Here is a 128,534-nt window from a genome sequence, read left to right on the forward strand (position 1 = left end):
TTGGGTCGATAACATGTGGTTTAGAACAGGGCTTGTCAGGAGTGTTAGCAGGAATTTCTGGATGCGTGTCTGTATTTGCTGTGAAGAGCATAAAGAAAAGTTTGAAAATGCCAGTGTTAGTGCCCTCCCTCTTGTCAGTTGAGACCTTCTAATACATGGAATTGTGCAGCCCGGAAGGAGGCCTTTCATCCCATCATGCCTATACTGGCTTTCTAAGACCTAACAAAATAGTCCCATTCACCGACCGTATCCCTGCAAGTATTTCCATTTTCTGAAGAATACTTGCTGTGTGTGCTGAATATAGATCGACAGATGTGTTATTCAGCCTCTCAGCGCTTCCTCTGGTTATTTCCTCTCTTCAATAGGCAACCTTTTGTCTTTTTGTTTGTGCGGTTCAAATACTAAGAGGAGGTTTGAGGAGTTTTCTAAAATAGTGAAAAGTTTTCAAGGACTAATTCCTCTACTTTTACCCAGTAAACCATCCGAGAATCATCACGGACCAGGCATCGGGATCTTTACCCAGTAAACCACCCAGGCATCAGCACGGACCAGGCATCGGGATCTTTACCCAGTAAACCACCCAGGCATCAGCACGGACCAGGCATCGGGATCTTTACCCAGTAAACCACCCAGGAATCAGTATGGATCAGGGATCGGGATCTTTACCCAGTAAACCACCCAGGAATCAGTATGGAGTAGGGATCGGCATCTTAACCCAGTAAACCACCCAGGAATCAGTATGGAGTAGGGATCGGGATCTTTACCCAATAAACAATCCAGGAATCAGTATTGATCAGGGATCGGGATCTTTACCCAGTAAACCACCCAGGAATCAGTATGGATCAGGGATCGGGATCTTTACCCAGTAAACCACCCAGGAATCAGTAGGGATCAGGGATTGGGATCTTTACCCAGTAAACCACCCAGGAATCAGTATGGATCAGGGATCGGGATCTTTACCCAGTAAACCACCCAGGAATCAGTATGGATCGGGGATCGGGATCTTTACCCAGTAAACCACCCAGGAATCAGTATGGATCAGGGATCGGGATCTTTACCCAGTAACCCACCCAGGAATCAGTATGGATCAGGGATCGGGATCTTTACCCAGTAAACCACCCAGGAATCAGTATGGATCGGGGATCGGGATCTTTACCCAGTAAACCACCCAGGAATCAGTATGGATCAGGGATCGGGATCTTTACCCAGTAAACCACCCAGGAATCAGTATGGATCAGGGATCGGGATCTTTACCCAGTAAACCACCCAGGAATCAGTATGGATCAGGGATTGGGATCTTTACCCAGTAAACCACACAGGAATCAGTATGGATCAGGGATCGGGATCTTTACCCAGTAAACCACCCAGGAATCAGTATGGATCAGGGATCGGGATCTTTACCCAGTAAACCACCCAGGAATCAGCACTGACCAGGGATCAGGATCTTTACCCAGTAAACCACCCAGCAATCAGCACTGACCAGGGATCGGGATCTTTACCCAGTAAACCACCCAGGAATCAGTATGGATCAGGGATCGGGATCTTTACCCAGTAAACCACCCAGGAATCAGTATGGATCAGGGATCGGGATCTTTACCCAGTAAACCACCCAGGAATCAGTATGGATCAGGGATCGGGATCTTTACCCAGTAAACCACCCAGGAATCAGTATGGATCAGGGATCGGGATCTTTACCCAGTAAACCACCCAGGAATCAGTATGGATCAGGGATCGGGATCTTTACCCAGTAAACCACCCAGGAATCAGTATGGATCGGGGATCGGGATCTTTACCCAGTAAACCACACAGGAATCAGTATGGATCAGGGATCGGGATCTTTACCCAGTAAACCACCCAGGAATCAGTATGGATCAGGGATCGGGATCTTTACACAGTAAAACACCCAGGACTCCGTATGGATCAGGGATCGGGATCTTTACACAGTAAAACACCCAGGACTCCGTATGGATCGGGGATCGGGATCATTACCCAGTAAATCAGCCTGGATTCAGCACGAACCAGGGAATGGGATCTTCACGCAGCGAACCACCCAGGAATCAGTATGGATCAGGGATCGGGATCTTTACCCAGTGAACCACCCAGGAATCAGTATGGATCAGGGATCGGGATCTTTACCCAGTGAACCACCCAGGAATCAGTATGGATCAGGGATCGGGATCTTTACACAGTAAAACACCCAGGACTCCGTATGGATCGGGGATCGGGATCATTACCCAGTAAATCAGCCTGGATTCAGCACGAACCAGGGAATGGGATCTTCACGCAGCGAACCACCCAGGAATCAGTATGGATCAGGGATCGGGATCTTTACCCAGTGAACCACCCAGGAATCAGTATGGATCAGGGATCGGGATCTTTACCCAGTGAACCACCCAGGAATCAGTAGGGATCAGGGATCGGGATCTTTACCCAGTAAACCACCCAGGAATCAGTATGGATCGGGGATCGGGATCTTTACCCAGTAAACCACCCAGGAATCAGTATGGAACAGGGATCGGGATCTTTACCCAGTAAACCACCCAGGAATCAGTATGGAGTAGGGATCGGCATCTTAACCCAGTAAACCACCCAGGAATCAGTATGGAGTAGGGATCGGGATCTTTACCCAGTAACCCATCCAGGAATCAGTATGGATCAGGGATCGGCATCTTAACCCAGTAAACCACCCAGGAATCAGTATGGAGTAGGGATCGGCATCTTAACCCAGTAAACCACCCAGGAATCAGTATGGAGTAGGGATCGGGATCTTTACCCAGTAACCCATCCAGGAATCAGTATGGATCAGGGATCGGCATCTTAACCCAGTAAACCACCCAGGAATCAGTATGGATCGGGGATCGGGATCTTTACCCAGTAAACCGCCCAGGAATCAGTATGGATCAGGGATCGGGATCTTTACCCAGTAAACCACCCAGGGATCAGTATGGATCAGGGATCGGGATCTTTACCCAGTAAACCACCCAGGAATCAGTATGGATCAGGGATCGGGATCTTTACCCAGTAAACCACCCAGGAATCAGTATGGAGTAGGGATCGGGATCTTTACCCAATAAACCATCCAGGAATCAGTATTGATCAGGGATCGGGATCTTTACCCAATAAACCACCCAGGAATCAGTCTGGATCAGGGATCGGGATCTTTACCCAATAAACCACACAGGAATCAGTATGGATCAGGGATCGGGATCTTTACCCAATAAACCATCCAGGAATCAGTATGGATCAGGGATCGGGATCTTTACCCAGTAAACCACCCAGGAATCAGTATGGATCAGGGATTGGGATCTTTACCCAATAAACCACCCAGGAATCAGTATGGATCAGGGATTGGGATCTTTACCCAATAAACCACCCAGGAATCAGTATGGATCAGGGATTGGGATCTTTACCCAGTAAACCACACAGGAATCAGTATGGATCAGGGATTGGGATCTTTACCCAGTAAACCACACAGGAATCAGTATGGATCAGGGATTGGGATCTTTACCCAGTAAACCACACAGGAATCAGTATGGATCAGGGATCGGGATCTTTACCCAGTAAACCACCCAGGAATCAGTATGGATCAGGGATTGGGATCTTTACCCAGTAAACCACACAGGAATCAGTATGGATCAGGGATCGGGATCTTTACCCAGTAAACCACCCAGGAATCAGTATGGATCAGGGATTGGGATCTTTGCCCAGTAAACCACCCAGCAATCAGCACTGTCCAGGGATCGGGATCTTTACCCAGTAAACCACCCAGGAATCAGTATGGATCAGGGATCGGGATCTTTACCCAGTAAACCACCCGGGAATCAGTATGGATCAGGGATCGGGATCTTTACACAGCAAAACACCCAGGACTCAGTATGGATCGGGGATCGGGATCATTACCCAGTAAATCAGCCTGGATTCAGCACGAACCAGGGAATGGGATCTTCACGCAGCGAACCACCCAGGAATCAGTATGGATCAGGGATCGGGATCTTTACCCAGTGAACCACCCAGGAATCAGTATGGATCAGGGATCGGGATCTTTCCCCAGTGAACCACCCAGGAATCAGTATGGATCAGGGATCGGGATCTTTACCCAGTAAACCACCCAGGAATCAGTATGGAGTAGGGATCGGGATCTTTACCCAATAAACAATCCAGGAATCAGTATTGATCAGGGATCGGGATCTTTACCCAGTAAACCACCCAGGAATCAGTATGGATCAGGGATCGGGATCTTTACCCAGTAAACCACCCAGGAATCAGTAGGGATCAGGGATTGGGATCTTTACCCAGTAAACCACCCAGGAATCAGTATGGATCAGGGATCGGGATCTTTACCCAGTAAACCACCCAGGAATCAGTATGGATCGGGGATCGGGATCTTTACCCAGTAAACCACCCAGGAATCAGTATGGATCAGGGATCGGGATCTTTACCCAGTAAACCACCCAGGAATCAGTAGGGATCAGGGATTGGGATCTTTACCCAGTAAACCACCCAGGAATCAGTATGGATCAGGGATCGGGATCTTTACCCAGTAAACCACCCAGGAATCAGTATGGATCGGGGATCGGGATCTTTACCCAGTAAACCACCCAGGAATCAGTATGGATCAGGGATCGGGATCTTTACCCAGTAACCCACCCAGGAATCAGTATGGATCAGGGATCGGGATCTTTACCCAGTAAACCACCCAGGAATCAGTATGGATCGGGGATCGGGATCTTTACCCAGTAAACCACCCAGGAATCAGTATGGATCAGGGATCGGGATCTTTACCCAGTAAACCACCCAGGAATCAGTATGGATCAGGGATCGGGATCTTTACCCAGTAAACCACCCAGGAATCAGTATGGATCAGGGATTGGGATCTTTACCCAGTAAACCACACAGGAATCAGTATGGATCAGGGATCGGGATCTTTACCCAGTAAACCACCCAGGAATCAGTATGGATCAGGGATCGGGATCTTTACCCAGTAAACCACCCAGGAATCAGCACTGACCAGGGATCAGGATCTTTACCCAGTAAACCACCCAGCAATCAGCACTGACCAGGGATCGGGATCTTTACCCAGTAAACCACCCAGGAATCAGTATGGATCAGGGATCGGGATCTTTACCCAGTAAACCACCCAGGAATCAGTATGGATCAGGGATCGGGATCTTTACCCAGTAAACCACCCAGGAATCAGTATGGATCAGGGATCGGGATCTTTACCCAGTAAACCACCCAGGAATCAGTAGGGATCAGGGATTGGGATCTTTACCCAGTAAACCACCCAGGAATCAGTATGGATCAGGGATTGGGATCTTTACCCAGTAAACCACCCAGGAATCAGTATGGATCAGGGATCGGGATCTTTACCCAGTAAACCACCCAGGAATCAGTATGGATCGGGGATCGGGATCTTTACCCAGTAAACCACCCAGGAATCAGTATGGATCAGGGATCGGGATCTTTACCCAGTAACCCACCCAGGAATCAGTATGGATCAGGGATCGGGATCTTTACCCAGTAAACCACCCAGGAATCAGTATGGATCGGGGATCGGGATCTTTACCCAGTGAACCACCCAGGAATCAGTATGGATCAGGGATCGGGATCTTTACCCAGTAAACCACCCAGGAATCAGTATGGATCAGGGATCGGGATCTTTACCCAGTAAACCACCCAGGAATCAGCACTGACCAGGGATCAGGATCTTTACCCAGTAAACCACCCAGCAATCAGCACTGACCAGGGATCGGGATCTTTACCCAGTAAACCACCCAGGAATCAGTATGGATCAGGGATCGGGATCTTTACCCAGTAAACCACCCGGGAATCAGTATGGATCAGGGATCGGGATCTTTACACAGCAAAACACCCAGGACTCAGTATGGATCGGGGATCGGGATCATTACCCAGTAAATCAGCCTGGATTCAGCACGAACCAGGGAATGGGATCTTCACGCAGCGAACCACCCAGGAATCAGTATGGATCAGGGATCGGGATCTTTACCCAGTGAACCACCCAGGAATCAGTATGGATCAGGGATCGGGATCTTTCCCCAGTGAACCACCCAGGAATCAGTATGGATCAGGGATCGGGATCTTTACCCAGTAAACCACCCAGGAATCAGTATGGAGTAGGGATCGGGATCTTTACCCAATAAACAATCCAGGAATCAGTATTGATCAGGGATCGGGATCTTTACCCAGTAAACCACCCAGGAATCAGTATGGATCAGGGATCGGGATCTTTACCCAGTAAACCACCCAGGAATCAGTAGGGATCAGGGATTGGGATCTTTACCCAGTAAACCACCCAGGAATCAGTATGGATCAGGGATCGGGATCTTTACCCAGTAAACCACCCAGGAATCAGTATGGATCGGGGATCGGGATCTTTACCCAGTAAACCACCCAGGAATCAGTATGGATCAGGGATCGGGATCTTTACCCAGTAACCCACCCAGGAATCAGTATGGATCAGGGATCGGGATCTTTACCCAGTAAACCACCCAGGAATCAGTATGGATCGGGGATCGGGATCTTTACCCAGTAAACCACCCAGGAATCAGTATGGATCAGGGATCGGGATCTTTACCCAGTAAACCACCCAGGAATCAGTATGGATCAGGGATCGGGATCTTTACCCAGTAAACCACCCAGGAATCAGTATGGATCAGGGATTGGGATCTTTACCCAGTAAACCACACAGGAATCAGTATGGATCAGGGATCGGGATCTTTACCCAGTAAACCACCCAGGAATCAGTATGGATCAGGGATCGGGATCTTTACCCAGTAAACCACCCAGGAATCAGTATGGATCAGGGATTGGGATCTTTACCCAGTAAACCACCCAGGAATCAGTATGGATCAGGGATCGGGATCTTTACCCAGTAAACCACCCAGGAATCAGTATGGATCAGGGATCGGGATCTTTACCCAGTAAACCACCCAGGAATCAGTATGGATCGGGGATCGGGATCTTTACCCAGTAAACCACCCAGGAATCAGTATGGATCAGGGATCGGGATCTTTACCCAGTAAACCACCCAGGAATCAGTATGGATCAGGGATCGGGATCTTTACCCAGTAAACCACCCAGGAATCAGTATGGATCAGGGATTGGGATCTTTACCCAGTAAACCACACAGGAATCAGTATGGATCAGGGATCGGGATCTTTACCCAGTAAACCACCCAGGAATCAGTATGGATCAGGGATCGGGATCTTTACCCAGTAAACCACCCAGGAATCAGCACTGACCAGGGATCAGGATCTTTACCCAGTAAACCACCCAGCAATCAGTATTGATCAGGGATCGGGATCTTTACCCAGTAAACCACCCAGGGATCAGTATGGATCAGGGATCGGGATCTTTACCCAGTAAACCACCCAGGAATCAGTATGGATCAGGGATCGGGATCTTTACCCAGTAAACCACCCAGGAATCAGTATGGAGTAGGGATCGGGATCTTTACCCAATAAACCATCCAGGAATCAGTATTGATCAGGGATCGGGATCTTTACCCAATAAACCACCCAGGAATCAGTCTGGATCAGGGATCGGGATCTTTACCCAATAAACCACACAGGAATCAGTATGGATCAGGGATCGGGATCTTTACCCAATAAACCATCCAGGAATCAGTATGGATCAGGGATCGGGATCTTTACCCAGTAAACCACCCAGGAATCAGTATGGATCAGGGATTGGGATCTTTACCCAGTAAACCACCCAGGAATCAGTATGGATCAGGGATTGGGATCTTTACCCAGTAAACCACCCAGGAATCAGTATGGATCAGGGATCGGGATCTTTACCCAGTAAACCACCCAGGAATCAGTATGGATCAGGGATTGGGATCTTTGCCCAGTAAACCACCCAGCAATCAGCACTGTCCAGGGATCGGGATCTTTACCCAGTAAACCACCCGGGAATCAGTATGGATCAGGGATCGGGATCTTTACACAGCAAAACACCCAGGACTCAGTATGGATCGGGGATCGGGATCATTACCCAGTAAATCAGCCTGGATTCAGCACGAACCAGGGAATGGGATCTTCACGCAGCGAACCACCCAGGAATCAGTATGGATCAGGGATCGGGATCTTTACCCAGTGAACCACCCAGGAATCAGTATGGATCAGGGATCGGGATCTTTACCCAGTAAACCACCCAGGAAACAGTATGGATCAGGGATCGGGATCTTTACCCAGTAAACCACCCAGGAATCAGTATGAATCAGGGATCGGGATCTTTACCCAGTAAACCACCCAGGAATCAGTATGGATCAGGGATCGGGATCTTTACCCAGTAAACCACCCAGGAATCAGTATGGATCAGGGATCGGGATCTTTACCCAGTAAACCACCCAGGAATCAGTATGGATCAGGGATCGGGATCTTTACCCAGTAAACCACCCAGGAATCAGTATGGATCAGGGATCGGGATCTTTACCCAGTGAACCACCCAGGAATCAGTATGGATCAGGGATCGGGATCATTACCCAGTGAACCACCCAGGAATCAGTATGGATCAGGGATCGGGATCTTTACTCAGTGAACCACCCAGGAATCAGTATGGATCAGGGATCGGGATCTTTACCCAGTAAACCACCCAGGAATCAGTATGGATCAGGGATCGGGATCTTTACCCAGTAAACCACCCAGGAATCCGTATGGATCAGGGATCGGGATCTTTACCCAGTAAACCACCCAGGAATCAGTATTGATCAGGGATCGGGATCTTTACCCAGTAAACCACCCAGGAATCAGTATGGATCAGGGATCGGGATCTTTACCCATTAAACCATCCAGGAATCAGTATTGATCAGGGATCGGTATTTTTACCCACTAAACCACCCAGGAATCAGTATGGAGTAGGGATCGGGATCTTTACCCAATAAACCACCCAGGAATCAGTATGGATCAGGGATCGGGATCTTTACCCAGTAAACCACCCAGGAATCAGTATGGAGTAGGGATCGGGATCTTTACCCAATAAACCACCCAGGAATCAGTACTGACCAGGGATCGGGATCTTTACCCAGTAAACCACCCAGGAATCAGTATGGATCGGGGATCGGGATCTTTACCCAATAAACCACCCAGGAATCAGTATTGATCAGGGATCGGGATCTTTACCCAGTAAACCACCCAGGAATCAGTATGGAGTAGGGATCGGGATCTTTACCCAATAAACCATCCAGGAATCAGTATTGATCAGGGATCGGGATCTTTACCCAGTAAACCACCCAGGAATCAGTATGGAGTAGGGATCGGGATCTTTACCCAGTAAACCACCCAGGAATCAGTATGGATCAGGGATCGGGATCTTTACCCAATAAACCACCCAGGAATCAGTATTGATCAGGGATCGGGATCTTTACCCAGTAAACCACCCAGGAATCAGTATGGAGTAGGGATCGGGATCTTTACCCAATAAACCATCCAGGAATCAGTATTGATCAGGGATCGGGATCTTTACCCAGTAAACCACCCAGGAATCAGTATGGAGTAGGGATCGGGATCTTTACCCAGTAAACCACCCAGGAATCAGTATGGATCAGGGATCGGGATCTTTACCCAATAAACCACCCAGGAATCAGTATGGATCAGGGATCGGGATCTTTACCCAATAAACCACCCAGGAATCAGTATGGATCAGGTATCGGGATCTTTACCCAGTAAACCACCCAGGAATCAGTATGGATCAGGGATCGGGATCTTTACCCAGTAAACCACCCTGGATTCAGCATGAACCAGGGAATGGGATCTTCACGCAGCGAACCACCCAGGAATCAGTATGGATCAGGGATCGTGATCTTTACCCAGTGAACCACCCAGGAATCAGTATGGGTCAGTAATCGGAATCTTAACCCAATAAACCACCCAGGAATCAGTATGGATCAGGGATCAGGATCTTTACCCAGTAAACCACCCAGGAATCAGTATGGATCGGGAATCGGGATCTTTACCCAGTAAACCGCCCAGGAATCAGTATGGATCAGGGATCGGGATCTTTACCCAGTAAACCACCCAGGAATCAGTATGGATCAGGGATCGGGATCTTTACCCAGTAAACCACCCAGGAATCAGTATGGATCAGGGATCGGGATCTTTACCCAGTAAACCACCCAGGAATCAGTATGGATCAGTGATCGGGATCTTTACCCAGTAACCCATCCAGGAATCAGTATGGATCAGGGATCGGGATCTTTACCCAGTAAACCACCCAGGAATCAGTATGGATCAGGGATCAGGATCTTTACCCAGTAAACCGCCCAGGAATCAGTATGGATCAGGGATCGGGATCTTTACCCAGTAAACCACCCAGGAATCAGTATGGATCAGGGATCGGGATCTTTACTAAAATAAAAGCAAAATACTGTGGATGCTGGAAATCTGAAATAAAATCAAGAAATGCTGGAACCACTCAGCAGGTCTGGCAGCATCTGTGGAAAGAGAAGCAGAGTTAACGTTTCGGGTCAGATGACCCTTCATCAGGATCTTTACCCTGTAAGCCATTCAGGATTCAGCACGAACCAGGGATCGGTATCTTCACGCAGCGAACCACCCAGTATTAGTATGGGCCAGGGTTTGGGATCTTTACCCAGTAAACCATCTGGGAAATAGTATGGACCAGGGATCAGGATCTTTACCCTGTAACCCATCCAGGAATCAGCAAGGACCAGGTCATTTAAAACCATCGCGCTGTGTGCAGGTATTAATTTTGTATCTTTGCCCTTTTCCATTGGGGAACAGTGAAGTAGTGTTGAATCTGCAGGCAGATTAACTGTCTGACAGGTGCCAGATGAATGCGACCATCTTGATTTCAGCTGATGGGGGTGTTAGTCCAATAGAGTAGGAGGATTTTAAAGGCTTCTGTGACCGTATGATGGGGACAGGGGTGGGTTTTACAAACCAACCAGCTGCTGGTATCCTCTGGATGCTGGCTAGAGTTCAGAGGGGGAGCTCTGGTCTCCACTCTCCGGGATCATATGGAGTCTAGCTCAAAAGCTGCATCTTCAACTTTGAGGTGAGAATGCTAACCGCTAAGCCAATACCTGACTCTTTGCCACAGGAGTGGATGAGGCAGAGATTGTTACATGTTTCAAAGGAAGCGTGGATAAATATTTGAAATAGAGGAAGATACAGGGCTGTGGAGCGAGAGCGTGGAGGCAAAGTAGCTTTGGATTTAGTGGAGCTTTGCTCTCGCAAAGAGATGGCATGGACTTAATGGGTGGAGCAGTCTCTTTCTATGCTGTAAACCTCAGCTTTCTTGCTCAAGGCCTTGGAATGGGTGTAGAGGAGATTTACAAGAACGGCAGCGGGAATTAAGGACTTCAGTTATTCGAGACTGGAAAAGCTCTCAGAGCAGAAACTGTTAATGAAGGTTTAATAAATGTGTTCAAAATTATGAATGGTTTTGCCGATTAAATACAGAGAAACTGTTTCAAGTGATAGATGGGTCAATTACAAGAGGAGACACATTTAAGGTAATTGGCAAAAGAGGTGAGATGAGAATTTTTTGTTAATGCAGGGAGTTAAGATCTGGGGTGCGCTGCCTTAAAGGCTGGTGGAAGCAGATTGAACAGTAACTTTTGAAAGGGAATTGGATATATAATTGAAAGGCAGAAAATTTCAGGGCTATGGGGCAAAGAGTAGGGGAGTGCGATTAACTGGATCGCTCTCTAAAAGAGCCGCCACAGGCACAATGGGCTGAATGGCTGTATCATCATCTAAGGAGTGAAGTAAAATGCAGCATCTCAGAGTTACCTCCCCTCCCTTGCTGACCTGGTATCCTGCAAGATCTTCCTCACAGGATCCTCAAGGATCCAAGGTAGAGGCCGATAAATTTGCCAAGAAAAACAACAGACCTGAGGATTGGGAGCAGTTCAGAATTCAGCAAAGGAGGACCAAGGATTTAATTAAGAAGGGGAAAATAGAGTACGAGAGCAAGCTTGCGGGGAACATAACTAACTAAAAGTTTCTATAGGTTTGTGAAGAGAAAAAGATTGGTGAAGACAAATGTAGGTCCCTTACAGTCAGAAACGGGAATTTATTATGGGGAATAAATAAATGAATGACCAACTAAATGCGTACTTTGGTTCTGTCTTCACAAAGGAGGACACAAATATCAGAGCAGAAATGTTGGGGAATACAGGGCTTAGTGAAAGAGAGGAACTGAAGGAAATCAGTATAGTAGAGAAATGGTGTTAGGGAAATTGTTGGGATTGAAGGCTGATAAATCCCCAGGGCCTGATTGTATGCATCCTAGAGTACTTAAGGAACTGGCCCTCGAAATAGTGGATGCATTGGTGGTCATCTTCCAAGATTCTATAGCCTCTGGAACATTTCCTACAGATTGGAGGGTAGCTAATGAAACCCCACTATTTAAAAAGGGAAGTAGAGAGAAAGCAAGGAATTATGGACCAGTCAGGCTGACGTCGGTAGTGGGGAAAATTCTCGAGTCCATTATCAAAGATTTTATAGCAGAGCACTTAGAGAACAGTGGTAGAATCAGGCAGAGTCAGCATGGATTTATGAAAGGGAAATCATGCTTGACAAATCTTCTAGGGTTCGAGGATGTAACTGGTAGAGTTGATGAGGGGGAGCCAGAGGATGTGGTTTATTTGGACTTTCAGAAGGCTTTCAACAAAGTTCCACATAAGAGATTAGCATGTAAAATTAAAGCATATGGGATTGGGGGTAGTATATTGCGATGGATAGAAAATTGGTTGGCAGATAGGAAACAAAGAGTAGGCATAAATGGGTCTTTTTCCGAATGGCAGGCAGTGACTAGTGGGGTACTGCAGGGATCGGTGCTAGGACCCCAGCTGTTCACAATATACATTAATGATTTAGATGAGGGAACGAAATGCAATATTTCCAAATTTGCAGATGACACAAAACTGGGTGGGAGGGTGAGTTGTGAGGAGGATGCAGAGAGGCTTCAGGGTGATTTGGACAAGTTGAGTGAGTGGGCAAATGCATTGCATATGCATTATAATGTAGATACATGTGATGTTATCCACTTTGGGAGCAAAAACAGGAAGGCAGATTATTATCTGAACGGCTAGAAACTGAGCGAGGGGAATATGCAGCGAAACCTGGGTGTTCTCGTACACCAGTCGCTGAAGGTAAGCATGCAGGTGCAACAGGCGATAAAAAAGCCAAATGGTATGTTTGCCTTTGTAGCGAGAGGATTCGAGTACAGAAGCAGGGATGTCTTGCTGCAATTATACAGGGCCTTGGTGAGGCCACACCTGGAATATTGTGTGCAGTTTTGGTCTCCTTATCTGAGGAAGGATGTTCTTGCTATAGAGGGAGTGCAGCAAATGTTGACCAGACTGATTCCTGGGATGGCGGGACTGACGTATGAGGAGAGATTAAGTGGGTTAGGATTATATTCGCTGGAGTTCAGAAGAGTGAGGGGGATCTCATAGAAACCTATATAATTCTAACGGGACTTGACAGGTAGATGCAGGAAGGATGTTCCCAATGGTGGGGGAGTGCAGTACCAGGGGTCATAGTCTAAGGATACGGGGTAAAGCTTTCAGGACTGAGAGGAGAAATTTCTTCACCCAGAGAGTGGTGAACCTGTGGAATTTGCTACCAAAGAAAGCAGTTGAGGCCTAAACATTGTATGTTTTCAAGAAGGAGTTAGATATAGCTCTTGGGTCGAAAGGGATCAAAGGGTGTGGGGGGAAAGCTGGAACAGGCTACTGAGTTGGATGATCAGCCATGATCATAATGAATGGCGGAGCAGGCTCGAATGGCCTACTCCTATTTTCGATGATTCTCGAGTGGTAACTGGGAGGGAGGTCATTCAATGATGTAAATTTGGGGAGATGCTCACTGTCACCCTCTTACATGCTCCGATCTCTTTGGTCTATTTCAGGGTTCTGTCGATCCCCGCCGGTGATGATTGCTGGAGGCCGAGTGTTCGTTTTGCCATGTGTGCAACAGATTGAGAGGTAACGGCATTTGGAGGATGATAACTGGTGGTGGCTGGATGCTGCAGTGGGTCAGACACTGTTCTTTTCCCCTCTGGGACTCGGTGGAGCAGTGGGTCAAACACTGTTCTTTTTCCCCTCTGGGACTCGGTGGGGCAGTGGGTCAGACACTATCCATTTCCCCTCTGGGACTCGGTGGAGCAGTGGGTCAAACACTGTTCTTTTTCCCCTCAAGGACTCGGTGGGGCAGTGGGTCAGACACTGTCCTTTTCCCCTCTGGGACTCGGTGGGGCAGTGGGTCAGACACTGTTCTTTTCCCCTCTGGGACTCGGTGGGGCAGTGGGTCAGACACTGTTCTTTTCCCCTCTGGGACTAGGTGGGGCAGTGGGTCAGACGCTATCCTTTCCCCCTCAGGGACTCGGTGGGGCAGTGGGTCAGACGCTATCCTTTCCCCCTCAAGGACTCGGCAGGGCAGTGGGTCAGACGCTATTCTTTTCCCCTCTGGGACTCGGTGGGGCAGTGGGTCAGACACTATCCTTTTCCCCTCTGGGACTCGGTGGGGCAGTGGGTCAGACACTGTTCTTTTCCCCTCTGGGACTCGGTGGGGCAGTGGGTCAGACACTGTTCTTTTCCCCTCTGGGACTCGGTGGGGCAGTGGGTCAGACACTATCCTTTCCCCCTCAATGACTCGGCGGGGCAGTGGGTCAGACACTATCCTTTTCCCCTCTGGGACTCGGTGGGGCAGTGGATCAGACGCTATCCTTTCCCCCTCAATGACTCGGCGGGGCAGTGGGTCAGACACTATCCTTTTCCCTTCAAGGACTCGGTGGAGCAGTGGGTCAGACACTATCCTTTTCCCCTCTGCGACTCGGTGGAGCAGTGGATCAGACGCTATCCTTTTCCCCTCTAGGACTCGGTGGAGCAGTGGGTCAGACACTATCCTTTTCCCCTTCAAGGACTCGGTGGAGCAGTGGGTCAGACACTATCCTTTTCCCCTCTGCGACTCGGTGGAGCAGTGGGTCAGACGCTATTCTTTTCCCCTCTAGGACTCGGTGGAGCAGTGGGTCAGACGCTATCCTTTTCCCCTCTAGGACTCGGTGGAGCAGTGGGTCAGACACTATCCTTTTCCCCTTCAAGGACTCGGTGGAGCAGTGGGTCAGACACTATCCTTTTCCCCTCTGCGACTCGGTGGAGCAGTGGGTCAGACACTATCCTTTTCCCCTTCAAGGACTCGGTGGAGCAGTGGGTCAGACACTATCCTTTTCCCCTCTGCGACTCGGTGGAGCAGTGGGTCAGACGCTATTCTTTTCCCCTCTAGGACTCGGTGGAGCAGTGGGTCAGATGCTATCCTTTTCCCCTCTAGGACTCGGTGGAGCAGTGGGTCAGACACTATCCTTTTCCCCTTCAAGGACTCGGTGGAGCAGTGGGTCAGACACTATCCTTTTCCCCTCTGCAACTCGGTGGAGCAGTGGGTCAGACGCTATCCTTTCCCCCTCAAGGACTTGGCGGGGCAGTGGGTCAGACGCTATCCTTTTCCCCTCTGCGACTCGGAGCAGTGGGTCAGACACTATCCTTTTCCCCTCTAGGACTCGGTGGAGCAGTGGGTTAGACGCTATTCTTTTCCCCTCTAGGACTCGGTGGGGCAGTGGGTCAGACACTATCCTTTCCCCCTCAAGGACTCGGTGGAGCAGTGGGTCAGACGCTATTCTTTTCCCCTCTAGGACTCGGTGGAGCAGTGGGTCAGACACTATCCTTTTCCCCTCTAGGACTCGGTGGAGCAGTGGGTCAGACACTATTCTTTTCCCCTCTAGGAGTCGGTGGAACAGTGGGTCAGACACTATCCTTTTCCCCTCTAGGACTCGGTGGAGCAGTGGGTCAGATGCTATCCTTTTCCCCTCTAGGACTCGGTGGAGCAGTGGGTCAGACACTATCCTTTTCCCCTTCAAGGACTCGGTGGAGCAGTGGGTCAGACACTATCCTTTTCCCCTCTGCAACTCGGTGGAGCAGTGGGTCAGACGCTATCCTTTCCCCCTCAAGGACTTGGCGGGGCAGTGGGTCAGACGCTATCCTTTTCCCCTCTGCGACTCGGAGCAGTGGGTCAGACACTATCCTTTTCCCCTCTAGGACTCGGTGGAGCAGTGGGTTAGACGCTATTCTTTTCCCCTCTAGGACTCGGTGGAGCAGTGGGTCAGACACTATTCTTTTCCCCTCTAGGACTCGGTGGAGCAGTGGGTCAGACGCTATTCTTTTCCCCTCTAGGACTCGGTGGGGCAGTGGGTCAGACGCTATTCTTTTCCCCTCTAGGACTCGGTAGGGCAGTGGGTCAGACACTATCCTTTCCCCCTCAAGGACTCGGTGGAGCAGTGGGTCAGACGCTATTCTTTTCCCCTCTAGGACTCGGTGGAGCAGTGGGTCAGACACTATCCTTTTCCCCTCTAGGACTCGGTGGAGCAGTGGGTCAGACACTATTCTTTTCCCCTCTAGGAGTCGGTGGAACAGTGGGTCAGACACTATCCTTTTCCCCTCTAGGACTCGGTGGAGCAGTGGGTCAGACACTGTTCTTTCCCCTCTCTGAGATTGGGTTCAGATTGAGCTGAGGTTGATGATATAAAAGATTTTAGTTCCCGGTTTAAGGGTTGTGCTTGTGATGCTTTTGAGGTCGGAATGCATTCCTAAACAGGAGAGAAATGACCATTGCTGTTACTTTGGTAGTTTCAACTGGGATTCAGTCCACAGCATTAGAGGGATGTCAAGTTGACACTAATTTATGAATCTTATTGAAAAGCTCCAAGATGACCTATGTCTGAAATTAAAAATTATCTTGTGGGTAGAGTAAGGGAATATTCCAGTTCTGGCTTTGAAGGTGTAGCACGTTGAGAAGTATAAAGGGAGTTTTGCTTGACATTTAACTTCCATTCCAGTAACAGCCCCCATCACAGCAAGCACAAAGTTCAGTGGGTCTCTTATTAAATTGGCTAAGTACGGGGGAGAAGGGTGAAGCCGCGTTTCTCACTGATCGATGCTGAAATTGTCCCACAAAATAACCTCTGCGGCAGTCTGATGTCTTCCTGGAACAGTTCTGGCTTCTAACCTGTTTCCCTCCCCCCTCTCTGCTCCTTTGTAGGATTTCCCTGAGCACATTGACACTGAATGTGAAAAGTGAGAAGGTCTACACACGCCATGGTGTCCCGATCTCTGTCACGGGAATCGCGCAGGTACAGTACTGGCTGGGCTGCCTTTCAGCCTGGGATTAGCAGGCAGGTTAGTGGAGCCGTTTGTCTGCTCTCCCCACCCCATCCCATTTCAACCCAATAAAATGGTTTGGCCTCAACAACTGGTTGCCTAGAAAAGTATCCAAAAAGGAGAGCTGTTTCCTGCATCTGGTGTGCATACATTATAGATATTCAAACAAATTGTTCGACCTGTTCTGAAGGTGCTAATTCTTACTGGCGCTTCGCACACTTGCAGGCACCCGATTACCTTCTGGTGTTTCGGCCCAGCAACTAACCTCTGCTGCCAGTCCAGACTCTGCATGTTAACTATCTGGTTCACTTTGTGTCATTGATGGGGTCTGAAGATAGTAACACGTCCCAAATATGTCAGCAAACGACAAGATAATCTGTTTGTTTTTGTGATGTTGGTTGAGGCATTAATATTGGCCAGGACACCGGGGAGAGCTCCCTCTGCTCTTCTTCAAAATAGTGTCGTGGGATCTTTGATAGCAACAAGAACTTACATTTATATCACACCTTTAACATAACATAGGGCGGCGCAGTGGTTAGCACCGCAGCCTCACAGCTCCAGCGACCCGGGTTCAATTCTGGGTACTGTCTGTGTGGAGTTTGCAAGTTCTCCCTGTGTCTGCGTGGGTTTCCTCCGGGTGCTCCGGTTTCCTCCCACAGCCAAAAGACTTGCAGGTTGGTAAGTAAATTTCCCCTAGTATAGGTAGGTGGTAGGGAAATATATAGGGACAGGTGGGGATGTGGTAGGAATATGGGATTAGTGTAGGATTAGTATAAATGGGTGGTTGATGGTCGGCACAGACTCGGTGGGCTGAAGGGCCTGTTTCAGTGCTATATCTCTAAACTAAACAAAGCGTCCCAAGGTGATTTACAAGAGGTAGGTGTTAAGGAGTGTCTTCAAGGAAGAAAGTGAGGTGGAGAGGTGTAGGAAGGGATTCCAGAACTTGGGGTTTAGGCATCTGAAGGCGTGGCTACCAGTGGTGGAGCGATTAAAAATCAGGATGCACAAGAGGCCAGAATTAGAGGAGCACAGAGATCTCAGAGTTGTGGAGCTAGAAGAGATTACAGAGATGGGGTGAGACCATGGATGAATTTGAAAACAAGGGTGAGAATTTTAAAATTATGATGATGCTTGACTCGGAGCTAATGTAGGTCAGCAAACACAGGGGTGATAGGGGAACGGGACTTTGTGCAAGTTCAGACATGGGCAGCAGAGTTTTGAATGACCTCAAGTGTACGGAGAGTGCAATGTGGGAGACTAGCCAGGAGTGCGTTGGACGAGTCAAGTCTAGAGATAATGAAGGTATGCATGAGGGTTTCAGCAGCAGATGAGCTGATACAGGTAACGTCAGGCGATGTTACGGAGGTGGAAATAGGTGATCTTCGTGATGGCATGCATATGAGGTCAGAAGCTCGTCTCGGGGTCAAGCAGACTGGCTTAATCTCAACGCTGCCAGGGAGAGGGATCGAGTCAGTAGCTAGGGAGCAAAATTGGAGCTGGGACCAAAAACAATGGCTTCAGTCTTCCCAGTATTTAATTGGAGGAAATGTCTACTCATCCAGTCCTGAGTTCACCCAAGAGGGCAGACAGAGCCTCAATTTAATACCTCCTATGAAAGACAGCACCTCTTGAAAGTGCCGCACTCTGGCAATACTGCAGCTGGGAGTGGCAGCCTGGATTTTGTGCTGAAGTCTTTGAGGTGAGACCTGAATCCAGAAGCTTCTGACTCGGGCAAGTAATCTACCAGCTGAGCACTGCAGCCAAAACCTGTGTTGGCAATGAACGGATTTGATTTCCCACAGGCCCTTCCTCCTGAGGATTCTCTTTGCAATAATGGCCTTCATCCTCTGTTAATGGCTTCTCCTGTCTGCTTTGAAGATTGAATTAAGACCCACACAGGAAGTCCTGAACAGTGCATCAATAACTGCTCGGCTCCAGTTAAAGTAGAAATCAGTACTGAGCTTGGTTACTATATTTCCTGCATTGCTTGTTAACTGTTTGCATTTCAAACTGTACCTCTATGAGGCAGCGTGGGTTCGATGTCCCCACATCATGTTCTAAATAAGACCTTTTCAGCTAGAACTAGGAAATGCCCGATGTTCTCAATGTCAAGACAGATCAAAGCCTTTCCCGTTAACTCGGACTACACAAAATTCCAGTGGATCAGTCAAGCACCTTTCCATTGTGTTTGTTTAGTACAGAATACTTCATGGATCAAAGCCCTTTTTATCGCTCTTGCTCTTGCCCATGCAGTCAGGGCTCCTTCCTAGCTTCACTGAGCAGTCGTCGAATTTGTGATGCAGGCAGTCCTGACAAACACAAGCTGATTTAAAGCACTTGGGTCAGTGTATAGTCATTCAGTAACACAATCCAAACAAGCCCAGAATCTGTTATTTTTTGATGATTCATAGTGCAGGATAGAATCTGTCATTTATACCAGCCAGTAAGCTGGTTAGGCAACACAGCTGGAAGGGCTTTGGGGGCATTAACATTGGGAAACTTGGATCAGGAATTGTGCACGGTATGAGTGCATGGGAAGGGATTTGATGCATTGGGATCTGGATAGTGTGAATGAATGGGATGGGATTTGATCCATTGGGATCGCCACAGGAGGAGTGATTAGCAGTTAGCATTATCTGTTGGAATCTGTACCGTGGCAATGAATGGGAAGGGTTTTAAACCATTGGTGACCTGTATAGTGGAAGCCATTGGGAAAGAATTTGATCCATTGGAATCTATAAAGTGGGAGCGATTGGGATTTAGTATAATCTGCTGGAATCTGTGCAATGGGAATGAATGGGCAGGGATTTGATCAGTTGGGATCTGTTCCTGGAAGTGAATGGAAAAAAGGTTTCATTCATTCTTTAAGGATAAGAGTGCCTAAGGTACTGTATGCTGAGAATGAATGCAAAGAGGTTTGATGCTGTTGAGTGGGCTTGTTCCATCAGTATTAACTCTTTGTCCAACTCCTCCTGTTTACACCTAAACGCTTTGCTCTGGGGTCGTTTCTGTTGGGTCTGTTCTTTTTCTTTGATGGAGCACATCCCTGTTCCGTCCCTTTCAGTGCCTTGTCCCTAGTGACCTCTTCCTCTTACAGGTGAAAATTCAGGGGCAGAATAAGGAGATGCTGGCTGCTGCCTGCCAGATGTTCCTGGGGAAATCGGAGATGGAAATCGCGCAGATCGCCCTGGAGACACTGGAGGGTCACCAGAGGGCCATCATGGCTCACATGACTGTGGAGGTAGGGCTCGTCCCCAGCTTCTCGCCTATTTCTCTCAACCTTGACCTTGTATCCCTTTTCCTTTCGCCTGGCATTGTCCACCAATTACAAAGTTCTTGGGTAAGACAAAATGTCAAGTGCCAACATATTCACCAAAGCGGTTTGTGCCCCAGGCCTCCACCTAATCTCCCTTGTGGGGGGGAGAGGGCGAGTTACAGTAGTTGATGGACTTGGGGGCCCTCCAGTTTTTCACTTGCCGTTCTTGTTTCCGTTCCCTTCCCAGGAGATCTACAAAGATCGAAAAAAGTTCTCCGAGCAGGTGTTTAAAGTGGCGTCTTCTGACCTGATCAACATGGGCATTGGGGTGGTCAGTTATACCCTGAAGGACATCCATGATGACCAGGTAGGCTGGAGTGGAAGATTCTGCGCATGTTGATGCACTTTACCATTGACATAGCCCAGTATACGTTCACTGTAACACATCCCTCACCATGAACAAACTCTCCAGTATACGTTCACTGTAACACATCCCTCACCATGAACAAACTCTCCAGTGTACATTCACTGTAACACATCCCTCACCGTGAACACACTCTGCAGTGTACATTCACTGTAACACATCCCTCACCGTGAACACGCTCTCCAGCGTTCTTTCACTGTGACACATCCCTCACCGTGACGTGCTCTCCAGCGTACATTCACTGTAACACATCCCTCACCGTGAACACGCTCTCCAGTGTACATTCACTGTAACACATCCCTCACCGTGAACACACTCTGCAGTGTACATTCACTGTAACACATCCCTCACCGTGAACACGCTGTCCAGCGTTCTTTCACTGTGACACATCCCTCACCGTGACGTGCTCTCCAGCGTACATTCACTGTAACACATCCCTCACCGTGAACACGCTCTGCAGTATACGTTCACTGCAACACATGCCTCACTGTGAACACGCTCTCCAGCGTTCTTTCACTGTAACACATCCCTCACCATGACCGCGCTCTCCAGTATACGTTCACTGGAACACATCCCTCACCGCGAACACACTCTCCAGTGTAAATTCACTGTAACAGATCCTTCACCGTGAACACACTCTCCAGTGTACATTCACTGTAACACATCCGTCACCATGAACACTCTCTCCAGTGTACATTCACTGTAACATATCCCTCACTTTGAAAACGCTCTCCAGTATACATTCACTGTAACACATCCCTCACCGTGAACACGCTCTGCAGTATACGTTCACTATTACACATGCCTCACCGTGAACACACTCTCCAGTGTACGTTCACTGTAACACATCCCTCACCGTGAATACACTCTCCAGTGTACACTCACTGTAACACATCCCTCACCGTGAACACACTCTCCAGCGTTCTTTCACTGTGACACATCCCTCACCGTGACGTGCTCTCCAGCGTACATTCACTGTAACACATCCCTCACCATGACCGCGCTCTCCAGTATACGTTCACTGTAACACATCCCTCACCGCGAACACACTCTCCAGTGTAAATTCACTGTAACAGATCCCTCACCGTGAACAGACTCTCCAGTATACATTCACTGTAACACATCCCTAACCATGAACACTCTCTCCAGTGTACATTCACTGTAACATATCCCTCACTTTGAAAACGCTCTCCAGTATACATTCACTGTAACACATCCCTAACCATGAACACACTCTCCAGTGTACGTTCACTGCAACATATCCCTCACCATGAACACACTCTCCAGTGTACATTCACTGTAACACATCCCTCACCGTGAACACGCTCTGCAGTGTACATTCACTGTAACACATGCCTCACCGTGAACACACTCTCCAGTATACGTTCACTGTAACACATCCCTCACCGCGAACAGACTCTCCAGTATGCATTCACTATAACACATCCCTCACCCTGAACACACTCTCCAGTGTACATTCACTGTAACACATCCCTCACCGTGAACACGCTCTGCAGTGTACATTCACTGTAACACATGCCTCACCGTGAACACACTCTCCAGTATACGTTCACTGTAACACATCCCTCACCGCGAACAGACTCTCCAGTATGCATTCACTATAACACATCCCTCACCCTGAACACACTCTCCGGTGTACATTCACTATAACACATCCCTCACCGTGAACACACTCTCCGGTGTACATTCACTATAACACATCCCTCACCGTGAACACGCTCTCCAGCGTTCTTTCACTGTGACACATCCCTCACCGCGAACACACTCTCCAGTGTAAATTCACTATAACACATCCCTCACCGTGAACACGCTCTCCAGCGTTCTTTCACTGTGACACATCCCTCACCGCGAACACACTCTCCAGTGTAAATTCACTGCAACACATCCCTCACCGTGAACACACTCTCCGGTGTACATTCACTATAACACATCCTTCACCGTGACGTGCTCTCCAGTGTACATTCACTGCAACACATCCCTCACCGTGAACACGCTCTGCAGTATACGTTCACTGTAACACATCCCTCACCGCGAACACACTCTCCAGTGTACATTCACTGTAACACATCCCTCACTATGAACACTCTCTCCAGTATACGTTCACTGTAACATATCCCTCACCGTGAACACACTCTCCAGTGTACATTCACTGTAACATATCCCTCACCGTGAACACTCTCTCCAGTATACGTTCACTGTAACACATCCCTCACCGTGAACACACTCTCCAGTGTAAATTCACTGTAACAGATCCCTCACCGTGAACAAACTCTCCAGTGTACATTCACTGTAACACATCCCTCACCATGAACACTCTCTCCAGTATACGTTCACTGTAACACATCCCTCACCGTGAACACACTCTCCAGTGTAAATTCACTAACACATCCCTCACCATGAACACTCTCTCCAGTATACGTTCACTGTAACACATCCCTCACTATGAACACACTCTCCAGTATACATTCACTGGAACACATCCCTCACCGTGAATACGCTCTGCAGTGTACGTTCACTGCAACACATCCATCACCATGAACACACTCTCCAGTGTACGTTCAATGTTACACATTCCTCACCGTGAACACGCTCTCTAGTGTGCATTCACTGTAACACATCCCTCACCGTGAACACGCTCTCTTGTGTGCATTCACTGTAACACATCCCTCACCGTGAATACACTCTCCAGTGTACATTCATTATAACACATCCCTCAACGTGAACACGCTCTCCAGCGTTCTTTCACTGTGACACATCCCTCACCGTGACGTGCTGTCCAGCGTACATTCACTGTAACACATCCCTCACCATGACCGCGCTCTCCAGTATACGTTCACTGTAACACATCCCTCACCGCGAACACACTCACCAGTGTAAATTCACTGTAACAGATCCCTCACCGTGAACAGACTCTCCAGTATACATTCACTGTAACACATCCCTAACCATGAACACTCTCTCCAGTGTACATTCACTGTAACATATCCCTCACTTTGAAAACGCTCTCCAGTATACATTCACTGTAACACATCCCTAACCATGAACACATTCTCCAGTGTACGTTCACTGCAACATATCCCTCACCATGAACACACTCTCCAGTGTACATTCACTGTAACACATCCCTCACCGTGAACACGCACTCCAGTGTACATTCACTGTAACACATCCCTCACCGTGAACACGCTCTGCAGTGTACATTCACTGTAACACATGCCTCACCGTGAAAACACTCTCCAGTATACGTTCACTGTAACACATCCCTCACCGCGAACAGACTCTCCAGTATGCATTCACTAACACATCCCTAACCGTGTACATTCACTGTAACACATCCCTCACCGTGAACACTCTCCGGTGTACTTTCACTATAACACATCCCTCACCGTGAACACACTCTCCGGTGTACATTCACTATAACACATCCCTCACCCTGAACACACTCTCCGGTGTACATTCACTATAACACATCCCTCACCGTGAACACGCTCTCCAGCGTTCTTTCACTGTGACACATCCCTCACCGCGAACACACTCTCCAGTGTAAATTCACTATAACACATCCTTCACCGTGACGTGCTCTCCAGTGTACATTCACTGCAACACATCCCTCACCGTGAACACGCTCTGCAGTATACGTTCACTGTAACACATCCCTCACCGCGAACACACTCTCCAGTGTACATTCACTGTAACACATCCCTCACTATGAACACTCTCTCCAGTATACGTTCACTGTAACATATCCCTCACCGTGAACACACTCTCCAGTGTACATTCACTGTAACATATCCCTCACCGTGAACACTCTCTCCAGTGTACATTCACTGTAACACATCCCTCACCATGAACACTCTCTCCAGTATACGTTCACTGTAACACATCCCTCACCGTGAACACGCTCTCCAGTGTACATTCACTGTAACACATCCCTCACTATGAACACACTCTCCAGTGTAAATTCACTAACACATCCCTCACCATGAACACTCTCTCCAGTATACGTTCACTGTAACACATCCCTCACTATGAACACACTCTCCAGTATACATTCACTGGAACACATCCCTCACCGTGAATACGCTCTGCAGTGTACGTTCACTGCAACACATCCATCACCATGAACACACTCTCCAGTGTACGTTCAATGTTACACATTCCTCACCGTGAACACGCTCTCTAGTGTGCATTCACTGTAACACATCCCTCACCGTGAACACGCTCTCTTGTGTGCATTCACTGTAACACATCCCTCACCGTGAATACACTCTCCAGTGTACATTCACTGTTACACATCCCTCACTGTGAACCCGCTCTCTCGTGTGCATTCACTGTAACACGTCCCTCACTGTGAACACACTCTCCAGTGTATGTTCACTGCAACACATCCCCCCCCAACCCCTGCCCCCTCTTCCTTACCACTGTCCAATGCTACCAATATATTTAGTCCAATAACAACACTGATAACTTGTTTGAGTGTGTGCGGCAGGATTCTGTCCCTGTTCGGCAGCCCGCCCCACTCCTGTATCTCTAACCTGATGTTCCAACCCCAGTGCACTGTGCCCCCTCTGAGTCTTTGTTCCTGTGGTAACTGGCCTGCTGTTCTAATGGTGTTCCATGTCTCAACAGGGTTACCTGCACTCATTGGGGAAATCGCGCACAGCGCAGGTACAGCGGGATGCCCGGATCGGAGAGGCCGAGGCTAAGCGAGACTCTGGCATCAAGGTACCTGGTTTGCGTGAGTTTGGGTAGGGGAGGCAAGTGGGGATGCTCGACTACTGATTTACCTTTTACAGTAGCAGTAGATGTGGATCGGGTGCAATTGAGTGTTGCCTGTAATCAGCAGTATTTCTGTTCAACAATTTTTTGTTTCATTTTCTGCCCATTTGAGGCTGCGGAGTTGAATGTTTTGTTTGTACTGTGATTGTTCAGTGTCAGAGCTGAGCACTGCCAGGGCAGGTACAGCCCTGGTTAGATACAGAGTGAATCTCCCTCTACACTGTGCCCATCAAACATTCCCAGGGCAGGTACAAGCACAGGTTAGATACAGAGTAAAGCTGCCTCTACACTGTGCCCATCAAACACTCCCAGGGCAGGTACAGCCCTGGTTAGATGCGGAGTGAATCTCCCTCTACACTGTGCCCATCAAACATTCCCAGGGCAGGTACAAGCACGGGTTAGATACAGAGTAAAGCTCCCTCTACACTGTCCCCATCAAACACTCCCAGGGCAGGTACAGCACGGGTTAGATACAGAGTAAAGATCCCTTCATTGTTGTCTAATAGTGCACTTTCATCCCAAACTCAGAAGCATGTCATTTATGTTCCCACGTGTTATTTCACACTTCCAACCTCGGGTGTTGCTTCCTGTGGCCACAGAGCAGTTTCAGTGAGCAGGGTAGACGAGGAGAATCCTGCTCCCTAGTGACACTCCCTGGAACTACCAGACACACATTATTTACCTTTCATAGAATGTCTTTCACAACCTCTGGGAGTTCCCAAGTCTCTGCAACCAGCAGAGTACATTTTCGAAGTGTCGTCGCTGTTGTGATGCAGGGAATTGCAGCAGGCAGTTTGTACAGAGCAAGATCCCACAATTGTAGTTCTTCTGTAGCGGCCAAACTGACGACGTGTCGCAGCTGGGGAATTGTACACAATGAAATGGGAGCTGCCCTGTCAGGCAAGCCAGCAATGTCACACACGGGGTCTAATGCGCACGGTCAGTATCGAGCACTGTGTGTCATTGCTGCTTGAACTTTGTGATGAAACTCACCTCTCACCTTTGAACCCTCCCCTGCCCCCTGACAGGAAGCCAGGGCCCAGCAGCAGAAGGTCTCAGCGCAATATGTAAATGAAATCGAAGTGGCCAAAGCGCAGCGTGATTACGAGCTGAAGAAAGCAGTCTACGACACGGAAGTGAACACCAAGAAAGCTACCTCGGACCTGGCCTACCAACTGCAGGTCAGTGAGGCTGGGGGTCAGGAAGAACTGGTTTACCAACTTCAAGTCAGTGATGTCAGGGAGCAGGGGTCTGGAAGACTTGGTCTACCAACTCCGTCTCACGTGTCAGGCAGACCTGACTTAACCAACTCGAGGTCAGGTTAGATCAGGGGACAGAGTCAGGGGTTAGGTTGACCTAGCCTATGAACTGCTGGTCAGAGAGCGGGGTCAGGCTGACCTGGCCTGCCAACTGCCGGTCAGTGAGGTTGGGGGACAGGGTCAGGAAAACTTAGCCTACGACCTGCAGGGCAGAGAACGGGGTTAAGCGGACTAGCTTACGAATTGTAGGTCTGGGAACGGGGTCAGGCTGATCTTGGCTATCAACTGCAGGTCAGTGAGGTTGGGGGACAGGGTCAGGAAGACTTAGTCTACGACCTGCAGGTCAGAGAATGGGGTCAGGCTGACCTTGCCTATCAACTGCAGGTCAGTGAGGTCGGGGGTCAGGCTGGAGGAATTTGGAAACAAGGATGGATGTTTTCAAAATGAAACGTCGCTTAACTGGGAGCCAGTGCAAGCGCAGGGGGTGAGGGGTGAGCAGGACTTAGTGTGAGTAAGGACATAGGCAGCAGGGTTTTGGATGAACTGAGGTTTATAGAGGCTGGAAGGTGGGAGGCCAGTCAGGAGCCTGTTGTATAGTCGAGTTGGAGGTGACAGAGACACACATGAGGGTTTCAGCAGCAGCCGGGCTGAGGCTGAGGTGGAGACAGGCGACAGTAGCACTGGTAGAGGAGGTAACCGCTAACCCTGTTCCCCCTCATCGTGCGCTGCAGGTTGCCAAGACTAAACAGCAGATCGAGGAGGAGAAAATGCAGGTTCAGGTGGTGGAGCGCGCCCAGCAGATCCAGGTCCAGGAGCAGGAGATTCTCCGGCGCGAGAAGGAGCTGGAGGCAAAGGTCAAGAAGCCAGCCGAGGCCGAGCGTTACCGACTGGAGAAACTGGCTGAAGCCGAGAGGTAAAAGCCTGCGGCCGGAAAGCAGGATGAACGGTGGTGGTGGGGGGGGAATCGGACAGGGATCAAAGGGCCTTGGGAGATTGGCACAGGCCTGGAGACCTGGATGCTTTTAATAATGGGGCTGGGATCTTGAGTTGCACCGATGGTGGGAGCGGGAAGCTCTGGGTGGCCAGGTACATGGGGTCAAAGGTGATGTTTCTGTAAATGAGAAAAATCCTAAGGAGAAGTAAAGCTTGCATTTATAAAGCGCCTTTTACATCCTCAGGGCATCTCGAAGCTCTGTCTCCCCCCCCCCCCAACCACGAGATTCCTCTTTCCAACTTCCTTCTGTTTGTCTTTATTTTCCAGGTTGAAGCTCATCATGGAGGCGGAGGCAGAGGCCGAGTCCATACGAGTGAGTAACGTCCTCCCTTATGTTGTACAGAGCAGGAAGGACATATCCGCCTTGGAGGGAGATCATAGATTCAGCAGAATGATACCGGGGGTTAAAGGGTTAAATTATTGAAGCCTGGTTTCATAGACTAGGCTTGTATTCCCTTGAGTATCGAAGCGTCTGGGGAAAGAGCAGGGGGGCGTGGGACTAATTGGATCACTGTTTGAAAGAGCCAGCACAGGCACGATGGGATTGAATGGCCTCCTTCAGTGCTGTTTGATTATGTGACTCTAATTGCAGTGCTTCAAGTAGGAGATTTAATAGCAAAAACAAGAAATGCTGGATTCACTCAGCAGGTCTGGCAGCATCTGTGGAAAGAGAAGCAGAGTTAACGTTTCGGGTCAGTGACCCTTCTTCGGAACCGAAGAAGGGTCACTGACCCGAAACGTTAACTCTGCTTCTCTTTCCACAGATGCTGCCAGACCTGCTGAGTGAATCCAGCATTTCTTGTTTTTGTTTCAGATTTCCAGCATCCGCAGTATTTTGCTTATATATAGGAGATTTAATAGGGTAGGTACAAAAACAAACTACTACTGGTGCATGAATCCAGAAGGATTAAGGGGACACGACATGCAAACTTGTTTGTTTGTTCATTGGTGTCATCTTCTTCCCAGAAGGCTGACTGTCATGGATCTCCTTACACATTCTGCATAGGTCAACTGCATCCAGTGCATTATATCTGTCATCCATTTTCTTCCCTGCTTTCCTCTCCTACATGTTCCATCGATCTTTCTTTCCAATAATTGTCTCTGTCTACCTTCTGCTCTAATGATGTTACTGAAGTATTGTATCTTTCTCTCTTTGATGTGATACATTAATTTCCTCTTTTCTCCGGCCATTTGCAGCACCTCTTCATCAGTCTTTCTATCCGTGTAAGATATGCGGAACATCCTCTGATATGTCCACATCTCGAATGCATTCAGCTTATCAATAGTCTTTGTTTATTGTCCGTGCCTCTGAGGCATATAACATAGATGACAAAATGTAAATGACAGTTAGTGCCAGGTTATTTGGGAGTGAAATAAGGAAGTGCTTTTGCACACAAGGGGTAGTGGAAATGTGGAATTTGCCTCCCCCCACCCCCACGAACACTGTGGGGGCAGGGGTCCAGGAATTGAAATTTTCCAGATTGAGTTCAACAGATTTTAATTGGATCAGGGTATTTGGGAATAGGGATAAAAGGGTGAGGAAATGGAGTTAAGACACAGAACAGCCACGATTGAATTAAATAGCTGGTGTAAAGAGTGGGGGCACCTGGAGGAGATATCGGAGACGGTGGGTGGGAGCACGGGTTCAGCAGCTTTGACACTGACGGTGGGAATTCCCCTATTGTTGTTCCTGAATCCGTGTCCTTCCCTCTGTTTCCTCCGTAGGTGAAGGGAGAGGCGGAGGCCTACGCTATCCATGCCAAGGCCAAAGCCGAGGCCGAGCAAATGGTCAAGAAAGCGGAGGCTTTCCACGAGTACAAGGATGCTGCCATGGTAGACATGCTGCTGAACAAGCTGCCTGAGGTGAGTGCTCTGGATACTGAGCTGTCCTGGACTTGTGGGTGTGGATTGGCCCCAAGCCTGAAACTCTGCTCTGGGGGGGATCTTCTATATAATATAGCAATACCCCCTTCCCTCCATCCCCTGTGATCTTTCTCCTGGGTGTTACTCACTGCAGTGCCCAGGAGATTAATCTTTAATTCCTGGAGACTTCAGGGCAATCCTGGAGGGTTCACAAACCCCTAGTTTCACCTCACAGTAGGATGTGTGTGTCTCTCTCTCTGTTAACCTCCCCCCCCACAAAAAAAATAACTTTTATCTCTCTCCCTCCGTCACTCACTATAAACCCCTCTCCTCATCCTCCCTTCACCATTCCCATCCCCAATGCTTAGTGATTGAAGAACGTATGTGTGTGGCAGGCCTGATCTGTGATCTAAGTGTAGCGAAGCTTTTTTATTTGAATGATACTGCACGTTCTCTGAAGCAATCTCTTCACTTCCTGTTCTTTTATCAGGTAGCGGCTGAGATCAGCGAGCCATTCTCAAAGGTCAAGAAGATCACCATGATCAGCAGTGGAAATGGGGAAGTGGGAGCGGCCAAGCTGAGCGGTGAGGTGCTGGACATCATGACCAGGCTTCCCGAGACCATAGAGAAGCTCACCGGAGTCAGCATTACCCAGGTGAGCAGTTTGCAAGTGTCAGGAACATGATCAGAAATGCCCAGCGGTAGACACTCTCCTTTCCTCCTCTGGGACTGGGTGGGGCAGTGGGTCAGATACTGTCCTTTCCCCCTCTGGGACTGGGCGGGGCAGTGGGTCAGACACTGTCCTTTCCCCCTCTGGGACCGGGTGGGGCAGTGGGTCAGACACTGTCCTTTCCCCCTCTGGGACCGGGTGGGGCAGTGGGTCAGACACTGTCCTTTCCCCCTCTGGGACTGGGTGGGGCATTGGGTCAGACACTGTCCTTTTCCCCCGCTGGGACTGGGTGGGGCAGTGGGTCAGACACTGTCCTTTCCCCCTCTGGGACTGGGTGGGGCAGTGGGTCAGACACTGTCCTTTTCCCCCGCTGGGACTGGGTGGGGCAGTGGGTCAGACACTGTCCTTTTCCCCCGCTGGGACTGGGTGGGGCAGTGGGTCAGACACTGTCCTTTCCCCCTCTGGGACTGGGTGGGGCAGTGGGTCGCGCCCTGTGGATTATCTGTCTGACACAAATGGCTTTGAGGATGAAAGTGGTGATGTTCAAGCTGTCTGTTACACTCCATCTCTTTCAACCTCCCGTTCTACGTGCAGGGAGCCTCGAAACCCGTTCGGATGTCCTAAATTGATGGAGCGCGTGAGAGTGGATGGAAGGTTCAGAACGGGACAGCGTCCAAAGCAAGCGAGAGCTGAGGGGGCTCCACCTTTGCATGTGTATTCGCCTCTGTGTCACTGTTGATTCTGCATGCCTTTCTCACCTAATCTTATACTCCTGCTCACTGTTGTCATGTTGGTAAATTTCAATAGAAGGACAGAGACACATCCAGACAGTAATCCTGTAGGCCATTGTAATCCAGCTTTATTTTCCTGCATCTTGATCCTGTTGTGAAAGGTCACATCTGTTCTAACTTGTGAATTTGATCATTTTGTCAGTCTTTTTGAGCAGTGGTGTCAAACGCTCCTACACTTTATAATTGGACTGTGTCTGTATGGATTCTGACAGTAAATCGGGGAGGGAGTCCAGTTCATGGTTTTAATCACTGCTACTTGTCAACGTGGTTGCATTCTGGTCTAGACTGGGGAGGGGAGGGGGATAAAACAATTATATTTTAACAGTTTTTTTTTTAAGGAGGCGGTGCCTTGTTGAAAACAGGCTTGTCCCTGGCAAGGCCAAAACTTTTACCAGCTGTGTCATTCATTTTGGGATTTAATGTCCTTTGTCGGGACACGTTAACACAGTCTCATAAAATTCTCCTCGGCTGTTTCAAATGTTAATCTAGTTTTGAAAATATACCTTTATTCCCAAATATGTGTTGAAATAGCTCAAAAGGATGTTGTATCACTCACTACACTGTTAGAAGATACTCAGCTCTGTTTATTTTGAAGTATGTTGTGTATATATTATATAGAATCACCTTGTTGCCTAAACCTTTTTGTTGGAGCATTTAGAGACACTCGAGGTTACTGACAAGCTGCTCTGACAAAATGAAATAAAATAACTCGTATGCCTTGCGTCTGCTTCTGGTATTTATTTACTTGGGGTGGTGGGGAGGGGAACAGGTCACTCCCCTTTGTGTTCTGAATTTCTCCCCTCCTCTCCCAGTGCCCCTGAATCACTGGTGTACAGTTAAATGATTTTGATTTCTTTGTGTACCTGCCCTTGACATTTTAATGATCTGTGTACGTGAACCCCCTAAGTCTCTTTGGACCGCCACTGTTTCCAGATTTTCACCATTTGGAAAGTACCCTGAGCTATCTTTTTTGCGTTGCCTTTATTGAAATCCATTTGCCAGGCTTTTGTGGCAGGAGCTGAATAGCTTCCTCCTGTTCCTGTACTCTTGTCATCTCTTGTGTGGGCATCACTGCCCGGACAGGTTCTCCGGAACTCATCAAATGGTCACAAGTGTTATTTGCCAAGGACTCTGCTGAATTAGATGGTGTTTTTTTGTCCGCTCCTGCCCTTAACCCAGGAATGTTGAAACCTCACTTATTTCCGCTTTGGCCGAGATCAGTTAATGGGGTTAAGAAGAGGAATGTGACCTGAACTGTCCTAGTCTGTATGGCTCAACTGTTTACTGAATAAAACTTTGCCCCAATTTCAGTTTCCATTCACAAAAACACATGTTCAGTTTACTTGGACCTGCATTTCTTCAGGTTCATGTAACTAATTTCAACATTATCTGTAGGAAGAACAAGACTTTTAAAACTAAGGAACAGTTCTGGCAGTGCAGGGTCCCTGTTGGATCCCATTAGTTGCACAAAGTGAGACGAAGTCCGACTGTAGCTTTAAGAAACTTTATTGCAGTACGAAATGGTTACATCAGCAAAGCGAACATACACACACCTCTGCCTCCACCTGCTTGCGCAGGGAAATCAAGCCTTTCTTATAGTTCTTCATACAAATCAGTGACACCCCCTTTATGTTCCCAATTGGTTTACAAACTTTGCAGTTTCCTGGTGTCAGGGCCTGATTGGGGTACTGCCTTGTCAATTTGTTTCACCTCCGTACTCTAGCTGTTTCTCATCCCCCTATCTCCTTGGACCATTAGGCTGATTGTTGTACAATAGGCGACTATTAAGCAGTCTGCAGCTGTCCTGTTAGTTTCTGCTTGCTAGTCTGCTTCTACTGATAAGCTGTCTCTGCAGCACTGAAGTTACTTTATTATTTCTGATAAGCTGTCTGCTGAAGCTCTAAGGTTATTTTGTAGGTAGTCTATAATTAATTGATTAGCTGTCCTTAAATGTCCCCATTATTCTGTCCCCACAGTCTTCCCTTTGATTCTTCAAACACTTTTAAGAATCAATCCCTTGATCCCACCTCGGTGCCTTTGATGGTCTCTATTTGTCTAGAAACAGCCTTCAACACCTGGAGGGGTCACACTCAATACGTTTCCTGCTTATGCCACAAGAGGGGCCCGCGGGAGCTCTGTAAAGGCATAAGTTTTGCAGGGGCTTCAGTTACTTGTTTACAACAACACCTAATAAGCAAAAATGTCAAGAATTACAATCATCACTAAAAAGATGACCAAACCCTGTACCACCGAGGTCCCTATCGAGCCCAACCAACTGGTAGCCCAACTCCATCAGGTGAGGGTTGGGGGTTGTTTTAGCTTTTCCACCTCCTTTCGGATGTGTTCTGCCAGATTAGAGATTTCTTTGGAGCTATCTGGAATGCAGGTGCAGCACTCGGGTCCTATCAGGGCACATGTACCCCCCTTTTCTGGTCGGACAAAATCTCAGGCCATTTGGTTCTGGAGTGCTGCTGTGCGGATAGCTACCATTTCTGCATTTATTTTAACAAGGGCTTCGGCGGTGTCATTGGCCACTTTTTCTAGGACCGAAGCCATGTTGATGGGTTCCCTAGCTACTTTAGCTGTCCCATACCACGGGAACATGATTGAGAAAAACCTCTCCGTCTCAGTGATAGCTCGTCTCAGCCTTTGCCCCTGAGGCGGCTTAGGCAGGGAGGTCAAATGATGGATATAAGGTGTAACATAGCCTAAGTAACACGATCCTGTCCAAAATTTCGGTAACCAGGGATAGGCTTTATTGCCGCAAATAAAATAAGTACCATTATAGGCAATGGGGTTTTTAGCCGTTTTGCGATCCAATCGCCAGCCGGTGTCCTGCCCTTTTAGTTCCTTAAGGTCCCGCAGGAGAATAGCTTTAGCGCCCGGAGTTACATTGAAATAGTGGGAGCAGTTACTTCGTCCCACCTCTTGTCCACCCCTTTGGTCTCTGACCAGGCATATGAATCCCAGTGGTCTTCCCATGCCTGAGGTGTTAGTAAGGACCAAGAACGGGAGCTCTTGGGTCCGATCGTAATGGGGCAGGTACCACCCCATGAAGGCCTTTATGTTCCGAGACCCTTTTATGATCCATTCAGCTGTCTCCGACGCATTAAAGGGAATGGGGCGTAAGGGGATGCCCCCCCCCCTGCCCCCCTTGAGTGGATGGGCACGTGTGCAGATACCCAACGGGAGATTCCCAGCGGGAGAGGTTAGCTTCTTTGGCATATGTATAAGACATATAAAGGAGAGAGTTAACATGTAATTCCCTAGATACCCGATTAGTTTCCCCATGTGGACAGGCTTGGTTAGTCAAAAGTGAGCAACTACTTAAAATACATGCAAAGAAGATAATCCAAGTTCTGAACATAGCAGCAACTAATAATTCGGCGTTCAATCACGGGTCGCTCGTTTTACGTGAGAGGCGTGTATCCAGGCTTTCTTTCCTTCGACTTTAACTGCTGCCTGGGTGGTCAGTAGCACCCTCCCACTTGGCGCCCAAAGGTTCTTTGTGTATTTTCTTCACGTAGACCCAGACTCCCGGGACGATGTCGTGCCCTCCTTCTGGTGCTGTCGATACCTGCGAGGAAGCAGAACTGATAGCATTTGTTAGGTTCTGGCAATATTCTAGTAAAGCGTCGCTCATCAAGTGACAATTAGCTTTACGCAGATCAATTGTTCCCGGTAAAGACATGGGTCTCCCTGTTATTACTTCAAATGGGCTCAAGCCCGTAGTTCTGTTTGGGGTCGCTCTGATGCTACACAGAACTAACAGTAACGGCAACGCCTGAGGCCATGGTATTCCTTCCTCGTGATACTTGGATAGTCGCTGTTTTAGCGTCTGATTCAATCGTTCCACTTGGCCTGATGACTGGGGATGGTGAGGACAGTGTAAATCCCACGTAATGTTCAGTAGTCGACTGACTTCCTGACAGACCGCGCCTGTGAAATGAGTTCCTTGGTCAGAGTCAATGCAGTCCGGTACTCCCCATCTGGGGATGTAATCCTTACCCAGGACCTTAGCAGTGTGATTGGTCGTGGCTTTGTCGACAATGACTAAAATGCCGGTGTATCCCTGACCAGGTGGGAGAGTCATGTAGTCAACTTGTAAGCACTGGAATGGGCTGGCTGGAGCAGGGGCTTTCAGTTGAGGCATTATTGTAGTGGGTCGTGGATTGTTTTTCTGACAGACCACACAGTGGTCAGCCACCAGCTGTGCGTGTTTTTTGAACCCTCGACCCCACCAGCTTTTCTGGAACCGTGCTGTCATCTGTTGCGGGGCCAGGTGTCCCCAGGAGTGAATTTGTTGGGCTAAAAAGGGCATCAGCGCCTGTGGTGCGGCGGGTTTCTCGGTGTCCTTTTGTCTCCAGATACCGTCGTCACATAACTTAATCCCTGCTTCTATCCAGGTCCATTTTTCATCTTTGGAGCATTTACTCTGCATCACCTGTAGGTCTTGTGCCAGATGGGACGCATTCAGTTCACATATTTGCGCCCGTGCGTCCGGGGGATCACCTTGCGAGGCGGCTTCCTTGGCTGCCTTGTCGGTTAGGGCATTCCCCTTTGCCTCTATGGTGTTGTCTTTCATATGGGCTTTACATTTCAAGATGGATACCTTTTGTGGCAATTACATGGCCTCTAGTAAGTCTCGGACCTCTTTCCCATTTCGAATAGGTGTACCAGCAGCGGTGAGAAATCCTCTTTTGCGCCACAGCTGACCAAAGTCGTGAGCGACTCCAAAAGCATACCGTGAGTCTGTGTAAATATTAGCTGTCTTCCCCTCTGCTATTCAACACGCTTCCGATAGGGCTCGCAGTTCAGCTTGTTGGGCCGATGTCCCTGAAGGCAGGCATCCCGCTTCCACAACTTCAGTATCACAGCTGTACTGCGGGAGGACAACTCAGAGAGGTCATGCAGCGAGGCAATATGGGTGGAGCTCAGGAATAGGAAGGGTGCAGTCACAATGTTGGAGGTTTACTACAGGCCTCCCAACAGCCAGCGGGAGGTAGAGGAGCAGATATGTAGACAGATTTTGGAAAGATGTAAAGGCAACAGGGTTGTAGTGGTGGGTGATTTTAACTTCCCCAATATTGACTGGGACTCACTTAGTGCTAGGGGCTTGGATGGGGCAGAATTTGTGAGGAGCATCCAGGAGGGCTTCTTGAAACAGTATGTAGATAGTCCAACTAGGGATGGGGCCATTCTGGACCTGGTATTGGGGAATGAGCCCGGCCAGGTGGTCGAAGTTTCAGTGGGGGAGCATTTCGGGAGCAGTGACCATAATTCCATACGTTTTAAGGTACTTGTGGATAAGGATAAGAGTAGTCCTCGGGTGAAGGTGCTAAATTGGGGGAAGGCTAATTATAACAATATTAGGCAGGAACTGAAGAATTTAGATTGGGGGCGGCTGTTTGAGGGTAAATCAACATCTGACGTGGGAGTCTTTCAAACGTCAGCTGATTAGAATCCAGGACCAGCATGTTCCTGTGAGGAAGAAAGACAAGTTTGGCAAGTTTCGGGAAGCTTGGCTAACACAGGATATTGTGAGCCTCGTCAAAAAGAAAAAGGAAGCATTTGTAAGGGCTGGAAGGCTAGGAACAGATGAAGCACTTGAGGAATATAAAGACAGTAGGAACGAACTTAAGCAAGGAGTTAGGAGGGCTAAAAGGGGTCATGAAAAGTCATTGGCAAACAAGATTAAGGAAAATCCCAAGGCTTTTTATACATATATAAAGAGCAAGAGGGTAACCAGGGAAAGGGTAGGCCCACTCAAGGACAGAGATGGGAATCTATGCGTGGAGCCAGAGGAAATGGGTGAGGTGCTAAATGAGTACTTTGCATCAGTATTCACCAAGGAGAAGGACTTGGTGGATGATGAGCCTAGGGAAGGGAGTGTAGATAGTCTCAGTCATTTCATTATCAAAAAGGAGGAGGTGTTGGGTGTCTTGCAAAGCATTAAGGTAGATAAGTCCCCAGGGCCTGATGGGATCTACCCTAGACTACTGAGGGAGGCAAGGGAAGAAATTGCTGGGGCCTTGACAGAAATCTTTGCATCCTCATTGGCTACAGGTGAGGTCCCAGAGGACTGGAGAATAGCCAATGTTGTTCCTTTGTTTAAGAAGGGTGGCAAGGATAATCCAGGAAATTATAGGCCGGTGAGCCTTACGTCAGTGGTAGGGAAACTATTAGAGAGGATTCTTCGGGACAGGATTTGCTCCCATTTGGAGACAAACGAACTTATTAGCGAGAGACAGCATGGTTTTGTAAAGGGGAGGTCATGTCTTACTAATTTGATTGAGTTTTTTGAGGAAGTGACGAAGATGATTGATGAGGGAAGGGCGGTGGATGTTGTCTATGTGGACTTTAGTAAAGCCTTTGACAAGGTCCCGCATGGCAGACTGGTGCAAAAGGTGAATCACACGGGATCAGAGGTGAGCTGGCAAGATGGATACAGAACTGGCTCAGTCACAGAAGACAGAGGGTAACAGTGGATGGGTGTTTTTCTGAATGGAGGGATGTGACTAGTGGTGTTCCGCAGGGATCAGTGCTGGGACCTTTGCTGTTTGTAGTATATATAAATGATTTGGAGGAAAATGTAGCTGGTCTGATTAGTAAGTTTGCGGACAACACAAAGGTTGGTGGAGTTGCGGATAATGATGAGGATTGTCAGAGGATACAGCAGGATATAGATCGGTTGGAGACTTGGGCGGAGAAATGGCAGATGGAGTTTAATCCGGACAAATGTGAGGTAATGCATTTTGGAAGGTCTAATGCAGGTGTGAGGTATACAGTAAATGGCAGAACCCTTAGGAGTATTGACAGGCAGAGAGATCTGGGCGTACAGGTCCACAGGTGACTGAAAGTGGCAACGCAGGTGGATGAGGTAGTCAAGAAGGCATACGGTATGCTTGCCTTCATCGGTCGGGGCATAGAGTATAAAAATTGGCAAGTCATGTTGCAGCTGTACAGAATCTTAGTTAGGCCACACTTGGAATAATGCGTGCAATTCTGGTCGCCACACTACCAGAAGGATGTGGAGGCTTTGGAGAGGGTACAGAGGAGGTTTACCAGGATGTTGCCTGGTCTGGAGGGCATTAGCTATGAGGAGAGGTTGGAAAAACTCGGATTGTTTTCACTGGAACGACGGAGGTGGAGGGGCGACATGATGGAGGTTTACAAAGTTATGAGCGGCATGGACAGAGTGGATAGTCAGAAGCTTTTTCCCAGGGTGGAAGAGTCAGTTACTAGGGGACATAGGTTTAAGGTGCGAGGGGCAAAGTTTAGAGGGGATGTGCGAGGCAGGTTTTTTACACAGAGGGTGGTGAGTGCCTGGAACTTGCTGCCAGGGGAGGTGGTGGAAGCAGATACAATAGCGACGTTTAAGAGACATCTTGACAATGATATGAATAGGAAGGGAATAGAGGGATATGGGCCCCGGAAGTGCAGAAGGCGTTAGTTTCGGCAGGCTTGGAGGGCCGAATGGCCTGTTCCTGTGCTGTACTATACTGTTCTTTGTTCTTTGTTCTTTGTTGTAACTGCCCATCCTGCTTTCCGTGTACCGTTGTCGACAAAGGAGTATCCGTCTGTGAATAGGATTAAATCTGGGTTGAGCAATGCTTCCTCTGCCACTAGGGTTACCTCCTCTGTCTCTCCCATAACCTCCACACAATCATGTTCTTCTTCCTCCATCTCTTCAGGCCACGGATTTACCGGGCTGGCCCGGATGATGTGGAGATTGGGAGCCTCTAGGACTGTTGTCCATCGGGTCCATCTGGCTGCTGTCACTTGGGATACTCTGTTCATAGATAGCAAAGTGTGGACTGTGTGCGGACACTTAACGGTTAACCTTTAATCTAACACCAGACCTGCAGTAGCCATCACAGTTTGGCATGTAGCTTCCATGGCTCTTAGGCAACTGCCCCATCCTAGGGCGACTGTGTCCAGTCTTTTCAAATAATATCCAATAGGTCTCTGTTTGTCCCCATGCTCCTGTGTTAGTATGGCAGTCAAATATCCCTCTTTTTCATGTACAAACAGGGTAAACGGTTTCCCGTTGTCGGGGATTCCCAGGGCTGGCGCTAAGCACAAAGCCCTCTTTAAATTTTCGAAAGCCTCTTGTTGTTCTTTGGTTAGGGTAACTGATTCTTTAGAGGCCCGCTTTCCCTTCAAGAGATCGGTTAATGGTTGAGCCAGCTGTGTGTAGGAGTCGATCCAGTTTCTGTTGAAGTTACACAAACCCAAAAAGGACCTCAGCTCCTGGATAGTGGTGGGCAGTTTGGCAGCTCGAATGGCGGCGGTCCTGTCCTGGGTGAGTTCTCTCCTTTCGAAGTCTTTTGTCCCAGGTACACGACCTCTCCTTCTGTTATCTGTGCTTTGTCGATACTGGCTTTATGTCCTCTCTGATGAAGGTGGTCCAGCAGGGTACGCAGATCTTGTTCGTGCTGTTCTTCTGTCTCAGAGGCTAACAGAATGTTGTCCACGTACTGGATGACCGTGGAGTACATGGGAGGTAACTCCCTCAAATGGTTTTGTTGGGCCATATAAAATACCGTGGGGCTGTTGAGAAAACCCTGCGGCAGGCGAGTCCAGGTGTACTGTTGTTGTTGTACAGTAAAGGCGAACCACGGTTGGACCTCGGGTGCCAGTGGCACTGACCAAAATCCGTTGGCCATATCGATAACAGAGAACCATTCGTGTTCCGGCTTCAGGGCATTAAATACCGTAGAGGGGTCAGCTACCAGAGGGGCCTTTTGATCAATACACTGGTTAGCCCTTCTATAGTCGACAGTAAGCCGCCAGGTCCCATTTGGTTTCCGACTGGCCACACAGGGCTGTTTGAGGTACTGTGTGTTTTAACCAGCAGGCCTCACTCCTCTAGCTGTCTAATTACGGGTAGGATCCCTGCAAGAGATGTTTGACTGATGGGGTATTGCTTAGTACAGGGCGGAGCGGATCCCGTAAACGTTGCCGATTCCATCTGAAGTAGCCCACAATCGTTCTTATCCTGGGCCTATATTGGGTGCTCCCTCAGCTGCTCTTTCTTCAGACTTCTGATAGACCAAGTTACCTGGCCGCCTTCGAAATGCAACAAAGAGTTCAGCTGAGTGAGAACGTCCATACCGAGGAGTGCTTGGTCTACCGGGCCTATCCAGACCGGTGTTATCAACTCGTACGGACCAAGACCAATGCGTACGGGCTGGGTCCTCTTAATTACCAACCCATTGCCCCTGGCCCTGTGGGCTGTTTTAGTCTATCCGTCCATCGGTAGGGAGTTTCCGTATTGTTGAGGTAGACACGTTAATTCGGCTCTGGTATCCAATAAGAAGTCAATGTCTTGGTCGCCCACCCTCGCAGTTACATACAATCCATCTTTTCTATTTTCTACTAGCGCTAGGAGAGGTGCCGAAAAGGCAAGGGAGGGCTCCTCTAGTTTTTTGTCGCATTGAGTAAGGAGGATAACTCCTTCTGTTGCTGGGGTGTCAACTGTTTGAATTTCTCAAGGAGGTCATTGCCATCAGGGGAGGGACCTGGTTTGGGTGCCGGGTCGTGTCCTTGGCGTCCTCTGCCTCGGCCTCTCGCTCTACACGTCTTAGCCCAATGGCCTTCCTTCCCGCAGTAATAACAGGGGCCGGGACGCCTATCTTGCTCTTTGTCAGGATCTTTCGGTACTCGACCCGTCTGCAGGGCTCGTAGCTTGACTCCCATATCCCTGTCCAGCTGAGCACATTTGTCAATTAACTCTGAGTATTTTACTCGTACTGCGTCCCAATCCGGTAGGGTAGCCTTCAGTATTTTAGACAATTCTGGCTTTAGTCCAGCAACAAAAGCGGTTTTTAAGGGTCCAAAGCTGGTGTCGTCCAGCTCCTCTGGAGCAGGGTCTACTATCCCTGAGTGTTCCACCCAGATGGACCTGAACCTTTCTTCATACTCCCGCACTTCCTCCGAGTTCTTCTGCTGACAGTCTGCAATTTTGCCCCAGTCCGTTTTTGCAGGACAAAACTCTCGCAACCACTTGTTAATCGCCATCCATCCGGCGTCTAGTAGTTGTCCATCTTCACCCAAAGCAATTTGGACTTCTCTCCTTAGCTTCCGGCTCGCTCGCCCGGGCACCGTTACAGTCAGAATCTGTACCCCGTCCCATGGATGGAGATTGTAAATTCCCTTCAATCGTTCCAGCTGCTCCCACATTTTCAGACCCCCTTTTTTCGGGTCGGGCAATCTTGTGGACCACTTGTCGATTTTCTCAGGGGCAGCCGGGACGTGTGTCCAGTACGTGTTGTGCTCGGCCGTGGTGACCTCGTTACCGTCCACAGTCCTCTTTTCCGTCTTGACCATAACGTGTTTCTGTTTAAGGGGAGCTGGTCGCGGAAAAGGTAACCCATCATCAGTTTCTAACTGTTCCGATTTAAGTTTTTCCCTTTTCAGTTGTTCGCAGACCGCCTTCAGTTGATCATTTGCACTAGTCAGGTCGCGATCATTTTGGGCTTGTCGCATAATCTCGTTACGCTGCTGAATCTGGCCCATTATGGCTAGGGACCATTGGGTCCATTCTCTATCCATTAAGCGGGTTGTTTTTCCCCAGACTCTCTTTATATCTTCCAAGGACTACTGTCCCGTGGAGGTGCCATATTTTTGCCCAATTTCGGTGTACGTTTTGGCCAAATTAAACTATTGCTCTACATATTCTTTTAACTGCCGAAGGATTTCATCTTCGGGAACGTCAGGTGGGGCCCGCCCACCTTTGACGGTAGTTGGTAACTGTCGGTTGCCTTCGCCGGTCATTTTATCGATTCAAGTAGGGAGGTAGGTCTCGAGCCATTAAGCTTTTCAGCCGAGTAGGTATTTCGTCAAATACCGCCAAGTTAGACCTCAAAAAGGGGTCTCGAGCCGCAAAAGAAAAGTTCAGGATCTCGTGGTGGAGTACCGAGCCTAGACAATGGCCGAGGACTTTTTTAAAACAAAGAGGAGTCCTTACCTCCGTGGGCCGATGTAGGTCCGATGTCCAGTGCTTTGGTCTTTATCCTCCAGCGATCCTGCCGACCACGCCAAGTTGTTGGATCCCATCAGTTGCACAAAGTGAGACGAAGTCTGACTGTAGCTTTAAGAAACTTTATTGCAGTACGAAATGGTTACATCATCAGCAAAGCGAACATACAAACACCTCTGCCTCCACCTGCTTGCGCAGGGAAATCAAGCCTTTCTTATAGTTCTTCATACAAATCAGTGACACCCCCTTTATGTTCCCAATTGGTTCACAAACTTTGCAGTTTCCTGGTGTCAGGGCCTGATTGGGGTACTGCCTTGTCAATTTGTTTCACCTCCTTACTCTAGCGGTTTCTCATCCCCCTATCTCCTTGGACCATTAGGCTGATTGTTGTACAATAGGCTACTATTAAGCAGTCTGCAGCTGTCCTGTTAGTTTCTGCTTGCTAGTCTGCTTCTACTGATAAGCTGTCTCTGCAGCCCTGAAGTTACTTTATTATTTCTGATAAGCTGTCTGCTGAAGCTCTAAGGTTATTTTGTAGGTAGTCTATAATTAATTGATTAGCTGTCCTTAAATGTCCCCATTATTCTGTCCCCACAGTCCCTTTAAGAAGTTGGGAACGGTTCTGGCAGTGCAGGGTCCCTTTAAGAGGTTGGGGCTACCCCCTCCCTCGCCCAGATGGTGCCACTGCCCTCCTGTGAATCCCTGATGATTTGCCCTCTATTGGCAGTGTACTGTTCATCCGCCAGCAGTGGATGGTGTATCATTTTAATCACAAGATCAATAATCCTGTTTGATGACGAGACCATTCGGCCCCTTTTTAATTCATTCATCCAGAGAGAAAAGTTCCTCATTGCAGCAACCAGCTGCTCCTGAAATGGCATTGGGGTTTTCATGTCCACTGCCAAATCTGCCTGTCCCTTCCTGAATTGATCTTTTCTTTTCTTTCCTACCACTCCCCTTGCTCTTTCCCTGTAATTTTTCCTGTCAACTGTTTATCCAGGTGTACAGAACCAGGAGCCAATGCACATTAGCGAGCACGGGTATGATGGGTAAAGGGGATTTGGTGTGAGGATCGATGGACAGAAAACAGAGTCGGAATAAGCGGGTCATTTTCAGGTTGCCAGGCTGGCAGTAGTAGCTGCCTCACGGGTCAGTGTTAGAGCTGCAGCTGTCTACAATCTATATCAATGATGTAGATGAAGGGATTGTGTATCATTTTAGTTTTAGAAAATATAGAATTCAAATTCGTGATAACCCTGTGCGGGGTTTGAGCTCCTGCTTTTTCTCAATCAGCTCAGGCCTTCACATTAAAACATGCAAAAGAGATTCGCCTTCCCACTGCTATTGTCTGACTCTCTCAGGTTTTGTATATCGTTCTCTTCTTTCAAGGCAGAAGACTTCAGAGTTAGTCAGACACTGGTTCTGAGTTTCATTCTCTCAGGGTATTCAGCGTAAAAAAGCTTCAATTCTGTTTATCTGCAAGGACCACAATCAAATTCTCGCATTCAATCAACCAAACGCTGCACCTCGTATTCAACCGGCCCAGTTCTTGTCTCTGCAAAGATAACACGTAGTTCCAAGATGCAGGAATGTTTGGATGGAAACAACTTTTAATCCATTTCCCAAGACAACTGTTAACATTTTACTGGCCCTTCACAAATGAGGAGGAATCTGAAGGCAGGATGATACCAGGAGATGCTCAGAGGGAAAAATACACAGCCAGTTGTTGTGATGTGGAATGCACTGACTGAAAAGTTAGTGAGAGTAGATTCAATATTAACTTTCACGAGGTAATTGGATAAATACTTAAAAGGACAAAAAGAATTCCAGGGAAAGAGCAAGGGGAGTGAGAGAAACAAGGAAAAGATTAGTTCCGGAAAGGACGTGGCAGTGAAAGTGAAAAGCCTAAAGTCATTTCAGAAGTGGCTGGTTGCTGCAATGGGGGATCTTTACCCTCTGGATAAATTCATGAAAAAGGGGCCAAACAACCTCTTCCTGCAACCTGTCCCTTTCTCCTGTCATATCACATACAGCACCAACCCAAGCTGACAGGAGCCACAAGTCAACATGGAGATAAAGAGGGAAGCAGTGTTTCACTCAACTCGCAAACTTAGTTCAACTTGGAAACACTCGCAAACAGTTTTAAAACTCTGGAACCAACCATTAGACTTGGTATTGTGTAATATGACAGGATTAATTAAGATCCTCAGATTAACAGAACCTCTAGGTAGCAGCAACACGATGTGATTGAATTTTGCATCCAGTTTGAAAGAGAGAAGAGTGGGTCTAAAACTAGGTATTTTAAACTTAAATAAAAGACAACTATGTGGGCATGAAAGCTGAGCTAGCTGCAGTGAACTGGGTTACTAGGCTAGGAGATAGCTCAATAGAGAAGCAGTGGCAGACATTTCAGGGGATATTTCAGAATACTCCAGATAAGTATATTCCTACTATAAAGAAGAATTCCTAAGGGGAGGACCCACCATCCGTGGTTAACTAAATAAGTTAAGGAAAGCATCAAACTTAAGGAAAAAGCATATAATTGCGCAAAGATGAGTGGCAGGTCAGATGATTGGTCAGAATATAAAGAATGGCAGAGAATGATTAAAAGGTTAATCAAGAGAAAGAAATTAGAGTATGAGAGGAAGCTAGCTAGAAATGTAAAAACAGATAGCAAGAATTTCTACAGGTATTTAAAAAGAAAAGAGTAAGTAAAGTGAGTGTTGGCCCTCTAGAGAGTGAGAATGGGGAGTTAATAGTAGATTAATTAGTAGATTAGGGTGGCACAGTGGCGCATTGGTTAGTACCGCAGCCTCACAGCTCCAGTGACCCGGGTTCAGTTCTGGGTACTGCCTGTGTGGAGTTTACAAGTTCTCTCTGTGACCATGTGGGTTTCCCCTGGTTTCCTCCCACAGCCAAAGACTTGCAGGTTGATAGGTAAATTGGCCATTGTAAATTACCCTAGTGTAGGTAAGTGGTAGGAGAATTGAGGGAAGGTGGGGATGTGGTAGGGAATATGGGATTAATGCAGGATTAGTATAAATGGGTGGTTGTTAGTCAGCACAGACTCAGTGGGCCGAAGGGCCTGTTTCAGTGCTGTATCTCTAAATAAAAATAAGGAAATGGCAGATGAAATGAACAAATATTTTGTTTCTGTCTTCACTATAGAGGATACAAAAAACATTCCAGCAATAGCTGTAAATCAGGAGGTGGAAGGAAGAAAGGAACTTGGTGAAATTACAATCACCAAGGAAGCGGTACTGAGCAAACTGATGGAGCCTCAGACTGACAAGTCTCCGGGTCCTGATGGGCTTCATCCTAGAGTCTTAAAAGAGGTGGCTAATGAGGTAGTAGATGCGTTAGTTTTAACTTTTCACAATTTGCTAGATTCTGGAAAGGTTCCATCAGACTGGAAAGTAGCAAATATAATCCCTCTATTCAAGAAAGGGGAGGGCTGGGGCGGGGGAGCGGGGGTGGGGGGATGCAGAAAATAGGTAACTATAGGCCAGTTAGCTGATATCTGTTCTGGGGAAGGTGTTAGAATCAATCATTAAGGAGGCTACATCTGGGCACTTAAAAAAACTCAAGGTAATCGGGAAGAGTCAGCGTAGTTTTGTGAAAGGGAGATTGCATTTAACCAATTTATTGGAGTTCTTTGAAGGAGTAACATGTGCTGTGGATTAAGGGGAGCCCGTTGACATATTGCACTTGGATTTCCAGAAGGCATTTGACAAGGTGCCACATAAAAGGTTATTGCGTAAAGTAGGAACTCATGGTTTAGTGGGTAAGATATTAGCATGGATAGAAGATTGGCTGGCTGGCAGAAAACAGAGAGTATGCATAAATGGGTCCTTTTCTGATTGGCTGGATACGACAAGTGGAGTCCTGCAGGGGTCTGTGCTGGGGTCTCAACTTTTTACAATTTATATCAATGACTTAGATGAGGGGAGCGATGGCATGGTCGCTAAATTTGCAGATGACACAAAGATGGGTAAGAAAGTATGTTGTGAAGAGGTCATAAGGAGGTTGCAGACTGATATGGATAGAATTAGAATTAGAATTAGAATATTACAGCGCAGTACAGGCCCTTCGGCCCTCGATGTTGCGCCGATCATCTGACCTACACTATTCCATTTACATCCATATGTCTATCCAATGACCACTTAAATGCCCTTAAAGTTGGCGAGTCTACTACTGTTGCAGGCAGGGCGTTCCACGCCCCTACTACTCTCTGCGTAAAGAAACTACCTCTGACATCTGTCCTATATCTTTCACCCCTCAACTTAAAGCTATGTCCCCTCGTGTTTGCCATCCTCATCCGAGGAAAAAGACTCTCACTATCCACCCTATCTAACCCTCTGATTATCTTGTATGTCTCTATTAAGTCACCTCTCCTCCTCCTTCTCTCTAACGAAAACAACCCCAAGTCCCTCAGCCTTTCCTCGTAAGACCTTCCTTCCATACCAGGCAACATCCTAGTAAATCTCCTCTGCACCCTTTCCAAAGCTTCGACATCCTTCCTATAATGCGGTGACCAGAACTGCACGCAATACTCCAGGTGCGGCCTCACCAGAGTTTTGTACAGCTGCATCATGACCCCGTGGCTCCGAAACTCGATCCCCCTACTAATAAAAGCTAACACACCATATGCCTTCTTAACAGCCCTATTAACCTGGGTAGCAACTTTCAGGGATTTATGTACCTGGATACCAAGATCTCTCTGCTCATCTACACTACCAAGAATCTTCCCATTAGCCCAGTACTCTGCATTGCTGTTACTCCTTCCAAAGTGAATCACCTCACACTTCTCCGCATTAAACTCCATTTGCCATCTCTCAGCCCAGCTCTGCAGCCTATCTATGTCCCTCTGTACCCTACAACACCCTTCGACACTATCCACAACTCCACCGACCTTCGTGTCATCCGCAAATTTACTAACCCACCCTTCTACACCCTCATCCAGGTCGTTTATAAAAATGACAAACAGCAGTGGCCCCAAAACAGAACCTTGCGGTACACCACTAGTAACTAAACTCCAGGATGAACATTTGCCATCAACCACCACCCTCTGTCTTCTTTCAGCTAGCCAATTTCTGATCCAAAGCTCTAAATCACCTTCAACCCCATACTTCCGTATTTTCTGCAATAGCCTACCGTGGGGAACCTTATCAAACGCCTTACTGAAATCCATATACACCACATCCACGGCTTTACCCTCATCCACCTGTTTGGTCACCTTCTCGAAAAACTCAATAAGGTTTGTGAGGCACGACCTACCATTCACAAAACCGTGCTGACTATCGCAAATGAACTTATTCTTTTCAAGATGATTATAAATCCTGTCTCTTATAACCTTTTCCAACATTTTACCCACAACCGAAGTAAGGCTCACAGGTCTATAATTACCAGGGCTGTCTCTACTCCCCTTCTTGAACAAGGGGACAACATTTGCTATCCTCCAGTCCTCCGGCACTACTCCTGTCGACAATGACGACTTAAAGATCAACAACAACGGCTCTGCAATCTCCTCCCTGGCTTCCCAGAGAATCCTAGGATAAATCCCATCTGGCCCAGGGGACTTATCTATTTTCACTCTTTCCAAAATTGCTAACACCTCCTCCTTGTGAATCTGAATCCCATCTAGCCTAGTAGGCTGTATCTCAGTAATCTCCTCGGCAACATTTTCTTTTTCTACTGTAAATACTGACGAAAAATATTCATTTAACGCTTCCCCTATCTCCTCTGATTCCGCACACAACTTCCCACTACTATCCTTGATTGGCCCTGTTCTAACTCTTATCATTCGTTTATTCCTGATATACCTATAGAAAGCCTTAGGGTTTTCTTTGATCCTATCCGCCAATGACTTCTCGTGTCCTCTCCTTGCTCTTCTTAGCCCTCCCTTTAGATCCTTCCTGGCTAGCTTGTAACTCTCAAGCGCCCTAACTGAGCCTTCACGTCTCATCCTAACATAAGCCGCCCTCTTCCTCTTGACAAGCGCTTCAACTTCTTGAGTAAACCACGGCTCCCTCGCTCGACAACTTCCTCCCTGCCTGACAGGTACATACTTATCAAGGACACGCATTAGCTGCTCCTTGAATAAGCTCCACATTTCGTTTGTGCCCATCCCCTGCAGTTTCCTTCCCCATCCTACACATCCTAAATCTTGCCTAATCGCGTCATAATTTCCTTTCCCCCAGCTATAATTCTTGCCCTGCGGTATATACCTGTCCCTGCCCATCGCTAAGGTAAACCTAACCGAATTGTGATCACTATCGCCAAAGTGCTCACCTACATCTAAATCGAACACCTGGCCGGGTTCATTACCCAGTACCAAATCCAATGTGGCATCGCCCCTGGTTGGCCTGTCCACATACTGTGTCAGAAAACCCTCCTGCACACACTGAACAAAAATAGACCCATCTAAAGTACTCGAACTGTAGTATTTCCAGTCAATATTTGGAAAGTTAAAGTCCCCCATAACCACTACCCTGTTACTCTCGCTCCTGTCGAGAATCATCTTCGCTATCCTTTCCTCTACATCTCTGGAACTATTCGGAGGTCTATAGAAAACTCCCAACAGGGTGACCTCTCCTCTCCTGTTTCTAACCTCGGCCCATACTACCTCAGTAGACGAGTCCTCAAACGTCCTTTCTGCCGCTGTAATACTTTCCTTGATTAACAATGCCACACCCCCCCCTCTTTTACCCTCTTCTCTGTTCTTTCTGAAACATCTAAATCCCGGAACCTGCAACATCCATTCCTGCCCCTGCTCTACCCATGTCTCTGAAATGGCCAGAACATCAGGATCCCAGGTACCAACCCATGCTGCAAGCTCACCCACCTTATTCCGGATGCTCCTGGCGTTGAAGTAGACACACTTTAAACCAAGTTCTTGCTTGCCAGTGCCCTCTTGCGTCCCTGTAACCTTATCCCCTACCTCACTACTCTCAACAGCCTGTACACTGGAACTACAATTTAGGTTCCCATTCCCCTGCTGATTTAGTTTAAACCCCCCCGAAGAGCACTAACAAATCTCCCCCCCAGGATATTGGTACCCCTCTGGTTCAGGTGAAGACCATCCTGTTTGTAGAGGTCCCACCTACCCCAGAAAGAGCCCCAATTATCCAGGAAACCAAAACCCTCCCTCCTACACCATCCCTGCAGCCACGTGTTCAACTCCTCTCTCTCCCTATTCCTCTCTTCGCTAGCACGTGGCACAGGCAACAACCCAGAGATAACAACTCTGGTTGTTCTCGCTCTAAGCTTCCACCCTAGCTCCCTGAATTTCTGCCTTAAATCCCCATCTCCCTTCCTACCTATGTCGTTGGTGCCTATGTGGACCACGACTTGGGGGTGCTCCCCCTCCCCCTTAAGGATCCCAAAAACACGATCGGAGACATCACGTACCCTGGCACCTGGGAGGCAACACACCAACCGTGAGTCTCTCTCGTTCCCACAGAACCTCCTATCTGTTCCCCTAACTATGGAGTCCCCAATGACTAATGCTCTGCTCCTCTTCCCTTTTCCCTTCTGAGCAACAGGGACAGACTCTGTGCCAGAGACCTGCACCCCATTGCTTACCCCTGGTAAGTCGTCCCCCCCAACAGTATCCAAAACGGTATACCTGTTGTTGAGGGAAACGGCCACAGGGGATCCCTGCACTGCCTGCTGGTTCCCTTTCCTTCCCCTGACGGTAACCCATCTACCTACTTCTTTTACCTGAGGTGTGACTGCCTCCCTATAACTCCTGTCAATAATCCCCTCCGCCTCCCGAATGATCCGAAGTTCATCCAGCTCCAGCTCCAGTTCCCTAACGCGGTCTGCGAGGAGCTGGAGTTGGGTGCACTTCCCGCAGATGCAGTCAGCAGGGACACTCTTGGCGACCCCTACCTCCCACATTCTGCAGGAGGAACATACAACTGCCTTTACCTCCATTCCCACTATTCTAGATTCTCGTTCTGTCAAGGCTGCTCCTCGCAAAAGACAAAGATTTTAAAACTGCCCAAATAAATAGTTTTCCCCTACCCAGCAGTCCCCGGTCCTCCGAAACAAAAAAGGGATTAACTTGCAACTTACTGAAATTGACCGCTCTGCTGAAAGTCCGCTCCGCACCTCGTTCTGTCAAGGCTGCTCCTCGCAAAAGACAAAGATTTTAAAACTGCCCAAATAAATAGTTTTCCCCTACCCAGCAGTCCCCGGTCCTCCGAAACAAAAAAGGGATTAACTTGCAACTTACTGAAATTGACCGCTCAGCTGAAAGTCCGCTCCGCACCTCGTTCTGTCAAGGCTGCTCCTCGCAAAAGACAAAGATTTTAAAACTGCCCAAATAAATAGTTTTCCCCTACCCAGCAGTCCCCGGTCCTCCGAAACAAAAAAGGGATTAACTTGCAACTTACTGAAATTGACCGCTCAGCTGAAAGTCCGCTCCGCACCTCGTTCTGTCAAGGCTGCTCCTCGCAAAAGACAAAGATTTTAAAACTGCCCAAATAAATAGTTTTCCCCTACCCAGCAGTCCCCGGTCCTCCGAAACAAAAAAGGGATTAACTTGCAACTTACTGAAATTGACCGCTCAGCTGAAAGTCCGCTCCGCACCTCGTTCTGTCAAGGCTGCTCCTCGCAAAAGACAAAGATTTTAAAACTGCCCAAATAAATAGTTTTCCCCTACCCAGCAGTCCCCGGTCCTCCGAAACAAAAAAGGGATTAACTTGCAACTTACTGAAATTGACCGCTCAGCTGAAAGTCCGCTCCGCACCTCGTTCTGTCAAGGCTGCTCCTCGCAAAAGACAAAGATTTTAAAACTGCCCAAATAAATAGTTTTCCCCTACCCAGCAGTCCCCGGTCCTCCGAAACAAAAAAGGGATTAACTTGCAACTTACTGAAATTGACCGCTCAGCTGAAAGTCCGCTCCGCACCTCGTTCTGTCAAGGCTGCTAGGTAGAGTGAGTGGGCAAAAATCTGGCAGATGGAGTATAATGTTGGAAAATATGAAGTTGTTCACTTTGGCAGGAAGAATAAAAATGCAGAGTATTACTTAAATGGAGAACGACTGCAGAATTCCGAGGTGCAGAAGGAGCTAGGTGTTCTAACGCGTGAGTCTCAAAAAGTTAGTATGCAGGTACAGCAAGTAATAAAGAAGGCTAATAGAATGCTATCCTTTATTACGAGAAGAATGGAAAATAAAAGTAAGAATGTTATGTTTCAGTTATACAGGGCATTGGTGAGACCACATCTCAAATACTGTGTGCAGTTTACTCCTTATCTAAGGAAGCGCTGCACTGTCAGAGGGGCGGTACTAAGGGAGTGCTGCACTGTCAGAGGGGCAGTACTGTGCGAGTGTTGCACTGTTGAAGGGGCTGTAGTGAGAGAGTGCTGCACTGTCAGAGGGACGGTACTGAGGGAGTGCCCAACTGTTAGAAGGGCAGTACTGAGGGAGTGCTGCACTGTCAGAGGGTAAGCACTGAGGAAGTGCTGCACTGTCGAAGGCTCAGTACTGAGGGAGTGCTGCACTGTCAGAGGAGCAGTACTGTGTGAGTGCTGCACTGTTGAAGGGGCTGTAGTGAGGGAGTGCTGCACTGTCAGAGGTTAAGCACTGAGGAAGTGCTGCACTGTCGAAGGCTCAGTACTGACGGAGTTCCCAACTGTCAGAGGGGCGGTACTGAGGGAGTGCTGCACAGTCAGAGGTTAAGCACTGAGGAAGTGCTGCACTGTCGAAGGCTCAGTACTGACGGAGTTCCCAACTGTCAGAGGGGCGGTACTGAGGGAGTGCTGCACTGTCAGAGGGGCAGTACTGTGCGAGTGTTGCACTGTCAGAGGGGCAGTACTGTGCGAGTGTTGCACTGTTGAAGGGGCTGTAGTGAGAGAGTGCTGCACTGTCAGAGGGACGGTACTGAGGGAGTGCCCAACTGTTAGAGGGGCGGTACTGAGGGAGTGCTGCACTGTCAGAGGGGCAGTACTGTACGAGTGCTGCACTGTCAGAGGGGCTGTAGTGAGGGAGTTCTGCACTGTCAGAGGGGCGGTACTGAGGGAGTGCTGCACTGTCAGAGGAGCAGTACTGTGAGAGTGCCGCACTGTTGAAGGGGCTGTAGTGAGGGAGTGCTGCACTGTCGGAGGGTCAGTACTGAGGGAGTGCCCAACTGTTAGAGGGACAGTACTGAGGGAGTGCTGCACTGTCAGAGGGTAAGCACTGAGGGAGTGCTGCACTGTCGAAGGCTCAGTACTGAGGGAGTGCTGCACTGTCAGAGGGGCTGTAGTGAGGGAGTTCTGCACTGTCAGAGGGGCGGTACTGAGGGACTGCTACACTGTCAGAGGGGCAGTACTGTACGAGTGCTGCACTGTTGAAGGGGCTGTAGTGAGGGAGTTCTGCACTGTCAGAGGGGCAGTACTGAGGGAGTGCTGCACTGTCAGAGGAGCAGTACTGTGTGAGTGCTGCACTGTTGAAGGGTCTGTAGTGAGGGAGTGCTGCACAGTCGGAGGGTCAGTACCGAGGGAGTGCCCAACTGTTAGAGGGGCAGTACTGCGGGAGTGCTGCACGTTAGAGGGGCAGTACTAAGGGAGTGCTGCACTGTCAGAGGGTAAGCACTGAGGAAGTGCTGCACTGTTGAAGGCTCAATACTGAGGGAGTGCTGCACTGTCAGAGGGGCGGTACTGAGGGAGTGCTGCGCTGTTGAAGGGGCTGTAGTGAGGGAGTTCTGCACTGTCAGAGGGGCAGTACTGAGGGAGTGCTGCACTGTCAGAGGAGCAGTACTGTGTGAGTGCTGCACTGTCAGAGGGGCGGTACTGAGGGAGTGCTGCACTGTCAGAGGGTAAGCACTGAGGACGTGCTGCACTGTCGAAGGCTCAGTACTCAGGGAGTTCCCAATTGTCAGAGGGGCGGTACTCAGGGAGTGCTGCACTGTTAGAGGAGCAGTACTGTGTGAGTGCTGCACTGTCAGAGGGGCGGTACTGAGGGAGTGCTGCACTGTTAGAGGAGCAGTACTGTGTGAGTGCTGCACTGTCAGAGGGGCGGTACTGAGGGAGTGCTGCACTGTCAGAGGGGCAGTACTGTACGAGTGCTGCACTGTTGAAGGGGCTGTAGTGAGGGAGTTCTGCACTGTCAGAGGGGCAGTACTGAGGGAGTGCTGCACTGTCAGAGGAGCAGTACTGTGTGAGTGCCGCACTGTTCAAGGGGCTGTAGTGAGGGAGTGCTGCACTGTCAGAGGGTAAGCACTGAGGGAGTGCTGCACTGTCGACGGCTCAGTACTAAGGGAGTGCTGCACTGTCAGAGGGTCAGTATTGAGGGAGTACCGCATTGTCGGAGGGACAGTACTGAGGGAGTGCTGCACTGTTGGAAGTGCCGTTTGTTGGATGTGACGTTAAACCGAGGCCCCGTTGGCCATTAAAGACCCCACAGCACCCTTTCACAGAAGACCAGAGGGAGTTATCCCCAGTGTCTGGGCTGATATTTATCCCTAAACCAACATCATTAAAATGCCTGATCTGACCATTGTGTCATCGCTGTATGTGGGAGCTTGCTGTGCATGAACCGGCTGCCGGGTTTCCCCCATTACTACAGTGACTAGACATCAAAATTACTGATGTGACTGTGCAGCACTTTGGACATCCTGAAGTCATTAAATCTGCTGTATAAATACAAGTTCTTTCTTAATTACAATTGTACAAATCTCGATATTTGTTCAGGTCTGGCGTCACTTTCAAGCCACCCACTAAAGTGTCTGTCATTCTGAATCTGGGTGATTTCAATGGGCCTCTGCAGTACACAGTCTGGAAACAAATGCTGGGAATTATCAATCCAGGTAAAGCTGGGCTTCCAGTTGCCAGAATGGTATCAAAACGGTGAACAGTAACCTTCCTCATTGGGAAACAATGGGGGAAATTTTAATCTGCCTGGCTAGACGAGAAATCCATGGGATTGGGTGGAAGATCTATTTTACACCTGTTTTTCAATGTAAAACCAGCCTTGCACCTGATCCCATCAGTTTCCCGACAGGCAGATTGGGTTAAAATTGCCTCCATTCTTGCAGTGAAACAGTCCGTCAGTCATAACAAACACCTTCAAATAAAACTGATTCTTCTCACACGGATGGAGAGTTCTGCAGTGGAACTAAGTTCAATAGTTCCAATTGATTAACCTTGATTATTTTGTGACAGTATTGGTTGCTCTGTCTGGGGAGTGGGGTAATTTAGACTTTATGTGAGAGTGTGACTTTGAGTGATAACAAATTGCCATCCGTTTTACATCCCCTCCCCCACCAAGTCCCCCCCCCCACCCCAATCCCCGCTCTCGAATTTTATTTCCGTTCAAGTCAAAAAAATTTGGCAGATGTTGGTCAAAGCAGCTGTTGTGTTCAACATGACAGAGTAATTAGATATTTGTTAGAATATTGGAAATGGGGTAAATTGACATAATTTTCTTAATGCTTTTAACCATCATGCTCAGGAGGTGGGTTACTCGCCACAGAATTCCCAGCCTCTGACCTGCTCTTTTAGTCACAGTATTTTTGTGGCGGCTTCAGTTCAGTTTCTGCTCAATGGTAACCTCCCAGGATGCTGATGGTGCAGGACTCGATGATAATAATGCTGTTGAATATCAAGGGGAGATGGTTAGACTGTCTCTAGTTGGAGATGGTCATTGCCACTTGCCTGGCCTATTTTGCTGAATTTTAAATTGTTAGCCAGTGACTGACCTTTACCCTCACTGTGTGGCAAAGCAGTTACATGACAAAAGAGGAACAGGTGCCCCAAAAGCAGAACAATAATCTAAAACAGCCATAAAAGCAGGACAGAGATGAGAGAGCTGGACAAGTGCTGTCAGACAGTCTAGCAACCTTGAGAAACAACCTTGCAAACTGTCACACAGATGGAACAGTCGAACATTTGCAGGGCTATGAGGAAAGGGTAGGGGAGTTGCGCGAGCAGAGTTGCTTTTGCAGAGGGCCAGTAGTATTGGTGAAGGCGTCTAATGTTGCCCCGGTCTCTCGATTATTATAATTGCCTCATTTCTTGATCCTTTTACATGTTTGATTTAACTATCAGTAAATGAGACATTGATTACCATTTAGCGTCACGGGTGAATCAGTCACACCGTGACAGGTCACTCCCACATGTGCACACTCGCAACTGCTGCATAGGATCATTCAGAACAGGAGGAGGCCATTCAGCCCCTCCAGCCTGTCCTGTATCTCCATTCAATTAGATCACGGCTGATCTGCATCTCAGCCCCATTTACCCGCCTTTGTTCCATATCCCCTGATGCTCTTCGTTGCTGCCAGTTGTTGATGTGAATGAGCTCAAACGGCTGAAACAAAAAACTAGAACACAACGCTTTCATTTTTTTCCTTCTGTTTCAGTCCCAGCTTCCCTGACCCTGGATCCGAGAACGGCCAATCCCTTCCTGGAAGTGTCTGACGACCGGACCGAGGTGAGACTGGCGGAGAAGCAACGGGATGTCCTGGACAACATGGAGAGATTCAGTACCTGCCTCTGTGCCCTGGGTGCGGAGATATTCACAACCGGGAGACACTACTGGGAGGTGGAGGTGGGCGACAACACAGCCTGGATCGTGGGTGTTGCCAAAGAGTCGATCCAGAGGAAGAAGGATCTCACGCTGAAACCCCAGAACGGTTTCTGGGCCCTGGAGCTGTTGTTCTGGAGGTACCAAGCTCTGACCTCGCCTCCCACCCATCTCCTCCTGAAAGTCAGACCCAGGAAGCTGGGCGTTTACCTGGACTACGCGGCAGGGCAGGTGTCTCTGTGTGACGCTGGCGACATGTCCCACCTTTACACCTTCACTGACACCTTCACTGAGAAACTCTGCCCTTTCTTCTGGACTGCTTGCAAAGGGGGATCACTAAAACTAACCGCCTTACATGTATAGAGTCATTATCCAAAAATCACTGCTTGTGCTGAGAGCTTAGACAGGCTGAGAGACTGGCTCAATTACTTAATATTCAGAACAGATTAATATCATCAGTCCCCTCCCAGTAACAGCACAGTACAAATGGAGTGCTGTCTGTAATCTTTGTCAATAAATATATTTCCAACAAAAATCAAAATGTTGGAAATGCACCTGGGGTAATTTTAACCGTGGGCGATAGGTTAAAATGAATGATAACAAATTAGATATCAAAGGAAGTCAATAGAAGGGAAGGTCAGGCGATGTGGATAATAGACGGTCCATTCAATATGGCCCACTTTACACTATCATCCCTAATTTTAAATTACCCCCAGCAAGTCCGTCTGCGGCAGAAACATAAAGTGAATTTTAACCTAATGCAGGGAGAGGGATCCCATGGAATTGGGTGCGATGTCAATTTTACACCCCGTCTGATATTAACTTCAACAAAGGAAGTAAAATCAGGGCTGGAGTTAAAACCAGAGATGGTGCTGCTGCCCTCCTGTTGACTCCTGTGAATCCCTGACAATTTTCGCGCGATCGGTGTAGTACTGTCCATCAGCCAGCAGAGGATGGTGTTGTATCATTTTAATCACAAGTTCAATAATCCTGTTTGAGGAAGAGACCAATTGGATAAATCAGGATAGGCAGAGAGAGAAAGAGAGTGAGTGAAGTGGATAGAGGGACACTGACACTGTCAGCTCCTGTATGTGTACATCACACGGTGGGTAAAACTCCAGCTCCCTCTCTTCCTGCACCCACTTTAGTTTATATCGCCTCTCCTCAATCTTCCTTCCAAAATGCATCACTTCACATTTCACAGTATTTATATCAATCTGCCATGTGTCTGTCCATTTCTCCAGACTACTTCTACCCTCCTGAAGGCTGCTGCTATTCTCTTCCCTGTTTACAAGCCACTGTAAACCCATGTCCAGCTCATTAATATATATCAAAAAGAGCGGGGGGTCCTAATATGAACATCTGGGTGACACCATTCTATACCTCCCTCCAGTCTAAACAACCATTCACCACTACTCTCTGCATTCTGCCCCTTAGCCATTGCTGTATCCACTCTGTCACTGCCCCTTTAATCCCACGAGCATCCATTTTGCTAACAAGTCATAAAAGAGAGGGACAATGCAGACATTGTGGTTAAGGAGGAGTGTGAAATATTGGATATGAACATACAATCATACGAATTAGGAGCAGGAGTCGGCCACTTGGTCCCTCGAGCGGGCTCCGCCATTCAATAAGATCGTGGCTGATCTGTTTGTAACCTCAACCCCACATTCCCGCCTACCCCCAATAACCTTTTACCCCCTTGCTTATCAAGAATCTATCTACCACTGCCTTAAAAAATATTCAAAGACTCTGCTTCCACCGCCTTTTGAGAAAGAGAGTTCCAAAGACACACAAACCTCTGGGAGAAAAAAATTCTCCTCATCTCTGTCTTAAATGGGAGACCCCTTATTTTTAAACAGTGACCCCTAGTTCTAGATTCTCCCACAAGGGGAAACATCCTTTCCACATCCATGTTATATGTTTCAATTAAGTCGCCTCTTACTCTTCAAAACTCCAGCAGATACAAGCCTAACTTGTCCAACTATTCCTCATAAGACAACCCATCCATCCCAGTTATTAAACCTTCGCTGAACTGCTTTCCAACGCATTTACATCCTTCCTTAAATTGGAGCCCAGAGTACTCCAGATGTGGTCTCAACAATGCCTTGTGTAACTGAAGCATAACCTGCCTATTTTTGTATTCAATTCCCTTTGCAATAAATGATAACACTCTATTAGCTTTCCTAATTATGTGCTGTACCTGCAAACTAACCTTTTGCGATTCATGCACTAGGACACCCAGCTCCCTCGGCATCTCAGAGCTCTGCAATCTCTCACCATGTAGATGATATACTTTTTTATTCTTCCTGTCAAAATGGACAATTTCCCACATTATACCCCATTTCCCAGGCTTTTCCCACTCACTTAACCTATCTATATCTATTTGTAGCCTCCTGATGTCCTCTTCACAACTTACTTTTTCCTACCTATCTTTGTGTCATCAGCAAATTTAGCAACCCATACCTTCGTCCTTCATCCGAGTCATTTATATAAATTGTAAAACGTTGAAGCTCAAGCACAGATTCCTGTGGCACACAACTTGTTACATCTTGCCAACCAGAAAATGACCCATTTATGCCTACTCTCTGTTTCCTGTTAGCTAGCCAATCTTCTATCCATAACAATATGTTACCCCCTGCACCATGAGTTTTTATTTTCCACAATAACCTTTCATGTGGCACCTTATCAAATGCCTTCTGGAAATCCGAGTACAATACATCCACCAGTTCCCCTTTATCCACAACACATGTAACTCCCTCAAAGAACTCCAATAAATTGGTTAAACATGATTTCCATTTCACAAAGCCATGTTTACTCTTCCTGATAACCTTGAAGTTTTCTCAGTTCCCTGCTATAATGTCTTTAATAATAGCTTCTAACATTTTCCCTATAACAGATGGTATGAACAGAGCAAAATACCAGGGCTCCAAGCGTTAAGCTATGAGGGACAATCATAGACAAGAGGAGCCATTTTAAAAATTAGATCTAGTACTGTTCAATGTGAAATCACAGAATGATGGAGCACAGAAAGAGGCCATTTGTCTATAGTACCTTTGTTGGCTCTTTCAAGAGCCTGGCAGCTCTCTATGGTGTCCTGGCCAATATTTATCTCTCAACTAAAATCACTAAGAAAGAAGATTCTGCTCATTGTCACATTGCTGTTTGTGGGAGCTTGCTGTGCACAATTGGATGTACCGCTGTCTATTTTAATCCAGTCTGAGAAACACCAATCACAGCTGCTCTCTGCATTTTGTCTCTTGGTCTATCCACTTGTCATATCCACTCTGCCACTGCTCCTGTTAGATACAGAGTAAAGCTCCCTCTACACTGTCCCATCAAACAATCCCAGGACAGATACAGAACAGGTTAGATACAGAGTAAAGCTCCCTCTACAAATAAAAGAAAAAAAAAATGGGTTCGATACAGAGTAAAGCTCCTTCTAGACTGTCCCATCAAACACTCCCAGGACAGGTACAGCACGGGTTAGATACATCTGAGGCATGAAGGAAACTGCAACTGGACAGCCCTGAAGATGCTTAGTTTATAGTTGCCAAGGCCATTCACGATGGAGTGATTGAAGCCAGTATTAAACATGAAAGAGGATACGTCCAGTCTAAAGAGACCATCGACATTTATGGCACACGGGAGCCTCAGCTGGCATTCCACCAGAGAATCTCCTTCTGTCTGTCAAAGCGATGCGATTCCCACCTAAGTCATACAACAAAGACCTGGAGTCGGCTGAGGAACGGCAAGAACGGGAACAGCAAGACCTGGAGTTTGCAAAAGAAATGGCAGTGGATGATGATGATGGATTCCCATGAGCCTGTATGGGATATTGATTCTGAAATGTTTGGAGTACTGTAACTGCAAACAGTAAAGATAAATAAAACCAGAATCGTGACTTTAAAGTATGGTGGAAGCCCTTTAATAGACTTAAGTCTGTCAGCATGTTTGAGAATGGAATGTTCTCCTCTCTCCAGGTTTGATACATGTTTACCTGCTTTTATTTCTCTTCATTCACTGTTGTTTTCCTAGGAATAGTTACCTTTGTCCCTTTAAACCTTGTAAACAATAACTTACTGATAAATATATGGTCAATAAAACTGATAAATACTTGTGAAAAAAAAGACGGGTTAGATACAGAGTAAAGTTCCCTCTACACTGTCCCCCATCAAACACTCCCAGGACAGGTACAGCATGGGGATTGGCTCCTCTGTGATTGGGAATATTGAGTGCCTCAGCGAGGTGCAGCTGACGGTGCTGCAGTCAGTTGCTGGAGGTGCTGCTGGAGAGGGAGAGCTGAGGAGAAACTGCAAAAACTTTGAACAGCATTTGCTGCAGAGGAAGAGAGACTTTTGGAATAAGCCTGTATTTGGAGGTGGGTGTTGAGCACCAGACTCATTTCATTTGGACTGCTGTGGGAGGTGGAAGAGGCCAGAAGAACAAGGGGTGGGGGCTATACAATTCTGCAGGGAGCTGCGCAGTTGCACTAAAGTTGCAGGGAAGCTCCCTCCCCACCCCGATTGCCCAGCCTGAGTCAACTGAAGCTGCCTGGCTAAATGGGCGGAAGGGGATAAATAGTGCCTGGGCAGCTTCAGCTGACCCAGGTGAAGACGCCTCCCCCAACCAGAAGACCGGAAGACCAAGTGTGCTGGCAGAGACTGTTTTAAGTGTGCTGTGTGCACCACCTCCAGAAAGGAAAAGAAAGTCATCCCTTACAGCTTGTCTTTCCCTCTCCTCTATTCCCTCAACCTCTCCCCTAACCTGTTGTTTGTTTGTTTGTTTTGTGCATCTTAAAGTTATTTTCAAGCCTACAATTTGGGGTGGGTTAGCTCTTAGACCCATGGCAAGCCCTTCATCACAGGTGGCGGGGCCCTCTACATCCTATGCAGCTGCAGCCTCTGTCGCTGCCCATGTGGCCCCGTCACCCTTTAAATTAATAACATCCAGCCATGGGGTGAAGCGCTATCCCCACCCCAACATGTCCATTGAGGCCTGTGTGAAGGCAATGGCCGAGGTTGTCGGCCCCTCGGCCATTGTTGCGGCCTCAAAGATGTATGGGAAGGCTGTGTTTTTTCTAAAGACCGAGTGGGCCGTGTCCCTGGCCCTGAGTAAGGGGCTCACTGTGGGGGGGACCTTCCTGCCGGTGGACCCTCTGGGGGCCACTGCGCAGCGGATAATGTTATCAAACGTCCCACCCTTCATTCCCAGTGAGCTCCTCCTCCCCCACCTACACCATCTGGGGGAGGTGAGGTCAGGGATCACCCCAGTCCGGCTTGGTCTTCGGGAACACAGCCTCCAACATGTCTACTCCTTCCGCCACCAGGTATTTATGCAGCTGGCGCGGGAGGAGGACTTGGAAGGCCAATTTAATGTGGAGTTCCAGGGGACGGCCTACCGCGTCTTTTGGACCTCGGACGGGGCGCGGTGCCACGTCTGCAAGGGGGTGGGGCATGTTCATAAGAACTGCCCCAACCTCCCGGCCGCCAGCTCCACCTCGGCGGCCCAGAGTGGTTCCACAGCACCTCCTCCCATTCCCTCCACACATCCAACAGACACCGACCGCTCAGTCGGTTCTGGAGGCTGTGGTTGTCACAGCCTCCAGCGGGGAGGGGAGTGCCCGTCCATGTGGAAGGAAGACGCGGAGGCAAAAGAAACATCAAGAGGCGTGTCCCCTGGACACATTGAAACAACCCGAGCCTGAGCTCAGCCCAAAGCCCATTCTCATGGAATCCACCTGTCCCAGGGCTGGGCTCAGGCCCAGGGTGACTAAAAAGGAGGGTGCGGAGGCGGAGGCCTCTGATGACATGGAGGTCTCTGAGCCTCTGTGCCCCAGTGGGAAAAAGAGGAGAAGGCACCCCTCCACAGAGGTAACGAGGGGCCCAGAGGCGCAGGGCCCATCTGTTGGAGGGGAGCTGTCTCCTGTTTCGGGTCCCCAGGTTTCGCCAGCGAGGTGGTGGATTCCCTCGTGCCTCCCACCGAATCTCCCCTTATCCCCACGGCGGAACTCCGGGATTTCCTCGCGGCTTGGAGGGGTTGCCACGATAAAGTTCAGCTGGCCATCGGCCGTTGGTCGAATCTGGCGCTGATCATACAGTCCGTCCGTGCCGCCCTGAAGAAAGCAGGGAAGGGCGCGGGCGTGAAACTGGTTGAGAGGCGCCGTTTTCATGTGCTCCTCAATGGGTTGCTGGGGGAGTGGAAGGCCAGGTGCACTTCCACTCCCTCCTCACAGTGAGCTGTTGGTGACGGGTTTTAAGTACCTTTGACATGAAGATAACCATAGCCAGCCTCAACATCCACGGCAGCAGAGGGGTCTCACCGCAGATTTCACAATCTCTCAGTCCTCAGGGAAGGGAGATACGCGGTGAGCTTTCTGCAGGAAACCCACACCGTTCCGGGAGACGAAGCCACCTGGCTCCTGGAGTGGCAGGGTGGGGTCTACATGAGTCACCTCACCCCTATTTCTAGTGGGGTGGCTATCTTGTTGGCCCCGACTTTTCAGCCGGAGATCTTGGGGATCAAGGAGCTGATGCCGGGCCGCTTGCTCCACCTCGCCGTTCGCCTGGGTAGCATGCCGCTCCACTTTGTGAACGTGTACGCGCCCAGGCCCGGCGCGTTGCAAGCGCGCTTCTTTGAAGAAGTGTCCGCTCTCTTGAGCTCCATCGATAGCGGCGAGTGCATCATCCTCGGGGGGGATTTTAACTGCACCCTCGAGGTGGGGGATCGCTCCGGTCCCCAGCGCGGCCAAGCGTCGGTGGAGAAGTTGAGGGGACTGATCAGCTCCCTTAACTTGGTGGACGTCTGGTGGAATCTCCATCCCGACTCCAGCGCCTTCACGTGGAGGTCTGGAGGAGGAGGGTCGCGAATCGACCGCCTCTACTTTTCGCAGGCGTACGTCTCCCGCGTCTCGGCGGCCTCCATGCGGCTGGTGCCGTGCTCAGACCACCGTCTGGTGTGGGCGGAGTTCACTCCGCTACGCATGCGGGCAGGGTCCGCGTACTGGCACTTCAACAACCGAGGACGAGCGATTTCGGGACTCGTTCTGTCGATTCTGGGCCGACTGGAGAAGGAAGCAGGGGGGCTTCCCCTCCTTGAGGCTATGGTGGGATGTGGGCAAGACTCACATCCGCGTCTTCTGTCAGGAGTACGCGAAGGGGTCGACCAAGAGGCGGGAAGCCGAGATCGGGCGCCTTGAGAGGGAGGTGCTCGACTTGGAGTCCCGCCTCGGTCATGCCGTCGTGGACCCGGCCCTGTGGCAGGCGTACAAAGAGAAGAAGGGCGCGCTGAGGGACCTGCAGCTCATAGGGTCCCGAGGCGCGTACATGAGGTCGCGGATCCAGATCCTGGAAGATTTGGACCGCGCCTCACCCTTCTTCTACTCACTGGAAAAATGGGGGGTCCGTGAGCAGCTCGTCGAGCTGCTGGCCGACGACGGATCCTCCATCACAGATCCGGAGGGAATGGGCCTCCTGGTCCGTACTTATTACAGTGTGTTGTTCTCTCCGGATCCGTCCAGCGAGGATGCGCGCAGAATTTTGTGGGAGGGCCTGCAGCAGGTCAGCCTGGAGGGCGCCGAAGGATTGGAGGCTCCGCTCACGTTGGCAGAGCTGACTGACGCCCTCCACCTGCTCTCAAGGGGCAAATCCCCAGGGCTGGATGGGTTGACCGTGGAGTTCCTCAGGGCGTTCTCGGACGTCCTGGGGGACGATTACGCGCGGGTCCTGGGGGAAAGCCTGGCGACCGGGGAGATGCCCCTCTCGTGGCGCAGGGCGGTCATCGTCCTGCTGCCGAAGAGGGGCGATCTCCGCTTGCTTAAAATCTGGCGTCCGGTCTCCCTTCTCAGCACTGATTATAAGATCTTTGCCCGGGCTATGTCTACCCGCCTGGGCTCTGTGCTGGACCACATGATCCACCCCGACCAGTCCTACACGGTCCCGGGCCGGTCCATCCAGGACAACATCCACCTGGTCCGGGAACTGGTCCATCTTTCCCAGAGGACTGGTCAGTCGGTCGCCTTTCTCTCCCTCGATCAGGAGAAGGCGTTCGACAGGGTGGATCACGAATACCTATTCGGGCCTCTGCGCGCTTTCGGACTCGGGCCGCATTTCGTGGCCCAGGTCCGACTTTTATACGCCGCTGCAGAGTGTCTAGTCAAAGTTAACGGGTCCTTGACGGCGCCCCTTCGCTTTGGGAGAGGAGTGCGTCAGGGATGCCTCATGTCCGGCCAATTGTATACCATCTGCGTGGAGCCCTTCCTGTGCCTGCTTCGCAGAAGGTTGACGGGATTGGCTGTGCGCGAGCCGGCCATGCGGGTCATCCTCTCGGCTTACGCCAACGACGTGCTCCTCGCGGTCACAGATCCCGTTGACTTGCGGAGGATGCGCGACTGCCAGCAGACCTTTACTGCCACGTCCTCCGCGAGGATCAATTGGGAGAAATGTTCCGGACTCCTGGTGGGTCAGTGGCGGGTGGACTCCCTGCCGGAGGATATGAAACCTTTTGCGTGGAGCACCACGCACCTCCTCTATCTGGGAGTCCACCTGAGCCCAGACTGGTTGGCCCTCTGTTCCAGGAAGAAGCGGACAGCCCTCAAACAGTCCTGGTGGGGGATGGAGGTGTAGAGCGATTGGACGTCCATAGTGAAGAGGAGGCGGTTGGGACCAGGAAACTGGAAATTGTCAAAATGATGTAGGGCGTCAGAAGAGTCACGGATGTAGGTGGGAAGAGACTGGACCAGCGGAGAAAAGATAGAGTCTAGATAGGAAGAAATAAGTTCAGTGGGACAGGAGCAGGCTGACACAATGGGTCTGCCGGGACAGTCCCGTTTGTGGATTTTGGGAAGGAGGTAGAAGCGGGATGTCCGGGGTTGTGGGACTATGAGATTGGAAGCTGGAGAGGGAAGATCTCCAGAGGAGATGAGGTCAGTGACAGTCCTTTGGACGGTGGCTTGATGTTCGGTGGTGGGGTCATGGTCCAGAGGGAGGTAGGAAGAAGTGTCCGTGAGTTGGCGTTGAGCTTCTGCAAGGTAGAGGTCGGTACGCCATACGACAACAGCACCACCCTTGTCTACAGGTTTGATGACCATGTCGGGGTTAGACCTGAGAGAACGGAGTGCCTCAAGTTCAGAGGGGGACAGGTTAGAGTGAGTGAGGGGGGCAGAGAAATTGAGATGACCAATGTCTCGCCAACAGTTTTCAATGAAGAGATCAAGAGCGGGTAAGAGGCCAGGGGGAGGGGTCCAGGTAGAGGGAGAATGCTGGAGGCGGGTGAATGGGTCTGCTGGGCGGGGGGAGGACTCCTGGTCAAAGACGTGAGCCCGGAGGCGGAGGCGACGGAAGAAGAGCTCAATGTCATGCCGAGCGTGAAATTCATTGAGGTGGGGGCGTAAGGGGATAAAACTGAGACCTTTGCTGAGTACAGAACGCTCAGCATCAGAGAGGGGGAGGTCAGAGGGTATCGTGAATACATGGCAAGGGGTCAGATCTGAAGGGGTGGGGTCAGAGGGAAGTGAAGGGGAAGAAGGATCTGGAGGGGCATTTGTCCCCATCAGCTGCTGGAGCTTGCGTTCCTTAACACCTGAAAGGAAGAAAAAAAGTTTTTTGTTAATGCGTCGGATGAGACAAAAGATGAAATGAAACTGCGGAATAGAACAGCTTTGAGATAAGGTGAGGCGGTGCTGCTGGAGAGAGAGGTCCAGTGTGTACATATGGCGGCGCATAGCACTGAGTGTGGATCTCAGGATGCACATAGTATTAAATGGCGTTTGTTTATGAGGGATTTAGATGGGGGGTCTGTTTACCGGATGGTATTAAATGGGGGTATGTTCACAGTGAGGATATTAGATGTGAGGGGGGCTGTTCACGAGGAGCGGGTATTAGAATGTGGGGCCTGTTCACAGGACGGTATTAGACGGGGGTCTGTTGACAGGAGATGTAATTAGATGAGGGTCTGTTCACAGGGGAGGTAATTAGATGAGGGTCTGTTCCTGGGGAGGGTATTAGATCGGGGTCTGTTCACGGGGAGGGTATTAGATCAGGGTCTGTTCACGGGGAATGAGGTGTTAGATCGGTTTTTTTAATGGAAGGGTATTAACTGGTGGTCTGTTTACAGGAGGATATTAGATGGGGTCTGTTCACGGGGGGGTGGGGGTGGTGTTAAATGGGGATCGGTTCACGATGGGGGATAATTAGATGGGGTTCTGCACACGGGGGGGTAATTGAGTGTCTGTTCATGGGGTGGTAATAGATGGGTGGTTGCTCATGGGGGGGATATTTGTGGGGGGAATTTTTGCAGCGGAAAATATTTGCAGGAGACAAATTTGTGTGCGGCGACATTTTCAGGGGATGAATTTGCAGGGGGAAGAATTTGTGGCGGGGCAAATACATAGTTGGGGGAAATTTGTGGGGGGCCCAAAAATTCCAGGGAGGGGTTTCCCCAAATATCCCAGTGGGGGCCACCCCCAAAATGCCAAGGATGTGGGTGCCCCAAAAATTACAAGGGGGGGTGGGGAATTACAGGCACCAGAGAGACAAAAAAACAGTGAGCAAGAAAGCCTGAGGGAATAAAGGGAGAGAAATGACAGAGAGAGAAGAAAGAAAAAAGGACAAAAAAAGGAGAAAGAAACACGAGAAAGAAAAAAGAGACAGAGAAAAAGGAGCGAAAAAAAGAGACAGTGCAGGTAAGAGTGAGATTGAGGGTAAAGGTGAGATCGAGGGTAAGAGTGAGAGAGCGAGGGTAAAGGTGAGATCGAGGGTAAGAGTGAGATTGAGGGTAAGGGTGAGATTGAATCCAATTGTTAGAGCATGTATAAGGATTATGGAAAGGTGAAGTGAAAAGATTACGATGATATGTAAAAATCATAGAATGGTTGCAGCTCAGGAGGCCATTCAGCCCATCGTGTCCATGCCAGCTCTCTGCAAGAGCAACTCAGCTTGTTCCGCTCCCCCTCCCTTTCCCCGGAACCCTGCAATTTCTTTTCTCTTCAGATAATTATCCAATTCTCGTTTGAAAGCCATGATTGAATCTTCCTCCCCCACACTCTCAGGCAGTGCATTCCAGATCTGAATCACTTGGTGCGTAAAAAAGATTTTCCTCGTGTCGTCATCGGTTCTTTTGCCAATCATTTTAAATTGGTGTCCTCTGGTTCTTGAGCTTTCTGCCAATGACAACAATTTCTCTTTATCTCTTTTGTCCAGTCCCCTCATGATTGTGTACACTTCTATCAAATATCTTCTCAAACTTCTCTGAGAACAACCCCAGCTTCTCCAGTCTATCCATGTAACTGAAATCCCTCATCCCTGAAACTATTCTCAGAAATTTCTTCTGCAGCCTCTCTAAAGCCTTCACGTCCTTCCCTAAAGTGTGATCCAATGAGAACTGGACACAATACTCCAGTTGTGGCCGAACCAGTGTTTTATAAAGGTTCATCATAACTTCCTTGTTTTTATAATGTCTACCTTTTCAATCACTTTCTCAGTCTGCCCTGCCACCTTCAATGATTTGTGCACCTATACCCCCAGGACTGTTTGTTCCAGCACCCACTATAGAATTGTACCTTTTATTTTATATTGGATAATAATCTGGTCATTATTACATTGCAGTTTGTGGGAGCTTGCTGTGCGCGGAGTACTGTCCCTTTAATAACCATTCGGCTCGCTCCTCCCACCGGAAAGCCTGCTGTGTTCTCTGCCAAAGTGAAAGACAGAAAGTAAAGTCAGAAGCTGTGGTGGTGAAATGGCGTCTGAAAAGCAATTAGAAAAGATAAAAAATGAGGTGACCTGTTCAATTTGTTTGTCTTTTTACGATGATCCGGTGACCCTGGACTGTGGGCACAACTTCTGCCGAGCCTGTATTTTACAGTATTGGGAACCAGAACAAGGGAATGTCACTTGTCCTGAGTGCCGGAGCGAGTTCACCCAAAAGAGTGTCAGGCCCAACTGGGTTCTATCCAACATTGTGGAGAGTGTCAGGAAACTGAGCCCGGCTCAGAAACAGGCTGAGACGGATTTGCACTGTGAGGAGCACGACGAGAAGCTGAAACTCTTCTGCAGCGATGATCAGAGAGCGATCTGTGTGGTGTGTTCCATGTCCCGTGAGCACAAGGACCATGCAGTCAGTCCGATAAAGGAAGCTGCTGAACTTTTTAAGGTATGTCCTTTCTTGGTGCACATGTGTGGTTTGGGTTGTTTCTGATTCTGCATCCCCGCGTCCCTCGAATTGGCTGCTGGTTATAAACGCTGTCCAATCAACATCCTGAAACTTCCCATTGACCAGAAACTGAACTGGAGGAGTCCTATAAATACCAAGGCGACTATTTTAATATCGCCCATTTTACACCGTCGCCCAATGTTAAAATTATCCTCCAGTAATGCAGAGCAAGAGTACTAGGTCTACTGTTTATCCATTGCTAAAAACAATGAGCTTTGAAACATATAACTTATCTTAGTGTTAAACTATATTAAGTAAATGTTACTTAATGGAAATGTGTGGCTTTGAAATTCTGTGGTACTCTCCTGGTCTCCTCCCATACTGTGGATTCTTTTCCATTTCACGCGCTGCATAAATCATAGAATGGTTACAGCACAGAAGGAGACCATTCGGCCTGTCGTGTCTGTGCCGTCTTTTGGCAACTCTTCTCATCCCACTCCCCTGCCTTTTCCCAGAGCCCTGCAAATATTTCTCTTCAGGCAATTATCCAGTTCTCTTTTGGAAGCCTCAGTTGAATCTGCCTCCACTCGGGCAGTGCATTCCAGATCCTGACCACTTGCTGCATAAAAAACTTTTTCCTCTTGTTGTTTCTTTTGCCAGTCATAGAATCATCATAGAATCCTAGCAAATTTAAGGCACAGAAAGAGGCCACTTGGCCCATCGTGTCTGTGCCGGCTGAAAAATAATCCACCTATTCTAATCCCACCTTCCAGCATTTGGTCTGTAGCCCTGCAGATTACAGCACTTGAGGTGGATATCCAGACTCCTTTTGAATGAGTTGAGAGTTTTTGCCTCAGCTACCCTTTCAGACAATGAGTTCCAGATGCCCACCACCCTCTGGGTGAAAAAGTTTTCCCCATCTTCCCTCTAATTTTTCTACTAATCAGTTTAAATCTGTACTCCCTTGTCACTGACCTCTCTGCTAAGGTGAATAGACCCTTCACCTCCACTCTATCCAGGCCCTTAAAATTATGTACATTTCAAATCAGATCTCCCCTCAGCCTTCTCTGTTCCAAGGAGAACAACCCCAGTCTGTCCAATCTTTCCTCATAGCTGCATTTTTCCAGTCCTGGCAACATCCTCGTAAATCTCCTCTGTACCTTCTCTCGTGCAATTACATCCTTTCTGTAATGAGATGACCAGAACTGCACACAGTACTCAAGTTGTGGCCTAACCAATGAGTTATACAGTTCTAGGATAACCTCCCTGCTCTTATATTCTATACTTCAGCTAATAAAGGAAAGGATTCCATTTGCCTTCTAAACCACCTATCGACTTGTCCTGCTACCTTCAGTCCAAGGTCCCTCACTTGCTCTGCACTTCTCTGTATTTTCCCATTAATCGTGTATTCCTTTGCCTTGTTTGACCTCCCCAAATGCGTCACCTCACGCTTCTCCAGGTTGAATTCCATTTGCCACTTTTCTCTCCATCTAACCAGACCATCAATATCTTCCTGCAGCCGACAGCTATCCTCGCTATCTACCACACGGCCAATTTTTGTGTCGTCTGCAAACTTCTTGATCATGCCCCCTACATTTACATCCAAATCGTTAATATATACAACAAAAATCAGGGGACCCAGTACTGAGCCCTGCGGAATGCCACTGGAAACAGCCCACCAGGCGTAAAATCGCCCGTCAACAATTACCCTTTGTTTCCTGCCACTGAGGCAATTTTGTATCCACCTTGCTGCATTTCCCTGGATCTTACGGGATTTTATTTTTTTAACTAGTCTGCCATGTGGGACCTTGTCAAAAGCCTTGCTAAAATCAATGTAGACCACATCAACTGCACTACCCTCATCTATCTTCCTTGTTACTACTTCAAAAAATTTAATCAAGTTGGTCAAAAAAGATTTTCCCTTAACAAATCTATACTGACATTCCTTGATTAACCTGTGCCTTTCCAAGTGACAGTTTACTTTAATCACTTAATTACTCAATTTGGTTTCTCTGGCTCTGGATCCTTTTGCCAATGGGAACCGTTTCTCCCTATCTACTCTATCCAGACCCCTCATGACTTTGAACGGCTCTACCAAATCTTCTCTTCTCCAAGGAGAACAGCCCCAGCGTCTCCAATCTATGCATGTAACTGAAGTTCCTCATCCCTGGAACCATTCTCGTCAATGTTTTATGCACTCTCTCTAATGCCTTAACAACTTTCCTGAGGTGCGGTGCCCAGAACTGGACGTAATACTCCAGTTGAGGCTGAGCTCCAGAGGTGAGGTCAGAGTGACTGCCCTTGACATCAAGGCAGCATTTGACTGTTTATGGCATCAAGGAGCTCTAGCAAAACTGGAGTCAGTGGGAATCAGGGGCAAAACTCTCCGCTGGTTGGAGTCATACCTAGCACAAAGACAGATGGTTGTGGTTGTTGGAGGTCAATCATCTCAGTGCTAGGACATTGCTGCAGGACTTCCTCAGGGTAGTCTCCTAGGCCCAATCATCTTCAGCTGCTTCATCAATGACCATCTCTCCATCATAAGGTCAGAAATGGAGATGTTCGCTGATGATTGCACACTGTTCAGCACCATTCGTAACTCTTCAGATACTGAAGCAGCCCATGTCCGTGTGCAACAAGACCTGGACAAAATCCAGGCTTTGCTGATAGGTGGCAATTAACAATCACGCCACACAAATGCCAGGCAATAACCATCTCAAACAAGAGAGAATCTAACCATTTCTCCTTCATGTTCAATGGCATTACCATTGCTGAATCCCCCACCATCAACATCTTGGAGGTTACCATTGACCAGAAACCGAACTGGAGCAGCCACTTAAATACTGTGGCTACAAGAGCAGGTCAGAGACTGGGAATTCTGCAGTGAGTAACTCACCTCCTGTCTTCCCAAAGCCTGTCCACAATCTACACGGCACAATTCAGGAGTGTGATGGAATCTTCTCCACTTGTCTGGATGGGTGCAGCTCCAACAACACTCAAGAAGATCGACACCATCCAGGATAAAGCCCGCTTGATTGGGACATGATTGACCACCTTCCACATTCACTCCCTTCACCACCGACGCACAGTGGCAGCAGTGTGTACCATCTATAAAATACAGTGCAGCAACGCACCAATGCTCCTTAGACAGCACCTTCCAAACCTGCAACCTCTACCAACTAGAAGGATAAGGGCAGCAAATGCATGGGAACACCACCACCTGCAAGTTCCCCTCCAAGCCGCACGCCATCCTGACTTGGAACTATATCGCCGTTTTTTTCTCTGTCACTCATCACCACCTTCTCAAGGGCAATTAGGGACGGGCAATAAATGCTGGCCCAGCCAGCGATGCCCACATCCCACAAATGAATTAAAAAAAATAACCAGTGTTTTATACAGGTTTATCATAACTGCCTTGCTTTTGTACTATATGCCCCTATGTATAAAGCGCAGGATCTCATGTGCTTTGTTAACTGCTTTCCCATATAATCCCAGGTCCTTCTGCTCTTGCAGCCCTTTAGAATTGTACCCTTTAATTTATATTACCTCTCCTCATGCATCCTACTAAAATAAATCACTCCACACTTTTCTGCATTAAATTTCATTTCCCACGTGTCCGCCCATTCCACCAGCCTGTCGATGTCCTCTTGAAGTTTACCACTATCCTCCTCACAGTTCACAGTACTTCCAAAATAATAAAAGCAAAATACTGCAGATGCTGGAAATCTGAAATAAAAATAAGAAATGCTGGAAATACTCATCAGGTCTGGCAGCATCTGTGGAAAGAGAAGCAGAGTTAACGTTTCAGGTCAGTGACCCTTCATCAGAACTGGCAAATGTTAGAAATGTAATAGGTTTTAAGCAAATAAAGCAGGAGTGGGGCAAGAGATAACAAAGGGCAAGATGTTGATAGGACAGAGGGTCACAGAGAATAACTGAGTAGAAGGTCATGGAGCAAAGGCAAACGGTATGTTAATGGGGTGCTGAAAGACAAAGTGTTAGTGCAGAGAGGGTGTTAATTGACAGAAAATGAATGAAAAATGAACAGCCCTGGCCCAAAGCATAAACATGAAAAAAAAATTGGGTAGGCACATGGTAAAGAAATGAATGATGAAACAAACTCCGACTTATTCCACGTGGATTCCAACTGCAGTTTCACCCATCATGTTTTGAATCCACCCAGGATTACAGGTATCTCCGAGAAATTCAACATTCCTCGGACAGCTGTTCTACTCCGCAGTTTCATTTCATCCTTCATCTCATCTGACGCATTCACAAAAAACTTTTTTTCTTCCTTTCAGGTGTTAAGGATCGCAAGCTCCAGCAGCTGTTGGGGACGAATGCCCCTCCAGATCCTTCTTCCCCTTCACTTCCCTCTGACCCCAACCTTTCTGATCTGACCCGTTGCCATGTATTCACTATACTCTCTGACCTTCCCCTCTCTGACGCTGAACGTTCTGTACTCAGCAAAGGACTCAGTTTTATCCCCTTACACCCCACCTCAATGAATTTCGCGCTCGGCATGATGTTGAGCTCTTCTTCCATCGCCTTCACCTCCGGGCTCACTTCTTTGAAAAGCAGACCCATTCACCCGCCTCCAGCATTCACCCTCCACCTGGACCCCTCCCTCTGGCCTCTTAACCGATCTTGATCTTTTCATTGAAAACTGTCGGCGAGACATCGGCTGTCTCAATTTCTCTGCCCCGCTCACTCACTCTAACCTGTCTCTCTCTGAACCTGTCGCACTCCGTTCTCTCAGGTCCAACCCCGACTTTGTCATCAAACCTGCAGACAAGGGTGGTGCTTTTGTTGTCTGGCGTACCAACCTCTACCTTGCAGAGGCTCAGTGCCAACTGTCAGACTGTTCTTACTTCCCCCGGACCATGACCCCACCACCGAACATCAAGCTACTGTCCACAGGACTGTCACTGACCTCATCTCCTCTGGAGATCGTCCCTCTACAGCTTCCAACCTCATAGTCCCGCAACCCCGGACAGCCCGCTTCTACCTCCTTCCCAAAATCCACAAACAGGACTGTCCTGGCAGACCCATTGTTTCAGCCTGTTCCTGCCCCACTGAACTTATTTCTTCCTATCTTGACTCTATCTTTTCTCCGCTGGTCCAGTCTCTTCCCACCTACATCCGTGACTCTTCTGACGCCCTACGTCATTTTGCCAATTTCCAGTTTCCTGGCCCCAACCGCCTCCTCTTCACTGTGGACGTCCAATCTCTCTACACCTCCATCCCCCACCAGGACTGTTTGAGGGCTCTCTCCTTTTTCCTTGAGCAGAGGCCCAACCAGTCCCCGTCCACCACCAACCTCCTCTGCCTGGCTGAACTTGTTCTCACACTGAACAACTTCTCCTTCAACTGTATACACTTCCTTCAAGTAAAAGGTGTTGCTATGGGTACCTGCATGGGTCCTAGTTATAAAAGCAAAATACTGCAGATGCTGGAAATCTGAAATAAAAACAAGAAATGCTGGAAATACTCAGCAGGTCTGGCAGCATCTGTGGAGAGAGAAGCAGAGTTAACGTTTCAGGTCAGTGACCTTTCTCCGGAATGGGTCCTAGTTATGCCTGTCTATTTGTGTGATATGTCGAACACTCCTTGTTCCAGCCTGACTCAGGCCCCCTCTCCCAACTCTCTTTCCAGTACATTGATGATTGTATCGGTGCCGTTTCCTGCCCCCGCCCCGAACAGGAAAACTTTATCAACTTTGCTTCCGGTTTCCACCCTTCTCACACTTTTACATGGTCCATCTCTGACACATTCCTTCACTTCCTCGACTTCTCTGTCTCCATCTCTGGGGATAGGCTTCTATTAATATTCATTATAGGCCCACTGACTCCCACAGCTACCTCGACTACACTTTTTCACACCCTGCCTCCTCGAAGGACTCCATTCCATTCTCCCAGTTTCTCCGTCTCAGACGCATCTGCTCTGATGATGCTACCTTCCATGACGGTGCTTCTGATATGTCTTCCTCTTTCCTCAACCGAAGATTCCCCCCACTGTGATTGACAGGGCCATCGACCATGTCCAGCCCATTTCCAGCACCTCTACCCTCACCCCTTCCCCTCCCTCCCAGAACCACGACAGGGTTCCCCTTGTCCTCACTTTCCACCCCACCAGCCTCCACATCCAAAGGATCATCCTCCGCAATTTCTGCCATGTCCAGTGTGATGCCACTACCAAACACATCTTCCCCTCCCATCCCCAGTCAGCATTCCGAAGGGATCATTCCCTCCGCGACACCCTGGTCCACTCCTCCATTACCCCAACACATTGTTCTCTTCTCACGGCACCTTCCCATGCAATCGCAGGAGGTGCAACACCCACGCTTTAACCTCCTCTCTTCTCACTATCCAAGGCCCCAAACACTCCTTTCAGGTGAAGCAACGATTTACTTGTACTTCTTTCAATTTAATATACTGTATTCGCTGCTCACAATGTGGTCTCCTCGACATTGGGGAGACCAAATGCAGATTGGGTAACCGCTTTGCAGAACACCTCCGCTGAGTCCGAAAACATGACCCCGAGCTTCTGGTTGCTTGCCATTTCAACACTCCCCCCTGCTCTCATGCTCACATTTCTGTCCTGGGCTTGCTGCAGTGTTCCAGTGAACATCAGCGCAAGTTGGATCAACAGCATCTCATTTACCAATTAGGCACACTACAGCCTGCCGGACTGAACATTCAGTTCAATCATTTCACAGAGCATGAAGGGCTCCCCTTTTTTATTTTTAGTTATTTTTCTTTTTTATTATTTATTATTTTTCATTTGTTTATTTTATTTTAGTTTGTTTCATCATTCATTTTTTTTACCATGTGCCTACCCACTCTATTTTTTCATGTTTGTGCTTTGGGCCAGGGTGTCAATTAACACCCTCTCCGCATTAACGCTTTGTCAATACGCCATTAACATACCGTTTGCCTTTGCTCCATGACCTTCTGCTCAGTTATTCTCTGTGACCTTGTCCTATCAGCACCTTGCCCCACCCCCACTTTATTTGCTTAAAACCTATACATTTCTAACATTTTCCTGTTCTGATGAAGGGTCACTGACCTGAAACGGTAAGTCTGCTTCTCTCTCCACAGATGCTGCCAGACCTGCTGAGTATTTCCAGCATTTCTTGTTTTTATTATTATCACAGCACTTCCAAGTTATGTGTACTCTGCAGAATTTGGAATTGTTGCCTGTACACCCAAATGTGTGTATAATACCTTCCTCCAGTTTGAAAAACCATTCATATCTAGTCTCTGTTTCCTGTCACTCAGCCAATTTCGTATCCATGCTGCTACTGTCCCATTTATTCCATGGGCACTAACTTTTCTGACAAGCCTGTTATGTGGCACTTTATCAAGTGTCTTTTGGAAGTCCATGTACACCACATCAACCACATTACCCTCATCGAAAAACTCAAGCAAGTTAGTTAAACCTGATTTGCCTATAACAAATGCATGCTGGCTTTCCTTCACTAATCCAAATTTGTCCAAATGACTATTAATTTTATTCTGAACTATCATTTATGTAAGTTTTCCCATCACTGAGGTTAAACTGACTGGCCTGTAGTTGCTGGGCTTCTCCTTACACCCTTTTTTGAACAGGGGCGCAACATTTGCAATTCTCCAGTCCTCTGGTACCACCTCTGTATCGAAGGAGGATTGGAAGATAATGGCCAGTGCCACTGCAATTTCCACCCTTGCTTCCCTAAGTATCCTTGGATGCATCTCATCCTGTCCTGGTGAGTTATCAACTTTTAAGTGCAGGCAGTCGATCTAATGCCTCCTGTTTATCAATTTTAAGCCCATCTAGTGTCTCTACGACCTCCTTCTTCACCATGACTTGGGCAGTATTTTCTTCCTTGGTAAAGATAGATAGCACATTACTCATTTAGTACCTCAGCCATGCCCCTTGCCTCCATGTATAATATAAATCCCCTTTTAGGTCCCTAATTGGCCCCAGTCCTTCTTTCACAACCCTCTTACAATTTATATGTTAGCTATGAATCTCTTCTCACACACTCTCTTTTCTTCTCTTATTTGTTTTTTCACTTCCCCTCTGAACCTTCTATGTTCAGCCTGGTTCTCAACTGTGTTATCCAACTGACATCTGTCATCTGCACCGTTTTTCTGCTTCATCTTCATCTCTATCTCTTTCATTATCCAGGGAGTTCTGGATTTGATTGCCCTCCCTTTCTGCCTCATGGGAATGTACCTTGATTCTACCTGAACTATCTCCTCTGTAAAGGCAGCCCATTGTTCAGTGACCGTTTTGCTTGCTGATCTTTGATTCCAATTTATTTGGGCCAGATCCCCTCTCACTCCCTTGAAGTTGGCCCTCCCTTAATTAATTATCTTTACTTAGAAGTGCTCCTTCTTTTTCTAAACCTTATGATACTATGGTCACTGTCCCCTCAATGTTCCCCTACTGACACTTGATCCACCTCATTCCCCAGAACCAGATCCAGCAATGCGTCCTTCCTCATTGGACTGGAAACATACTGATGGAGAAAATTTTCCTGAACGCACTATAAACTCTTGCCCCTCTCTGCTCTTTACATTATGACTATCCCAGTCTATATTAGGATAATTAAAGTCCCCCATATATCTACTCTATAATTCCTGCGCGTCTCAGTAATTACCTTGCAAAGTTGTTCCTATATATCTTTCCCAGCCTATAGTACACACCCAGAGTGCATTGGTAGCTCTATTGTTTTTTTTAGCTCTAACTGAATAGATTCTGCCCTTGACCTCTCTAGTACATCCTGTCCCTCCAGCACTGTAATCTTCTCAATCAATACAACCACCCCTCCTCCTTTCCGACCTCCCCTATCTTTCCTAAACACCTCAGCTGGAAATTTACGCCACCACAAAGGAGTGGGTTAGTGGTGGGAAGGGTCGGAAGACTGAGCGGGAGGTAAGGGGTGCCACTCCTGCCACCTTCCCGCCCCCTGCTGCAATTTTACCAGGGATGGCAGCAGCAAGAAACAGCCCACCTGCCCCAGGCCAATCAAGGCCCTGAAATGGACAATTAATTGCCACTTAAGGGCCTCCTCCCACCGCCGCTGGTATTTTAGGCCCCACAGAAGGCTGCCAAGTAAAACCTGGTGGCCTCCTTGTGGGCTTGGGGGAGGGGGGCCCTCCTGGTCAGGCACCCTGTGCCCTACGGAGCGTTTTCCCCTCCACCCACGCCCAAAACCCAACTGCCCCCACTGAAATAAAGTCCCCCCCACCCCAACCAACTACCCATGCCTCTCCAGGGCCCGGCCGATTGTCCCCGGCAAGGCCCCAAAACATACCTCTCTTCTGGGGCCGACATCCACGATCCCTGTGGACTGCTGATTGGCCGGCAGCTCTTAGACGCGGAACCTCCTGCCTCAAAGAGGTGGAAGTCCCACCCAAGTCCAATTAAGGGCCTGGGGAGTGTAAAAACCTGGCATTGCTCCCCAGGCCCAGCAAAGGTGGGTCGCCTCTGATTTTTTGTCTGGTGGTCGGGCTCTTTTTTGAGCCATGTCTCCACTATTGCCATGACATCATATTTCCTGCTGGCTATCTGTGCCTGCAGCTCACCAAGCTAACTTACCACACTCCGCGTATCACATACATGCACAGTAAATCTAATTTAGACCTTACTACATTCCCTCTTTAAAATGCCACGAGAAAGTGCAGAAAATAATCAAAAAGGCTAATGGAATGCTAGCCTTTATATCTAGAGGATTGGAGTATAAAGACAGAGATTATGCTGCAGCTGTACTAAACCCTGGTTAGACCCCACTTGGGGTACTGTGAGCAGTTGTGGGCACCACACCTTCGGAAGGATATATTGGCCTTGGAGGGAGTGCAACGTAGGTTTACAAGAATGATACCTGGACTACAGGGGTTAAGTTACGAGGAGAGATTTCACAAATTAGGCCTGTTTTCGCCAGAATTTAGAAGGTTAAGGGGTGATCTGATTGAAGTCTTCAAGATATTAACAGGAAAAGACAGGCTAGATAGAGATAACTATTTCCACTGGTTAGAGATTCTAAATCTAGGGGGCATAGTCTAAAAATTAGGACCAGACTGTTCATGAGAGATGTTAGGAAGCACTTCTTCATGCAAAGGGTGGTAGAGGTTTGGAACTCACTCCCACAAGCAGCAGTTGAAGCTAGAACTGTTGTTCAGTTTAAATCTGAGATAGATAGATAGATTTTTGTTAAGCAAAGATATTAAGGGATATGGGCCAAAGGCAGGAGTTAGGCCGCGGATCAGTCATGATCTCATTCAATGGCAGGACAGGCTCGAGGGGCTGAATGGCCTACTCCTGTTCCTATCTTCCTATGTTCCTCCTACACTGACCCCACCTAATGCCTTACTATTTCCTACTCTAGAGCTATCGGTCCCTCCCAATTCTCTGTGCACCTTGGTTTTCCTCTCTGATATTACCTTCTGGTTCCCACAAGTTGTTGTTACTGCTTTCGCTTTATGGAATATCCTGAAACATTCTGATGCACTGGATGATGGTTCTGTCTAATTGTGTTCAGGAGGAGCTGCTAAAGGCACTGGATTTCCTTCAGAAACAAATTCAAGACATTTCCAAAAGTCAGAGTGAAGAAGAAGGACATCTAATAGAATTGAAGGTGAGATGTGTCCCTGTCTTCCAAGGGCCTATTATCATAGAATCTGAACAGAAACTGAACTGGAGTAGCCATATAAATACTGTGGCTACAAGAGCAGGTCACAGGCTAGGAATCCTGCAGCGAGTATCTCACCACCTGACTCCCCAAAGCCTGTCCAACCATCTGCAAGGCACAAGTTAGGTGTGTGATGGAATACTCTCCACTTGCCTGGATGGGTGCAGCTCCAACAACACTCAAGAAGCTCGACCCCATCCAGGACAAAGCAGCCAACTTGACTGGCACCCCATCTACAAACATTCACTCCCTCCACCACTGATGTACAGTGGCAGCAGTGTGTACCATCGAAAAGATGCACTGCAGCAACGCACCAAGGCTCCTTAGACAGCAACTTCCAAACCTGCGACCCCTACCACCTAGAAGGACAAGGGCAGCAGATGCGTGGGAACACCACCACCTGCAAGTTCCCCTCCAAGCCACACACCATCCTGACTTGGAACTGTATCGCCGTTCCCTCACTGTTGCTGGGTCAAAATCCTGGAACTCCCTTCCTAATAGCACCTACCCCAAATGGACTGCAGCAGTTCAAGAAGGCAGCTCACCTCCACCTTCTCGTGGGCAATAAATGCTGGCCTGGCCAGCGATGCCCACATCCCATGACCCAAATAAAAAAAAATCATAGAATAATCGAGTGATATAGTACAGAAAGAATCCATTGGGCCCATTGTGTCTGCTCTGGCTTTTCGAATGAGCTATTTAATTGCAAATAACAAAATTTACAGCAAACGAACGGGCCCTTTGGTCCAGTTATGTTTTGCTGAGCATCTGCCCACCATATTTCATCTAACCGTATCAGAATTAATATCAATTCTTTTCTCCTTCATATACTTATCCAGCTTCCCCTTAAAGTTATCTGTGCTATTAGCCTTAACCACTCCATATGGTAGCAAGTTCTAGAATCCAGCCACTCTCTGGCTTTCGCCTGAATTCTTTATTGGATTTATTAGTGACTACCTGAAGTAGTTTCACTCCCTTGATCTTTCCCATAGTCTGGAATTCATTTTCTTTTCAAGTACATATCCAATTCCCAATATCAACATGGGAAACCGACGCAGAGTATCACTGCCTCAAGTGTGTAATTCCTGACTTGGAATCCAAAACTGGGGGAATGTTTCTGCCAGAGATTTATGTTTGAGCTTGTTCTGGATTTGAACAAACTTTCCAATTCTTCAGAATTCTGAATGCTTCCCTGCCACTGGAAAATGAAAGAAAAAGAAACAATAGCTAAACAGGGTCATTATAATCAGCCCGATGTTCCATATCACTGTTGCTTCCCTTTCTCATTTAATCTATCTTTATACAATAAAATGATATTATGTAACTGGTAACATGTTGGACAATGTATTGCTTATTAAATAAAAAAAAGCAGAAATTTATAAATTTCTCTCCCATCCAGTGGGTGACACAAAGTAATGCTCATTTCTTTGGGTTTCATTTAGTCTCTTTAAAATCAAACTTTGTGACAGGGTTCTCATTTCCATTTATAATAAATCCATACAGTCAGAACTGGTTTGATCACTTATCAGTCGGGTACATCTATCTGAGCTGATATTTCTGACTGAACTTGCCAGGTGAGAAACCCACAGGATCGGGTGGAACACTGGGCTCAATTTCACCAGCCCTCTGGGAGGCCAGTTGAGCCACTTAAGTGGTCAATTAAGGGCCACTTCCCACCTCCATGGACAATTTTCCTCCATCAGGAGGGATCATCATCACCTTCCAGCAGACTTTGGGGGCCCTTCCTTTAGGGACATTCCATGACCCACGGACGATCCTCCTGGGGGCAATGGCCACCCCCGTGCCTGCCCTGATTGACCACTGCCCCCTTCCCTTCGTTGGAGCCTGCCTGGGAAATGTGTTGCTATGGCTCAAGTACTCACTGGCTGAACTCCCTAAGCTATTAGCGAACTCTTAACTTGCACTGTTGTAACCAATATAATTATATCATCATCTCCTATTCGCCCCTGTGTAGCATTCAGGTGCAGGTGGGAGATGATTTACAACAACATTTTGTTTTTTTTTCAGCTAGTTCTTTCAATGTTAATACATATTTAAATCATGCTGTGCAGATGATCAAATATATCATTAGGTCGTTTCTGCAAAGTTTCTGTGTTTAAGAATGTTCGGTTTACTTCATCAGAACCAAGGGGACAAACTGCGGCAGAAGATTTTGTCTGAATTTGGTAAATTACACCAGTTTCTAAACGAAGAGGAACAAGCCCTGCAAAAGAAAGTGGAAGAAAAGGAAAGGGTGTTGATGCAGCAGATAGAAGCAAACATCAAGGCCATTTCGGAACAGAGTGACTCCATTAACCAAATCATCACAGATATACAGAAGAGACTGAGACTCCAGGAGATGGAGTTCCTACAGGTATAATAGCTTACCATATAAATAAATCGTGAATAAGAAATTAAAAACAGGTGCTAATTCCAATTGATATATCTAATCAAAACAGTGAATTTAGGTGTCCTAACTAGTAAAGTCATTTTGGTACAGGATGGAGGACTGATTAAGAAAATGAATGTGCATTGCTGTAAAAATTCCATCTCGCAGATATCTTAGAGGCATTTAGAATTTCCTGGAAATTTACACCATTGTATCGGCACATCTACAGCATTGTGCTTGTTCCACACAATACAAGACCCAGGAAATTATGATAACGATTCATGCATTTATATACACCACCAGACCATAATTTCCAGGGACTTTTGCACCAATCTGCCAACACATCTGAAAAATTGAAAGCTTTGATTATCATAGCTCCACAGACCCCCAGTTAATTGTGACCTGAAATTTCCTGGATTTCTCTTTGCATCCACAGATTGTAAAATAATGTTGTAGGTGAATGCATTTGAATATATGAGGTCAAACTAATTAATTATAGGTAAGTAAAATCTCTGTGGGTAGAAATCCATCCGAGACACCAGCCCGAGATAGCTGGTTCAATTCCAGACAGCCATATTATTGAGCACAATTGAACTGAATATTGAGTGGGGCATATAACGGGTGATCCAGGTGAATCTGCCCTTTTTTGTCCCACTATCCAGGATGAGTTTCTACTCCTTGCTCTTTTATAATATTTTTAATTCAGTTCTGAAACCCATCAAAATAATTCTGGCGTAAATGTCAGTTCCTTCTAAAAGGAAGTTACGATGACCTTCATAAAATACTGAAACAAAAACAAGAAATGCTGGATTCACTCAGCAGGTCTGGCAGCATCTGTGGAAAGAGAAGCAGAGTTAACGTTTCGGGTCAGTGACCCTTCTTCGGAACTTCTTGGGGTTCCGAAGAAGGGTCACTGACCCAAAACGTTAACTCTGCTTCTCTTTCCACAGATGCTGCCAGACCTGCTGAGTGAATCCAGCATTTCTTGTTTTTGTTTCAGATTTCCAGCATCCGCAGTATTTTGCTTTTATTTATAAAATACTGGTTCGGTCACAACCAGAGTATTCAGTTCTGGGCACCACACTGTAGGAAAGTTGTGAAGGCCTTAGAGAGGATACAGAAAAGATTTATTGGAATAGTTTCAGTGATGTGGGACTTCAGTTACATGGATAGATTGGAGATGCTGGGTTTGTTCTACTTAGAGAAAGTTGATAGATTTAATAGAGGTGTTCAAAATCATGAGTGGTCTAGACTGTTTAGATGGAGAGAAACTGTTCCCATTGGCAGAAGGGTTGAAATCCAGAGGACACTGATTTAAGACGATTGGGAAAAGAACCAAGGGCGACATGAGGAAAAATATTTTTACGCAGTGAGTCTTTAGGATCTGGAAAGCACTGCCTGAGAGTGTGGTGGAGGCAGATTCAATCACGGCTTTTAAAAGGAAATTAGATGAGAACTTGAAGGGGAAAAATGCAGGGTGGGGAATGGGACAAGCTGAATTACTCTATCTGAGAGCTGGCACAGACCCGATGGCCACAATGGCCTCCTTCGATGCTGTAACCATTCTATGGTTCTAATTTCTGGTGATTGTGTAAAATGGATATCGGGTCAGCCACTATTTTGTAAAAATTTTGTAAAAATAATCACTACTTAAAATTTGTCTCCAACTCCCTGTAATATTTACTATTTTCTTTTTCCAGGACATCAAGTTGATTATTGACAGGTATGTGACATTTTTATATCTACTAAGTAAATGCCTGGTGCATATCATCCTGTGAATATTCATGGAATCATAGAATCATACAGTACAGAAGGAGGCTATTGGCCCATCATTCCTGTGCTGGCCCTTTGAATGAGCAATCCATTTAGTTCCACTCCCCTGCCCTTTCCCCATGGCAATTCAAATTTTACTCTTCAAGTATTTGTCCAATTCCCTTTTGATAGTTATTACTTTCAGGCAGTGCATTCCAGACCATAACAGTTCACTGTGTAAAGAAAACATTCTCCTCATCTTGCCTCTTGTTCTTTTGCCAGTTGTGTTAAATTTATATCATTATTAATGTCACTGCACAATGTACAAGAGTGGAGTCTGAACACACTCATCAATTACTGTGTTTAGTTCTGGTAATCACAGCTGAAAGGAATACACAACTGCCAGAGAAAGTGCAGCTGAGAGCAACAGGACAAAAATAGGGAAGGTCAGGTGCCTTATATTTTGAAGAAGTCAGTTAAAGGGTAATTCTGATCAAGGTACACAAAATACTGAATGATAGTAGATAAGGTAACCAAAACATTCATTGAAATAAAACAAAGGAAGCAGTACCAAATAATATACATTTATATCAGCGAAAATAAGCTTAATCCAGTTAATAAGAGGACATAATAATAAAAGCAAAATACTGCGATGCTGGAAAACTGAAACAAAAACAAGAAATGCTGGAATCACTCAGCAGGTCTGGCAGCATCTGTGGAAAGAGAAGCAGAGTTAACGTTTCGGGTCAGTGACCCTTCTTCGGAACTGACAAATATTAGAAAAGTCACAGATTATTAACAAGTGAGGTGGGGGTGGGGCAAGAGATAACAAAGGAGACGGTGCAGATTGGACCAGGCCACACAGCTGACCAAAAGGTCACGGAGCAAAGGCAAACAATATGTTAATGGTGTGTTGAAAGACAAAGCATTACTACAGATTAGGTGTGAATATACTGAATATTGAACATCAGCAAGTGCAAACCTGAAGAAAAACAACCTGAAAAAAACAGTGGGTAAGCAAACTGAACAAACTAAGATGAAATGAAATAAATGCAAAAAAAGATTGTAAAAAATGTAAAAAGGAATGCAAAAAAAAGAAGAAAAAATAACTAAAATGACTGAAAAAGAAAGTAAAGTGGGGGGCTGTCATGCTCTGAAATTATTGAACTCAATGTTCAGTCCGGCAGGCTGGAGTGTGCCTAATCGGTAGATGAGATGCTGTTCACTGGAACACTGCAGCAATCCCAGGACAGAGATGTGAGCATGAGAGCAGGGGGGAATGTTGAAATGGCAAGCAAGCGGAAGCTCAGGGTCCTGCTTGCGGACTGAGCAGAGATGTTCCGCAAAGCGGTCACCCAGTCTGCGCTGGGTCTCCTCAATGTAGAGGAGACCACACTGTGAGCAGCGAATACAGTATACTACATTGAAAGAAGTACAAGTAAATCGCTGCTTCACCTGAAAGGAGTGTTTGGGCCCTGGGATAGTGAGGAGAGAGGAGGTAAATGGGCAGGTATTACACCTCCTGCGATTGCAGGGGAAGGTGCCCTGAGACAGGGACGAGGTGGTGGGGGTAATGGAGGAATGGACGAGGGTGTCGTGGAGGGAACGATCCCTTCGGAATGCTGACAGGGGAAGGGAGGGGAAGATGCGACTGGTAGTGGCATCACGCTGGAGGTGGCGAAAATGGCGGAGGATGATCCTTTGGATATGGAGGCTGGTGGGATGAAAAGTGAGGACAAGGGGAACCCTGTCACGGTTCTGGGAGGGAGGGGAAGGGGTGAGGGTAGAGGTGCGGGGAATGGGTCGGACACGGTTGAGGGCCCTGTCAACCACAGTGGGGGGAAATTCTCAGTTGAGGAAAAAGGAGGTCATATCAGAAGCACCGTCATGGAAGGTAGCATCATCAGAGCAGATGCGTCGGAGACGGAGAAACTGGGAGAATGGAATGGAGTCCTTACAGGAGGTAGGGCGTGAAGAAGTGTAGTCGAGGTAGCTGTGGGAGTCAGTGGGCTTATAATGGATATTGGTAGACAACCTATCCCCACAGATGGAGACAGAGAAGTCGAGGAAGGGAAGGGAAGTGTCAGAGATGGACCATGTAAAGGTGAGAGAAGGGTGGAAATTGGAAGCAAAGTTGATAAAGTTTTCTAGTTCTGGGCGGGAGCAGGAAACGGCACCGATACAGTCATCAATGTACCGGAAAAAGAGTTGGGGGAGGGGTCCTGAGTGTGTAATAAGAGGACATTCCTGTCTCAAATAGTAATAACTGTTTGGAATAATCTGGTGATGAAATAGTGGGAACAAAATGATCAGGTGCATTGACAAGGCTGTTGAATAAACTGCAATAGGAGTGTTTGAGCAATGGAGTGAAATGTTTGGTCTAATGATCATTTCTCGCCCTTAGATTTTTTTGCTGATGTAAAATATTTTCACTATTGCCAATTATTTCAGATTTATTCCAGTATATTTTGTCTGACACAATATTTTAATAAAGCCAATTATCTCATCATTTTCATGGACTCATTGAATCCTGCAGCTGTTTGGGACTTCTTAACTGTGTCAGCTCTTTGAAAGAGCTATCCCCTTCGTCCCACTCCCCAGCCCTTTCCTCGCTGCTCTGTCAATTTTCCTTGTCCAATGTCTAACAAGTTATGTTTTGAAAGTCACTGCTGAATCTGCTTCCACCACCCTTTTCAGGCATTGCATTCCTAATCAACACAACTGACTGCTGAAGGGCTGACTTTGCAAATTCAGATGAACAGAGATGACCCTCGCCTACCGATTGCACACATCAGAATATTATGCTCACACCAACCGTGATTTCCAGTGTTTAATTTGAATGGATGAAAGTTGTGAGCAACACACGCATGTGCAATTAATGGCTGATGTAAATTCAGAACAATGACCCTTAAATGGAAATCTGGTAGCAATGTTTTCCAAACAGAACTAATGCTAACTGAATTATTTAGGATGAGGTCATTCTGCCCTCCAGCTCCCTAAGCATCATGGGGTGTGAAATCAGACATGGGTGGGGACGCAGAATAGTTGGGATTGCATTGGTCACCTGTAATATACAATTTTATCCCCCATTTCCAGTAAGATCCTTGGATGTATTTCTTTAGGTTCTGGTATTCTGTCCTACTTTAGTTTAACTAACTTCTTTGATATCTTTTTATTTGTTCCAATATCTCTCATCTCATTTTCAACATGTTCAAGATTAATCTCACCCCTAAAACCTTCTCTTCTGTAAACAATGAAATGAAGCATTGTGAAGTATTCCCACCAAGTCTGTTTATCCTGTATTAAATATTTATTATCTATCCTCTCCTCCCATAGGCCCTACCTCACATTTAACATTCTCTTTTTCCTAATACATTTGTACAATACCCTGCTATTCTAAATAAATTTCAGATTCTCTCCTCAAACTCCTTTCTTGATTTTCTCATCCCTTTCAGTTGTGACTCAGTTGGTAAGAGGGTAATACATGTGATGTAGTCTATTTGGATTTCAGCAAAGCTTTTGTAAAGGTCCCACATGGCAGACTGGCCCTGAAAATAAAAGCCCATGAGGTCCAAGGCAAAGTGGCAAGTTAGATCCAAAACTGGCTCAGAGGCAGGAAGCAAAGGCTAATGGTCAACGTGTGTTTTTGTGCCTGGAAGGCTGTTACCAGTTGGTTTCCGCAGTCCTCAGTATTAGGTCCCTTGCATTTTGTGGTATATATAAATAAATTTGGACTTGAATGTTGGGGGAATGGTTCAGAAGTTTGCAGATGATACAAAAATTGGAGGTGTGGTTGTTAATGAAGAATAAAGCTGTAGGCTGCAGGAAGATATCAATGGACTCGTCAGGTGGGCGACCCAGTGGGAAATGGAGTTCAATTTGGAGAAGTGTGAGCTAATGCATTTGGGGAAGGTCGACATGGCAAGGGAATACACGATAAATGGTGGGATACTGAGAAGTGTAGAGGAATCTTGGAGTGCATGTCCACAGATCCCTGAAGGTGGCTGGACAGGTAGATAAGATGGTCAAAAAGTCATAGCAGGTTCTTGCCTTTACTCGTGAGATGTAGAATGTAAGAACAGGGAGGTTATGCTGGCGTTGTCTAAAACACTGGTTAGGCCACAGCTGGAGTACTGCGTGCTGTTCTGGTCACCGCACTATAGGAAAGATGTGATTGCACTAGACAGGGTACAGAGGAGATTTAGGAGGATGTTGCCTGCACTGGTGAATTTTAGATATGAGGAAAGATTGGATGGGTGAGGATTGTTTTCTTTGGAACAGAGGAAGGAGATTTAATTGAGGTGTATAAAATTATGAGGGGTCTAGATAAAGTGGATAGGAAGGCCCTATTCCCCTTGGTTGAGGAGTTCATAACCAGGGGTATAGATTTAGGGTAAGAGGTAGGAGGCTTAGAGAGGATTCGAGGGGAAATCTTTTCTCCCAGAGAGTAGTGGGGATCTGGAACTCACTGTCACAAAGGGTGGTAGAGGCAGAAACTCACAACATTTAAAAGTACTTGGACATGCACTTGAAGTTCCATAACCTACAAGGCTACGGACCAAGAGCTGGAAAGTGGGATTAGGCTGATGGGCTGTTTGTCGTCCGGCATGGACACAATGGCCACCTTCAGTGCTGTAAAGTTCTATTTCTACGAACACACTGACTTCTAAGTCAGAAGGTTGTAGGTTTAAATCCCTCTCCAGGACTTGTGCAGAGAAGTTAAGGCTGACACATTAGTCCAGTACTGAGGGAGTGCTGCTCTGTTGGAGGTGCCCTCTTTCAGATGACACGTTAACCCAAAGCCCCGTCTGCTCAGATTATTAAATACATAAGAATGACCTCTGGCTTTAAATAAAAGCATTGGAATCATTGTAAATCTGCTTTCTAACAACATAGCGTTTTAATTAACATAAATAATTGATGGGAACCTTTAAAATGTATTAAATTTGCCATTTTACAGGTCCAGGGTTGAATTTAAAAAACCCAAACCAAGTTGTTCTGTTCTCAGACTAGTGGAGTTCAAGATCCCTCTGGATTACACAGCTTGGAAACGAATGTTGAAGATGATCAACCCAGGTAATCTTCCTGTAGAAATTTTTCAGCAATAGCACAAGGGTGGTATTGCATGAGTCATTCCTTATACACCCTGACTGATATTCACATTCAGTAAAGTCAATAGAACTGAATATGGGGCGTGGCATATAACAGATGACCAATGTGATGCTGCCTGATTTGTGAGACTGCCCAAGTCGAACTTCTGTCCCATTGTGTTTTTGTTGGGAAGCTGGTGAATTTGGTGAAATACAATAGAAATATATTGGTAATCAGATTCTATCAATGGATGAATTTGAGTTAGAAACAAATTAATGTTCAATAATTCAGTATAAAGAATAATCCAACACAAAGTAAAACAAAAACAATATTTTCCACAATCTTATAATTCATTCTTGGGATGTGAGCATCGCTGGCAAGGCCAACATTAATTGCCCAGCCCTGATTGCTCTAGAGAAGGTGGTGGTGAGCTGCCTTCATTAACCGCTGCAGTCCATGTGGTGTAGGCGCACCCACAATGCTCTTGGGGAGGGAGTTCCAGGATTTTGACCCAGTGAAAGTGAAGGAATGGCGATATAGTTCCAAGTCAGGACACTGAATTGGAGGGGATCTTGCAGGTGGTGATGTTCTCATGCAGCTGCTGCCCTTGTCCTTCTAGATGGTAGAAGTTGCGGGTTTGGAAGGTGCTGTTGAAGGAGACTTGCAGAGTTGCTGCAGTGCATCTTGTAGATGGTACACACTGCTTCCACTGTGCGTCAATGGTGAAGGGGGTGAATGTAGGAACATTAGAATTAGGAGCAGGAGTAGACCATACTGCCCCTTGAGCGTGCTCCGCCAGTCAATACGATCATGGATAATCTTCGGTTTTTCTCCACTTTCTCACTCACTCTCCATATCCCTTGATCCCCTGAGAGACTAAAAATCTATTTCCGGGGCTGTAAATATATTGAACAATGGAGCATCCACAACCTTCTGGGGTAGATTGAATGTTTAATGTGGTGGATCATAAGAAATAGAATCAGGGGTAGGCCATTCAGCTGCTTGAGCCTGCTCCACCACTCAATGAGACCATGGCTGATCTGTTTGTGGCCTTGACTCCACTTTCCTGTCTGCTTCCCCATATCCCTTGACTCCCTTGTAGATCAAAAATCTGTCTAACCCAGCTTTGAATATATTCAATGACGCAGCCTGCACTGCTCTCGGGGAAGAGAATTCCAAAGATTTACGACCCTCTGAGAGAAGAAATTCCTCCTCATCTACGTCTTAAATGGGAGACTCCTTATTTTGAAACTGTGCCCCCTAGTTCTAGATTCCCCCATGAGGGGAAACATCCTCTCAGCATCTAACCTGTCAAGCCCCTCGTAATCTTATATGTTTCAATAAGATTGAAGGAGCAAAATGTAGAATCAATTTGGGTGGAACTAGAAAACAGCAAGGGGAAGCAAATGTTGGTGGGAGTTGTTTATCGGCCGCCAAACAGTAGTGGTAATGTTGGGCATGGTATAAATCTGGAAATTAAAACTGCATGTAACATGGGCAATACAGTAATAATGGGTGTCTTCAATTTACATATAGATTGGGTAAACCTAATTAGCACTAATGTTGTGGAGGATGAATTTCTGGAATGTGGTAGAGAATGAGGAAATGGCAGGAGATGAAACAATTACTTTGTGTCTGGCTTCACGGAGAAAGACAGAGTATCTGCCAGAAATACTAGGGAACCAAAAGACTTGTGAAAATGAGGAACTGAAAATAATTAGTATCAATAAAGAGGTAGTACTCGAAAAATTAATTGAATTGAAAGTTGCTTAATCCCCTGGACCAGTTGAGCTACATCCCAGAGTATTGAAGGAGGTGGCTATAGAGATAGTAGATGCATTGGTGGTTGTCTTTCAAAATTCTATAGATTCAGGAAGGGTTCCTGCAGACTGGAAAGTAGAAAATGTAACCCCCACTATTTAAGAAGGGAGCGAGAGAGAAAAGAGAGAACTGCAGACCTGTTAGTTTGATATCAGTAGTCGGGAAAATGTTAGAATCTATTATAAAGGATGAGATAACTGGACACTTGGAAAATAATTATATGATTGGGCAGAGTCAACATGGATTTATGAAAGGGAAATCATGTTTGACAAACAGGTTGGAGTTTTTTGAGGATGTTACTTGTAGCATAGATAAAGGAGAACCAGTGGATGTGGTGTATTTGGATTTTCAGAAGGCTTTTGATAAGGTCCCACACAGGAGGTTAGTAAACAAAATTAGAGCACATGGAATTGGGGGTAATATCCTGCAATGAATTGAAAATTGGTTAACAGACAGAAAGCAGAGAGTAGGAATAAATGGGTCATTCTCTGGATGGCAGGCTGTTGCTAGTGGTGTACCACAAGGATCAGTGCTTGGGCCACAGCTGTTTACAATCTATATAAATGATTTGGATATGGGGACCAATTGTATCATTTCCAAATTTGCAAGTGGCAGAAAGCTAGGAGGGAGTGTATGTTGTGAGGAGGTTGCAAGAAGGCTTCAAGGGGATTTGGACAGGCTAAGTGAATGGGCAAGAACATGGCAAATGGAATATCATGTCAATAAGAGTGAAGTGTTCCACTTTGGTAGAAAAAACAGAAAGGCAGAGTATTACTTAAATGGTGAGAGGTTGGGAAGTGTTGATGTCCAAAGGGATCTGGGTATCCTTTTTCAGGAGTCATGAAAAGCTGGTATGCAGGTGCAGCAAGCAATTAAGAAGACCAATGGTATGTTGGCCTTCATTGCAATGGGATTTGAATACAGGAGAAAAGATGGATTGTTTCAATTGTAGAAAGCATTGGTGAGACCACTAAGGAAGGATATACTTGTGAGAGAGGGAATGCAATGGAGATTCACCAGACTAATCCCTGGGATGGTGGGATTGTCTTGCGAGGAGAGAGATTGCAGAATCTGGGCCTGTATTCTGCAGAGTTGCGAAGAATGAGAGGAGATCTCATTAAAATTACAAAATTCTTACAGGGCATGACAGGGTGGAATTGGATAGGATATTTACTCTGGCTGGTCTGTCTAGAACAAGGGGACACAGTCTTGTAAAATAATATGATTGGGCAGGGTCAACATGAATTGATGAAAGGGAAATCATGTTTGACAAACTGGTTGGAGTTTTTTGAGGATGTTACTTGTAGCATAGATCAAGGAGAACCAGTGGATGTGGTGTATTTGGATTTTCAGAAGGCTTTTGATAAGGTCCCACACAGGAGGTTAGTAAACAAAATTAGAGCACATGGGAATAAGGGGAAGGCCATATAAGACTGAGATGAGAGGAATTTCTTTACTCAGAGGGTGGTGAATCTGTGGAATTCTCTACTGCAGAGGGCTGTGGAAACTCAATTATTGAACATATTTAAGGTATATCGGGATATTGGGGAAAAATGGCAATGAGGTAGATGATCAGCCTTGATCTGTTTGAATGGCGGAGCAGGCTAAACAGGCCGAATGGCCTACTCCTGCTCCTGTTTCCTGTGATCCTATGATCACCTCTCCTTCTTCTAAACTCCAATGTGTGTAGGCCCAACCTGCTCAAATTTTCCTCATAAGAGATCCCCTTCATCCCAGGAATCAGCCTAGTGAACCTTCTCTGAACTGCTTCCAATGCAAATGTACACAGTACTCCAGGTGCGATCTCGCCAATGCCCTGTGCAGCTGTAGCAAGACTTCCCTACTTTTATACTCCATCCCCCTTGCAATAAAGGCCAACATTCCATTTGTCTTCCTAATTACTTGCTGTAGCTGCTTGCTAATGTTTTCTCATTCATGTGTGAGGACACCCAGGTCCCTCTGTACCGCAGCATTCTGCAGTCTCTCTCCACGTAAGTAATATTCTGCTTTTCTATTCTTTCCACCAAAGTGGACCTCATATTTTCCCACATTATACACCACCTGCTGCATTTTTGTCTACTCACTTAACCTATCTCTATCTCTTTGCAGACTCTTTGTGTCCTCCTCACAACTTGCTTTCCTACCTATCTTTGTATTGTCAGCAGATTTGGCTACAATACACTCGGTTCCTTTATTCAGGTCATTAATATATGTCATAAATAGCTGAGGCCCAGGCGCTGATCCCTGTGGGACTCCCCTAGTTACAGTTTGTCAACCTGAAAATGCCCCATTTCACCCGACTCTCTTGTTTCCTGTTAGTTAGCCAAACCTCTATCCATGCCCCCAACACCATGAGCTCTTATCTTGTGTAATAACCTTTTATGTGGCACCTTATCAAATGCCTTTTGGAAATCTAAATACGCGACATCTACTGGTTCCCCTTTATTCACCCTGCTTGTTACATCCTCAAAGGACTCTAATAAATTTGTCAAACACGATTTCCCTTTCATAAACCATGTTGACTCTGCCTGATTGTATTATGATTTTCTGACTGTCTTGCGACGACTTCTTAAATAATGGATTCTAGCATTTTCCCAATGACAGATCTTTGGCTAAGTGACCGATAATTTCCTCTTTGTGTTTCCCTCCTTTTTTCAATAGCGGTGCCAATCAAGCGGGCTGCATTGTCCTGGATGTGTTGGGCTTCTTGAGTGTTGTTGGAGCTGCACTCATCCGGGCAAGTGGAGAGTATTCCATCACACTCCTGACTTGTGCCTTGTAGATGGTGGACAGGCTTGGGGAGTCAGGATGTGAGTTACTCGTAGAATTCCCAGCCTCTGACCTGCTTTTGTAGCCATGGTATCTACGTGGCTGGTCCAGTTAAGTTTCTGGTCAATGAGAACCCCCAGGATGTTGATGGTGGTGGAGTCAGGGATGATAATGCTGTTGAATGTCAAGGGGAGATGGTTAGATTCTCTCCTGTTGGAGATCATCATTGCCTGCGATTTGTGAGACGTGAATGTTCCTTGCCCCCTTATCGGCTCAAGCATGAATATTGTCCAGGTCCTGCGCTATGTGGACACGGGCTGGTTCAGTATCTGAGGTGTTGTGAATGGTACTGAATACTGTGCAATCATCAGGAAACATCCCTACTTCTGGCCTTGTGTTGGAGGGTGGGTCATTGATGAAGCAGCTGAAGGCGGTAGGGCCGAGGACAGTACCTTGAGTAACTCCTGCAGCAGTGTATTGAGGCTGAGATGATTGGCCTCCAACAACCACAATCATCTTCCTTTGTGCTAGGTATGACTCCAACCAGTGGAGAGTTTTTCCCCTGATTCCCATTGACTTCAGTTTTGCGAGGACTCCTTGATGCCATACTCAGTCATATGCTGCCTTGAGTCAAGGGCAGTCACTCGTACCTCTTACTCAGCTCTTTTGTCCATGTTTGGACCAAGGTGTAGAGAGGTCTGTAGCTGAGTGGTCCTGGCACAACCCAAACTGAGCATTGGTGAGCAGGTTATTGCTGAGTAAGTGCCGCTTGCTAGCACTGTCGACGACACCTTCTATTAGTTTGTTGATGATTGACAGTAGACTGATGGGGTAATTCGCTGCATTGAATTTGTCCTGCTTTTTGTGGACAGGACATTCCTGACCAATTTTTCACTTTGTCGGGTAGGTGCCTGTGTTATTTTTGTACTGAAACAGCTTGGCTAGGGTCACAGCTAGTTCTGGAGCACAAGCTCTCAGTCCTACAACTGGGATGTTGTCGGGTCCCATAGCCTTTGCTATATCCAGTGCCTCCAGCTGTTTCTTGTTATCATGGAGAGTGAATCAAATTGTCTGAAGATGGTCTTCTACCATTGTAGGGACCTCAGGAAGATGCCAAGATGGATCATCCACCTGGCACTTCTGGCTGAAGATGGTTGCAAATGATTCAGCCTCGTATTTTGCACTAATGTGCTGGGCTCCCTCATCCTTGAGGATGGGAATATTTATGAAGCCTCTTCCTCCTGTTAGTTGTTGAATTGTACACCGCTATGCACGACTGGATGTGGCAGGACTGCAGAGCTTAGATCTGCTCTGTTGATTGTGGGTTCACTTGGGTCTGTTTATAACCTGCTGCTTATGCTGTTTAGCGTGCATGTAGTCCTGTCTTGTAACTTCACCAGATTAGCACCTCAATTTTAAGTATGCCTGGTGCTGCTTCTGGCATGCTGTCCTACACTGCTCATTGAACCAGGGTGGGTCCCCTGCCTTAAATGGTAATGGTAGAGTGGGGGACATGCCAGGCTATGAGGTTACAGATTGTGGTTGAATACAATTCTGCTGCTGATGATGGCTCATTGTGCATCATGGATGTTCAGTTTTGATCTGCAAGATCTGTTCTGAATCTATCTCATTTAACAGGGAGATAGTGCCACACAAAACGAGGGAGTGTATCCTCAATGTGAAGACGGGAGTTCTTCTCCACAAGGACGTGTGGTGGTCACGCCTACCAATACTGTCATGGGCAGGTGCATTTGCACCAGGCAGATTGGTGAGGGTGAGGTCAAGCAGGTTTTTCCCTCATGTTGGCTCTGTGACCACCTGCCACAGGCCCAATCTGGTCAGTATGTCCTTCAGAGCTCGGTCAGTAGTGGTGCTGCCGAGCCACTGTTGGTGGTGGAGATTGAATTCCCCGAACCAGAGTACATTCTGTGCCCATGCTACCTTCAGTGATTCTTGCAAGTGGTGTTCAACATAGCGAAGTACTGATTCTTCAGCTGAGGGTGGGCAGTATTTGTTAATCAGCAGGAGCTTTCCTTGCCTGTCTTTGACCTGATGACATGAAACCTCCTGGGGTCTGCAGTCAATGTTGAGGACTCTCAGTGCCACTGCCTCCTGACTGTATACCACTGTGCCGTCAGCTCTGGTGTGTCTGTCCCGCCGGTGGGACATTGGCTGTAAGGTATGTTTGGGTCATGTGATCATTTCAGGGGAATATGGTGCAATTTGATTTTTTTTTCAGATGTTCTGCGCAGCACCTACTCTGCATGATGTCTAATCTTGCTCTCCTGTATTGTCCTCGGTGTCTGTCTTGTATATTACCTGTAGGTACAAGAAGATAGCAATCATCTATGAGAGTGAAACTGGACGTGGGCGGGAGCTGAGAGCAGGCAGTGTCACATAGACGTCAATAGAACTAAATATCAGACCTGTCATATCCGCCTGTATTACCTCCCATTCCGTGCCCAATTCACCTCTCATCTGTTTACATCCTGGCGAAAAGTTAAAACTGTCCCCCACCCTTGGTTTTGCAGCCAAGCAGCAAGTAGCATGCCTACCCCATAATATAATCCCTGTCTGTGGGATATCTGCGGCTGGTTCTCCTGACCTCGTTCATCCCTGTTTCTGTTCAGCATTATTCGAGACAGCGGGGGAGACTTCCAGAGAAGAAATGACCATTGAATTGTTTGCCTCACAAGCCTTAACTACTCAATATTTCTCTGTTTCAGTTCTAGCTCCCGCTGCCCTGATCCTGGATGCAAAAACAGCAAATCCCTGGCTCTTTTTATCCGACAGCTGCAGGACGGTAACAGTCGCTGACCGGAAGCACCAGGTTCCAGACAACCCGGAAAGATTCAGCAACTGGCGCTGTGTCTTGGGGTCTGTGGGATTCACATCGGGAACACATTACTGGGAGGTGTATGTGGGAGACAACACGGGTTGGGGAGTGGGCGTGGCGAGGGAGTCTGTGCCGCGGAAGGAACTTTATGCATTGAGCCCGAAGGATGGGGTCTGGGCTGTGGAGCTGTGGAGTGACAGGTATAAAGCCCAGACCTCATGTACAACTTCTCTTTACCTGAATGTGAGACCCCAGAAGCTTGGAGTTTACTTGGATTATGAAGGAGGTCAAGTATCAATATGTGACGCTGATGACTTGTCAGATGTGTTCACTTTCACTGATACATTCACGGAGAAAATATACCCTTTCTTCAGCATTTACTGTACAGGAGAGTCTCTGAAACTGCTCCCCTTACAGCAATAATAAACATTTAATCATTATCAGACCCCACAGTATCTGTAATGGAGACTTACTGAAACTGCTTAAATATCAAGAATATTTAATTATTATTCTACTCTAATGGTGTCTCATCACATTTATAATAACACTTCTTAATAAATTAATGTATTTTGCTGCATCATTCAGCAAAATGGGAACTTTTGGCCACTTTCACAGAAACAGGAATATTAAAGGACACTGAAATGTGTTTTGTAATGCTTTCATGGTCTGTCACATACCGGTATGAGGAGAGACATGGGATAATTTGAACTTTTAGCAACAAGGTACAACGGGTGATATTGATTCAGGCACTCGTTATATCCATCATTATTTACCTTTCTGCTGATGTCTACCTAGCTGAATGCTATCAATGTTTAATCATTTTAAATACAGAAATCAGATCTCCAAGTTTATACTTGTCCACAGTGATTTTAAAATCAGTGCACCAAAGTCTGTCTCTACGGCTCAGTTGAATTAGGCTGGGGTTCACCATTCTCTGTACCTTCAGCTATGTTTGAAAGTATTTCTGCACGGGGGCAACCAGCTGATTCAGATAAGACCTCAGCAAAGCCCCTTAGGGTGACATTGTGGTTTTGTTGTTGAACAGTCTGGGTAATAGAACCCTGTTAGTTTTGGCTGAAGCTGCTGACACTGAACTTGCACTTTGCAAGCCTCTCCCTTCCTGCCACTTTGAATTCACAGTACCCCATGTGATACTGTACTGCCGAATTCTGCACACCGAGGCACCGAGCAGCTCACTTACCTATCTTAAAAGACATTTACCAATTTTGGGTCCGCACTTATTAAACCTATTCAGTTCCACTTGTAATCCATTTCTGCCTTTTCCTAACATCCTGACTTCATCACATAATGTCATATTTAATTTAACCACGAGTTATATCATGTCGAATTGTTCATTTGTACATAATACAAAATGATGCAATTAATACCAATTAATACCGTTTAGCTTTTGATGATAGTATAAAACAGGTGGCATTGGATCTGTGAACCACACTGGCCCACATCCCATACCGGTATGTAACAGAACATTAAAGCATTACAAAATGACATTTTAGTGCCTTTAAATATTCCTGTTACTGAACATGGCCAAAAATTCCAATTTGCTCAATGTTAACTCTGTTATCTAAGCCCAGCTCCAGAATGATAATATGTATAATAGACAAGACGAGGCCCAACAGTGAACTGTGGGATACTTTACCAATTACCGGACCCGACTGGAAAGCAGTCCCATATTTAAAACTGTGTTTTGCCATACATCTTTTGTCAATGTGCCATCCATTGTGCAAGAACACTTTTCAGGCCATTGGAATTAAATTTCAGCACCCACTTTGTCAAAAGGTTTTTGTTATTCAATATTGTTGATCCACTGATAAAGCAGTGAGTTCAGAGGCTGGGGTTTGAAATGGAATTTACAGTAATGAGCACCATTATGACCAGCACCAAGCAAGCTGAACTGTGTAGGTCCTTACACCACAGCGGAAGAAGATGCCTTTTGTATATCTGATGAAGAGCCTGAGAAATTGGTATAAAATTAGAGGAGAAAGCATAAACAGGGTCTAGTTGGGGTTGACCTGATGACGATGCTTAGCCAGATGAAGGGAGCTCAGAGGCAGGTCAAGATTATGTGACAAACCTGGTACCCAGTACCTGAAGCGAGCAGTAATCCAGAACAACGTTAATATGTAAGAACGAAGCCTACCTTCTTGTGGAAGCTGAAGGAATCAACTTTAGACTGGACCCTTTCATTTGCCCTGATGGAGAATGTAAACAGGAGGCTCTGGTGTCTCCCAATATATTTATAGGAGGTATGGGAGGGTAGTGCCAAGTCTCGATGTGCTGCAGGTTTCTGTGTCCCCTATGTTACACCCTTGTTCAAAAAAAAAATCTAAATAATAGCCAAACAACTACAGGCCAGTCAGTTTAATCTTGGTGGTGGCGAAACATCTAGAAACAATAACTTAGGATCAAATTATTAGTCACATGGGCAAATGCAGTTTAGTTAAGGAAAAATCATGTTTAACTTGCTCGAGGTTTTTTTTGAAGAAGGTTGATGAGGGCAATGCTGTTGATGTGGTGTACATGATCTTTCAAAAGGCATTTGATACAGTGCCACACAACAGACATGTGAGCAAAGTTATCGCTCATGGAATAAATGGGACAGTAGCAACATTAATATGAAATTGGCTGAGTGGCAGGAAACTGAGAGTCGTGGTTAATGGATGTTTTTCTGGCTGGAGGAAGGTTTGTAGTGGAGTTCCCCAGGGACCGGTGTTGGGACCCTTACTTTTCCTGATATTTATGAATGATTTAGATCTTGGTGTACAGGGCACAATTTAAAAGTTTGCAGATGATACAAAACTAGGAATTGTGTGCAGGATATTGTAGAACTTCAAGAGGACATAGACAAGCTGGCGGAATGGGCACACAAGTGGCAGATGAAGTTAAATGCTGAAAAATGTGAAGTGATTCATTTTGGTAAGAAGAACATGGAGAGACAATATAAAGGGTACAATTCTAAAAGGATTGCAGGTGCAGAGGGACCTGGGTGTACATGTGCATAAGTTATTGAAGGTGGCAGGACAGGTTGAGAGAGTGGTTAATAAAGCATACAGTATCCTGTGCTTTATTAATAGGGGCATAGAGTACAAGAGCAAGGAGGTTGTTTTAAACTTGCATAAGACACTAGTTCAGCCTCAGCTGGAGTATTGCGTCCAGTTCTGAGCGCTGCACTTGAGGAAAGACGTGAGGGCATTGGAGAGAGTCCAGAAAAGATTCACAAGGTTGGATCCAAGGATGAGAAACTTCAGTCATGAAGATAGACTGGAGATGTTTTTCCTGAAGAAGAGAAGGCTGAGAGGAGATTTGATAGAGGTATTCAAAATCATGAAGGGTCTGGACAGAGTGGATAGGGAAAAACTGTTCCCACTCGTGAAAGGATCGGGAATGAGAGGGGACAGATTTAAAAGGATTGGCAAAAGAAACAAAAGTGACATGAGGAAAATCTTTTTCACACAGCGAGTGGTTAGGATCTGGAATGCACTGCCTAAGAGTGTGGTGGAGGCAGGTTCAATCGAGGCTTTCAAAAGGAAATTAGACTGTTATCTGAAAAGGAAGAATATGCAGGGTAACAGGAAGAAGGCAGGGGAATGGCACTAGGTGAGTTGTTCATTCGGAGAGCCGGTGAGGACACGAAGGGCCAAATTCTGTGATTCTATCTTGTGGATCAGTGTATGAGATTGATAATGCAATCTACAGGTGGTATATTGTGCTGAAGTACAGCGAATCCCACCTAGCCCAGAAATACTTGTAAGTTTAATGGATAAGTAAGTATTTGCGTGTATCCATGTGTTTGTGTGTGTGTCTGTATGTATTTGTGATGGATCTGTGTGTTTCTGTCTCTGTGAGAGTATGTAACTGTCTGTCTATATCTGTACGTATGTATCTGTTTGTGTATGTATTTATGCATGTGTGCCTTTGTGTTTCTCTATGTGCCTGTCTGTGTGTATATGTCTGTTTGTGTGTATGTCTCTCCTGCTCTGTATGTGCCTGTGTTTGTGTGCTTATCTCCCTGTCTCTGTGCCCATGTGTCTTTGTGCATGTATTTATGCATCTGCTTGTCTGTGCATGTGTCTGTGTCTCTGTGCATGTATTTATGCGTGTGTGTCTCTCACTGTTTCTGTATGTGTATCTGTGTGTAATTATGTGTCTGTGTATGTTTCTCTGTTTCTCTTTGCTTATCTTACAAATTTTCACTGCAGTTTTACAAGTGTTGGCACAAATCAACCATAACATGACCTGAAATATTGCACAATTCCACATGTGCAAATAGGTTTTGTTCTGAGCATTTAAAACATTTGTATAGCTTAGACTTTCAATAAATTTCAATTTTTTAATAGCCTAACCCTAATATTTTACACTCATATTGCACTATTGGCATTTCTTTAAATACAGTAAATTAGTCACGGAAAGAAATTTTAAGTATCCCAACAAATTTGCAACTGGTCAAGACTGATCATGGAGTGGAACACTGGATTCAGAGTCTGCAGATGCCCAGATAGGTCACAGAGTCATAAAGTCATTTATGGAGAGAAGGAGGCCATTCAGCCCATCGAGTCCATGCTGGCTTTCCACGGAGCTATGCTGTCAGTCCCAGGCCCCAGCTCGATCCCTGTAGCCCTGCAAGTCTATTTCTCTCATGTCTTTGCCCTCTATTCCAGCATACAGCACTGATGTATACAGCCAAACATAAGCAGACAGATGCACACTGCACCATCCATCCATGTAGCAAATACATATTCACTGCATTTCCTGCATTTTAGTTGTGTTAGCTTTGTTTAAGGAGGGGCCATAAAAGGTGTATGTGTCTGGCATCAATTTGGGGTATGAGCGAAGGAAATGCAATTCCCCTTTAATTAATTATCAGGAATGTGGAAACCTGGGCATCAGTTAGTATCAAAGCTCCAGAGACTACAGCACACAATCCAGGCTGACGCTCTCAGTGCAGTACTGATTGAGCATTGCACTGTCAGAGGTTCTGTCTTTCAGATGAGACATTAAACTGAGGTCCCATCTGCCCTCACGTGAAGATGTAAAAGATCCCATGGACCTATTTTAAAGAACAGTAGGGGGAGTTCTCATTGTTGTATTGGCCATTATTTATTCGTTAACCAAAATCACTAAAGAAAAATCTTGTCATAATCACATTGCTGTTTGTGGGAGCTTGCTGTGCGTAAATTGGCTGCTGCATTTCCTACATTACAACAGTGAGTACACTTAAGATTGTTCAGGTTGTTGCAAATATATATCATAGAATGGTTATAGCACAGAAGGTGGCCACTCAGCCCGTCATGACTGTGCCAACTCTCCACAAGGGTAACTGACCGAATCCCACTCCTTTTCCCCGTAGTCCTGCAATTTTTTTTTTCCTCTTCGGGTAATTATCCATTTCCCTTTTGAAAGCCGCTATGAAGGTTCAATGGGGAATGGCCACTGTGCAAGGTCCTCTCGACAAAGCTTACCGAGGGTCTGGAACCTGTGGAAAACCCCTTGGGCTGTATGCATTAAAATGTTTTTTGCTGTATAATGCCAACATACATTGCATATAAAATGGAATGGAAGCAGCTGTGAGGCACCTCATGTTTCTGTATGGAAGAAATCGGATCTCTGTTGTACTTTCCGAAATATGAAATTTGAACTGTTTTGTAATGTATTTTTGCAAATGTTTATGAATAAAGTATATTTTTGGGGGATAAAAAAGTCTTGATCAAAAAATAAGCTGTCCCAGGCTGAGGCTGCACCCATTGCATTTCGGGTCTGCTGATACCTGTGATGACTCCAAATGTTGGGACACTCGACTGTAGAATTTGTGGTTGTGGGGACAGAATTTCGATAATGATCTATGCAGCAACTGTAACAATGTGCTGCAAGCACTGCGAACTGAGTCTCTTCTTCAAACTGCGTGTGCAGCGTGGAGGACTTCAATTTACTGGGAGGAACTAGGAGGCAATAATGTGCAGGAGGAGAGGAACCTCCCTGGGGGAATAAGTGCATAATTCATTAAAGATGGCAGGGCAGATTGAGAAAGCCCACAGGACCCAGGGCGTTATCTTTATAAATAGGGGCAGAGATTACAAAAGCAAAATCAGAGGATCATTTACGCCATAGGAGGCCATTCGGCCCATCGAGTCCATGCTTATGATCCCAAATCATCTTTTTGGTGAGAGGGGGGCAACTGAGTGCAGTGAGACAGGGGCACCAGCAGAGGGAGATGGTGAGAGGGGGTTACTGACGACAGTGAGACAGGGACACCAGCACATTCCAAGGTCCAGGACTACGCGCTGAGGGATGCACTGAAGTGTGGGGCAGTTGCCGCAAAGACTCAATGGGGAAAGGCCACTGTGTAAGGTGGCTGGAACCTGTACAACCCCCTCGGGCTGTATACACCAAAATGTTTTTGCTATGTAATGCAAATGTACATTGCTTATAAAATGGAATGGCAAGAGCTGTGAAGCACTTCATATTTCTGTATCGAAGAAAACGGATGTCTATTGTACTTTCTGAAACGTGAAATTTGAACTGTTTTGAAATGTATTTTTGCAAATTTTTATGAATAAAGTATTTTTGGGAAAAAAAGAGGGGTAGAGACAAAAAGAGAGGAGAGACAGAGAATGGAAAGAGACGGAGAGAGAGACAGGGATGAGAGACAGAGAGGGGAGAGACATAGAGAGGGAGGAGAGACAAAGAGGGATGAAAGACAGAGAGAGGGGAGACAGAAAGGGGGGAGAGACAGAGCGGGAGGAGAGACAAAGAGAGGGAGTGGTGAGACAGGGAGGGAAGAGACATACAGAGAGGGAAAGGGGGGAGAGACACAGAGAGAGGTGATAGACAAAGAGAGGGGAGAGACACTCAGACAGTGCGTGAGGGGGAGGAGGAGAGAAAGAGAGGAGAGAGATAGACACAGAGAGTGGAAAGAAAGAGATCGAGATCACTCCTGACACATGGACATCTATCCAGAATACTCCACATCGCTGCACCAAGTGTGAAGGCAGAGACAGACTACAAATGCAAGCAAAGACAATGCCAGATACGTCGCTAAGTCAGTGTTCAACATAATGACAAGAAAGTAAGTGAATAAATTAGTCTCATTTGAAGCTTGTTCACAAAAATGCACATTAGTTCTTGTTTTGATTCAATGTAAGATAAATTTTAATGCCTTTATGTTTCTGACATTTTCTCTATGTAGCACAAACATTGTAATGTGGCCCCCACACAAAAAGGTTGGACACCCCCTTGTTGAAATATGGTTTTTATTGATAACTGAATTTGTAACTTTGAGACGCAAAGTAACAAGAGCAATTACAGAAATAAAACACATAGCGTCCACAGACTGACACACTTCAAATTAAAATGCTTTAATTTACAAATGTGAATTCATAGAAGCCCAACTAGATATTACACAATATCAGAATATTTATTTCAAGATACAGCACTGAAACAGGCCCTTCGACCCACCGAATCTGTGCCAACCAAGAACCACCCATTTAGACTAACCCCTACAGTAATCCCATATTTCCTACCACCTACCTACACTCGGGGCAATTTACCTATCACCTGCAAGTCTTTGGCAGTGGGAGGAAACTGGAGCACCCGGCGAAAACCCACACGGTAACCGGGAGAACTTGCAAACTCCACACAGGCAGTAGCCAGAATTGAACCCGGGTCCCTGCCATTGTGAGGCTGCGGTGCTAACCACTGCGCCACTGTCTCACCCAATATTGATATAGCTGTCCGTGGACTGGGTACAATGTAAGTCTTTTTATGCATCTCTCCTACTTGTATTTCATCAAATCATTTTTCCATTGTTCATAAATTCCATTCATCACAAATAATGTGCAAATGTTTTGATTGCCAAGGAAAAATGTTTTGGTAAGGTTATTATTCAAATTTTTACTGTAAACAGTCAGTTGGGAGGTCAAAGAAGCAACAGAGTAAATTAAAGTTTCCAAGTTCTCAGATTTGTTTGTCTAAATCAGAGTATAAAAAATGAGCAACTTTTTTTATTTACTGAGGATACTTTACTAAGTTCTAAACGCTCTACATTGGATGTGTGATACTTTCAGGTAACTGAACCCTTTAATTCGAACAAGAATGGTCATTGCATTATTAAACATGGTACACTTTTTATGTTCAGGAAGATGGAGAAAGCCAAGATCCACTGAAAGTTTATTGCGCAAAGAGTTAGCTTTTAAGAAGAGTCTTAAAGAAGGAGAATGTGGCAAAAGGGTGGTTGGGTTTAAGAATGGACTTCCAGAGCTTAGGGTCAAAGCATCTGAGGGCATAATGAAATGTTCCTTATCCTTGAAAGGAGAGGAATTTCAACAACTCACATTAGAGGCAATGCAGAGATGGTAATAATGAAACATTCCTTATCCCCTTCGGTACAGCAGTTTATAAGACTCCACATTGCAGAAACTGTGGGTGTTCTGATAATTGAATGGTTTTATATCTGTAAGGGGATCAATTTCAAAGGATCGATGGGACAGCCTGTTAAGAGGAACGGATAGAGTTTCTCAGTGAATTTATCAGTGAAAGTGTACAGATGAGACATATCATCAGCATCATACAGTGACAGCTGCCCTGCTTCATAGTCCAGGTAGACTCCCAGCTTCCGGGGCTTGGTTCTGACGGGCAGGGCAGTACGAGGTGAGGTGAAAGCGGTGTACTGCTCCCCCAGTCGCCACAAGACCCAGAGTCCAGTTTTAGGATCCGGCGAAAAGTCCTTCTTTCTCGGCACAGACTTTTTTGCCACTCCCACAGCCCACATGGTATTCTTCCCCACCTCCACTTCCCAGTGATGTCTGCCTGTTTTGAATCCCTGACATGCCAGGACACTGTGCCAGTGCGTGAACCTTCCTGCTTTATCAGGGACCTGCTGTTTGCTGTGACCAAATCTCACAGTGGTCTGGTTATCAGACAGGATGAGTCTGGGATGTGCTGTATCCGGATCCAGGTTCAGAGGAGCTGGAACTGAAGGAAAGGAAACATTAGAATACTCATTAAGTAAGTTGCTTGAGTTGTTTATTCTTTGCAGATTTAATGTTCTCTCTGCAAACATGGGCGGGAAGAAAATCAGGATCAATCGCTGCAGCTCACACATGAGCTTCAAATACATGGCGGAACTTATATGATACCAGAAGTGATACACTTTGGTTGTTCAATTGCTCCAGCCCTCCAGCCTCTTGCATACTTTTATATTCTTTCCTTGTTGGCTTTTTGCTGGTTCTATACGTGCTTAAAAACTTCCCAGCTTGATGACAGTCTCACCGAGCGAGAAACCCATGGGGTCCAGTTGGGTGGAGCATTGGTTTTAGACCTCGATCTATTTTACCTTCCATTGATTTCAATGAAGCTTAAAGTTAAGTGAGGTGTAAAGCCTCGTTTTACCCAAACCGTTCATTTCCCAACAGGCAGGTTAGGTTAACTTTGCCCCATCACTGTTTCTGGCTCCACACATACTGGCTGACATGCTGCGCGGTTCAGCATTTTCTGTTTTTGTTCAAGGTTACAGGAGAGGGGTAAACTGACGTTGACCATATGGGTTAGACTAGAGAGAGTGACGAGCTACTTTTCATGACTAAGGAATATAGATCTATCCAAATAGGGATAGAGATTAAATTAAGAGAAATAGGTTTGAGTGTAGGTGATTTTTTTTTTAAACAGGAGGCTGTGAGGCCTTTGGATGTATTACCAGAGTTAATGAATATCATAGAAACTTTGAATTTTACAGTCAGAATGTGACCATTCTCCCTGTCGTGCTACTCAGCTCTTTGAAACAGCTAGGTGATTAGTTCCGGTCCTCCTTTCCCATAGCTCAGTAACTCTCTCCCCTTCAATCATTTATCCAATTCTATTTTGAAAGTTACTACGGAATCTGCTTCCACCACACTTTCAGGCAAAATATTCCACATCATAACAACTCTCAGATTTAAAAAAGTCTCGTCATTGTCCGTTCTGGATCTTTTGGCGATTTCTTTAAATCTGTGTCGCCTGGTTACTGACCAGTCTGCCACTGGAAAAAGTTGATCATTAATTATTCTACCAAAACCCTTCACGATTTTGAACATCTGATCTCCATATAACCTTCTCTGCTCTAAGAAGAACAATCCCAGCTCGAGTTCCTTAGTCACGCTACCTATCCCAAAATGTCAAAGAACAATTTACTGGGAGATAAAACAGAATGATATTGGAACTCCGATTGAAGCAGAGACCGTGTTAACGTTTAAGAACAGGTGAGATAAGTGCTTGAAGGAAAGGGCAGTAAAGGGATTTGGGAAAAGATCGGGCACAAGGGATTAGGGATTTACTGCTCGTGTGGGGGCTAAACAGCAAAAGGGGCTGGCTATCAAAACTCTGCTTCAGGTTGTCATCTCTGTGTACTTCTAGTATTATCCATTAATGTGTGAAAAACACTACCACATTTGCTTCATTTCAACTGTTCTCATTATAAATTCCAATATCCATATCAGAATTGCAAACAACCTATGTAAACTATTGTAAGGAATCCTCAAAAGGGGTGGTGCAGTAGCATCACCTAGAGGAGGATGTCATTACAATATGATGATGCGTGAAAAACGTATGAATTTATAATGGGAAGTTACAAAACATATAGACAGAATGTCTGACTTTGACATGGGGACTGAATGACAGCAGCATACCCAGGGCCAACTCACCCCTGATTTTTAAAATCCAGCTTTAACTTTATATTTGTGAAACACCGCTATGTGCATTTCCTGAACTTGTACTACTTGAGTTCAAGAAAAAATAGTTTTATGGCAAACAAGTTCACTTCAACGGCATTTGACCATAATCCCTCCCCACTCCTTCCAAATAGACAACTTTACCTGGATTAATCAACTTCAGCATTCGTTTCCAGGCTCTGTACTGCAGAGGGCCACTAAAATCACCAGGGCTGAGCTCAACAGGAATTCTTGCGGGTTTCTTAAATTGCACTGTAGGCCTGGGCAAAGTTTAAAATGCAGAATATAACTCAGATTTAACAATAACTTGAAAGCAAAAGATTACCTGCAGATAAAACAAAACGGCACTAAAACCCCAATTTTACTTCTCAAAAGGTTTGCAAGGCTGTTCACAGCCTGCACAAAAGTCTCAGATGGTCAGTCTGCTTAAAGGGTGAAACATTTATATAAGGGAAAACGTTATTAAATGTGAACATAAAAGGAAAGAAAGACCTGCATTTACATAGCGCCTTTCATGCCTTCAGGGCATTTCAAAACACTTTACAGCCAATTAAATCCTTTTGCATTGTTTTAGGAACAAGGCACACACAATTTCAGTACGTCAGTATCCCAGAAACAGCAATGTGATATTGAGCAGATAATCTGTTTTTTCAGTAATGTTGGTTGAGGGATACATATTGCCCAAAACCCCAGGAAGAACTCCCATGCTCTTTTTCGAAATAGTGTCATGAGATTTTTTAGGTCCACCTGAGAAGGCAGATGGGGTCTCAGTTTATGGTTGCATCCAAAAGACGGCACCTCCAACAGTGTGGCCCTCTCACAGTACTGCACTGAAGCTCATCCCTGTTACACTAGGCACCATGCTTAGGTGCACATTCTCCAGTGTTTGGGTATGCTCCTGCCTGTGATTGCCAGAACAGAATACAATTCTCAGATACATTTGCGAGGGTATTACTATGAATGGAGCTATCCACGGAGGAGAAGGGGGCATCAAGAAATATAACCGTCATCTGAATATGGTGAAAGAAAGATCACATACCTGTCAAGAATGGATTTAATGCCCTAAAAAAAAAAGGAAGGATAATTTTATCACAGAGAGCTGAAGAGATGTCTAAAGCAAGAAAAAACTTTCTTCAGCAATCAATTATACTTTACTGTCTTTAAACTAAGATTTAATTTATAACTAAATAAAAAATAAATACTTATTGGGGTCAGATTAGATTGTGGCATGCATTTTTTCACAGAGCACAGAATCCGCTCCGATAATGTCACAATTCAACTATCGCTTCTTCATTGCACAGCACAGACAGGTGCTGCCTAATAAATTTAACAATTACGCAATTTTGTGACAAGACCTTTGCTTTTCTTACCTGACACGTTTTAAAACTCTTTTCAGGACAAATACGGTTATTAATACATTTTTTATAAAATTTTCATTCATAGGACGCAAACGTCACTGACCAGGCCAACATTTATTGCCCTTGAGAAGGTGGTGGTGAGCTGCCTTCTTGAACCACTGCAGTCCATGTGGGGTAGGTACACCCTCAGTGCTGTTAGGACGGGAGTTCCAGGATTTTGAGCCAGTGACAGTGAATGAAATGACGATATAGGATGGTGTGTGACTTGGAGGGGAACTCGCAGGTGGTGGTGTTTGCATGTGTCTGCTGCCCTTTGTCCTTCTAGGTGGTAGAGGTTGCAGGTTCAGAAGGTGAGTTGCGGCAGAGCATCTTGTAGATGGTACACACTGCTGCCACTGTGCATCAGTAGTGGAGGGGGTGAATGTTTAGGTGGTGGATGGGGTGCCAATCAAGAGGGCTGCTTTAGTTAGGATAGTGCCGAGCTTCCTGAGTGTTGTTGGGGCTGCACACATCCTGCTAAGGAGAAATTATTCCATCACACTCCTGACCTGTGCCTTGTAGATGGTGGACAGGCTTTGGGGAGTCACTTGGAATTACTCACCACTGAATACCTAGCCTCTGACCTGTCCTTGAAGCCACAATGTTTATCTGGCTGGTCCAGCTAAATTTCTTGTCAATAGTGACCCCCAGGAATATGGATGGTGGGGGTTTCAGCGATGGTAATGCCACTGAACATCAAAAAGAGGTGGTTAGATTCTCTCTTGTTGGAGATGGTCATTGCCTGGCACTTGTGTGGCGCGAATGTAACTTGCCACTTATCAGCACAAGCCTGGATATTGTCCAGGTCTTGCTGCATTTCTACACGGACTGCTTCGGTATCTGAGGAGTCGCGAATGGTGCTGAACATTGTGCAGTCATCAACAAACATCCCCACCCTGACCCTATGATGGAGGGAAGGTCATTGATGAAGCAGCCGAAGACAGTTTGGCGGATCTAAAATAATAATTGGGTCTCCTTATCAGGAGTTTCTCATTTACACTCTTTCCACTGGCAGGTCACAGTTATCAGAGGACACGGATTTCAGATATTTGCCAGAAGAATCAGAGGGAAGCCAGCTGTTATGAAGTGGAATGCAGGTTGAAGGGTGGTGGAAGCAATTTCAGTGGTAACTTTCAAAACAACCTGAGTAAATACTTGAAAAGGAAATAATCACAGGGGTATGGGGAGAGGGCAAGGGAGTGGGACTAATTGGATAGCCCTTTCAAAGAACTGGCACATGGATGATGGGCCAAATGGCCCCCTCATGTGCTGTAAGATTCTATAACTCAGTTATGAACCCAGCCCTTTTGGGAGGAACAGGGTAACTTTGTTTATATTACATTTGACTTTACTCCTCTTTGGTTTTTTAATGTCATGTACCAATAGTTAATACCTGCAGAAATTCAGCCTCTTGTAGAGTCAGTCTCCTCTGCATATCTGTCATTGTTTGTTTAATGTAGACATGTTGTTCAGAGATTTTATTCAGATTTGCTTCTATTTTCTGTATTAAGGTCTTCTCCATTTCCTCCAGTTTAGTTTTCAGGCTCTGTTCCTCCTGATGCAGAAATTGGTGCAATTCGTTGAATTTGGATGCAATGTTCTTCTGCAGACTGTCAGCTTGTTGCTGTTGAAATAAACGGCACCTTGCATTCATTTTAGCACTTTTAAAGTACGAAAATGTCCCAAAGTGGTTCACAGCTGTGATTATCAGATACAAATTTGTCACCGAGCCATATAATGAGTTATTAGCACAAGTGACCAAAAGCTTAATAAAAGAAGAAAGTTTTAAGGAGCACCTTAAAGGAGGAAAGAGTGGTAGAGAGGTGGAAAACTGTAGGGATGGAATTCCAGAGCACAGGGCCTCGGCAGCTGAAGGCACAGCCGCCAATGGTGGAGGGAAGGAATTCGGGAATGCGGAAGAGGTCAGACTTGGAAGAGCGCAGAGATCTCAGAGGGTTGTAGTGCTGGAGGAGGCTACAGAGATAGAGAAGTGCGAGGACAGGGAGAGATTTGAACACAAGGATTCAAATGTTATGATCAAGGCGTTGCCAGACCTGGAGCCAATGTAAGTCAATGAGCACTGGGATGATGGTTAACCATGATTTCTTGCATGTTGGGATATGGAAAGCAGTGTATTGGATGGGCACAAGGTTAGGGAGGTTGGTCGGTGGGAGACTGGCCAGGAGTGTGTTCTAATAGCTGAACTTACACACAGTACAGAATAAAGTACATTGCAACAATGATCAGCTGCACAGTACAATTTAAAATAAGTAAGACTGAAAGAACATTTATAAAAATCAGCTTTGTAAATCATCTCCCCCCTGCTCCTAATTACCACACTGGATCAGATGGGAAAGGATTATCTCATTATTAGTTAACTATTAATCGTCAAAGTAACCTTGACAGTTTGACTGCCTAAAAGAAACCTGTGCAATGGTATTGCATCCATTCCTTCAGCCCTGGTTTCTTATCATTGGAGATTTGGTAAATAAAATTCCAGGAAAATGGGACACATCCTTATTTGTAATGAAGAATTGATATTAGTTATAGTTGACATTATGTTTTATCATTATTAGTACTTGTGGAACTCCACCAATAGCTGTTGGGTTTCTCCAAAGAGTAATTGAGACGTACAGGTCAGGTGGACTGTAGCTTTCACTTCTTGCTGTTGCTGATATGAATGAACCCACACCCACTGAACTCATAGAAATCTGGGCAAAGCAAGAGCTTCAGCGGCCTTCAGCTTCTAAGGTGAAATATCGGCCAAAATCCCACCTCTCGATTGTGACTCGACGGAAAGTGTTCACAGCCAGCAAGGGCACCGTCACATATGACTCTATGACCCTCTATGACATTTGGGATCCATCCACAGAATCATAAGATTCAGCCCCTCAAGACTGTTTCCCCATTCAATTAGATCATGGCGGATCTGTACCTCAAATCAATTTTACTGCTTTTGCAACACATACCTCGATAACTTTACTTTTTAAAATTATTCTTTCATGGATGTGGGCGTCGCTGGCTAGGCCGGCATTTGTTGCCCATCCTGAATTGCCCTTGAGAAGGTGGTGGTGAGCCGCCTTCTTGAACCGCTGCAGTCTATGTGGTGTAGGTACACCAACAGTGCTGTTCGGAAGGGAGTTACAGATTTTGGACCCAGCAACAGTGTAAGGAACGGCGATATAATTCCAAGTTACTTAACAAAAATCTATTGATCGCAGACATAAGAGTTTCAAATGAGCTCCAGCATCGACAGCCTTCAGAGGGGGAAGAGTTGCAGATTTCTACTGCTCTCTGTGTGAAAAATTGCTTCCTGATATTACTCCTAAATGGCCTTTAAATACCTTGGCAACACTCAGTCATTATTGAGGCATAAACAATAGACATTTGGACAAGGTACTGAGATGCTCTTGGACTGGAATCTATCTATTCCATTTCTCAGTGATTACCCAATTGCACACCAGATCATGTTGGTGATAGTGAGAATGGTGTTACACAGTTTGATACTAAGATGAGTTAGAACACAAAATGTAACCCAAAAAAACCCCTTTTTGAAGCATTCGAAAAGGATCATTGAAATATGTTACACTAAGAGGTAGCCCATTTCGGACTGAAATATGGAGGAATTCCTTCACACAGAGGTTGGTGAAACTTTTCAATGCTGGTGCTGAAATGTGTCCATAGAGTGGAGGATTGTATCAATACCATGATCAAAATATCATTAAGTTTGGAGTAGTTATAGAAATGGATAAGGAAAAATCAAATGCAAAAATATTCAAGTGGAGGAGGGCTAATTTCAGTAAGTTGAGAAAGGATCCAGCCCAGAATCAAAGATGGGCAGGGAAAACATTAACTGAGTAAATGGGCAATGGGAGGCCTTCAAAGAGGAGATAGTTTGTGCAGAGACCAGACACAGACCCATGAGGTGGAAAGGAATGGCATCCAAAGCTAGAGATCCCTGGTACTGGGATTAATATGAAGCAGCAAAAGCTGATGGTAATGGTCAGTTCCATAATTCAGTAGAGAAGCAAGCTGAATATATAAAATGCAGGGAAGAACAGAAAAAAAAAGAAAATAAGACAGGCAAAGAGAGTTCCTGGCAATAAACCAGTGGGTAGCATAAAAGAGAACACAAAATGTTTTTATTCACATACAAATAGTAAAAGGGTAGTCAAAGGAAGAGTGGGGCTGATGAGGGAACAAAAAAGAAATCTTCTCATGGAAGCAGACAGCATTGCTGAAGTATTAAATTAATACTCTGCATCTGTTTTCACTAAAGAGGATGTGCCAATGTTACAGTAAAGGATGATACAGTAGAGAAATTGGATAGTATAAAAATAGATTTTAAAAGGTCCTTGAAAGGTTGGCAACGTTCAAAGTAGAAAAGACACCCAGTCTGCATGGGATGTAGCCGAAGTTGTGGAAGGAAGTAAAGGTGGAAAGAGTGGATGCTTTGGACAAAATCTTCCAATTCTTCTCAGATGTTGGAGTGATACGAGAGGAGTCGAGGATGGGAAATGTTGCACCCCTTTCAAATATGGGGAGAACAATAAACCTGCAATTACAGGCCCATTAGCTTGACTCAGGGTGAGGAAATGATTAGAGATATTAGGCTGGGATAATTGGCACTTGAAAAAATATGGGTTAATAAATGAAAGCCACCACAGAATTATTTAAACCAAATCCTGTTTGGCTAACTTGATTGAGTTCTTGATTGGGTGACGGAGAGAATGGAAAAGGGTAGCACGGTTAATGTTGTGTGGATGGACTTTATAAAGATGCTTGATAAAGTACCACATAATAGACTTGCTTGTCAAATTGAAACACATGCGATTAAAGGGGCAGTGGCTGTGTTGATACAAAATTGACTGAGGGATAAACAGCAGAGCGTCGTCGTGAACAGTTATTTTTCAGACTGGAGGCAAGTGTGCAGTGGTGTCCTCCCGGGCTCAGTTTTGGGACCAGTATATATTAATGACCTAGACCTGGGATTACAGGGCAGCATTTCAAATTTTCAGATGAAATGAAACTCGACAAAAGAAATAAACAGACTTCATGAAGCCATAGACAGCTGAAATGGGGAGACACATGGCAGATAAAATTTAACCATGTGTGAAGTGTGAAGTTATTCATTTTGGTAGGAAGAATGAGAAGAGGAAACATAGACTAAATGGTACAATTATAAATGGGGCGCAGGCACAGAGAGGCCAGAGAGTATATGTACAACAGTCTTTGAAGGTGACAGGTCAAGTTGAAAAGACTGTTAGAAACCACAAGGATCCATGAATAGACATATAGAGTCCCAAAGCAAGGAAGATCTGCTAAACCTTTATAAAACAGCAAAAAGCAGTTGAAGTATTGTGGCCAATTCTGGATACCACACTTTAGGAAGGATGTCAGAGTCTTAAGAGGTGCAGAGGAGATTTTCTTGAATGATAAGAGGAATGAAAGACTTCAGAAATGTGAAAAACTGGGATTGTTCTCCATAGAGCAGAGAAAGTTCGAGGAGATTTGATAGAGGCATTCAAAATCTTGAAAGGTTTTAAGAGGGTTAAATAAAGGAAAACCATTTCCAGTGGCACACAGGCCGGTACCCACAGGGCACAGATTTAAGCCAATTGGCAAAAGAACCAGAGCGATCTGAGAAAAAGAAAGATTTACATTTATATAGCGCCTTTCACGACCACGGGATGTCCCAAAGCAATTTACAGCCAACGAAGTACTTTTTGAAATCTAGTCACTGTTGTAATGTAGGAAAGGCGGCAGCCAATTTGCGCACAGCAAGCTCCCACAAGCAGCAATGTGATAATAACCAGATCATCTGATTGTTTGGGGTGCTGATTAAGGAATAAATATTGGTCAGCACACTGGGCATAACACACTACTCTTCCTCAGAATAGCGCTGTGGAATCTTTTACATCCACCTGAGAGGGCAGACTGGGCCTCGGTTTTTTAGATTAGAGATACAGCACTGAAACAGGCCTTTCGGCCCACCGAGTCTGTGCCGAACATCAACCACCCATTTATACTAATCCTGCACTAATCCCATATTCCTACCACACATCCCCACCTGTCCCTATATTTCCCTCCCACCTACCTATACTAGTGACAATTTGTAATCGCCAATTTACCTATCAACCTGCAAGTCTTTTGGCTTGTGGGAGGAAACCGGAGCACCCGGAGAAAACCCACGCAGACACAGGGAGAACTTGCTAACTCCACACAGGCAGTATCCGGAATCGAACCCGGGTCCCTGGAGCTGTGAGGCTGCGGTGCTAACCACTGCGCCACTGTGCCGCCCACAACACCTCATTCGAAAGACGGCACTCCGACAGTGCAGCACCCCCTCAGGGCCGTACTGGGAGTGTCAGCATTGTGCAGCAAGCTGCTGTGATCTGGAACACCCGGCCTGAAATGGTTGTGGAACCAGAATCAACAATAACTTTCAAAAGGGAATTGGATACCTATGTGAAGAGGAAAATGTTGCTGAGTTGTGGCAAAAGAACAGGCAGCAGGACTAATTTGACAGCTCTTAAAAAGGGCTGGCTGAAGCTCAGTGAGTCTGTGCTGGACCATTCAATGATTGTATTGTATAAAGTTTATATAGTGAATGCTTATTGTGAATATGGTCATAGGAATATAAAAAATATATAGTTGGCAGGAATTGCAAGTATCTATACCATTTGTATATATTAATAGATAGATGTATTCCAGGCTGACCAACATTTCTAAAAAAAATGTATCTACCTTCATTACCTCTAGACAGAATTGCAGAAAGCCCCTATTGAATTCCCAGCTGACGTTGATTCTGAGAACATTCCTAAACATAATTAAAATTCATCAAATAGCTCTGTCCACAAAGTCTGCTGCAGACTAAATGAAAAAGGGAAGCTGCTGAAATCCACTCATATCATTATGAACACACAGATCCTATCTGGTTTCTGCGCGACCGATCAGGAAACTGTTCCCATCTCTAGACGTGCTGAGTGATGGTCTAAATCCCAAATCACTCTGACAAAAAAAGTCCCCACGTCCTCATGATGAGTCAGCAATCATATTCGTGGCATTGCAACATTGTGCTGTGGAAGGAATGTGCTATCTGTCCTGTTCCATTTTGTATTTGGTTTTGTTTCAGTGCAGGACTTTGAAGCCGCTTACCTTCAGCGTGTTTCTATCTGCTTCTTCTTCCTTCTGACTTTTGCAAATCTCTTCCATTTGTTTCTGCAGCGAATCCAATGATTTTTGCAGCATTCCCTGGAACAGAGATGTTTTAAAAAGGAAATCACCAAGCGTTTTCGATAGACTGATAGGAATAATCGGTTCCCCGTGATTGAGGAGTTCATTCTCAGTGGCAATGACAATAAAAATGATCAGGAACTGGGTGACGAGAGGTGGACCAGGGTGTCGCAGAGGGAAGGGTCCCTTCGGAGTGCTGACAGGCGAGGGGAGGGGAAGATCCTTGTTTGATGTCAATGAGACCGAAACGTAACTAACGCAAAGAAAGGCTGTACCTTATAGAGTTCAGCAGCTTCCTTTATCGGACTGACTGCATGGTCCTTGTGCTCACGGGACATTGAACACACCACACAGATCGCTCTCTGATCATCGCTGCAGAAGAGTTTCAGCTTCTCGTCGTGCTCCTCACAGTGCAAATCCGTCTCAGCCTGTTTCTGAGCCGGGCTCAGTTTCCTGACACTCTCCACAATGTTGGAAACGAAGCAGTTGGGTCTGACATTCCTCTTGGTGAACTCTCTCCTACACTGTGGGCAGGTCACCTTCCCTTGCACCGCTGCCCAATGCTGTAAAATACAGGCTCGGCAGAAATTGTGACCACAGTCTATGGTCACCGGATCCTGGTAAAAGTCCAAACAGATTGAGCAGATCGCTTCATCTCTCAGACTTTCTAATACTTTTAACGACGCCATTTTTTTCAACAGCAGCGGATTCTTTTACTTTCATTAAACCAGGAAGTATATGGGGGAGGAGCTTTACTGAACTTGTTTTTTTTAAGGGACAGCGCCCTCGGGATTTTTTGGTTGGTTCAGCCAGTTAACGCCTCCCTACTGCCTAAAAGTACCAAATGTCATTTTGTAGGACAAACTATTGATCATGATTCTGCGACAACCTCCACCTCCCCCCCCCCCCCAAAAAAAAATAATAATTCTGGAATGTTTCCCAGTTGTAAGACTTTATCTGCACAGCCACCATCCGGAGCAAGACTGAAGGATGAATTGCTGCAAATCTCACTCTACATCAAATCTCCATTCCATGGGGTTTGAGGTCGGTGTTTTATCCACCGCTCTCGAGTCACCCACCTTTGCTGCTTCAACACATAACCATGGCCAGCAGAGTGTGAATCCGGGATGAAGATCAGAGATACTGGAATACTGGAAGTCTTCATATCAATTGAATAAACATTAGCACTCCGAATGACACCAATCCAGAGATAACCCACATCCTCTTCTTCCCCCAATTTCAATAGAATATCTCCTTTGACATTCGACATTATAGCAGACTAAGTTGGCAACAGCCCTCAAATTTAATGCAATCGAAAATAAACCTAGATACACAATTAGAAAATAACTTGTATTTTATATAGCTCCTTTCACGGCATTACAATGCCTCAAGTTGTTTTGCAACTAATGAAATATTGTTCTGAAGTGTACTCACTGCTGTACAGTAGAAAAGACAGCAGCCAATTTACACACAGCAAGCTCGCAAAAACAGCAGTGTGATGATGACAATTTCTTTTGTGATTTTGGTTAAGGAATAAATATTGGCCAATACAACAATGAGAACTCCCCCAACTGTTCTTTAAAATAGGGCCATGGGATCTTTTACATCCTCCTGTGATGGCAGATGGGAGCTCGGTTTAATGTCTCATCTGAAAGACAGCACCTCTGACAGTGCAATGCTCAATCAGTACTGCACTGAGAGTGTCAGCCTGGATTGTGTGCTGTAGTCTCTGGAGCTTTGATACTAACTGATGCCCAGGTTTCCACATTCCCGATAATTAATTAAAGCGTTTCCTTCACTCATACCCCAAATTGATGCCAGACACATACACTTTTTATGGCCCCTCTTTAAATAAATCTAACACAACTAAAATGCAGGAAATGCAGTGAATATGTATTTGCTACATGGATGGATGGTGCAGTGTGCATCTGTATGTGTGCGTGCTTATGTTCGGCTGTATACATCAGTGCTGTATGTTGGAATAGAGGGCAAAGACATGCGAGAGTTAGACTGACAGCATAGTTTCGTGGAGAGCCAGAAAGGACTTGATGGCCCAAATGGCCTTCTTCTGTGCCATAAATGACTCTATGACTCTTTGACATATCAAGGCATCTGCAGACTCTGAATCCAGTGTTCCACTCCATAATTAGTCTTGACAAGTTACAAATTTGTTGGGATACTTAATATTTCTTTCCATGACTAATTTACTGTATTTAAAGAAATGCCAATAGTGCAATATGAGTGTAAAATATTAGGGTTAGGCTATTAAAAAATTGAAATTTATTGAAAGTCTAAGCTATACAAATGTTTTAAATGCTCAGAACAAAACCTATTTGCACATGTGGAATTGTGCAATATTTCAGGTCATGTTATGGTTGATTTGTGCCAACACTTGTAAAACTGCAGTGAAATTTTGTGAGATAAGCAAAGAGAAACAGAGACACATACACAGACACATAATTACACGCAAACAGATACACGTACACAGACAGAGAGAGACACACACACCTGTGCATAAATACAGCACAGAGACACATACACATGCACAGACAAGCAGATGCATAAATACATGCACAAAGACACATGTGCACAGAGACAGAGTGACAAGCACATACACACAAACAAGCACACAAACACACACATACAGAGAAGGAAAGAGAGAGACACACACACACAGGGACATATACACACAGATAAGCACACTGGCACATAGAGACACAAAAAGGCACACATACACTAACAGATACATACGTGCAGATATAGACAGGCAGTTACATACTCTCGCAGAGATAGAAACACATAGGTGCGTGCAGATACACCACAAATACATACAGACACATAAATACACATACAGACACACAAAAATACATAAATACACATACATACACACAAATACTTACACATTAAACTTACAAGTGTTTCTGGGCTAGGTGGGATTCGCTGTACCTCAGCACATTTTACCACCTGTAGATTGCATCATCAATCTCATACACTGATCCACAAGATAGAATCACAGAATTCGGCCCTTCGTGTCCTCACCAGCTCTCCGAATGAACAACTCACCTCGTGCCATTCCCCTGCCTTCTTCCTGTTACCCTGCATATTCTTCCTTTTCAGATAAAAGTCTAATTCTCTTTTGAAAACCTCCATTGAACCTGCCTCCACCACACTCTCAGGCAGTGCATTCCAGATCCTAACCACTCGCTGTGTGAAAAAGTTTTACCTCATGTCGCTTTTGCTTCTTTTGGCAATCCTTTTAAATCTGTCCCGTCTCATTCCCAATCCTTTCATGAGTGGGAACAGTTTTTCCTTATCCACTCTGTTCAGACCCCTCATGATTTTGAATACCTCTATCAAATCTCCTCTCAGCCTTCTCTCCTTCAAGGAAAACAGTCCTAACATTTCCAGTCTATCTTCATAACTGAAGTTCCTCGCCCCTGGACGAAATCTTGTGAATCATTTCTGGATTCTCTCCAATACCTTCACATCTTTCCTGAAATGCGGCGTCTAGAACTGGATGCAATACTCCAGCTGAGACCGAACTAATGTCTTATACAAGGTCAACTTAACCTCCTTGCTCTTGTACTCTGTGCCCCTATTAATAAAGCCCTGGATACTGTGCGCTTTATTAACCACTCTCTCGACCTGTCCTGCCACCTTCAATGACTTATGCACACTTACACCCAGGTCCCTCTGCTCCTACACCCCATTTAGAATTGTACCCTTTATATTGAATCTCTATGTTCTTCTTACCAAAATGAATCACTTCACATTTTTCTGCATTGAACTTCATCTGCCACCTGTCTGCCCATTCCACCAGCTTGTCTATGTCCTTTTGAAGTTCTGCAATACACTGCACGCATTTCCTAGTTTTGTATCATCTGTAAACTTTTAAATTGTGCCCTGTACCCCAACATCTTCAACAAGCTGTGCTGCCTAAACTAAAGCTCTTCTGTGTAATCTACATCATATAACTCTATCTGCAACAGGCTGATTAACCTGAGATCCTGACTGTTTGCCAACCTGATTATTGTGGGTGTGACAAAACAAAGCTGGCAGTTTAAGAGGTGGTGGAGCGTCCAAAGTACGAACAATATTTTAAAAAGCTACCACCGTATTTCAGTTCACACACACACACACACGCACGCACACACACACCTCATTACACAACATGCTCAGGTGATCGCAACTGGCAATATAATACAGCACAGGGCAAAGCAGGCTACAACCCAAAATGTATCCCAATAAATCAACACCTACAGGTCACCAGGGTACACTGATTAGACACCGTATGAGATTGATTGATAGGAGGTAATTATAGAGACTGTAGTCCTTATTGATGTCTGGCTGGCTTACACGGAAGGTTAGTCAAGGAAAGGGAGAAACTGATGATCCTTTCACTTGGATCTCTAGAGAATGGTGGAGTTTCAGAACTCGCGAGTAACGAACATCAAGACTGAAAAAGGCCTGTTTTGTAAATCTTAAGGTGGTGAACCTGACACTTGTTGTGGGAAAAATATTAGAGGCTATTCTGGAGATGAGTATGATGAAAACCCTAGAAGAGGATAAATTCCTCATGGTCAGTCAGCATGGTTTTCTACCAAGGAGCTCATGGTTCAGCAACTGATTATAATATGTGAGGTGGTTGTGAATTGAGGGAACTTGGCGGCCGTTATTTATCTAGATTTCATAGCCCTTTCATAGAAACATATAAACATAGAAAATAGGAGCAGGAGTAGGCCATTCGGCCCTTCGAGCCTGCTTCGCTATTCATTATGATCATGGCTGATCATCCAACTCAGTAACCTGTTCCCGCTTTCCCCCCTATATCCTTTGATCCCTTTCGCCCCTAGAGCTATATCTAACTCCTACTTGAAAACATACAATGTTTTGGCCTCAACTGCTTTCTGCGGTAGCGAATTCCACAGGCTCACCACTCTCTGGGTGAAGGAATTTCTCCTCATCTCAGTTCCGAATGGTTTACCTTAGACTATGACCCCTGGTCTGGACTCCCCCACCATCGGGAACATCCTTCCTGAATCTACCCTGTCAAGTCCTGTTAGAATTTTATAGGTTTCTATGAGATCCCCCCTCACTCTTCTGAACTCCAACGAATACAATCCTAATCGACTCAATCTCTCCTCATATATCAGCCCTGCCATCCCAGGAATCAGTCTGGTAAACCTTCGCTGCACTCCCTCCATAGCAAGAACATCCTTCCTCAGATAAGGAGACCAAAACTGCACACAATATTCCAGGTGTGGCCTCACCAAGGCCCTGTATAATTGCAGCAGGACATCCCTGCTCCTGTACTCGAATCCTCTCGCTATGAAGGCCAACATACATTTGCCTTTTTTACCGCCTTTTGTACCTGCATGCTTACTTTCAGCGACTGCTGTATGAGAACACCCAGGTCTCGCTGGATATTACTCTCTCTCAGTTTATAGCCGTTCAGATAATAATCTGCCTTCCTGTTTTTGCTACCAAAGTGGATAACCGCACATTTATCCACATTATACTGCATCTGCCATGCATTTGCCCACTCACTTAACTTGTCCAACTCACCCTGAAGCCTCTCTGCATCCTCCTCACAACTTAAGCTCTCACCCAGTTTTGTGTCATCTGCAAATTTGGAGATGACACTTTCCTCACACAGTGTCACTTACATTCCTCTTCTTCTTTGGCCTCCTTGTCTCAAGGGACAATGGGTAAGCGCCTGGAGGTGGTCAGTGGTTTGTGGAGCAGTGCCTGGAGTAGCTATAAAGGCCAATTCTAGAACGATAGACTCTTCCACAGGCGCTGCAGATAAAATTGGTTGTCGGGGCTGTTACACAGTTGGCTCTCTCCTTGCACTTCTGTCTTTTTTCCTGCCAACAGCTAAGTCTCTTCGACTCCCCACTCTTTAGCCCCGCCTTTATGGCTGTCCGCCAGCTCTGCCGATCACTGGCAACTGACTCCCACGACTTGTGATCAATGTCACAGGACTTCATGTTGCGTTTGCAGATGTCTTTAAAATGGACACATGGACGACTGGTGGGTCTGATACCAATTACCTTGCTGTACAATGCGTCCTTGGGGATTCTGCCAACTTCCATGCGGCTCACATGGCCAAACCATCTCAAGCGCCGCTGGCTCAGTAGGGTGTATATGTTGGCCGCTTCGAGGACTTCTGCGTTGGAGATACGGTCCTGCCACCTGATGCCAGGGATTCTCCGGAGGCAGCGAAGATGGAATGAGTTGAGACGTCGCTGTTGGCTGACGTACATTGTCCAGGCCTCGCTGCCGTAGAGCAAGGTACTGAGGACACAGGCTTGAAAAACTCGGACTTGTGCGTTCCGTATCAGTGCGCCATTTTCCCACACCCTCTTGGCCAGTCTAGACATAGCAGCGGACGTCTTTCCCATGCGCTTGTTGATTTCTGCATCGAGAGACAGGTTACTGGTGATAGTTGAGCCTAGGTAGGTGAACTCTTGAAACACTTCCAGAGCGTGGTTGCCGATATTGATGGATGGAGCATTTCTGACATCCTGTCCCATGATGTTTGTTTTCTTGAGGCTGATGGTTTGGCCAAATTCATTGCAGGCAGCCACAATCCTGTCGATGAGTCTCTGCAGACACTCTTCCGTGTGGGATGTTAATGCAGCATCGTCAGCAAAGACGAGTTCTCTGATGAGGACTTTCCATACTTTGGTCTTTGCTCTAAGACGGGCAAGGTTGAATAACCTGCCATCTGATCTTGTGTGAAGGAAAATTCCTTCTTCTGAAGACTTGAATGCATGTGAGAGCAGCAGGGAGAAGAAGATCCCAAACAGTGTAGGTGCGAGAGCACAGCCCTGTTTCACGCCACTCAGGATAGGATAGGGTTCTGATGAGGCACCACTATGCTGAATTGTGCCTTTTATATTGTCATGGAATGAGGTGGTGATGCTTAGTAGCTTTGGTGGACATCCGATCTTTGCAACTAGTCTGAAGAGACCACGTCTGCTGACGAGGTCAAAGGCTTTGGTGAGATCTCTGAAGGCAACGTAGAGGGGCATCTGTTGTTCATGGCATTTCTCCTGTAGCTGGCGAAGGGAGAACAGCATGTCAATGGTGGATCTCTCTGCTCGAAAGCTGCACCGTGCCTCAGGGTAGACACACTCAACCAGCTTCTGGAGTCTGTTTAAAATGACTCGAGTGAAGATTTTCTCCACTATGCTGAGCAGGGAGATTCCACGATAGTTGTTGCAGTCACCCTTGTTCTTATAGAGGGTGATGATATTGGCATCGTGCATGTCCTGTGGTACTGCTCCCTCATCCCAGCACAGGCAAAGCAGTTCATGGAGTGCTGAGAGTATAGTAGGCTTGGCACTCTTGATTATTTCAGGGGTAATGCCGTCCTTTCCAGGGGCTTTTCCACTGGCTAGAGAATCAATGGCATCACTGAGTTCCGATTTTGTTGGCTGTTCGTCCAGCTCATCCATGACTGGCAGAGACTGGGCTGCATTGAGGGTGGTATCAGTGACAACATTTTCCCTGGACTACAGTTCTAGGTAGTGCTCCACCCAGCGGACCATTTGCTTGCGTTGGTCTGTGATCGTTTTCCCCGATTTAGACTTGAGGGGGGCGATCTTCTTGATGGTTGGCCCAAAAGCTCTCTTCATGCCATCATACATTCCTCTGATGTTTCCGGTGTCGGAGGCCAGCTGAATACGACTGCATAGGTGTTGCCAGTAGTCATTTGCACAACGCCTGGCCGTTCTTTGTGCAGTGCTTCTGGCTACTTTAAGTGCTATGAATGTTAACTTGCTGGGTGCTTTCTTGTCGTTCAACAGTGCAATGCGCTTAGTGGCTATGACAGGTTCCAGCTCTTCAAAGTGAGATTGAAACCAGTCTGCATTCTGCTTCTCACACAGTTTCACTTAGTAGCTCGGTAAATTAGACAATAAAGGCCAAGTAGGTGACCGGATATCGGAATGAATTGGCAACTGATGCATCAAAGGAAAACAGCATGATGGTGACATCTTTTTGTCAGAATAGTCAGAAATGTCCAGGATATTGCCGCAAAGATCAGTTCTGGAACCTTTGGTATTCAAGCTGTATACCATTGAAGAAAAAGTAATGATAGACACAGAACTGTGAACCCATGGCACCAAGTTAGGTTTGGAAGAGGCGTTTGCCAAGAATGAAAGACAGGCTGGCCAGGTGCAGACAGATGTGAAGAGATTTAGAGATTGGGGAATTGGGGAATAGAAATAGCAAGTACAATAACACCAACAAGTCCAAAGTGATGAGACAACATGTGATTGCACTTGTAAAGCTTGTTTAAAATAATGAGACATCCAGTGTCACTTCACAGAGGTACCTTCAGACAAAGAATGTCACGGAGCAGCTGCAGGACATTCTGAAGGGGGAGGGTGAATAGTCAGAGGTCATGGTTCACATTGGTACCAACAACATAAGTAGAAAAAAGGTTGAGGTCCTGCAACAAGAATTTAGGGAGCTAGGTAGCAGATTAAAAAGCAGGACCTCAAAGGTTGCAATCTCTGGATTACACCCAGTGAGTGCCACGTGCTGATGAGTATAGGAATAGGACGATAGAGCAGATGAATGCATGGATGAAGAGATGGTACAGGAGGGAGGGATTTAGTTTTCTGGATTACTGGGTCTGTTTCTGGTGGGACCTATACAAGTTGGACGGGTTGCACCTGAACCGGAATGGGACCCATATCCTTTCAGGAAGGTTTGCTAGTGCTGTTGATGGGGGGGGTTTAAACTAATTTGGCAGGGGCATGGGATACAGAGTGGAGGTACAGTAAGGAGTGATGCACAGTCAAATATAGAAGAGAAACTGAGTCAGTCTGGAAGGCAGAGCAAATATAGACCTGTTGAGGCACAAGCGAACAATGCAAGGCTGGATTGCATCTATTTTAATGCAAGGAGTTATACTAGTATGGCAGATGAATTGAAGGCATTGATTAACACATGGCAATATCATATTATTGCTATCACAGAGACATGGTTGAGGGAAGGGCAGGACTGGCAGCTCAATATTCCAGGGTATAGAATCTTCAGGCGTGACAGGGGAAGGTGTAAAAGAGGAAGTGGCATTGCACTGTTGATCAAGGAGTCAATTACTGCAGTAAGGAGGGATGATATCTTAGAAGGTTCCTCAAATGAGGCTATATGGGTAGAACTTAAAAAAAAGGGGGCAATCACTTGGCTGGGAGTGTACTATAGGTCCAAACAGTCAGGGAGGGATAGAGGAGCAGATATGTAATCACAGAGAGGTGTAAAAATAATAGGGTAATAATAGTAGGGAATGAAGCCGGACAAGTGGTAGAAGTATCAGTGGGGGAGCATTTCAGGGATAGTGACCATTAAAGGCCTTGTCAGGTCAGGGAAAAAAAACCCGACCCGAACCCGACAGGACCACATTGGACCCGTGCCCGACCCGGGCTGAGACCCTCCAAATTTTCCCGCGCCCGACCCGACCTGAGCCCAACCCCGACCTGACCCGACCCGAGCCCGATCCGACCACCGGAATGTTCCCTTTACTTACCTTGCTACTCCCAATCTTCAGGAATCTGCAGCATGAGAGTGATGATGTCATAGAAATGCTGACTTGCAGACTCAGAGTTTCCCTCCTTGACGTCCCGGACTTGCAGCTCAGGTGAGTTTTTAACTTTTAACACTTACCTGCAATTCTTGCTGTGTGTGTCCGACCCTGGGCCGGCCCACCCGGACCCAACTCGACTCGACCCGAGCCCGAAAACTGGACCCAGAAGATCAGCCCAACCTGACTGGAACCCGACACATGTCGTCGGATCCCGTCGGGTTCGGGTCGGGTAGCAGGCCTTTAGTGACTATAACTCTGTAAGATTTAAGGTAGTTATGGAAAAGGGCTAAGAGGGACCGGAAATAAAAGTACTGAATCGGGGGAAGGCCGATTTCAATATGATAAAACAGGACCTGGCCAAAGTGGACGGGGAGCAGCTACTTGTAGGAAAATCTACATCAGATCAGTGGGCGTCATTCAAAAAGGAAATAGTGAGAGTTCAGGGCCAACATGTTCCCCTAAAGACGAAGGGTAGGACCAACAAGTCCAGGGAACCCTGGATGTTAAGGGATATAGAGCATTGGATAAGGAAAAAAAGGAGGCTTATGGCAGATTCAAAGTGCTGAAAACAGCAGAGGTATTAGAGGAGTATAGAACGTGTAGGGGATACTTAAAAAAGTAATTAGGAGAGCAAAGAGGGGACATGAAGAAACACTGGTAGGTAAAATAAAGGAAAATCCCAAAGCATTTTATAAGTATATTAAGAGCAAGGGGATAACCATGGAACGAGTAGGGCCCATTAGGGACAAAAGTGGCATTCGGTGTGTGGAGTCGGAGGACATCGGTGAGGTTTTAAATGATTACTTTTCATCTGTGTTCAATATGGAGAATGATGATGTAGGGGTAGGGATCAGACAGCAGGATTGTGATACACTTGAACAAATTAGCATTGAAAGGGAGGAAGTATTAGTTGTTTTTGCGGACTTAAAAGTGGATAAATCCCCAGGCCCAGATGAGATGTATCCAGAATGTTATGTGAGGCAATGGAGGAGATTGCAGGGGCTTTGACACAAATGTTCAAATCCTCTCTGGCCACAGGAGAGGTACCAGAGGACTGGAGGACAGCAAATCTGGTACCATTATTCAAGAAAGGTAGCAGGGATAAACCAGGTAATTAGAGGCCAGTGAGTCTAACAGGTAGGCAAAGTATTGGAAAAAATTCTGAGGGACAGGATCAATCTCCACTTGAAGAGGCAGGGATTAATCAGGGCTAGTCAGCATGACTTTGTCAGGGGGAGAACATGTCGAACAAACTTGACTGAATTTTTTGAGGAGGTAACTAGATGTGTAGATGAGAATAAAGCAGTTGATGTCGTCTACATGGACTTCAGTAAGGCTTTTGATAAGACCCCGCATGGGAGATTGGTTAAGAGGGTAAGAGCCCATGGGATCCAGGGCAATTTGGCAAATTGGATCCAAAATACGCTTAGTGGCAGGAGGTAGAGGGTAATGGTCGAGGGTTGTTTTTGCGACTGGAAGCCTGTGACCTGTGGTGTACTGCAGGGATTGGTGCTGGGACCCTTGCTGTTTGTCGTGTACATCAATGATTTAGATGTGAATATAGGAGGTATGATCTGTAAGTTTGCAGAAGACATGAAAATTGGTGGTGTCATAAATAGTGAGGAGGAAAGCCTTAGATTACAGGACGATACAGATGGGCTGGTAAGATGGGCGGTGCAGTGGCAAATGGAATTTAATCCTGAGAAGTGTGAGGTGATGCATTTTGGGAGGATTAACAAGGCAAGGGAATACACAATGGATGTTAGGACCCTAGGAAGTACAGAGGGTCAGAGGGACCTTGGTGTACTTGTCCATAGATCACTGAAGGCAGCAGCACAGGTAGATAAGGTGGTTAGGGAGGCATATGGGATACTTGCCTTTTCTTAGCCGAGGCATAGAATATAAGAGCAGGGAGGTTATGATGGAGCTGTATAAAATGCTAGTTAGGCCACAGCTGGAGTACTGAGTACAATTCTGGGTACCACACTATGGGAAGGATGTGATTGCACTGGAGAAGGTGCAGAGGAGATTCACCAGGATGTTGCCTGGGCTGGAGCATTTCAGCTATGAAGAGAGACTGGATAAGCGAGGGTTGTTTTGCTCAGAGAAGGCTGAGGGGGGGAACTGATTGAGGTATACCAAATTATGAGGGGCATTGATTGTTAGGAAGAATTTTTTTTCCCTTAGCAGGGGGATCAGTAACCAGGAGGCATAGATTTAAGGTAAGGGGCAGGAGGTTTAGAGGGGATTTGAGGAAAAAAAATTTCACCCAGAGTGTGGTTGGAATCTGGAATACACTGCCTGATGGGGTGGTAGAGGCAGGAACCCTCACAACCTTTAAGAAGTATTTAGATGAGCACTTGAAATGCCATAGCATACAAGGCTATGGGCCGAGTGCTGGAAAATGGGATTAGATGCTTGGGAGTAGGTGCTTGCTGGCCGGCACAGACACAATGGGCCGAAGGGCCTGTTTCTGTGCTGTATAACTCTAAAAACTGACACTGAGCCATAACTGACTAGAGACGGTGTTGAAATAGAAACATAGAAATATGGAAAATAGGAGCAGGAGTAGGCCATTTGGCCCTTTGAGCATGTTCCGCCATTCATTATGATCATGGCTGATCATTCAACTCAGTAACCTATTCCCACTTTCGCCCCGTATCCTTTGATCCCTTTCAACCCAAGAGCTTTATCTAACTGCTTCTTGAAAACATACAATGTTTTGGCCTCAACTGCTTTCTGTGGTAGTGAATTCCACAGGCTCACCACTCTCTGGGTGAAGGAATTTCTCCTCATCTCAGTTCCGAATGGTTTACCCCGTATCCTTAGACTATGACCCCTGGTTCTGGACTCCCCCACCATCGGGAACACCTTCCAACAAATACCCTGTCAAGTCCTGTTAGAATTTTATAGGTTTATATGAGATCCCCCCTCACTCTTCTGAACTCCAGCGAATATAATCCTTACCGACTCAATCTCTCCTCATACATCAGTCCCGCCATCCCAGGAATCAGTCTGGTAAACCTTCGCTGCACTCCCTCCATAGCAAGAACACCCTTCCTCAGATAAGGAGACCAAAACTGCACACAGTATTCCAGGTGTGGCCTCACCAAGGCCCTGTATAATTGCAGCAAGATATCCCTGCTCCTGTACTCGAATCCTCTCGCAATGAAGGCCAACATACCATTTGCCTTTTTTACCACCTGTTGCACCTGCATGCTTACCTTCAGCGACTGGTGTACGAGAACACCCAGGGCTCGTTGCATATTCCCCTCTCAGTTTATAGCCGTTCAGATAATAATCTGCTTTCTTGTTTTTGCTACCAAAGTGGATAACCTCACATTTATCCACATTATACTGCATCTGCCATGCATTTGCCCACTCACTTGACTTGTCCCAATGACCCTGAAGCCTCTCTGCATCCTCCTCACAACTCACCCTCCCACCCAGTTTTGTGTCATCTGCAAATCTGGAGAGATTATATTTTGTTCCCTCATCTAAATCATTAATATATATTGTGAATAGCTGGGGTCCTATCATTGATCCCTGTGATACCCCACTAGTCACTGCCTGCCTTTTGGAAAAAGACCCATTTATCCCTACTCTTTGTTTCCTGTCTGCCAACCAATTTTCTATCCATCACAATACACTATCTCCAATTCCATGCGCTTTAATTTTACACGCTAATCCCTTATGTGGGACTTTGTCGAAAGCCTTCTGAAAGTCCAAATAAACCACATCTACTGGCTCCCCCTCATCAATTCTACTAGTTACATCCTCGAAGAATTCTAGTAGATTTGTCAAGCATGATTTCCCTTTCGTAAATCCATGCTGACTCTGTCCTATTCTACCACTGTTCTCCAAGTGCTTTGCTATAAAATCTTTGATAATGGTCTCTAGAATTTTCCCCACTACCGACCTCAGGCTGACGGGTCTATAATTCCCTGTTTTCTCTCTACCTTCCTTTTTAAATAGTGGGGTTACATTAACTACCCTCCAATCTGCAGGAACTGTTCCAGAGTCTATAGAATCTTGAAAGATGACCACCAATGCATCCACTATTTCTCGGGCCACTTCTTTAAGTACTCTGGGATGTAGATTATCAGGCCCTGGGGATTTATCGGCCTTCAATCCCATTAATGTTCCCAACATGATTTCTCTACTAATACTGAATTCCTTCAGTTCTTCTCTCTCACTGAACTCTGTGCTCACCAACATTTCTGGTATGATATTTGTGTCCTCCTTTGTGAAGACAGCACCAAGGTACGCATTTAGTTGGTCAGCCATTTCTTTGTTCCCCATAATAAATTCCCCTGTTTCTGACTGTAAGGGGCCTACATTTGTCTTC

The 128,534-nt window shown here is 46.4% G+C and overlaps 2 protein-coding genes and 1 long non-coding RNA gene across 3 annotated transcripts; 2 read left to right on the forward strand and 1 right to left on the reverse strand.

Annotated features, from left to right (window-relative positions):
* The first annotated feature begins 35,926 nt into the window (after positions 1-35,926).
* Positions 35,927-59,884, forward strand: LOC137345987 (uncharacterized). Its single transcript, XR_010968624.1, has 2 exons — positions 35,927-36,003; positions 55,591-59,884. It is a non-coding gene; the product is annotated as an uncharacterized lncRNA (long non-coding RNA).
* A 7,574-nt stretch (positions 59,885-67,458) lies between these two features.
* LOC137346230 (E3 ubiquitin-protein ligase TRIM39-like) lies at positions 67,459-100,955 on the forward strand. The gene is made up of 6 exons (XM_068009663.1): positions 67,459-67,904; positions 78,433-78,528; positions 80,726-80,956; positions 82,672-82,694; positions 87,684-87,799; positions 95,131-100,955. Exons 1-6 carry the CDS (start codon positions 67,491-67,493, stop codon positions 95,661-95,663), a joined length of 1,413 nt encoding a protein of 470 aa, XP_067865764.1. The 5' UTR covers positions 67,459-67,490; the 3' UTR covers positions 95,664-100,955.
* Positions 100,956-102,414: 1,459 nt separating this feature from the next.
* LOC137346231 (E3 ubiquitin-protein ligase TRIM39-like) lies at positions 102,415-115,325 on the reverse strand. The gene is made up of 6 exons (XM_068009664.1): positions 114,864-115,325; positions 114,511-114,606; positions 108,746-108,976; positions 106,995-107,017; positions 106,100-106,215; positions 102,415-104,225 (listed from the first exon to the last, which is right to left on the reverse strand). The coding sequence occupies exons 1-6, from the start codon at positions 115,275-115,277 to the stop codon at positions 103,699-103,701; spliced, it is 1,407 nt and encodes a 468-aa protein (XP_067865765.1). The 5' UTR covers positions 115,278-115,325; the 3' UTR covers positions 102,415-103,698.
* Between the last annotated feature and the right edge of the window lie 13,209 nt (positions 115,326-128,534).

This window comes from Heterodontus francisci, chromosome 29, assembly GCF_036365525.1.
Source record: "Heterodontus francisci isolate sHetFra1 chromosome 29, sHetFra1.hap1, whole genome shotgun sequence".
Taxonomy (NCBI): Eukaryota; Metazoa; Chordata; class Chondrichthyes; order Heterodontiformes; family Heterodontidae; genus Heterodontus; species Heterodontus francisci.

Excerpts from the sequence above, each read along its gene's own strand:
- LOC137346230 (XM_068009663.1), top strand. The coding sequence starts at position 67,491 with ATGGCGTCTGAAAAGCAATTAGAAAAGATAAAAAATGAGGTGACCTGT. Across the intron at positions 78,529-80,725 it reads GACATCTAATAGAATTGAAG|AACCAAGGGGACAAACTGCG; the intron begins GTGAGATGTGTC and ends TTACTTCATCAG. Across the intron at positions 82,695-87,683 it reads ATCAAGTTGATTATTGACAG|GTCCAGGGTTGAATTTAAAA; the intron begins GTATGTGACATT and ends GCCATTTTACAG.
- LOC137346231 (XM_068009664.1), bottom strand. The coding sequence starts at position 115,277 with ATGGCGTCGTTAAAAGTATTAGAAAGTCTGAGAGATGAAGCGATCTGC. Across the intron at positions 114,607-114,863 it reads AAGCTGCTGAACTCTATAAG|GGAATGCTGCAAAAATCATT; the intron begins GTACAGCCTTTC and ends TCTCTGTTCCAG. Across the intron at positions 108,977-114,510 it reads CAGATAGAAACACGCTGAAG|CAACAAGCTGACAGTCTGCA; the intron begins GTAAGCGGCTTC and ends TTATTTCAACAG.